This window comes from Paroedura picta, chromosome 4, assembly GCF_049243985.1.
Source record: "Paroedura picta isolate Pp20150507F chromosome 4, Ppicta_v3.0, whole genome shotgun sequence".
NCBI classification, from domain to species: Eukaryota; Metazoa; Chordata; class Lepidosauria; order Squamata; family Gekkonidae; genus Paroedura; species Paroedura picta.
In genome coordinates, this window is record NC_135372.1 from 11,545,089 (window position 1) to 11,683,798 (window position 138,710).

Sequence of the window (138,710 nt, forward strand, 5' to 3'; positions counted from 1 at the left end):
GAACATCCAATAAAATCAGTGCCTATGTCCTCCACTGGAGTAGGTGTCGCCAACACTTCCTGGCTAGCCGCCTCCCCAACCCTTGCCTGTAGAGTGCTTCTGTCTTGTGTTTGTCAATCTCACAGGGGTGTTACTACAGTGAGGCAGTGAGGTCTGTTCAAGTGCTTTCGGACCAGAGAATCGGCTACTTAGTCAAACAACACAAATATAGTGGCTGAAGACAAGGTTGAACAAAGAACATTAAACTTTATTTCACATAGCACACATAGGCAAAAGGTCACAATCAAAACCATCTCCTATTTCTGAAAAGGTAACTGGCTATAGCGTCCCGAACCTTGCAGCCCTCCGAATAGATCCTTTTTTTCTGGCTTGAGGGATGGCTGCTGCATCCTCAAGGACTACAGGGTCTGATTCAGCCACTGGGAAGGGGATGTGATGTCCCTTGTCCTCGCAGATGTTGTTCAAGATGACACATGCGATGATCAATGGTGTCACATTGTCTCTATGCACATGGAGTCGTGACATCAAGCGATGGAACAGAGCCTTCAGAGGGCCAAAGGCATGCTCCACAACATTCCTTGCGCGGGAGTGCCTGAGGTTGTAGTAGCTCTGCACATTTGTCCTTGGCCGCTTATAGGGAGTCATGAGCCAGCGTTGTGTGGGGTAGGCTCCATCTCCGAGCACCAAAGCCGGAACACGCACTCCCTCAATGGTGGCGGTGGGATTGCCGGGGACAAAGACCCCTTGGTCCATGGTTGCCCTGAGGTTCGATTCACGGAACACAAGGGCATCATGCCTCCTCCCACTCCACCCCACCTCGGCATCTATAAACCGTCCGGAGAAGTCCACGGTTCCTTGAAGGAGAACAGGACAAAAGTCCTTCCTGTTCCCGTACTCCTTTATGCTTCCCTCAGGTGCTCAGATCGGCATGTGGGTACCATCAACCGCGGCGAAACAAGGTGGGAACGCCAGCCCGGCAAACCCGTCTGAGGAAAGAAAAAGAAAAGAATAGACACCAGGGATTAAAGTTAACGTGGGGCGCATCGAGTATTCGTTGCTCACCTGTCAAAAATAAAAAAAATTAAAGGGCAAAGGGGATATAAGGGCACCCACCGCTCCAAGCCGGTCTCCGAGGCACACCACTTTGCTGTACAATTCTGCCTCCATGGCGAAGCAGAACTCCAGCAGGATCTCGCTGACCGTGGAGACTCCTAATCCGAATTGCTGGGCAACTGTCCGGAAGTACTATGGGGTGGACAAGTACCACAAGGCGGCTGCCACCCTTTTCCCCACAGGAATAGGGCACCGCATGCCAGTTACTTGCCTCTCCATGCGGCCATGGAGAGCTTCCATAATTTCAAAAAAAGTTCCCCTTGACATTCTGAAGTTTGCAATCCAGTGGTCATCATCCCAGCGAGACATCACAAAATCTTCCCACCAGTCAGTGGATCTTTCGTCCACCCAGAACTGTCTGGGGAACCAGACCTCTGATAGAGCTTGCCAGCGTTTCCCAGCCACCACACGTGCCCTAAGAAATTTGCTTCTAGTGATGGCCCTCCTTCTGTCTACACGTAGTCTGTAATCCCGAAAAGTAGACCTCATCCGTGACACGGCGGCACGGACCCGCTGGGCTATTGCTAGCATCTGAGCCAGCAACACAACAATAATCCTCTCCTTTGCTACGTTTAGCTGTGCGGTGGCTACGAGGCTCGGAGAACAAAGGGTGAGGCCGACCACGTGTTTGCCTAGGTACACATAGGCAGATAATCTGTGGGCGTGTACTGTGGGCGGGATACAGGCTTCCCTCATAAAACATTTTTTCATAGGAAACATTGGAAACCCTGTCCAAATGCCCCAATGATTTATCGATGATTTGTTGCTACAGGTTTTTCGGGGTTAAAACAAAAAAAAAGGGAACACCCCCCCTCCCCCGATTGTGGCTTGTGGATGGAGGTCAAAGGTGTCCCAGCTGTTAGATTGACGGCCACGGGGAGCCAGAAGGACTAACCTGTCTCTGTGCCTTTCAAATCCAGGTGGTTGTTCCAGGTAGACTTCTTCCTTCATTCCTCCACGAGGAAATGCTGTCTTTCCATCCAGAGGCTCCACGTGCATCTTTCTTGCTGCTGCTATGCCCCAGAGCAGAGGGAGTCAAACTGTGGCCCTCCAGATGTCCATGAACTACAATTCCCATGAGCCCCTGCCAGCATTCATGGGCAGCATTCATGAGGAAATGCTGTCTTTCTCTCCACGTGCATCTTTCTTGCTGCCACTATGCCCAAGAGCAGGGGTAGTCAAGCTGTGGCCCACCAGATGTCCATGAACTATGATTCCCATGAGCCCCTGCCAGCATTCATGGGCAGGGGCTCATGGGAATTGTAGTCCATGGAAATCTGGAGGGCCGCAGTTTGACTACCCCTGCCCAAGAGCATTCTAGTTGAAGTGTGTCCACCACTGGTGCGAAGGTTTCATCATTGTCTTCTCCGTCCTTCTGGGAGTATCCTTTGGCAAGCAATGGGGCTCTGTGCCTTTGTCCTTCCCCTTCGGCACCAAGATCCACTTGCCTCCCACAGTCCTCTTCCCTGGAGGCAGATCTGTGAGTGTCCAGGTTTGGTTCTTGATCAGAGATTCAGTCTCTTCTTCTGCAGCTTTCTCCACTTTGCTGCTTCGTTGGCAGGCATCCTTTCTATCTCTCTCCATGTGAAAGGCTCAGGTGCTGCTGCTGCCGCCTTGACCACATGAGAAAATCCGTGTGGTGGGACTCCTTTGCTTGCTCTGGGCGATTGTCTGACACTTGGCCCGGGAGCCCCTTCTGGTTCCTGAGGATCTGCAGTTGTGTCTTGTTCTGTGTTGTCCTCAACACTGAGAAACATTGTTTCTGGTTGCGAGGAAGCTCGCTTTGTGTTGCCCACAGCTCTGAGGAACACTGTTTCTAGTTGCGAGGCTCTACCCCCCTCTGCAACTCCTTCTGGTTCCTGAGGTTCTGCAATTGTGTCTTCCTCTGGGTTGTCCACATCACTGAGAAACACTGTTTCTGACTGCGGTGCTTTATCCTTTTCTGGCTTCTCAGTCATTCTGTCCGTTCTTTGCCCTCCGGCCTTATCAGTCGCGGTACAAGAAAGCAGGATGGCTGCATTTAAATGGCCGATTTGAAGCCAAATCACTGAATGTGGATGTGGCCTCCCTGTTTTGGATCATTCGAATACAGAGCGTTGTCCGTTCGGCAAGGCTGGACCAAAAAGTACCCCCATCGGCATTGATTCAGGACCATCTTGGGTTGTCCCTGTTGAACCACACAGGCCTCGTCCATACCGAGGACCAGAGGAAAGCAAGGCATAATCCACCACGAGACTACGGTAAGCAGGGGTATAGAGATGCAAATATAAATAAATGGAATTCAAAAATAAATAAATATGGGTGTCTTCTTGTAGCATGGAAAGTGCAGGGCACTTGGCTGGGTTTCTGGCAAGACTGGCCATGACCGAAGGGCACTCCTGCAGGGTCTTCTTTCATCTGTATGGGAGAGAAGGAAAGCAGGGAAACATTTTGGAATCCAGACAAATCCCTGAAGGTCCTTGTGGTTGCTCCCATTGGAGGGAGGTCTGAATCTTGGATATCATGTGGAGGTACGGGATTATCTAAAAAGTCTCTGGGGGTCTGCTGGGGGGGCACATGACACTGACCTGGCATGTAACCCGTGCTCTCTCGAGTCCCAGCATGGGAACGGGTGGTGGGAGGAGGACGAGGAGGAGGAGGACGAGGAGGAGGAGGAAGGGCACTCCTGCAGGGTTCTTTTACTCATCTGTAGGGGAGAAAAGAAAAGCTGGCAGGCCCAGGGTCAGCTCTCTTGCATTGGTCCATAAAATAGGCAAGAGATGGCAGACTTGCTTCTGAGCTGGGGAAAAGCAGCCAGGGATTTCCTCCGAGGAGCCTTCATTGCCCGGAGGCCAATGAGGGGCCTTGGTGTGGAGCAGCCAGAGCCCTGGCCCCTCACGCAGTCCCAAAGCCACGGCTCCTTCCCCACCCCTGATTCCCCGGAGAGGAACATTACCTGAACTTGGCAGGAGTGCCGCAATTTCGGGGGGGACCTCTCTGCCCCGCCACATATTATAGAGCAGGGCAGAGAGGTTGCTCCGGAGGTCTTCGATCTGGGGAGATGGAGAAATGCCCCCCGTGATTCCTGCCCTCTTCACAGCCCAGGCAAGAGGGTGGGACGTTTGCCTCCCCCCTCTACGTGTGATCTCCCCCTCTACGCACCTCCTCCTCCTCCAGCAGGGCCCTGGCCTGGCCCAGGAGGGAGAGGAGGACCAAGAGGCCTCCCTCCCTCACCCACCGCCCGTCCAGGCTCAGGGCGTCCTCCAGAGCGGCCTCCTGGAGAGAGAGCCTCTGCCTCGCGCTGAGGTGACCTCCGAACACCTGAAACCAGGAAGAGACCCTGTCAGTCCTCTCCCAACGGAAGCCCTGGTTCCTCTTCCCCAGAGGGGTTGGCTCCTGCGCTCCCTCACTCCCTCGCCCCTCTCCAACTCCCCTGCGAGGAAATGGGATTCCCACAATGAATCAGGGCATGCTCCAGAGCTGTAGCATGCCGAAGGGAAAGGAGGACTCCCAGTCTCTCTGCACCCCACGGCCAGAAGTATCGCCCAAGGGGGATCTCCTGTGTCCCTCCCTCCCGGGGAACAAACAAAGCCCCCCTTGACCCTGGCCCAAGAGGTGAGGCCTTTCCAAGAATGCCTGGCCAGCACCACAGACGGGCCTCCGTACCTCAGCTGCCGTGATGAGGTGGGCGTAGCTCTCCCTCCAGGGCCGTTCTGGGTCCTCCTCCCAGGTGAACTGGCTCCGGCCTGAAAGGCAGAAATCGGGAAGAGCTCTAGTGGACAGGCCCTGCACAGAACAGCTGTGCTTCCTCCTGGCCTGGGGGTGTCTCTTCCCCCTCCCCCTGGGCCTCGCTGGTCTCCCCCTCTGGCATTGGAGGAGGGCTGGGGTCAAGAGGAAAGAGCACCAGGAAAGGCAGCGGAATCGGAACAGAGGTTTGGAGGCTGTGGTGGGGAAGGCTTATCTGCACAGAAGGAACCCCGTTGCTCTGAAGGGAGGGGGTGCCCTATCCCGGAAAAGGGACCGTAACTCACCCCGCTTCTTCTGCTGCAATTGCATCAGCTGTCCAAAGACCTCCCTGGCCTTCTCCCGGACTTCCGCTTCCGGGTCGGCCAGGGAGACGGACAGCTTCGCCACCACGTGCCCGAAAGTGTCCTGGCTGAAGATCTAGATTGGAAGCAGAAGAAGAGGCCTCGCTTGTCCATCCAGAGACGGCCCCGGAGCCCTGAACCACTGGGGTCTTCCCCCTCCTGACCCTCCCCACTGATCCTGGGGGGACCTTAGAGGAGAAGGAACATTGTCCCAGGGGTGGACACTCTGGAACTTCGGGGAAGAGTCAGGCAGGGAGGGAGGGAGGGTGGGCACTTTGGAGGCCCAAGGGCCAGTCCTCATCTTCCCCCTCCCAGAGATGGGACAGCCCCTCCTCTCTTGCTGGGCTCCATGGGCCAGATCCTGCTGGGGGTGGAGGACTTACATTCAAGCCAGGCATTTTGCAGGCATCCAGGAGGACGTCCCTCAACAGAGCAGCTGCCCGGGCTCTGGGGGCAGGCCAGCTGACCCGGAGCCAGTATAAGAGTTGCTGTGGAAGGAAGTAACCAAGGAAGAGGAAGGAAGGAAGCAGGCCCTCAGCCCACACCCTCGGACCAGGGCTTGGTCCTCAGCACACCCTCCCCCTGCAGATCTGCCCACCAAGGACTGTGCTGCTCTTCAGGAAGATCCCCAGAGGGGGTGGGCCCCAGGCTCTGGAAAGGGCTCTGTTCCTGTGGGAGAGCTGCCTGCCCCCAACCTGCCCCCTGAGGGGCCCGTCGTCTCCCAGCCTGGAGCCGGGGTGCCCAGTGACCCTTCCAGTTGACGTGCTCCCACGGCTCACGGACGGCAGCTCCTTGGGAGTTCTTGGGAGCCACTCTGCCGCCGCCACAGAAAGCCAAATTCCAGGAATGGGGTTCTAGAGCAGCCAGGTGGGAGGGCCCCCCATGCGGCAGGAGGGTGGGGGGGATTGTGTTGCGCCAGAGGTGACCCTTTCTCCCCGCTGGGCTCCCTTGGGATCCCCTTTGCCCATCTCCCTCCCACCTTCTCCAGCTACTTACGTCCAGCAGGGTGTCCAGGTGGCCTGCGGAGGGATCCTCCCGGATCAGGCCCCGCAGCATCCTGCGCAGGGCCTCCTCTGCCTTCTGCTGCAGGGCCTGATGGGAAGAGCGATCTGGCATGAAAAAGCTGACCCCCCCTCCCCAAAGTGCTGGCCAGGAGGCCTTGAAGACCACCACTCCATCCTCCAGGGAAGGAGGAGGCCTCTGGATTCGGGACCCAAAGAGGGACCCTGCGTCTTTCGCCTCTTCCGGAGGAGGGACACAGCTCTCCCCACAGCTGGACCTCGTCCTCCAGAGAAGACGGGACCGCCAGGTGTGTCTGCCACCCCCTTGAGAAACCAGGTGTCGCTCAAGGTACCTGGCCTGCGGGGTCTGCCTGTATCGGGGGGCCTCCGAGGACCATCCCCAGAGCCCAGGCTACTATCGACTGCCGGAGATCTGTCCTCAGGGGCGGATGGAACTTGCTGGCAGAACAGAAGGGCCGGGATTAGACTCCGTGCTGGAAGGGAGGGCCATCCCCCAGCCCTGCCGGGGCTTCGTCTGAGGCTCCCCACTTCCCCCCGAGCAGTGTGAGGGTGAGGGTGGAGGAGAGGAGGGCAGTGCAGCGCCTGAGAGTCAGGGAGAGCCTCGGGGAGGGAGGCACTGCTCCCAGCTGGAGAACAGGTGCTGCCCTCAGGCACTCTGCCCGCATCGCCCTGAGGCCGGGCAGGAAGCAGCCATGGCCTCCCGCCGCCTCCTGCTCCTGCCGTCTCTCCCTTGGGCTGGCTCTGTTGACCATCCTGCAGCCCCAGAACGGTCTCCCTCCCTCCCTCCCCTCCCTCCCCTCCCCTCCGAGGGCCTGGCACCAAGGTCCCCTCAGGAAGAAACGTACCTCAGCTCTGCCACAGCCTCCATACATCCAACCATTATCGCCTCTAGGGCAAGGAATGACTTGTGCATGATGTCCTTGGGGAGACAAAGGTTTCAATAAGGAAACATCAGAGCTCCTTGGGCTGGGGCAGGTCTGCTCCTGCCCCCCACTCCCTTTCCTCCCCCCCCCCCAGTCCTGAGTCTCACTCACTCGTATTTTCTCTGCAATTCTTTGCTTGCAAGAAGGCAGAGAACGCTCCCGGCCGTGGCAGAACCCCCGGACCGCCTGTAAGAATGCCCGGTCCTGTCTGGGGCCCTGCAAGTGGCGAGAGGCAGGCTGTGAGCCTGGCCATGGAGGGCCAAGGAGAGAAGCAGCATCCCCAGTCAGGGGCAGTCCATCTGGTGGGACACGAGCCGCTGCTTCTCCTGAAAGTCTCCATGGCTGCCCTGGCCCTCAGGGCACATGGCTGGACCCCGAGGAGACGGCCTCCTTTGCAGGAGGAGGCAGGGTAGAGGGTCCTGTCCCTCCAAGAGGTGCTCGTGGGACAGCTGTGGGGCCTGGGAGGATGGGGACCCCGGTCCCTTTTCTGCAAGCACCCCTCTCGGGGGCGGCTGCAAGTCAGTGCGGGATCCGTGTGCCGGGCCCCCCTTGCTCCTGAGACTGCCATCCCTCTGCTACTGGAGCCAGCGAAATCCGAGAGGAAGGGGAACGGAAGGGGAAGAGCCTCGCAAGGGAACGGACACTGCGCTTCTCCTGGTGCCTCCTGGGGCTTACCGTATCCTTGACGGCCAGGAAGTGGGCGATGCATTCCGCCGATCCCCTCTTGGGGCGCCTCCTGCAGGCAGCGGCAGCTGGGGAGGAAGGGCCCGGTTAAGACGCGGAGAGATCCCGCTTTCCTTGCGCCTTCCATGGGGGCTTCCCTCAGAGCCCTTCCCAGCTGGCTCCCAGGGGCGAAGAGTCCGCATCCGGGCCCCTGCGGGCTGATCCCCACCCAGAGGTCGGCAGAGGGAACACGTTCTGGGCTGGGTCCAATCCTGCCCTGGGGGGGGGGCTTCCTTCCCTCTCGCCCCTCAGGGGTCCTCTGGATCATCGCTTCAGCAACAGGTCCAGTGGCTCCCCGGTTTGAGGGTGGGGCTCCATCCACAGCAGGAGAGAGAGCCTCCCCCCATCGACTTCTCTGCCTGTAGTCCGTGGCAGCCCCCCTCGGTGTCCCCCCAGCACCCCCAAGGGGCTCTGAGGGCCACACAGCTCAGCCCGGACTGTGGAGACCTCCTGTGTGGGGGGAGCCCGATTTGGCCTTCAGGCACAATTCTTCAGGGCCCCTACCGTGGGCACTGCTGTCGGGCACCTTCACAGAAACCATCAGGGGAGCCGTTTCGTCTCCGGGCCTCCCTCCGACTCCAGTGGGAAAATCGGCAAATTCTGTCACTCTAGGAGGAGACTCCCCCCCCACACACCTTCTCCACCTCGTGTCCCTTTCCCCCCTTCTTCGAAAGAATGGGGTCCATTAGGGCTACCCTTTTCTCCTCCCCACAGGAGCCCTCCACCAATGCCCCGTTGTCGTCTGTCATCACAGATCCGACTGGCGAAAGGGGCCATGACACACCGACAACGTACCCTAATCAATGGGGTCGTTCTTGAAGGTGCCACGAGATTTCCAAGCCCTGTCGGCCTGTTTCCAAAAGCACTCCTTGTGCTGGGAGCCACGGGGGGCCTGAGCCCCGGGGGTGTCACTGTCCTCAACAGCTCTGCCCCTTCCGCCCCCCTCCCTGCCCTCCGTTCCACTCCTCACCTGCAGGCTGCACCTCTCCTCCGGCCCGGGGGGCGACTTTGGCCCGTTTGAAGAGGGCCCTTAAGCGCTGGAGGCTAGAAGGGAGGGAAGAGAAGGGGAGTCACTGGCCTGGCGGCACCCTGTGTCTGCAGTCCCACCTAACCACCCGCCCTGATAGGAAAGAACACTTGAGGGAGTCTCTCTGGGATGAGGGCAGGTCCCTCCGTCTCCGCATCGTGACTCTGAGGGCATCGGAGGTCTGGAGAGAATCTCCTCTGCGCTGTCCCCTGGGCACCCGGTGGGGGGCTCTTGGCCCCTCTTGCCTGCGAGGGTGGAGGGACCGGAGAAGACCTGACACACCCTTTCCCTCCCCTGACACGGAGCTGAGCGTTCGGACAGCCTCGTCGCTTGGAGAAGATGAGGTGTCTACAGGTTACTAGGCAGATACTAACCAGTGCCTACAGGTTACTAGGCACTGTAGATCAATCATCAGAAAGGCCAAAGCTGAGAGTGAGCTTAAATTGGCCAGGGAAGCCCATTGTAACAAGAAAAGATTTTTCAGTTATGTGAGGAGCAAACGTAAAGTAAAGGAGGCAATAGGCCCACTGTTGGGTGCGGATGGACAATCTCTAACAGAAGATGCAGAGAAAGCAGAAAGGCTTAGTGCCTATTTTACATCTGTTTTTTCCCACAGGTCAAAGTGTTTAGGCACATCTAGAGATGGCCGTAGCCAAAGGACAGTGTCTGGGTGGCAGGTTAACATGGATAGAGAGGTTGTCGAGAGGCATTTAGCTGCACTGGATGAGTTCAAATCCCCTGGTCCGGATGAAATACACCCGAGAGTGCTCAAAGAACTTTCCAGAGAACTTGCACAGCCCTTGTCCATCATCTTCGGGACCTCTTTAAGGACTGGAGATGTCCCGGAGGACTGGAAGAGAGCAAACGTTATTCCGATCTTCAAAAAAGGGAGGAAGGATGACCCGGGAAACTACAGACCAGTGAGTCTGACCTCTGTTGTGGGGAAGATAATGGAGCAGATATTAAAGGGAGTGATCTGCAAACACCTGGAGGGCAATTTCGTGATCCAAGGAGTTCAACGAGATCTGAACACAATGGAAAAATGGGGAAATGAGAACAAGATGCAATTTAATAAAGATAAGTGTAAAGTTCGGAATCTGGGTCAAAAAAATGCAAAGCATGCCTACTGGATGGGGGATACGCTTCTAGGTAACACTGTGTGTGAACGAGACGTTGGGGTACTTGTGGATTGTAAACTAAACATGAGCAGGCAGTGTGATGCAGCGGTAAAAAAGGCGAATGCCATTTTGGGCTGTATCAACAGGGGCATCACATCAAAATCACAAGATATCATATTCCCATTGTATACGGCACTGGTCAGACCACACCTGGAGTACTGTGTGCAGTTCTGGAGGCCTCACTTCAAGAAGGACATAGATATAATTGAAAGGGTACAGAGGAGAGCGACGAAGATGATCTGGGGCCAAGGGACCAAACACTATGAAGATAGGTTGAAGGACTTGGGAATGTTCAGCCTGGAGAAAAGGAGGTTGAGAGGGGACATGATAGCCCTCTTTAAGTATTTGAAAGGTTGTCACTTGGAGGAGGGCAGGATGCTGTTTCTGTTGGCTGCAGAGGAGAGGACACGCAGTAATGGGTTTAAACTTCAAGTACAACGATATAGGCTAGATATCAGGAAAAGATTTTTCACAGTCAGAGTAGTTCAGCAGTGAAATAGGCTGCCTAAGGAGGTGGTGAGCTCCCCCTCACTGGCAGTCTTCAAGCAAAGGTTGGATACACACTTTTCTTGGATGCTTTAGGATGCTTAGGGCTGATCCTGCGTTGAGCAAGGGGTTGGACTAGATGGCCTGTATGGCCCCTTCCAACTCTATGATTCTAGGATTCTATGATTCTAAGAGCAACCCGTCCCGCTTCCCAACCAGGATCGCTTGGGAGATCGTGAGATAAAAATTGCATAGGAAAAGAATACAGGTGCCCCACTTACATTTTTAGATGTTTTTCAGCCATGGTCTTAAAAATATATACAAATAATATATACAAATGTACAAATAAATCAATATACAAATAAATATACAAATAAATAAATATATACAAATATATACAAATATATATATATATATATATAAAGAAATATACAAATATATACAGATATATACAGATATATACAAATAAATATAAAGGTAAAATTAAATAAATAAAAAACGAATAATATAAATGAATCAAAAAGAATAAATAAATGAATTAATAAAATAAAATAATTAAAATAAATAAATAAGTGAAATAAAATAAATAAAACAATTTAGTTAAATAAATGGATAAAGTGAAATCAAAAAGAAATAAACCAATAAACCAACAAAACACGACTTTTCTCCACCAATCTCTTTCAACTCCAACTCCAACGCTCCTTCAACAACCCACAAAGGCTCCCCCGGGTGGGGCAGCCCAGGGCACCAGCAGGGGGTGATGTCACAAAGGATGCCCCTTCCCCACCCGTCCCTCGGGTCACAGTGGCCCAGGGGGCTGTTTCCTGGCCTTCCCTCCCACTCCAGCATTGGATGAGTCACTCCCAGGGGGGGACAACAAAATCAGAGTCCAGTGGCACCTTTAAGACCAACAAAGATGTATTCAAGGCGTGAGCTTTCGAGTGCAAGCACTCTTCGTCAAACTAAGAACTGACCATTATAACTGTGGGCATATATAAGCACATGTTGATCTTGTTGCATTAATAAACTGTCTCACAGCAACCAAACACAGCCACATGAGAACTCTCTGCCAAACCAGCCAATCAAACCCCTCAAACCCATTTGTAGTTCACAAGGACATATCTTTAAACCCCACCTGCAGTGCGGGGCCCCAAGTTTGAAAATGAGCAGGAGCATAAGGGGAGAGGTGTCAGGGAAGAAGGGTGGATGAATGAAAACATTGTCTGCTGTTGAAAAGCTCATGTTTTTAAAGCCGCTGAACCATGTTTTCAGAACAGCGCAAAAAATGTTACATGGGCATGGCCAATTCTGTGCGCAAAAAAAGTTACCGTCCAGAGCAAGACCAGAACCCATAGTCCCAGATACAAGTCATTTCTTGGCATATAAAATCTGTGTTACAGTTGGAAGTGGAATACAGAGACAGAAAAGCAAAAATAGTAAGAAAAAGACACAGTAAATAAACAAAGCCCTTCCAGGAATTGATAAATATGCAAGAATATTGTCCTGAATAACAGTCCGGACGCTGTTTGATGGCACCTTGCAAAAACCTGGCCACAGTTTCAGATATTTCTCTGTTGATGTTCTCCAGAAGGAGGGGAACCTTAAGATGGTTGGGAAGTCCTTATGAGTCAAAACAGGGCACTACAGAGAGCCAGTTTGGTGTAGTGGTTAGGAGTGCGGACTTCTAATCTGGCATGCCAGGTTCGATTCTGCGCTCCCACATATGGAACCAGCTGGGTGACCTTGGGCTCGCCACGGCACTGATAGAGCTGTTCTGACCGAGCAGTAATATCAGAGCTCTCTCAGCCTCACCCACCCCACAGGGAACATAGGGAACAGCGGCATATAAGAACCAACTCTTCTTCTTCTTCAGTAATATCAGAGCTCTCTCAGCCTCACCCACCCCACAGGGTGTCTGTTGTGGGGAGAGGAAAGGGAAGGCGACTGTAAGCCGCTTTGAGCCTCCTTCGGGTAGGGAACAGCGGCATATAAGAACCAACTCTTCTTCTTCTTCAGTAATATCAGAGCTCTCTCAGCCTCACCCACCCCACAGGGTGTCTGTTGTGGGGAGAGGAAAGGGAAGGCGACTGTAAGCCGCTTTGAGCCTCCTTCGGGTAGGGAACAGCGGCATATAAGAACCAACTCTTCTTCTTCTTCAGTAATATCAGAGCTCTCTCAGCCTCACCCACCCCACAGGGTGTCTGTTGTGGGGAGAGGAAAGGGAAGGCGACTGTAAGCCGCTTTGAGCCTCCTTCGGGTAGGGAACAGCGGCATATAAGAACCAACTCTTCTTCTTCTTCAGTAATATCAGAGCTCTCTCAGCCTCACCCACCCCACAGGGTGTCTGTTGTGGGGAGAGGAAAGGGAAGGCGACTGTAAGCCGCGTTGAGCCTCCTTCGGGTAGGGAACAGCGGCATATAAGAACCAACTCTTCTTCTTTTTCTTCTAAAGTTTTCTATGACAACGTCCTCTCTTTCCAGAACCAAATATGATTGAAGGGGAGGGGAACGAAGAAACACATTTTTTTTTTCTTATTTAAGGAAGCCCACTGGATTCTGTGGCTGTTGTGGGTCCCTTGGCAACCACAGCAGTACTGTCAAACTTTATGCACCCTGATTTCTGGAAAGCTGTGGGAGGGAGGGAGAGAGGGAGGGAGGGGAGGGGCGGCCAACCAGTCCCAGAAAGCCCCCTCCCTCAAGACCTTCGATCCCCTGACGGAGTAGGCCCCTACAGCGAAAGGCCCAGGAGCCCCTTCTGGAGATCCACGATCAAGACAATTCATCATGACTTGGCTGCGGTGGCCGTGGAGCCTTAGGCCTGAGCTGACAGCAGCAGCATCCACCTCTCTTTGGGACCTGCCACGACGTGGCCCCTTGCCTGGCTGTCACACAATCTGAGTATCTTAGAAGCGAAGCATGGCCAACCTTGGCTAGTATTTGGATGTGAAACCTCCAAGGATCTGGGTGCGAGTCCCTACAACATACATTGGAGTATCATGACAGGGAGGCAGACAATGGCAAATCGCCACCCAAGGTCCTTTGCCTGGCTGCCAGAATATCTGAGTATCTTTGACGCTAAGCATGGCCAAGCCTCGCTAGCATTTCACCCTCTCTTGAAAAAAACAACGTTGGACCCGCGGGACCCTGCCAACTGAAGCCCAGTATCGCATTTAAGGTTCCTGGGACAGGTGGTGGAAAGGGCCGCGGACCCGGAAACTTCAGCTAGTGCAAAATGCAGCTGCGAGGGTCCTCACTGGCACACCTTGGAGGGCCCACATCCAGCTTGTGCAGAGGCAGCTGCATTGGTTGCCAATTGCTGTCCGGATCCGGTTCAAGGTTTTGGTTCTAACCTTCGAGGCTTTACGCGGGTTGGGACCCACATATCTGAGGGACCGCCTTTCGCCTTACGCTCTGCGGGGGGAAATCTATTGTTCGTTCCCGGCCCCAGAGAAGCGCGCCTAGCCTCAACCAGGGCCAGGACTTTCTCTGTCCTGGCCCCTACCTGGTGGAATGAGCTCCCGGGTGAGCTACGGGCCCTGCGGGATCCGTCGGCGTTCCGCAGGGCCTATAGAACGGAGCTCTTCCGCCAGGTCCCTGGTTGAGGCTAGGACTGGTGAGGAACAACATTGCCACCCCCCTGGGGTCTGAAGTATACAGTATTAGCCTCCATCCCCTAATGCCGTTGACTGGGTAGGGGAGAGTGGCATTTTCTGCCGTGTTGGGTATATTTATAGTCTATTAGTGGGGGTTTTAATGGGGTATTGTAAGACTACTGTTACCTGCCAGAAGCCAGTAGGGAGTGGCAGGAAATGATGATGATGATGATGATGATGATGGTAATAGTAATAGTAATAGTAATAGTAATAGTAATAATAAAAAGTTCGCCCCAGGGGAAGCGACCTAAGTGGGGGAGCAAACGTACGTCCACCTCGTTCAGCTGTCCCCAGGCCACCTGGCAAAACGAGCCCCTGGTTTCCGAGCCAGGTAAGCCGCGCTGGTTTACATGCCACCTCTTAGCGAGGTCCCGAACCCCAGGGAATCTGATCACACACCGGACTCCCTGCCAACACGCTCCAACCCATGCAGACCCGCCACATGTCTTTAAACCCCACCTGCAGCGCGGTGCCCCGCGGACTAAGTAATTCAGTAAGGGCTGTTGGGGAGGAGTTAGGGCGGGACCTGTCCGGGATAAAAACTCGGAGAGGGCCAATCAGGAGCCCTCCGAGTGTCACTTGGGCCTCCCTCCTGGCCAATTGGCCCGCCCCGGACTCTCAGCCCACGCTCCGTCCCCAGATGGTTCACTGCAGGGAAAGACGTGGCCGCCCTGTTCCTTTCCCACCAGTGAACCATTGCCCTTCCCTCCTGACAAGGACTGCCCGCTAATAACCCCCCTGCAGGGTCGCCGCTGCCCAGGCCCTCCCGCTGCATATACAGATTCTATACTAGAAGAAGAAGAAGAAGAAGAGTCGGTTCTTATATGCCGCTTTTCCCTACCTGAAGGAGGCTCAGAGCAGCTTACAGTCGCCTTCCCTTTCCTCTCCCCACAACAGACACCCTGTGGGGTGGGTGAGGCTGAGAGAGCTCTGATATTACTGCTCGGTCAGAACAGCTCTATCAGTGCCGTGGCGAGCCCAAGGTCACCCAGCTGGTTCCATATGTGGCAGCGCAGAATCGAACCCGGCATGCCAAATTAGAAGTCTGCACTCCTAACCACTACACCAAACTGGCTCTATATTATATTATACTAGAAATCAAGCCCGCTGTAAGCCACATAAAATCCAGCCTTTGCTTAAAGACTGCCAGTGCGGGCGAGCTCCCCACCTCTGGCTTTCCCACAATCCTGTCCTGCTCCAACCATCTCCCTTACACAAATTTTTCACCCCCCACTTGCTGTAGCTCTACCTTCCCACAATAGCCAATACAGTACACAAATTTAATTTCTGTAAAGTCCCTCCCTCCTGTACCACCTCCCCCCGTCATCTTCAGCTCTCCTCACACACTCACTTGAGGGTGGGCCTGCCTTCTCTTCCTCTGAAATGGTAGTCATTTTGCTGCTGTCTTCACGGACTAGTCCTCATCTACTTTGGTAGATATTGCCTTATCCAAAAATACTGCCTCCCCTTTCCTCCCTTGCTTAGAATCATAGAATCATAGAGTTGGAAGGGACCTCATGGGACATCTAGTCCAACCCCTGCACAGTGCAGGACGCTCACAACCCTATTGCTCACCCACCTTAACCTGCCACCCCCTTGAACCTTCATAGAATCAGCCTCTCTGTCAGATGGCTCTCCAGCCTCTGTTTAAAAATCTCCAAAGATGGAGAATCCACCACCTCCCAAGAAAGCCTGTTCTTTCCAGATCTGCATGTGGTTTATGTTATTTCTCTTTATTTCCCCTCAGTGAAGAATCTTGCCAGTTTAACAGCTGACTGGTTGTATTGAGAGAGAAAAATCAGTGAAAACAGATTCCAGTTACCCACCTGTCACTGCGTCTCCTTTAAAAGCTGGTTTCCTCCATTAATTTAGAAACCTCTTCGGGTAATATTCTGTTCATGTGACTTCCAAAGGCCTGTTGACATCAATCTTTCCTAAAAAAAATGAAGGCACAGAGGACGCCGCCAGATAGCAGCTACCGTAAGGAGCACAAGGCCCTGGAGGTCCCTTCCAACGCTACGATTCTCAGGCTCAGAAAAACCTCCGTGTGAAACAGACAGTGTTCCGAGAACAGTTCTTGCAACACTACGTTTGAAGGATAAATGGCCACATGGAGAGCAAAACATTTTAATTTGGCATGAAAGTACAATCAGCTGGATTCGTTTGCCGGAAGGGCTCTGCGGTTTCCCGGATCCTGCAGCGGAACCCGGGTGTGTCTGCATCTGCCAACTCACAAAGACTGCCGGGCAGTTTCCACCTCTGGAACGTCTCCACTAAGTTGCTCTGGAGGAAATACTTCAGCCTTTCCTGAAGGAGAGAACAAAGAACGCACCCAGTGAGCATCCAAACGCATCCAAAGGACATGGGTGATGAACGCCATGTCCTTTAGCCATCTCAGTCCTGCTACAGTGACAGCAACAGGATCTGCCAGAAGGACTCCTCCTCGGTCCAAACTGAAACGATGCCCAAAATATTTCAGTGCAAGCTCCACAAAGAAGACACAAACTCCACGTGTCACCTGTGCTGTCAATCCCAAGCTGTTTTATGGGGCTAGTAGACTTGAATCAAGGCAGCTTTTGCAGTCTGCTCTCCTTGCCCTGCCTGAAAGGATGGGGAGGGGGGTTGTCCTCCACATGGGAGCATTTCTAAGCTATTCTCCATTGCAGCTCCAGCTCCCAGTCCAGCAGAATGGCGACGGGGCTTCCATGGGGTGGATTTCCCTGGGCCCTGGAGTGGTCTTTCCTCCCAGAATCATCTGGGCAGAGTGCTTTAAAAACCAGGAACTGACGTTTTGATATCCTGTTACCCTGATGTGTCAATTGCCATTTTCAAAGGAAAGGTCTCCTTGGACTTGGAGGGGAGAATGGCTGCCTGCAGCCAGCGGGCAGCAGATGAGCATTGTGGGGAGGGAGACTGGGCACCCCAGTGCATGGAAGCCCCAGAATGCTGTGCATTCTGTCCAGGGGGAACTGCACTCCCCAGCAGGGAAGCGGTGCCTATTGCAGCAAACTGTCCAGCAGAGGGTTGGGTGCTTTGGCGCTGGATGCGGCGGGAGCGAAGGGCCACTTCGGGTGCCGAAGGGCCCAACCCTAGCCGGCTGACACCCCCTCCTCAGTCGACCCTGAGCCTGTCACCGCGCTGTTCCTGTGGCACTAGGGATGCCAGCCTGCAGGTGGGACGGGGACGGGGAATTACAGCTTAACTTTAGATTCAGGAATTAGTTTCCCTGGAGAAAATGGCTACTTTGGAGGGTGGATTCTGCGGCCTTAGACCCCACTGAGGTCCCTATCCATCCCTAAATCTCTAGTTGTTTCCCAGCTAGGATCTGGCAACCCTACCCCCCCCCTCGCCCCTACCTGGCAACCCTATGTGGCACTGAGCAATGCAAACTACTACGGAAGAGGTTTGCAGTGCTGCCGTGGCATCCGGGATGTCGCCTCCCAGCCAGGTAGGGGATCAGACAGGTATCATGTTTCGACTCCACACACCCCCTCCTGGCCCACCCTGGCCTGGCCTTGTGGAGACACAGGAAAGTTTCAGGGAGGAGCAGAACCCAGCCCACAGCAGCCAGGGGAATAAGGCGTAAGATTTTTTTAAATACACCAGCCGTAATGTGGCTGGTTTTTCACAGGGCTCATTTGAATGAACCTCCTGTCCTGCATCAATCAAAATTATCTGTTTCGCTCTCATTCCATCAGATAGTTGGAGATCAGGGTGTTTCTCTGAGCATATGTAGAGTGCGAGGCCAGAATGATGGTGAGGTGGCATGACCTCTGGGGTTCAATTTAGGGGTGACAAGGATGTTGCAGTGACAGGTTAGAATCACAGGATCACAGAGTTGGAAGGGGCCATACAGGCTATCTAGTCCAACCCCCCACTCAACGCAGGATCAGCCCAAAGCATCCTAAAGCATCCAAGAAAAGTGTGTATCTCACCACCTCCTTAGGCAGCCTATTCCACTGCTGAACTACTCTGACTGTGATATCTAGCCTATATTGTTGTACTTGTAGTTTAAACCCCTTACTGCATGTCCTTTGCAGCCAATGGGAACAGCATCCTGCCCTCCTCCAAGTGACAACCCTTCAAATACTTAAAGAGGGCTATCATGTCCCCTCTCAACCTCCTTTTCTCCAGGCTGAACATTCCCAAGTCCCTCAACCTATCTTCATAGGGCTTGGTCCCTTGGTCCCAGATCATCTTCGTCGCTCTCCTCTGTACCCTTTCAATTTTATCTACGTCCTTCTTGAAGTGAGGCCTCCAGAACTGCACACAGTACTCCAGGTGTGGTCTGACCAGTGCCGTATACAATGGGACTATGACATCTTGTGATTTTGATGTGATGCCCCTGTTGATACAGCCCAAAATGGCATTCGCCTTTTTTACTGCTGCATCACACTGCCTGCTCATGTTTAGTTTACAATCCACAAGTACCCCAAGGTCTTGTTCACACACAGTGTTATCCCCCATCCAATAGGCATGCTTTTCATTTTTCTGACCCAGATGCAGACCTTTACACTTATCTTTATTAAATTGCATCTTTTTTCTCATTTGCCCATTTTTCCATTGTGTTCAGATCTCGTTGAACTCTGTCTCTATCTTCCGGAGTATTTGCCAGTCCTCCCAATTTGGTGTCATCTGCAAACCTGATGAGTAGTCCCTCCACCCCCTCATCTAGATCATTAATAAATATGTTAAAAAGTACCGGACCGAGCCCCGAGCCCTGAGGGACCCCGCTACTCACCTCCCTCCAGTAAAAGTAAAACCTTACTTCTTCATTTTTCTTGTTTGAGAAATTTATATCCTGCCTTTCTGGTGACAATTAAAACCAAAGTATCAAGACCCCAAACAAAAGCCAAACTAAAACAGGTACATCAAAGCACAAAACTAACAATTCAAACACAAAGGAGAGGTCTCAGAGAGGAATGCGAGTCTACACAACAGAGTCTTCACCTGCTGGTGGAAGACAGGGACAGAAGGGGCCTACGGAGAGAGTTGCACCACTCTGGGGCCACAGCTGAGAAGGCCCTATCTAGAGTTGCGACCTAACCTGAGATGACTGGGGGGAGGGGGGGGGGAGGTTTCAAAGGTGACCTGATGCCAGGAAGCTTCATGTGGTCCCAAGCTACAATTGCGACCCATCACTCTAAAATGGGAAAATTCTTTTTTTGGGGGGGGGGGTCCTCGCTGCATTTAAACAGGGATAAGCATGATGTTTACATGTGCAGAGTACCCGAGGCTCCTTTAGCAACCCTCCAGACACATCTTTACCCGGCCAGCCTACCTCCCAGCAACTCTCCTGGCGAACATCATTCTAGGATTGGTCTCTTTCTCGTGGTGCGGAGATCCGCCAGAATTCCTCTGGTCCCCAAAGTGAGGAGGGCATAAAGAATGCAGAAGGCTGCCTGGCCCCACTATAAGTACCGGAAGAGGGGGCACCTGTGATGGGCAGAGGAGCGGGCACGGAGGCAGTACTGCAGGGAAGCCAGTTCTGTCTGGTAGCTCTGTCTGTGGAGAGAGAGAAAGGAACAAGGAAGCAGGAGTCACTGTCCGCCCCAGCCATAACCCACATCCCCCCCCCCAAGCAGATCCCCTGTCCCTGTGCCTTTAAATGTCTGGAATTTATGTCTGCCTTGGTCCAACCAGGAGCATGTCTACATCTGCATTAGCCTCCCCGCTCTCTCTCCGGCTGCAGGTTAGGCAGGACGGGAACGGCGAGGGCCGGAGGGTTGTTCTCTTCGTCCCGGATGTCTCCCAGAGGCAGAGGCAGAGGCTCGCCTGGAATGCCCCCCCCGGGTGATGGGGGCTCGTGGGGACGTCCTGCTAGTGGGGACCCTGGGGAGGGTGACCATGTTCTCCTAGAATTTCTTGTAAGATGGGGGGGGGGCAAGGAAGTTTGTAGTCAGACGTGTCTGTTAGCCTTTCGTAGGGCAGACTTTAATAAACTTGGAGACATAGAATCATAGAATGGCCAGGGAAGCCCACTACGACAAGAAAAACTTTTCTCAGAGATGTGAGGAGCAAACATTAAGGCAAATGAGGCAATAGGCCCACTGCTGGGTGAAGATGGAGAGACTTTGACGGAGGACAGAGAGAAAGCAGAAAGGCTCAGTACCAGTTTTGCCTCTGCGTTTTCAAAGAAGAATATGGATCCATCTAGGGATGGTAGTAGGCAAGGTGGCAGGTTGACGTGGACAGAGGGGTTGTTGAGAGCCACCTGGCTGCACTGGATGAGTTCACATCCCCTGGGCCGGATGGTCTGCACCCGAGAGTGCTCAAAGTACGTTCTGAAGAGCTTGTGGAATCCTTGTCCTTCACTTTAGGACCTCTTGGAGGACTGGAGAGGTGCCAGAAGACTGGAGGAGAGTGAATGTTATCTTAATCTTCAAAAAAGAAAGGAGAGATGACCCAGAAAACTATAGGGCAGCGAATCTGACCTTAATTGAAGGGAAGAAAATGGAGGAGATTTTAAAGGGAGCAATCATCTGGAGAACAATTTGTTGATCCTGGGAAGCCAGACCAACCTGGTTTCCTTCGTGGATTGTGGAAGCTCAGTGGATGTTGTTTACCTGGATCTCTGTAAGGCTTTTGACAAGGTTCCCTATGACGTTCTGATAGGTAAACTGGAGGACTGTAAAATGAATTTTCAGATGGTTAGGTGAATGGGGAACTGGCAGAGAACCACACCCAAAGGGTGGGTGGCAATATGTTCTTTTTCTTTTTTGCTTTGCCTGCACGATTCAATGCCTAGAAGGGAGAGGGAGGCAGGTGAGAGGGCAGGGCATTGGAGGCAGAGATAGCTCCACACATGTCCTTAAGCTACACACATGTCCTTAGCTGTGGCTTGCTGGTTTCTCTCCTGAAGCTCACACTTTTTAGTGGGGAGAATCCACTTTATGTGGATTTAAAAGAGAGGATGTAGCTACCGGTTTGCTTCTTGGACGCAGGATGTTGGTGACGTTGTGCAAAATGCCCCAAATAAGGCTCTGCATAAGGTAAGCATTTCACTACATTTAATGGGTGCGGAATGGCCCATAGAAGCATGGCCCGTGGATGGAAGGTACTCTTGCAGGTAGCAGTGTGTGTGGACATGATCTTGGGGTACTTGTAGACTGTAAGCTACATATCAGCAGACAATGTGATGTGGTAGTAAAGAAAACAAATATAGCCTTAGAATCATAGAATCACAGAGTTGGCAGGAACTTCCAGGGACATCTAGCCCAACCCTCTGCAGAATGCAGGAGATTCACACTGACCACTCACAGTGACCCCAGTTCTATGCACAGATGACTGCCCCTCAAACAAACAAACAAACAAACAAACAAACAAACAAACAAACAAAACCCCTAAAACAGAATCCCTGCCAGTCTGGCCTGGAGGAAATTCACCTCCCCACCCCAAAGTGGTGTTTGGGATTTCCCTGGGCATGCAAGAAAGGGCCACAAGAGCCAAGTGTTGACACAATCCTTTCTGCCCACCCACTCACAACCTGCCTAGAATCAGAATCAGCATTTCTGTTAGATCAGGGGTAGTCAACCTGTCGTCCTCCAGATGTCCATGGACTACAATTCCCATGAGCCCCTGCCAGCTGCTCTTCAAATTGTTTTACTGTAGAGAGAAACAAAGGAAAAACATTAAAGATCCAAAACAGCAGGAGGAACATTATCAGCTAAAGGGGGTGGGCACTTTGAGTCTGGGGGACCGGAACAATACTAGCATCAGTCTTACCGGAAGTCTTGCGGTGCCCCAGGTCCCCGCCCATCTCCCTCATTCTGGCCTGCATTGTTTGTGCTGTTAAATAGTTACATAAACAGAAATGTTAAGTCACTACAAGCTTCATTAAAACAAGTGGATTGCAATGCCATTTTTGATTGCAGTGGTTCGAAGGCAGACTAGTTGCACTTGTTTCTCCAAGGGTATTACATTGCTTATTAGGCTTAACCGCAAAATGAAATCGCAGAAAGACCCTCCAAACCCCGAACACAAGTCAAAGGTTCCTTTCCAGGGTAGGTTTACTAATCTCGCCATGCACCTGCTGCGTTAAATCAAGACCAGAAGGTGTTGGTTGGCCATGCATCTTAACACTTTATGGCCTTGAAATGTAAAATGAGGAACACTTACCCATGTGCCGTCGCTGCTCCAGTGGGGGCTTGCCTGACTCTTCCCAAATCAGCATCATTTTATTGTGAAAGGTTATTGTGTGCCCACTCTCCAGGGCCACCCCGCCCCACTGTTCAATGCGATTTAAAAAGTCCAGTTTTATTCTTTTCAATGTTGTTTGCACCTCTTCCCAAGTTTGCCTGCAGCCCTTGGCCTGCGTTTCTTTTGCGAGGGCCATCTATGCCCCCAGCGTGTTGCTGTGGGGGCTGGCTATTAGCTTTTTGAAGCCTGGACCAAGTCCAAGAGGGCCTCTGCCAGAAGGCACCCTTCCTGCAGAATGACGTTTGCCTAATCAGGGGTAGTCAACCTGTGGTCCTCAGGATGTCCATGGACTACAATCCCCATGACCCTCTGCCAGCATTTGCCGGCAGGGGCTCATGGGGATTGTAGTCCATGGACACCTGGAGGACCACAGGTTGACTACCCCTGTGCCCAATGAAAGAACATTAATCCGTTCTGCCCCTCGACTTTTAAAAGTAACCATTTGACCTCCAATGAGAAACTCTAAGGACAAGGGGGGGGGGGTTGACCGCCACCACTACAGGGGGCGCCCTCCCTTCCTGCTCTGCTTGCCTCCTTCTCAGTAGCCCAGGGAACTTCCTGCCACCAAAATCCTCCATTGTAAAGAGACAGAATGGATTTCTGGCTATGAGCCTCTTCCCTCAGCGGGCTTTTCCCCATCTCCCATGAATACAACCCCCCTGGATTAGCCTTGTGTAAAAAGCCATTTTTTGGTGGGAGTTACTGCGAAATACAGTTCCGTGTGAAGCAAAGAAGCAATCATAGAATCATAGAATCATAGAGTTGGGAGGGGGTCATAGAGGCCATCTAGTCCAACCCCCTGCTCAACGCAGGATCAGCCCAGAGCATCCTAAAGCACCCAAGAAAAGTGTGTATCCAACCTTTGCTTGAAGACTGCCAGTGAGGGGGAGCTCACCACCTCCTTAGGCAGTCTATTCCACTGCTGAACTACTCTGACTGCGAATTTTTTTTCCTGATATCTAGCCTATATCTTTGTACTTGTAGTTTAAACCCATTACTGCGTTTCCTCTCCTCTGCAGCCAACGGGAACAGCATCCTGCCCTCCTCCAAATGACAACCTGGGTAAGTAAGACATGGACATGCACACGCTCTATTTTAGGATCAGGAGAAAAGGATTTATTTAAGGAACGACCATCCATTGATAGTATAGAGGAGAGGTAGAGATAGAGCCTGTCTACAGGGCTGCCTAAGAGAGAGGAGCTCCGGACAGAAAGGAGCAATCTAGAGACAGACAAGAAGCAACCCTTAAAGGAGAGGAAGGCCCTGACTATCCTGTCTAAGAATCTTCACGTGCCCCCTTCAGGCTCTTCTTCTCTTCTTCTCTGTGGACACCAGGCATTGCCTGTTCCAACACCCCTTCTTCTCAAGGTCTAGTGTTCAAAGTCCACAAGCCTCATCTTCTCACGTAGACTGTGAAGCTTCTCCCTGGACAGTGGCTTGTTGAGCACACCTGCAATCCTTCCTTCGTAGGACAGTGGTCCAGCTCATCAAGCCCACCTTCCTTCTTGTTTCGTACAAAGTGATGCTTCACATCAATGTAATTAGTTCTGGAGTGGATTTTCTCCGTTGGTGCAGGCTTGATGCATCCTTGGTTGTCTTCATAAAGCTGCACTGGCTTGGGCCCTTCTATCCCAAAGTCTTGCAGGAGTTGCAGTCTCCATTTCAGTTGTCTGCATGCTTCTGCTGCGGACACATATTCCGCTTCAGCTGTGAGGACAGCTACACTTTCTTGCTTCCTGCTGCTCCAGCTGATCGCTCTGCCGCCATACAAGATAGAACAGGTGTCCATTGGTTGACTTTCTGTCCATGGAGTCTCCTGCCTAATCAGCATCCATGTATCCCACCAGTCTGGGACTGTCACATGTTGGTAACTTTAGTTTCAGGGGTGCAGTACCAGTCAGGTACTTTGTAAATTGCTTGAGTGCATTCCAGTCTTTTTCGGTTGCTGATTCCACCTTCCTGCATGAAAAGCCAACAGCTGCCGTGATATCTGGACACATCAATGTGCTGATGTACAGAAGCTTTCCAATTGCTTCTCTGTACTGTTTGTTGTGAAGGAAAGGTTCACTGATTCCTCTGTGTTCCAAGAAGTTTGTCTTCATAGCAATTGGTGCTGGCTTAAGTTCCTTCATATTCGTAAAGTTCAGAAATTCTTGGGGTTTCTGCTTCTGCTTGAGATGAGAGCCTCCCTCTTATCTGTTTGTATTCCAAGATAGTACTGGATGTCTCCAAGTCTCTTCCCTTCCACTTCTCAATTCGGGTTCTGGACTATTTCATCACAGTGCTTCTTGGCTTCATAATATAAAAGCAGCTGATCTACCTAAATCAGTCCAGAAGTCCATCGGTTGTCTGTATATCTTGAGTAGGGACAGAGCTCTGCTGTGGCTTGCTCAAACCCTTCCTTGGGTAGCAATTGATGCATTTTCTTATTCCAGCACCTTGCAGCGTGTTTCAGTCCATAGATGCTCTTTTTCTGTTGACACGCAAGCTTCTTGTCTCTGTGCCTTTCAAATCCAGGTGGCTGTTCCAGGTAGACTTCTTCCTTCATTTCTCCACGAGGAAATGCTGTCTTTCTCTGCACATGCATCTTTCTTGCTGTCGCTATGCCCAAGAGCAGGGGTAGTCAAACTGTGGCCCTCCAGATGTCCATGAACTACAATTCCCATGAGCCCCTGCCAGCATTCATGGGCAGGGGCTCATGGGAATTGTAGTCCATGGAAATCTGGAGGGCCGCAGTTTGACTACCCCTGCCCAAGAGCATTCTAGTTGAAGTGTGTCCACCACTGGTGCGAAGGTTTCATCATTGTCTTCTCCGTCCTTCTGGGAGTATCCTTTGGCAACCAATGGGGCTTTGTGCCTTTGTCCTTCCCCTTCGGCACCAAGATCCACTTGCCTCCCACTGTCCTCTTCCCTGGAGGCAGATCTGTGAGTGTCCAGGTTTGGTTCTTGATCAGAGATTCAGTCTCTTCTTCTGCAGCTTTCTCCACTTTGCTGCTTCGTTGGCAGGCATCCTGTCTATCTCTCTCCATGTGAAAGGCTCAGGTGCTGCTGCCGCCGCCTTGACCACGTGAGAAAATCCGTCTGGTGGGACTCCTTTGCTTGCTCTGGGCGATTGTCTGACACTTGGCCCCGGAGCCCCTTCTGGTTCCTGAGGATCTGCAGTTGTGTCTTGTTCTGTGTTGTCCTCAACACTGAGAAACATTGTCTCTGGTTGCGAGGAAGCTCGCTTTGTGTTGCCCACAGCTCTGAGGAACACTGTCTCTAGTTGCGAGGCTCTACCCCCTCTGCAACTCCTTCTGGTTCCTGAGGTTCTGCAATTGTGTCTTCCTCTGGGTTGTCCACAGCACTGAGAAACACTGTTTCTGACTGCGGTGGTTTATCCTTTTCTGGCTTCTCAGTCATTCTGCCCGTTCTTTGCCCTCCGGCCTTATCAGTCACGGTACAAGAAAGCAAGATGGTTGCATTTAAATGGCCGATTTGAAGCCAAATCACTGAATGTGGATGTGGCCTCCCTGTTTTGGATCATTCGAATACAGAGCGTTGTCCGTTCGGCAAGGCTGGACCAAAAAGTACCCCCATCGGCATTGATTCAGGACCATCTTGGGTTGTCCCTGTTGAACCACACAGGCCTCGTCCATACCGAGGACCAGAGGAAAGCAAGGCATAATCCACCACGAGACTACGGTAAGCAGGGGTATAGAGATGCAAATATAAATAAATGGAATTCAAAAATAAATAAATATGGGTGTCTTCTTGTAGCATGGAATGTGCAGGGCACTTGGCTGGGTTTTTGGCAAGACTGGCCATGACCGAAGGGCACTCCTGCAGGGTCTTCTTTCATCTGTATGGGAGAGAAGGAAAGCAGGGAAACATTTTGGAATCCAGACAAATCCCTGAAGGCCCTTGTGGTTGCTCCCATTGGAGGGAGGTCTGAATCTTGGATATCATGTGGAGGTACGGGATTATCTAAAAAGTCTCTGGGGGTCTGCTGGGGGGCACATGACACTGACCTGGCATGTAACCCATGCTCTCTCGAGTCCCAGCATGGGAACGGGTGGTGGGAGGAGGACGAGGAGGAGGAGGAGGAGGAGGAGGAGGAGGAGGAAGGGCACTCCTGCAGGGTCCTTTTACTCATCTGTAGGGGAGAAAAGAAAAGCTGGCAGGCCCAGGGTCAGCTCTCTTGCATTGGTCCATAAAATAGGCAAGAGATGGCAGACTTGCTTCTGAGCTGGGGAAAAGCAGCCAGGGATTTCCTCCGAGGAGCCTTCATTGCCCGGAGGCCAATGAGGGGCCTTGGTGTGGAGCAGCCAGAGCCCTGGCCCCTCACGCAGTCCCAAAGCCACGGCTCCTTCCCCACCCCTGATTCCCCGGAGAGGAACATTACCTGAACTTGGCAGGAGTGCCGCAATTTCGGGGGGGACCTCTCTGCCCCGCCACATATTATAGAGCAGGGCAGAGAGGTTGCTCCGGAGGTCTTCGATCTGGGGAGATGGAGAAATGCCCCCCGTGATTCCTGCCCTCTTCACAGCCCAGGCAAGAGGGTGGGACGTTTGCCTCCCCCCTCTACGTGTGATCTCCCCCTCTACGCACCTCCTCCTCCTCCAGCAGGGCCCTGGCCTGGCCCAGGAGGGAGAGGAGGACCAAGAGGCCTCCCTCCCTCACCCACCGCCCGTCCAGGCTCAGGGCGTCCTCCAGAGCGGCCTCCTGGAGAGAGAGCCTCTGCCTCGCGCTGAGGTAACCTCCGAACACCTGAAACCAGGAAGAGACCCTGTCAGTCCTCTCCCAACGGAAGCCCTGGTTCCTCTTCCCCAGAGGGGTTGGCTCCTGCGCTCCCTCCCTCCCTCGCCCCTCTCCAACTCCCCTGCGAGGAAATGGGATTCCCACAATGAATCAGGGCATGCTCCAGAGCTGTGGCATGCTGAAGGGAAAGGAGGACTCCCAGTCTCTCTGCACCCCACTGCCAGAAGTATCGCCCAAGGGGGATCTCCTGTGTCCCGCCTGCCCGGGGAACAAACAAAGCCCCCCTTGACCCTGGCCCAAGAGGTGAGGCCTTTCCAAGAATGCCTGGCCAGCACCACAGACGGGCCTCCGTACCTCAGCTGCCGTGATGAGGTGGGCGTAGCTCTCCCTCCAGGGCCGTTCTGGGTCCTCCTCCCAGGTGAACTGGCTCCGGCCTGAAAGGCAGAAATCGGGAAGAGCTCTAGTGGACAGGCCCTGCACAGAACAGCTGTGCTTCCTCCTGGCCTGGGGGTGTCTCTTCCCCCTCCCCCTGGGCCTCGCTGGTCTCCCCCTCTGGCCTCGGAGGAGGGCTGGGGTCATGGGGAAAGAGCACCAGGAAAGGCAGCTGAATCGGAACAGATGTCTGGAGGCTGTGGTGGGGAAGGCTTATCTGCATAGAAGGAACCCTGTTGCTCTGAAGGGAGGGGGTGCCCTACCCCGGAAAAGGGACCCTAACTCACCCTGCTTCTTCTGCTGCAATTGCATCAGCTGTCCAAAGACCTCCCTGGCCTTCTCCCGGACCTCCGCTTCCGGGTCGGCCAGGGAGACGGACAGCTTCGCCACCACGTGCCCGAAAGTGTCCTGGCTGCAGATCTAGATTGGAATCAGAAGAAGAGGCCTCGCTTGTCCATCCAGAGACGGCCCCGGAGCCCTGAACCACTGGGGTCTTCCCCCTCCTGACCCTCCCCACTGATCCTGGGGGGACCTTAGAGGAGAAGGAACATTGTCCCAGGGGTGGACACTCTGGAACTTCGGGGAAGAGTCAGGGAGGGAGGGAGGGAGGGAGGGTGGGCACTTTGGAGGCCCAAGGGCCAGTCCTCATCTTCCTCCTCCCAGAGATGGAACAGCCCCTCCTCTCTTGCTGGGCTCCACGGGCCAGATCCTGCTGGGGGTGGAGGACTTACGTTCAAGCCAGGCATTTTGCAGGCATCCAGGAGGACGTCCCTCAACAGAGCAGCTGCCCGGGCTCTGGGGGCAGGCCAGCTGACCCGGAGCCAGTATAAGAGTTGCTGTGGAAGGAAGGAAGGAAGAGGAAGGAAGGAAGCAGGCCCTCAGCCCACACCCTCGGACCAGGGCATGGTCCTCAGCACACCCTCCCCCTGCAGATCTGCCCACCAAGGACTGTGCTGCTCTTCAGGAAGATCCCCAGAGGGGGTGGGCCCCAGGCTCTGGAAAGGGCTCTGTTCCTGTGGGAGAGCTGCCTGCCCCCCACCTGCCCCCTGAGGGACCCGTCGTCTCCCAGCCTGGAGCCGGGGTGCCCAGTGACCCTTCCAGTTGGTGTGCTCCCACGGCTCATGGACGGCAGCTCCTTGGGAGTTCTTCCCCCAGGAGAGAGGCAAGCCACTCTGCCGCCGGCACAGAAAGCCAAATTCCAGGAATGGGGTTCTAGGGAAGGCAGGTGGGAGGGCCTCCCCATGCGGCAGGAGGGTGGGGGGGATTGTGTTGCGCCAGAGGTGACCCTTTCTCCCCGCTGGGCTCCCTTGGGATCCCCTTTGCCCATCTCCCTCCCACCTTCTCCAGCTACTTACGTCCAGCAGGGTGTCCAGGTGGCCTGCGGAGGGATCCTCCCGGATCAGGCCCTGCAGCATCCTGCGCAGGGCCTCCTCTGCCTTCTGCTGCAGGGCCTGATGGGAAGAGCGATCTGGCATGAAAAGGCTGACCCCCCCTCACCCCAGGGCTGGCCAGGAAGCCTTGAAGACCACCACTCCATCCTCCAGGGAAGGAGGCCTCTGGATTCGGGACCCAAAGAGGGACCCTGCGTCTTTCGCCTCTTCCGGAGGAGGGACACAGCTCTTCCCACAGCTGGACCTCGTCCTCCAGAGAAGACGGGACCGCCAGGTGTGTCTGCCACCCCCTTGAGAAATCAGGTGTCGCTCAAGGTACCTGGCCTGCGGGGTCTGCCTGTATCGGGGGGCCTCCGAGGACCATCCCCAGAGCCCAGGCTACAATCGACTGCCGGAGATCTGTCCTCAGGGGCGGATGGAACTTGCTGGCAGGGCAGAAGGGCCGGGATTAGACTCCGTGCTGGAAGGGAGGGCAATCCCCCAGCCCTGCCGGGGCTTCGTCTGAGGCTCCCCACTTCCCGCTGAGCAGCGTGAGGGTGGAGGAGAGGATGGCAGTGCAGCGCCTGAGAGTCAGGGAGAGCCTCCGGGAGGGAGGCACTGCTCCCAGCTGGAGAACAGGTGCTGCCCTCAGGCACTCTGCCCGCATCGCCCTGAGGCCGGGCAGGAAGCAGCCATGGCCTCCCGCCACCTCCTGCTCCTGCCGTCTCTCCCTTGGGCTGGCTCTGTTGACCATCCTGCAGCCCCAGAACGGTCTCCCTCCCTCCCTCCCTCCCTCCGAGGGCCTGGCACCAAGGTTCCCTCAGGAAGAAACGTACCTCAGCTCTGCCACAGCCTCCATACATCCAACCATTCTCGCCTCTAGGGCAAGGAATGACTTGTGCATGATGTCCTTGGGGAGACAAAGGTTTCAAAAAGAAAACATCAGAGCTCCTTGGGCTGGGGCAGGTCTGCTCCTGCCCCCCACTCCCTTTCCTCCCCCCCCTCCAAGGCCTGAGTCTCACTCACTCGTATTTTCTCTGCAATTCTTTGCTTGCAAGAAGGCAGAGAACGCTCCCGGCCGTGGCAGAACCCCCGGACCGCCTGTAAGAATGCCCGGTCCTGTCTGGGGCCCTGCAAGTGGCGAGAGGCAGGCTGTGAGCCTGGCCATGGAGGGCCAAGGAGAGAAGCAGCATCCCCAGTCAGGGGCAGTCCATCTGGTGGGACACGAGCCGCTGCTTCTCCTGCTCCCGAGGAGGCTGCCTCCTGAAAGTCTCCATGGCTGCCCTGGCCCTCAGGGCACATGGCTGGACCCCGAGGAGACGGCATCCTTTGCAAAAGGAGGCAGGGTAGAGGGTCCTGTCCCTCCAAGAGGTGCTCGTGGGACAGCTGTGGGGCTTCCTAACCCAGGGGCCTGGGAGGATGGAGACCCCGGTCCCTTTTCTGCAAGCACCCCTCTCGGGGGCGGCTGCAAGTCAGTGCGGGATCTGTGTTCCGGGCCCCCCTTGCTCCTGAGACTGCCATCCCTCTGCTACTGGAGCCAGCGAAATCCAAGAGGAAGGGGAACGGAAGGGGAACAGCCTCGCAAGGGAACGGACCCTGCGCTTCTCCTGGGGCCTCCTGGGGCTTACCGTATCCTTGGCGGCCAGGAAGTGGGCGATGCATTCCGCCGCTCCCCTCTTGGGGCGCCTCCTGCAGGCAGCGGCAGCTGGGGAGGAAGGGCCCGGTTAATACGCGGAGAGGTCCCGCTTTCCTTGCGCCTTCCATGGGGGCTTCCCTCAGAGCCCTTCCCAGCTGGCTCCCAGGGGCGAAGAGTCCGCTTCCGTGCCCCTGCGGTCTGATCCCCACCCAGAGGTCGGCAGAGGGAACATGTTCTGGGCTGGGTCCAATCCTGCCCTGGGGGGGGCTTCCTTCCCTCTCGCCCCTCAGGGGTCCTCTGGATCATCGCTTCAGCAACAGGTCCAGTGGCTCCCCGGTTTGAGAGTGGGGCTCCATCCACAGCAGGAGAGAGAGCCTCCCCCCATCCACTTCTCTGCCTGTAGTCCGTGGCAGCCCCCCTCGGTGTCCCCCCAGCACCCCCAAGGGGCTCTGCTGGCCACACAGCTCAGCCCGGACTGTGGAGCCCTCCTGTGTGGGGGGAGCCCGATTTGGCCTTCAGGCACAATTCTTCAGGGCCCCTACCGTGGGCACTGCTGTCGGGCACCTTCACAGGGGAGCCGTTTCGTCTCCGGGCCTCCCTCCGACTCCAGTGGGAGAATTGGCAAATTCTGTCCCTCTAGGAGGAGACTCCCCCCCCACACACACCTTCTCCACATCATGTCCCTTTCCCCCCTTCTTCCAAAGTATGGGGTCCATTAGGGCTACCCTTTTCTCCTGCCCACAGGAGCCCTCCACGGATGCCCTGTTGTCGTCTGTCATCACAGATCCGACTGGCGAAAGGGGCCATGAGACACCGACAACGGACACTCATCAATGGGGTCGCTCTTCAAGGTGCCACGAGATTTCCAAGCCCTGTCGGCCTGGTTCCAAAAGCACTCCTTGTGCTGGGAGCCACAGGGGGCCTGAGCCCCGGGGGTGTCACTGTCCTCAACAGCTCAGCCGCTTCCGCCCCCGTCCCTGCCCTCCGTTCCCCTCCTCACCTGCAGGCTGCACCTCTCCTCCGGCCCGGGGGGTGACCTTGGCCCGTTTGAAGAGGGCCCTTAAGCGCTGGAGGCTAGAAGGGAGGGAAGAGAAGGGGAGTCACTGGCCTGGCAGCACCCTGTGTCTGCAGTCCCACCTAACCACCCGCCCTGATAGGAAAGAACACTTGAGGGCGTCTCTCTGGGATGAGGGCAGGTCCCTCCGTCTCCGCATCGTGACTCTGAGGGCATCGGAGATCTGGAGAGAATCTCCTCTGCGCTGTCCCCTGGGCACCCGGTGGGGGGCTCTTGGCCCCTCTTGCCTGCGAGGGTGGAGGGACCGGAGAAGGCCTGACACACCCTTTCCCTCCCCTGACACGGAGCTGAGCGTTCGGACAGCCTCGTCGCTTGGAGAAGATGAGGTGCCTACAGGTTACTAGGCAGATACTAACCAGTGCCTACAGGTTACTAGGCACTGTAGATCAATCATCAGAAAGGCCAAAGCTGAGAGTGAGCTTAAATTGGCCAGGGAAGCCCATTGTAACAAGAAAAGATTTTTCAGTTATGTGAGGAGCAAACGTAAAGTAAAGGAGGCAATAGGCCCACTGTTGGGTGCGGATGGACAATCTCTAACAGAAGATGCAGAGAAAGCAGAAAGGCTTAGTGCCTATTTTACATCTGTTTTTTCCCACAGGTCAAAGTGTTTAGGCACATCTAGAGATGGCCGTAGCCAAAGGACAGTGTCTGGGTGGCAGGTTAACATGGATAGAGAGGTTGTCGAGAGGCATTTAGCTGCACTGGATGAGTTCAAATCCCCTGGTCCGGATGAAATACACCCGAGAGTGCTCAAAGAACTTTCCAGAGAACTTGCACAGCCCTTGTCCATCATCTTCGGGACCTCTTTAAGGACTGGAGATGTCCCGGAGGACTGGAAGAGAGCAAACGTTATTCCGATCTTCAAAAAAGGGAGGACGGATGACCCGGGAAACTACAGACCAGTGAGTCTGACCTCTGTTGTGGGGAAGATAATGGAGCAGATATTAAAGGGAGTGATCTGCAAACATCTGGAGGGCAATTTCGTGATCCAAGGAGTTCAACGAGATCTGAACACAATGGAAAAATGGGGAAATGAGAACAAGATGCAATTTAATAAAGATAAGTGTAAAGTTCGGAATCTGGGTCAAAAAAATGCAAAGCATGCCTACTGGATGGGGGATACGCTTCTAGGTAACACTGTGTGTGAACGAGACGTTGGGGTACTTGTGGATTGTAAACTAAACATGAGCAGGCAGTGTGATGCAGCGGTAAAAAAGGCGAATGCCATTTTGGGCTGTATCAACAGGGGCATCACATCAAAATCACAAGATATCATATTCCCATTGTATACGGCACTGGTCAGACCACACCTGGAGTACTGTGTGCAGTTCTGGAGGCCTCACTTCAAGAAGGACATAGATATAATTGAAAGGGTACAGAGGAGAGCGACGAAGATGATCTGGGGCCAAGGGACCAAACACTATGAAGATAGGTTGAAGGACTTGGGAATGTTCAGCCTGGAGAAAAGGAGGTTGAGAGGGGACATGATAGCCCTCTTTAAGTATTTGAAAGGTTGTCACTTGGAGGAGGGCAGGATGCTGTTTCTGTTGGCTGCAGAGGAGAGGACACGCAGTAATGGGTTTAAACTTCAAGTACAACGATATAGGCTAGATATCAGGGAAAGATTTTTCACAGTCAGAGTAGTTCAGCAGTGAAATAGGCTGCCTAAGGAGGTGGTGAGCTCCCCCTCACTGGCAGTCTTCAAGCAAAGGTTGGATACACACTTTTCTTGGATGCTTTAGGATGCTTAGGGCTGATCCTGCGTTGAGCAAGGGGTTGGACTAGATGGCCTGTATGGCCCCTTCCAACTCTATGATTCTAGGATTCTATGATTCTAAGAGCAACCCGTCCCGCTTCCCAACCAGGATCGCTTGGGAGATCGTGAGATAAAAATTGCATAGGAAAAGAATACAGGTGCCCCACTTACATTTTTAGATGTTTTTCAGCCATGGTCTTAAAAATATATACAAATAATATATACAAATGTACAAATAAATCAATATACAAATAAATATACAAATAAATAAATATATACAAATATATACAAATATATATATATATATATATATATATATATATATATATATATATATATATATATATATATAAAGAAATATACAAATATATACAGATATATACAGATATATACAAATAAATATAAAGGTAAAATTAAATAAATAAAAAACGAATAATATAAATGAATCAAAAAGAATAAATAAATGAATTAATAAAATAAAATAATTAAAATAAATAAATAAGTGAAATAAAATAAATAAAACAATTTAGTTAAATAAATGGATAAAGTGAAATCAAAAAGAAATAAACCAATAAACCAACAAAACACGACTTTTCTCCACCAATCTCTTTCAACTCCAACTCCAACGCTCCTTCAACAACCCACAAAGGCTCCCCCGGGTGGGGCAGCCCAGGGCACCAGCAGGGGGTGATGTCACAAAGGAGGCCCCATCCCCGCCCGTCCCTCGGGTCACAGTGGCCCAGGGGGCTGTTTCCTGGCCTTCCCTCCCACTCCAGCATTGGATGAGTCACTCCCAGGGGGGGACAACAAAATCAGAGTCCAGTGGCACCTTTAAGACCAACAAAGATGTATTCAAGGCGTGAGCTTTCGGGTGCAAGCACTCTTCGTCAAACTAAGAACTGACCATTATAACTGTGGGCATATATAAGCACATGTTGATCTTGTTGCATTAATAAACTGTCTCACAGCAACCAAACACAGCCACATGAGAACTCTCTGCCAAACCAGCCAATCAAACCCCTCAAACCCATTTGTAGTTCACAAGGACATATCTTTAAATCCCACCTGCAGTGCGGGGCCCCAAGTTTGAAAATGAGCAGGAGCATAAGGGGAGAGGTGTCAGGGAAGAAGGGTGGATGAATGAAAACATTGTCTGCTGTTGAAAAGCTCATGTTTTTAAAGCCGCTGAACCATGTTTTCAGAACAGCGCAAAAAATGTTACATGGGCATGGCCAATTCTGTGCGCAAAAAAAATTACCCTCCAGAGCAAGACCAGAACCCATAGTTCCAGATACAAGTCATTTCTTGGCATATAAAATCTGTGTTACAGTTGGAAGTGGAATACAGAGACAGAAAAGCAAAAATAGTAAGAAAAAGACACAGTAAATAAACAAAGCCCTTCCAGGAATTGATAAATATGCAAGAAAATTGTCCTGAATAACAGTCCGGACGCTGTTTGATGGCACCTTGCAAAAACCTGGCCACAGTTTCAGATATTTCTCTGTTGATGTTCTCCAGAAGGAGGGGAACCTTAAGATGGTTGGGAAGTCCTTATGAGTCAAAACAGGGCACTACAGAGAGCCAGTTTGGTGTAGTGGTTAGGAGTGCGGACTTCTAATCTGGCATGCCAGGTTCGATTCTGCGCTCCCACATATGGAACCAGCTGGGTGACCTTGGGCTCGCCACGGCACTGATAGAGCTGTTCTGACCGAGCAGTAATATCAGAGCTCTCTCAGCCTCAACCACCCCACAGGGTGTCTGTTGTGGGGAAAGGAAAGGGAAGGCGACTGTAAGCCGTGTTGAGCCTCCTTCGGGTAGGGAAAAGCGGCATATAAGAACCAACTCTTCTTCTTCTTCAGTAATATCAGAGCTCTCTCAGCCTCACCCACCCCACAGGGTGTCTGTTGTGGGGAGAGGAAAGGGAAGGCGACTGTAAGCCGCTTTGAGCCTCCTTCGGGTAGGGAACAGCGGCATATAAGAACCAACTCTTCTTCTTCTTCAGTAATATCAGAGCTCTCTCAGCCTCACCCACCCCACAGGGTGTCTGTTGTGGGGAGAGGAAAGGGAAGGCGACTGTAAGCTGCGTTGAGCCTCCTTCGGGTAGGGAACAGCGGCATATAAGAACCAACTCTTCTTCTTCTTCAGTAATATCAGAGCTCTCTCAGCCTCACCCACCCCACGGGGTGTCTGTTGTGGGGAGAGGAAAGGGAAGGCGACTATAAGCCGCGTTGAGCCTCCTTCGGGTAGGGAACAGCGGCATATAAGAACCAACTCTTCTTCTTTTTCTTCTAAAGTTTTCTATGACAACGTCCTCTCTTTCCAGAACCAAATATGATTGAAGGGGAGGAGAACGAAGAAACACATTTTTTTTTCTTTTTTAAGGAAGCCCACTGGATTCTGTGGCTGTTGTGGGTCCCTTGGCAACCACAGCAGTACTGTCAAACTTTATGCACCCTGATTTCTGGAAAGCTGTGGGAGGGACGGAGGGAGGGAGGGAGGGAGGGGAGGGGCGGCCAACCAGTCCCAGAAAGCCCCCTCCCTCAAGACCTTTGATCCCCCGACGGAGTAGGCCCCTACAGCGAAAGGCCCAGGAGCCCCTTCTGGAGATCCACGATCAAGACAATTCATCATGACTTGGCTGCGGTGGCCGTGGAGCCTTAGGCCTGAGCTGACAGCAGCAGCATCCACCTCTCCCTGGGACCTGCCACGACGTGGCCCCTTGCCTGGCTGTCACACAATCTGAGTATCTTGGAAGCGAAGCATGGCCAACCTTGGCTAGTATTTGGACTTGAAACCTCCAAGGATCTGGGTGCGAGTTCCTACAACATACATTGGGGTTTCATGACAGAGAGGCTGACAATGGCAAATCGCCACCCAAGGTCCTTTGCCTGGCTGCCAGAATATCTGAGTATCTTTGACGCTAAGCACGGCCAAGCCTCGCTAGCATTTCGTCCTCTCTTGAAGAAAACAACGTTGGACCCGCGGGACCCTGCCAACTGAAGCCCAGTATCGCATTTAACGTTCCTGGGACAGGTGGTGGAAAGGGCCGCGGACCCGGAAACTTCAGCTAGTGCCAAATGCAGCTGCGAGGGTCCTCACTGGCACACCTTGGAGGGCCCACATCCAGCTGGTGCAGAGGCAGCTGCATTGGTTGCCAATTGCTGTCCGGATCCGGTTCAAGGTTTTGCTTCTAACCTTCAAGGCTTTACGCGGGTTCGGACCCACATATCTGAGGGCCCGCCTTTCGCCTTACGCTCTGCGGGGGGAAATCTATTGGTTGTTCCCGGCCCCAGAGAAGCGCGCCTAGCCTCAACCAGGGCCAGGACTTTCTCTGTCCTGGCCCCTACCTGGTGGAATGAGCTCCCGGGTGAGCTACGGGCCCTGCGGGATCCGTCAGCGTTCTGCAGGGCCTATAAAATGGAGCTCTTCCGCCAGGTCCCTGGTTGAGGCTAGGACTGGCGAGAAACAACATTGCCACCCCCCTGGGGTCTGAAGTATACAGTATTAGCCTCCATCCCCTAATGCCGTTGACTGGGTAGGGGAGAGTGGCATTTTCTGCCGTGTTGGGTATATTTGTAGTCTATTCGTGGGGGTTTTAATGGGGTATTGTAAGACTGTTACCTGCCACAAGCCAGTAGGGAGTGGCAGGAGATGATGATGATGATGATGATGATGATGATGATGATGATGATGATGATGATAATAATAATAATAATAATAATAATAATAATAATAATAATAATAATAATAAAGTTCCCCCCAGGGGAAGCGACCTAAGTGGGGGAGCAAACGTACGTCCACCTCCTTCGGCTGTCCCCAGGCCGCCTGGCAAAACGAGCCCCTGGCCTCCGAGCCAGGTAAGCCGCGCTGGTTTACATGCCACCTCTTAGCGAGGTCCCGAACCCCAGGGAATCTGATCACACACCGGACTCCCTGCCAACACGCTCCAACCCATGCAGACCCGCCACAGACTGAAGCCAAACAGGCCCCGTTCCCGCCAACCCTCCAAAACCAGGACCAATTCCATCAGGCCAGCCAAAAACCTTGTGCAACCACAGATCACACCCGGGTCCAACTAAAGAACCCCATCACTTGGCAAACCAAACCATCTGCAGAGGGCGCCCCCAGAGGTTGCTAAGCCAATTAAAGAACTGGCCCCCTCAGCTCCAGTCATGTCAGGGACTTTCGCCCCCAAACTCCCACTCCCACTGATATTTCCTTAATGCTCTGGAAGCTGGGCACCGCTGGCCAGTCGGTCTCACCAGAAAAGCTACCACAACCTCAGGTGCCCCTGCCCCATGGGTATCTTGCACGGCAGTGCCATGTGCCTGGCCACTGTGTGCTGCGATATCCTGGCCTAGGAACATGGATGCAGGCCCTGAGACCCAGGCGACTCCCCCTTGACTCTCTTGCAGCATTACGAGCACCAGCGGCATGAGAAAAGTCTGATCCGAAAGCCGGCACTCCCCTGCACGTAACCTCCGACCGCTTGGACCCTGTACGGAGTCCCGAGGGGGAGGCCCTGCAGCGGAACAGTTGGGGCAGCCCTAAGGAGCATCTGCCTCCGAATCCCTGTGGTCATCGATGGGGCACCGACACGGGGAACCTCCCTCCTAATGGTGTCCGGAAGGCGAGCCCCTTGATGTCGAGCCAGGGGATGGGAAGGTAGTATCCGCGGACATCAGTGGACATCCCCCCCTGGGCCTGTGGCACACCCACTCCTTCGGTACACGACTCCCTGCCCCACCACCAGCATTAGCAGCCGCGTTGATGTCTGACCTCCGACAATTCAGAAGGTAGGCTCATAAGGTGGAGAAATACACCTTGGCCCAGCTGCTGAACTCCAGTCCCTGAACTGCTGGTGCACAGAGGGAAAGGCCCTCCAGATTAGCATCCTCCATTGTGCCTGAGCCAGCCGAGGGCAGCAAGCCCTTCCCGCTGGGCGGACAAGGGCCTGAACCCGTCCCAGCCCTTCAAAGCTCAGCAGGAGGAAGGTGTCTAGAAGCCCGGCAGCCTGAATGGGATTGCTGAACAACTGCTCTGATGCTCTGATCCTCTGAAGGCAGGCCTTTCTGGTGAATGGGTTTAAACTGTGATGTGTGGGTGTGGGGTGAAAGGGGTGAAACAGGGATGAAACAGGGAACCCCCCACCCCCACCCAACCCCAAACCACAATTTTAAAGCGCACTAGTCCCCTCTCCAGCACCACCGTCTTCTTAGTAGCTGGTAATCTCTGCTGGAAATAACAGCATCTTACTGCTGTCCCAAAGTAGATAGAAGCATTTGGGGGAAGAGGATTCTCATAGCCACCACAGTCAAGTCAGCCTCCAAAACTTTAGATGTAGCAATGCTGTTCACCAGTGGAATTATTCCCTGGAACATCCAATAAAATCAGTGCCTATGTCCTCCACTGGAGTAGGTGTTGCCAACACTTCCTGGCTAGCCGCCTCCCCAACCCTTGCCTGTAGAGTGCTTCTGTCTTGTGTTTGTCAATCTCACAGGGGTGTTCCTACAGTGAGGCAGTGAGGTCTGTTCAAGTGCTTTCGGACCAGAGAATCGGCTACTTAGTCAAACAACACAAAGATAGTGGCTGAAGACAAGGTTGAACAAAGAACATTAAACTTTATTTCACATAGCACACATAGGCAAAAGGTCACAATCAAAACCGTCTCCTATTTCTGAAAAGGTAACTGGCCATAGCGTCCCAAACCTTGCCCCCCTCCGAATAGATCCTTTTTTTCTGGCTCGAGGGATGGCTGCTGCATCCTCAAGGACTACAGGGTCTGATTCAGCCACTGGGAAGGGGATGTGATGTCCCTTGTCCTCGCAGATGTTGTTCAAGATGACACATGCGATGATCAATGGTGTCACATTGTCTATACGCACATGGAGTCGTGACATCAAGCGATGGAACCGAGCCTTCAAAGGGCCAAAGGCACGCTCCACGACATTCCTTGCGCGGTTGTAGTAGCTCTGCACATTTGTCCTTGGCCGCTTATAGGGAGTCATGAGCCAGCGTCGTGTGGGGTAGGCTCCATCTCCGAGCACCAAAGCCGGAACACGCACTCCCTCAATGGTGGCGGTGGGGTTGCCGGGGACAAAGACCCCTTGGTCCATGGTTGCCCTGAGGTTCGATTCACGGAACACAAGGGCATCATGCCTCCTCCCACTCCACCCCGCCTCGGCATCTATAAACTGTCCGGAGAAGTCCACGGTTCCTTGAAGGAGAACAGGACAAAAGTCCTTCCTGTTCCCGTACTCCTTTAGGCTTCCCTCAGGTGCTCGGATTAGGATGTGGGTACCATCAACCGCGGCGAAACAAGGTGGGAACGCCAGCCCGGCGAACCCGTCTGAGGAAAGAAAAAGAAAAGAATAGACACCACGGATTAAAGTTAACGTGGGGCGCATCGAGTATTCGTTGCTCACCTCTCAAAAATAAAATAAATTAAAGGGCAAAGGGGATATAAGGACACCCACCGCTCCAAGCCAGTCTCCGAGGCACACCACTTTGCTGTACAATTCTGCCTCCATGGCGAAGCAGAACTCCAGCAGGATCTCGCTGACCGTGGAGACTCCTAATCCGAATTGCTGGGCAACTGTCCGGAAATACTGTGGGGTGGACAAGTACCACAAGGCGGCTGCCACCCTTTTCCCCACAGGAATAGGGCACCGCATGCCAGTTACTTGCCTCTCCATGCGGCCATGGAGAGCTTCCACAATTTCAAAAAAAGTTCCCCTTGACATTCTGAAGTTTGCAATCCAGTGGTCATCATCCCAGCGAGACATCACAAAATCTTCCCACCAGTCAGTGGATCTTTCGTCCACCCAGAACTGTCTGGGGAACCAGACCTCTGATAGAGCTTGCCAGCGTTTCCCAGCCACCACGCGTGCCCTAAGAAATTTGCTTCTAGTGATGGCCCTCCTTCTGTCTACACGTAGTCTGGAATCCCAAAAAGTAGACCTCATCCGTGACACGGCGGCACGGACACGCTGGGCTATTGCTAGCATCTGAGCCAGCAACACAAGAATAATCCTCTCCATTGCTACGTTTAGCTGTGCAGTGGCTACGAGGCTCGGAGAACAAAGGGTGAGGCCGACCATGTGTTTGCCTAGGTACACATGGGCAGGTAATCTGTGGGCGTGTACTGTGGGTGGGATACAGGCTTCCCTCATAAAACATTTTTTCATAGGAAACATTGGAAACCCTGTCCAAATGCCCCAATGATTTATCGATGATTCGTTGCTACAGGTTTTTCGGGGTTAAAACAAAAAAAAAGGGAACACCCCCCTCCCCCGATTGTGGCTTGTGGACGGAGGTCAAAGGTGTCCCAGCTGTTTGATTGACGGCCACGGGGAGCCAGAAGCACTAACCTGTCTCTGTGCCTTTCAAATCCAGGTGGTTATTCCAGGTGGACTTCTTCCTTCATTCCTCCACGAGGAAATGCTGTCTTTCCATCCAGAGGCTCCACGTGCATCTTTCTTGCTGCTGCTATGCCCAAGAGCAGAGGGAGTCAAACTGTGGCCCTCCAGATGTCCATGAACTACAATTCCCATGAGCCCCTGCCAGCATTCATGGGCAGGGGCTCATGGGAATTGTAGTCCATGGAAATCTGGAGGGCCGCAGTTTGACTACCCCTGCCCAAGAGCATTCTAGTTGAAGTGTGTCCACCACGGGTGCGAAGGTTTCATCATTGTCTTCTCCGTCCTTCTGGGAGTATCCTTTGGCAACCAATGGGGCTTTGTGCCTTTGTCCTTCCCCTTCGGCACCAAGATCCACTTGCCTCCCACTGTCCTCTTCCCTGGAGGCAGATCTGTGAGTGTCCAGGTTTGGTTCTTGATCAGAGATTCAGTCTCTTCTTCTGCAGCTTTCTCCACTTTGCTGCTTCGTTGGCAGGCATCCTTTCTATCTCTCTCCATGTGAAAGGCTCAGGTGCTGCTGCTGCCGCCTTGACCACATGAGAAAATCCGTCTGGTGGGACTCCTTTGCTTGCTCTGGGCGACTGTCTGACACTTGGCCCGGGAGCCCCTTCTGGTTCCTGAGGATCTGCAGTTGTGTCTTGTTCTGTGTTGTCCTCAACACTGAGAAACATTGTTTCTGGTTGCGAGGAAGCTCGCTTTGTCTTGCCCACAGCTCTGAGGAACATTGTCTCTAGTTGCGAGGCTCTACCCCCCTCTGCAACTCCTTCTGGTTCCTGAGGTTCTGCAATTGTGTCTTCCTCTGTGTTGTCCACAGCACTGAGAAACACTGTTTCTGACTGCGGTGCCCCAGGAGGGTACAGTTCTACTGGAATGAGCAAGTGTTTCGGGTCCAGCGCCAGATGGGAGAGAGACTTCTGTTGCCCTCCCCAGGGAGCACCATGGGGTTGAGAGTTTCACAGCCACCCCGTCCCGGGGCTCCAGCTGTGGAGTTGGCCGCTTAGCTGCTTTGTCCTTCAGCAGGCTTCCCAGGAAGCTGGCCCTGGTCTGATCTCAGCCTCGTTCAAATGTGCCCTGGGACAGGAACACAGGCGAGTCTTCTGGCTTCTCAGGAGGAGTGACCAGACCCGTCCCAAGAGGAGGGGGAGCCACTGGGGACCGCTGCAATAGCTGCCAACAACAAATGCCTGAAATGGGTTTGGGAGGCTTGGTTTTGCTCCAGAGTCCCAGCATGAGGAAGGCAGGAGGAGGAGGGGGGAGGAAGGGCACTCCTGCAGGGTCTTCTTTCATCTGTATGGGAGAGAAGAAAAGCAGGGAGGCCCCTGCGTCAGCTCACTGGCCCCGATCAATGAAATGTGCCAGAGATCGCTGACTCGCTTCGAGGTTGGGGTCCCAAAGGGACCGGTTGTCCGAAGGCCCCTCCTCAGAAGGAGCCCTGGCTGCCCCGAGGCAAAGGGATCTCGTGAAACAGCGACCATCGACAGGAGGATGCACATGGGTGTAGCAGATCTGCGGGCCACACCTGCTGCGACAGCAGGGCTCCCGGGGTGGAGCTGGGTGCATCGGCCTCTTTCCCGAAGGCGAGCATGGGGTCGGCAGGCGAAAGAACAGGGGCAGGAGGAAAGCGAGTCTTCATTACCTGGAAGCCCTCTGAAGTGGCTGAGACGAACTGGAATGGTCCCCAAGGTCCAGGAATCTTGGTCAACCCAACAGGCAAAGAGGTGTCGTGGGGGGCAGATGGGCGGAAACATTTTGGAATCCAGACAAATCCTTGAAGGCCCTTGTGGTTGTTCCCATTGGAGGGAGGTCTGAATCTTGGATATCATGTGGAGGTACGGGATTATCTAAAAAGTCTCTGGGGGTCTGTTGGGGGGCACATGACGCTGACCTGGCATGTAACCCGTGCTCTCTCGAGTCCCAGCATGGGAACGGGTGGTGGGAGGAGGAGGACGAGGAGGAGGACGAGGAGGAGGAAGGGCACTCCTGCAGGGTCCTTTTACTCATCTGTAAGGGAGAAAAGAAAAGCTGGCAGGCCCAGGGTCAGCTCTCTTGCATTGGTCCATAAAATAGGCAAGAGATGGCAGACTTGCTTCTGAGCTGGGGAAAAGCAGCCAGGGATTTCCTCCGAGGAGCCTTCATTGCCTGGAGGCCAATGAGGGGCCTTGGTGTGGAGCAGCCAGAGCCCTGGCCCCTCACGCAGTCCCAAAGCCACGGCTCCTTCCCCACCCCTGATTCCCCGGAGAGGAACATTACCTGAACTTGGCAGGAGTGCCGCAATTTCGGGGGGGACCTCTCTGCCCCGCCACATATTATAGAGCAGGGCAGAGAGGTTGCTCCGGAGGTCTTCGATCTGGGGAGATGGAGAAATGCCCCCAGTGATTCCTGCCCTCTTCACAGCCCAGGCAAGAGGGTGGGACGTTTGCCTCCCCCCTCTACGTGTGATCTCCCCCTCTACGCACCTCCTCCTCCTCCTCCAGCAGGGCCCTGGCCTGGCCCAGGAGGGAGAGGAGGACCAAGAGGCCTCCCTCCCTCACCCACCGCCCGTCCAGGCTCAGGGCGTCCTCCAGAGCGGCCTCCTGGAGAGAGAGCCTCTGCCTCGCGCTGAGGTGACCTCCGAACACCTGGAACCAGGAAGAGACCCTGTCAGTCCTCTCCCAACGGAAGCCCTGGTGCCTCTTCCCCAGAGGGGTTGGCTCCTGCCCTCCCTCCCTCCCTCCCTCGCCCCTCTCCAACTCCCCTGCGAGGAAATGGGGTTCCCACAATGAATCAGGGCATGCTCCAGAGCTGTGGCATGCCGAAGGGAAAGGAGGACTCCCAGTCTCTCTGCACACCACTGCCAGAAGTATCGCCCAAGGGGGATCTCCTGTGTCCCTCCCGGGGGGTTAATAAACAAAGCCCCCCTTGACCCTGGCCCAAGAGGTGAGGCCTTTCCAAGAATGCCTGGCCAGCACCACAGACGGTCCTCCGTACCTCAGCTGCCGTGATGAGGTGGGCGTAGCTCTCCCTCCAGGGCCGTTCTGGGTCCTCCTCCCAGGTGAACTGGCTCCGGCCTGAAAGGCAGAAATCGGGAAGAGCTCTAGTGGACAGGCCCTGCACAGAACAGCTGTGCTTCCTCCTGGCCTGGGGGTGTCTCTTCCCCCTCCCCCTGGGCCTCGCTGGTCTCCCCCTCTGGCATCGGAGGAGGGCTGGGGTCATGGGGAAAGAGCACCAGGAAAGGCAGCTGAATCGGAACAGAGGTCTGGAGGCTGTGGTGGGGAAGGCACAGAAGGAACCCCGTTGCTCTGAAGGGAGGGGGTGCCCTACCCCGGAAAAGGGACCCTAACTCACCCTGCTTCTTCTGCTGCAATTGCATCAGCTGTCCAAAGACCTCCCTGGCCTTCTCCCGGACCTCCGCTTCCGGGTCGGCCAGGGAGACGGACAGCTTCGCCACCACGTGCCCGAATGTATGCTGGCTGAAGATCTAGATTGGAAGCAGAAGAAGAGGCCTCGCTTGTCCATCCAGAGACGGCCCCGGAGCCCTGAACCACTGGGGTCTTCCCCCTCCTGACCCTCCCCACCGATCCTGGGGGGACCTTAGAGGAGAAGGAACAATGTCCCAGGGGTGGACACTCTGGCACTTGGGGGAAGAGTCAGGCAGGGAGGGAGGGTGGGCACTTTGGAGGCCCAAGGGCCAGTCCTCATCTTCCCCCTCCCAGAGATGGAACAGCCCCTCCTCTCTTGCTGGGCTCCACGGGCCAGATCCTGCTGGGGGTGGAGGACTTACATTCAAGCCAGGCATTTTGCAGGCATCCAGGAGGACGTCCCTCAACAGAGCAGCTGCCCGGGCTCTGGGGGCAGGCCAGCTGACCCGGAGCCAGTATAAGAGTTGCTGTGGAAGGAAGGAAGGAAGAGGAAGGAAGGAAGCAGGCCCTCAGCCCACACCCTCGGACCAGGGCATGGTCCTCAGCACACCCTCCCCCTGCAGATCTGCCCACCAAGGACTGTGCTGCTCTTCAGGAAGATCCCCAGAGGGGGTGGGCCCCAGGCTCTGGAAAGGGCTCTGTTCCTGTGGGAGAGCTGCCTGCCCCCAACCTGCCCCCTGAGGGGCCCGTCGTCTCCCAGCCTGGAGCCGGTGTGCCCAGTGACCCTTCCAGTTGGCGTGCTCCCACGGCTCACGGACGGCAGCTCCTTGGGAGTTCTTGGGAGCCACTCTGCTGCCGCCACAGAAAGCCAAATTCCAGGAATGGGGTTCTAGAGCAGCCAGGTGGGACGGCCCCCCCATGCGGCAGGAGGGTGGGGGGGGGTTATGTTGCGCCAGAGGTGACCCTTTCTCCCCGCTGGGCTCCCTTGGGATCCCCTTTGCCCATCTCCCTCCCACCTTCTCCAGCTACTTACGTCCAGCAGGGTGTCCAGGTGGCCTGCGGAGGGATCCTCCCGGATCAGGCCCTGCAGCATCCTGCGCAGGGCCTCCTCTGCCTTCTGCTGCAGGGCCTGATGGGAAGAGCGATCTGGCATGAAAAGGCTGACCCCCCCTCCCCCCAGGGCTGGCCAGGAAGCCTTGAAGACCACCACTCCATCCTCCAGGGAAGGAGGCCTCTGGATTCGGGACCCAAAGAGGGACCCTGCGTCTTTCGCCTCTTCCGGAGGAGGGACACAGCTCTCCCCACAGCTGGACCTCGTCCTCCAGAGATGACGGGACCGCCAGGTGTGTCTGCCACCCTCTTGAGAAACCAGGTGTCGCTCAAGGTACCTGGCCTGCGGGGTCTGCCTGTATCGGGGGGCCTCCAAGGACCATCCCCAGAGCCCAGGCTACAATCGACTGCCGGAGATCTGTCCTCAGGGGCGGATGGAACTTGCTGGCAGGACAGAAGGGCCGGGATTAGACTCCGTGCTGGAAGGGAGGGCCATCCCCCAGCCCTGCCGTGGCTTCGTCTGAGGCTCCCCACTTCCCCCCGAGCAGCGTGAGGGTGAGGGTGGAGGAGAGGATGGCAGTGCAGCGCCTGAGAGTCAGGGAGAGCCTCGGGGAGGGAGGCACTGCTCCCAGCTGGAGAACAGGTGCTGCCCTCAGGCACTATGCCCGCATCGCCCTGAGGCCGGGCAGGAAGCAGCCATGGCCTCCCGCCGCCTCCTGCTCCTGCCGTCTCTCCCTTGGGCTGGCTCTACTGAGCATCCTGCAGCCCCAGAACGGTCTCCCTCCCTCCCTCCCTCCCTCCCCCTCCGAGGGCCTGGCACCAAGGTTCCCTCAGGAAGAAACATACCTCAGCTCTGCCACAGCCTCCATACATCCAACCATTCTCGCCTCTAGGGCAAGGAATGACTTGTGCATGATGTCCTTGGGGAGACAAAGGTTTCAATAAGGAAACATCAGAGCTCCTTGGGCTGGGGCAGGTCTGCTCCTGCCCCCCACTCCCTTTCCTCCCCCCCCCCAGTCCTGAGTCTCACTCACTCGTATTTTCTCTGCAATTCTTTGCTTGCAAGAAGGCAGAGAACGCTCCCGGCCGTGGCAGAACCCCCGGACCGCCTGTAAGAATGCCCGGTCCTGTCTGGGGCCCTGCAAGTGGCGAGAGGCAGGCTGTGAGCCTGGCCATGGAGGGCCAAGGAGAGAAGCAGCATCCCCAGTCAGGGGCAGTCCATCTGGTGGGACACGAGCCGCTGCTTCTCCCGAAATTCTCCATGGCTGCCCTGGCCCTCAGGGCACATGGCTGGACCCCGAGGAGACGGCCTCCTTTGCAGGAGGAGGCAGGGTAGAGGGTCCTGTCCCTCCAAGAGGTGCTCGCGGGACAGCTGTGGGGCTTCCTAACCCAGGGGCCTGGGAGGATGGGGACCTCGGTCCCTTTTCTGCAAGCACCCCTCTCGGGGGCGGCTGCAAGTCAGTGCGGGATCCGTGTGCCGGGCCCCCCTTGCTCCTGAGACTGCCATCCCTCTGCTACTGGAGCCAGCGAAATCCGAGAGGAAGGGGAACGGAAGGGGAACAGCCTCGCAAGGGAACGGACACTGCGCTTCTCCTGGGGCCTCCTGGGGCTTACCGTATCCTTGGCGGCCAGGAAGTGGGCGATGCATTCCGCCGCTCCCCTCTTGGGGCGCCTCCTGCAGGCAGCGGCAGCTGGGGAGGAAGGGCCCGGTTAAACCGCGGAGAGATCCCGCTTTCCTTGCGCCTTCCATGGGGGCTTCCCTCACAGCCCTTCCCAGCTGGCTCCCAGGGGCGAAGAGTCCGCTTCCGTGCCCCTGCGGGCTGATCCCCACCCAGAGGTCGGCAGAGGGAACACGTTCTGGGCTGGGTCCAATCCTGCCCTGGGGGGGGGCTTCCTTCCCTCTCGCCCCTCAGGGGTCCTCTGGATCATCGCTTCAGCAACAGGTCCAGTGGCTCCCCGGTTTGAGGGTGGGGCTCCATCCACAGCAGGAGAGAGAGCCTCCCCCCATCGACTTCTCTGCCTGTAGTCCGTGGCAGCCCCCCTCGGTGTCCCCCCAGCACCCCCAAGGGGCTCTGACGGCCACACAGCTCAGCCCGGACTGTGGAGCCCCCCTGTGTGGGGGGAGCCCGATTTGGCCTTCAGGCACAATTCTTCAGGGCCCCTACCGTGGGCACTGCTGTCGGGCACCTTCACAGAAACCATCAGGGGAGCCGTTTCGTCTCCGGGCCTCCCTCCGACTCCAGTGGGAGAATCGGCAAATTCTGTCACTCTAGGAGGAGACTCCCCCCCCCCCACACACACCTTCTCCACCTCGTGTCCCTTTCCCCCCTTCTTCGAAAGAATGGGGTCCATTAGGGCTACCCTTTTCTCCTCCCCACAGGAGCCCTCCACCAATGCCCCGTTGTCGTCTGTCATCACAGATCCGACTGGCGAAAGGGGCCATGACACACCGACAACGTACCCTAATCAATGGGGTCGGTCTTGAAGGTGCCACGAGATTTCCAAGCCCTGTCGGCCTGGTTCCAAAAGCACTCCTTGTGCTGGGAGCCACAGGGGGCCTGAGCCCTGGGAATGTCACTGTCCTCAACAGCTCTGCCGCTTCCACCCCCCTCCCTGCCCCTCCCTGCCCTCCGTTCCACTCCTCACCTGCAGGCTGCACCTCTCCTCCGGCCCGGGGGGCGACCTTGGCCCGTTTGAAGAGGGCCCTTAAGCGCTGGAGGCTAGAAGGGAGGGAAGAGAAGGGGAGTCACTGGCCTGGCGGCACCCTGTGTCTGCAGTCCCACCTAACCACCCGCCCTGATATGAAAGAACACTTGAGGGAGTCTCTCTGGGATGAGGGCAGGTCCCTCCGTCTCCGCATCGTGACTCTGAGGGCATCGGAGGTCTGGAGAGAATCTCCTCTGCACTGTCCCCTGGGCACCCGGTGGGGGGCTCTTGGCCCCTCTTGCCTGCGAGGGTGGAGGGACCGGAGAAGGCCTGACACACCCCTTCCCTCCCCTGACACGGAGCTGAGCGTTCGGACAGCCTCGTCGCTTGGAGAAGATGAGGTGCCTACAGGTTACTAGGCAGATACTAACCAGTGCCTACAGGTTACTAGGCACTGTAGATCAATCATCAGAAAGGCCAAAGCTGAGAGTGAGCTTAAATTGGCCAGGGAAGCCCATTGTAACAAGAAAAGATTTTTCAGTTATGTGAGGAGCAAACGTAAAGTAAAGGAGGCAATAGGCCCACTGTTGGGTGCGAATGGACAATCTCTAACAGAAGATGCAGAGAAAGCAGAAAGGCTTAGTGCCTATTTTACATCTGTTTTTTCCCACAGGTCAAAGTGTTTAGGCACATCTAGACATGGCCGTAGACAAAGGATAGTGTCTGGGTGGCAGGTTAACATGGATAGAGAGGTTGTCGAGAGGCATTTAGCTGCACTGGATGAGTTCAAATCCCCTGGTCCGGATGAAGTGCACCCGAGAGTGCTCAAAGAACTTTCCAGAGAACTTGCACAGCCCTTGTCCATCATCTTCGGAACCTCTTTAAGGACTGGAGATGTCCCGGAGGACTGGAAGAGAGCAAACGTTATTCCGATCTTCAAAAAAGGGAGGAAGGATGACCCGGGAAACTACAGACCAGTGAGTCTGACCTCTGTTGTGGGGAAGATAATGGAGCAGATATTAAAGGGAGTGATCTGCAAACATCTGGAGGGCAATTTTGTGATCCAAGGAAGTCAGCATGGATTTGTCTCCAGCACGTCCTGCCAGACCAACCTGGTTTCCTTTTTTGACCAAGTAACAGGTTTGCTGGATCGTGGAAATTCGGTTGATGTCATTTACTTGGATTTTAGTAAAGCTTTTGACAAGGTTCCCCATGATGTTCTGATGGATAAGTTGAAGGACTGCAATCTGGATTTTCAGATAGTTAACTGGATAGGGAATTGGTTAGAGAACCGCACTCAAAGCGTTCTTGTCAATGGTGTTTCATCAGACTGGAGAGAGGTGAGTAGCGGGGTACCTCAGGGCTCGGTGCTCGGCCCGGTACTTTTTAACATATTTATTAATGATCTAGATGAGCGGGTGGAGGGACTACTGCTGACACCAAATTGCAGCTGACACCAAATTGGGAGAACTGGCAAATACTCCGGAAGATAGAGACAGAGTTCAACGAGATCTGAACACAATGGAAAAATGGGCAAACGAGAACAAGATGCAATTTAATAAAGATAAGTGTAAAGTTCTGCATCTGGGTCAGAAAAATGCAAAGCATGCCTACTGGATGGGGGATACGCTTCTAGGTAACACTGTGTGTGAACGAGACGTTGGTGTACTTGTGGATTGTAAACTAAACATGAGCAGGCAGGGAAAATTGGTATAAGATGTTTTATAGATGGTATATTACTCCAAAGGTCATTGCAAAAATCTCAGATAGGTTTGATAATAAATGTTGGAAATGTCATAAAGCAGTAGGTTCTTTTTATCACATGTGGTGGAATTGTGAAAAAGCAAAAAAGTATTGGGTTAAAATAAATATAGTGTTACAGGAAATATTTAAAATGCGATACCCAATGAAGCCTGAATCTATGCTGCTAAGCTTCCACCCAAGTGCTTTACCTACTTCTTCTAGAATCTTCTTCTTCTTCCATGCAACTACGGCGGCACGGTTGGTGTGGGCGAAGCACTGGAAGGTGACTGAGACTCCAACTATTTCTACATGGCTTGATAAATTAGCGGACTTAGCAAAAATGGCAAGACTCACCAACATGGTTAAGAAGAGATCTCCGGAAGAATATGATGAACAGTGGAGTGATTATTTGGACTTTCTTAAGAAAGACAGCAGTAACTGTTAGAGTAGGACCAATATGTAATGGGAACCAACTATATATCCCTTAAGATAATATCAGACTACATCAAGTATGATATACGTGTATTGATGACACCTATCAGCTGGTCACTTTTTTTTTGTCTTTTGCTTTTCTGTTTTTGTTCTTTGCTTTTCTGTAAATGCTTTTTATAAGAACAAATAACAATAAAAACTGAATTAAAAAAAAATCACAAGATGTCATAGTCCCATTGTATACGGCACTGGTCAGACCACACCTGGAGTACTGTGTGCAGTTCTGGAGGCCTCACTTCAAGAAGGACGTAGATAAAATTGAAAGGGTACAGAGGAGAGCGACGAAGATGATCTGGGGCCAAGGGACCAAACCCTATGAAGATAGGTTGAGGGACTTGGGAATGTTCAGCCTGGGGAAAAGGAGGTTTAGAGGGGACATGATAGCCCTCTTTAAGTATTTGAAAGGTTGTCACTTGGAGGAGGGCAGGATGCTGTTTTTGTTGGCTGCAGAGGACAGGACACGCAGTAATGGGTTTAAACTTCAAGTACAACGATATAGGCTAGATATCAGGAAAAGATATCATGGCAAATAGATGGGGAAGAAATGGAGATAGTGACAGATTTTATTTTCCTTGGCTCCAAGATCACTGCAGATGGGGACTGCAGCAAAGAAATTAAAAGATGCTTGCTCCTGGGAAGGAAAGCTATGTCAAATCTAGACAGCATCCTAAAAAGCAGAGACATCACCCTGCCAAAGAAAGTACGTTTAGTCAAGGTTATGGTATTCCCAGTTGCAATGTATGGCTGCGAAAGTTGGACCATAAGGAAGGCCGAGCGTCAAAGAATTGAGGCTTTTGAACTGTGGTGCTGGAGAAGGCTCTTGCGAGTCCCTTGGACTGCAAGGCGAACAAACCGGTCAGTCCTAGAGGAGATCAGCCCTGACTGCTCTTTAGAAGGCCAGATCCTGAAGATGAAACTCAAATACTTTGGCCACCTCATGAGAAGGAAGGACTCCCTTGAGAAGAGCCTTGTGCTGGGAGCGATCGAGGGCAAAAGAAGAAGGGGACGACAGAGAATGAGGTGGCTGGATGGAGTCACTGAAGCAGTAGGTAAAAACTTAAATGGACTCCGGGGAATGGTAGAGGACAGGAAGGCCTGGAGGATCATTGTCCATGGGGTCGCGATGGGTCGGACACGACTTCGCACATAACAACAACAATCAGGAAAAGATTTTTCACAGTCAGAGTAGTTTAGCAGTGGAATAGGCTGCCTAAGGAGGTGGTGAGCTCCCCCTCACTGGCAGTCTTCAAGCAAAGGTTGGATACACACTTTTCTTGGATGCTTTAGGATGTTTAGGGCTGATCCTGCGTTGAGCAGGGGGTTGGACTAGATGGCCTGTATGGCCCCTATCAACTCTATGATTCTATGATTCTAAGAGCAACCCGTCCCGCTTCCCAACCAGGATCGCTTGGGAGATCGTTAGATAAAAATTGCATAGGAAAAGAATACAGGTGCCCCACTTACATTTTTAGATGTTTTTCAGCCATGGTCTTAAAAATATATACAAATAATATATACAAATGTACAAATGAATCAATATACAAATAAATAAATATATACAGATATATACAAATATATATATATATATATATATATATATATATATATATGTATATATATATATAGAAATATATACAGATATATACAAATAAATATAAAGGTAAAATTAAATAAATAAAAAACGAATAATATAAATGAATCAAAAAGAATAAATAAATGAATTAATAAAATAAAATAATTAAAATAAATAAATAAGTGAAATAAAATAAATAAAACAATTTAGTTAAATAAATGGATAAAGTGAAATCAAAAAGAAATAAACCAATAAACCAACAAAACACGATTTTTCTCCACCAATCTCTTTCAACTCCAACTCCAACGCTCCTTCAACAACCCACAAAGGCCCCCCCGGGTGCGGCAGCCCAGGGCACCAGCAGGGGGTGATGTCACAAAGGAGGCCCCGTCCCCGCCCGTCCCTCGGGTCACAGTGGCCCAGGGGGCTGTTTCCTGGCCTTCCCTCCCACTCCAGCATTGGATGAGTCACTCCCAGGGGGGGACAACAAAATCAGAGTCCAGTGGCACCTTTAAGACCAACAAAGATGTATTCAAGGCGTGAGCTTTTGAGTGCAAGCACTCTTCGTCAAACTAAGAACCGACCATTATAACTGTGGGCATATATAAGCAAATGTTGATCTTGTTGCATTAATAAACTGTCTCACAGCAACTAAACACAGCCACATTAGAACTCTCTGCCAAACCAGCCAATCAAACCCCTCGAACCAATTTGTAGTTCACAAGGACATATCTTTAAACCCCACCTGCAGCTGACTAAATAATTCAGTAAGGGCTGTTGGGGAGGAGTTAGGGCGGGACCTGTCTGGGATAAAAACTCGGAGAGGGCCAATCAGGATCCCTCCGAGTGCCACTTGGGCCAAGTAGCCAATAGGGAGGCGCGCTACGCCAATTAGCTCACCCCGGACTCTCAGCCCACGCTCCGTCCCCACATGGTTCACTGCAGGTTCACCTTTCCCGCCAGTGAACCATTGCCCTTCCCTCCTTACAAGGTCTGCCCGCTAATCGCCACCCTGCAGGGTTGCCGCTGCCCAGGCCCTCCCGCAGCCTTCCCGTGATGGCAACGATCGTCCGTCCCCGGCCGCTGCCGCCCACCCCCTTCCCACCCCCAGCCCACAACTTGCCGCTGCCCGCTTCCCCACCTCTCCCCGGACTTCGCCCCCAACGCCAAGGAGCACCGCCGACTCCTGCGAGCACCGCCGAGCACCGCCGACTCCTGCGACGATGGCCCCACAAACGCACAGACCGCCGGCGAGCCCCTCCGCCCCCAGCTATACGGCTGTGCCGCCGCACCCGTGCCCCCGCAAGGCCGCACGTCTACCAGCTCACCTCCTTCGCCTACGAGGCCCCTGGACACAAGGCCGGCCCCCTGCACTGCCTACGACATTTGCTCGCCGCTCCGATCACCGCTGCCACTCCCGGCAAGCCTACGCAAGGTGTGTCTCGCCACGACATCCACTCCCAAACCGCCAGGCCGCAGCCCCGCCGAGCACGCCCGCACGCCCACCCAGCCGCCAAACAACGTCCCCGCGGCCCGCCCACGCTCCGGAGCCCAAGGCAGCCTCCAGCCCCTTTTACACTTCCAGCACAAGCCTACCGGACTCGCCAGGGGAGTTTTGATGTCAGACTGGTGTCCATTAATTCTTTGGTGGAGGGTTTGACCTGTTTGACCTTGGCCCAGCTGCTGAACTCCGGTCCCTGAACTGCTGGTCCACAGAGGGAAAGGCCCTCAAGATTCCTGAGGGGCAGCCACAGGCAGCAAGCGTATGATGAAGTTCCCCTGGGTGCCACCTCTGGGCCCACGTTGGGGCCCCAGGCAGAATGCTCAGTCACCCCATAAATCAGGGTTAGCATCCTCCATTGTGCCTGAGCCAGCCGTGGGCAGCAAGCCCTTCCCGCTGGGCGGACAAGGGCCTGAACCCGTCCCAGCCCTTCAAAGCTCAGCAGGAGGAAGGTGTCTAGAAGCCCGGCAGCCTGAATGGGATTGCTGAACGACTGCTCTGATGCTCCCAGGGTGCTAAATCCCGGAGGTTGGCTCCCGTCAGAGAGCCACCTGCAAGCCCTCTCCTGGCATGGAATGGCCTGGCCGGGACTGCACACCCTCCCGGGGCCACCGCTGCACCGGAGAGCAACAGATATCCAGGTAATTGAAGTCACCCATAACATTTTGGTTAGTTTATACCAGGGGTAGTCAACGTGTGGTCCTCCAAATGTGCATGGACTACAATTCCCATGAGCCCCTGCCAGCGTTTGCTGGCAGGGGCTCATGGGAATTGTAGTCCATGAACATCTGGAGGACCACACGTTGACTACCCCTGGTTTATACTACTCCAGTTCTGCAGCCCCCAAAGTGGCTACCAATTAGACCTGATAAATGAACAAATAAATATATTTTTCTTCCCAATGAGGACCCTGTTCTCCTTCCCTCCATCTTAGTGACACAACAACCACCTTGTGAGGTAGGTTAGAGCCCCTCTTTTCTTTTTAGGACTTCTCACCTTCGGGGGTCTAACTCTTGGCACTGGGGAAAAGGTTTGGGAGTTAATCTCTGATGCAGATGAGGCCCGGCTGGGACGGGCACTGGAAGGTTAAAAAATTGCTTTGCTTTGCTTTGCTCTTTCTCCTGCCTGGCCAGAACATCCGTCCAAGGTTCAGCGGCCCAATCACGCCTGCCAAGGGGAGGGCCTCGGGGAATTTCAGGTAAAAGAAAAACCAGAAAAGAGTAAACAGTGTCCTTTGATTTATGGCATTCTGCTTCCTGGTTCCAGACCGTGAGAAAGAACCTGCCAGAAAGCCCAGGTTGCTGTGAGAAGATGGCTGTGCCAGCCGGCCAGGCCAGGAAGTCGAGGGGAAGCCAGATACCCCATTATTACGAGGGATACCTGGAGAAGAAGGCGCCCTGGGAACAAGTAAGTGTTGCCAGCTGCTCGTGGGGAAAACAGACCCAGCAAGCTCAGGAGCCTTTTAACGGAGGCTTGCTCTGCGGAAATCTGCTCCCCGTGGCACGAAGCTGGGCACGCTCCCTTGGGGCACGGTGGCAGAGGCCTGAGTGGGCAGCTTGTTTGGCCTGGGAGGCATTTCTTAATTGCTCTGAACGTCTGTGATAAGATGGCCCAGGTTTCAAAATGAACCTGCCCAAAGAAAACTTGGATAACATTTTGGAACCTCACTTCTAAAGGATTTCCTCCAGAGTCTGCATCTAGAACTGCTGCTGCTGATTAGTATTGAATGTTTTGGTAAATTAAAAATCTCCCCCCTCCCGCCCCCGCCCCCCCCATCACAATTGGGTCTGATTATGGATTGGCTTTCTCAGTGGTGGCCCCCCAAATGCGTTATCCCCGTTAATCCTGCAGTTCACCCTGCTGAGCCAGGTGAGAGTCATGTCCCAGGGATGTGAGTGTTGTGCTTTCCAGGGAGATGTGACAGAGTCCTTTACAATCTCCCCAGCAGACCCTCTGGCTGCCCTCCCTACTGGGAAATGAAGCTGCCAGCAAGACAAGTCAAGAAATTAACGGAGTGCGTACTTTTAGGAGAGTTGGTCTTGCATTTAGGGGGACTGCCCGATAGGTCTGCATAGGTCTTGTACCTCCTTGGCCGCATGTTTTATATTATTACACAGAACTCTGCCAAATGCACTCGCGAGCTAAGTGAAGACTTCTTAAGGAGAGCTGCCCCGTTCCACTCTTGCATTTGGTCCATGTCGTGTCTCATTTGCCCTCTTGATCTTGCTGCCTTTTGCTGGGTGTTTTTCCTCCCCTGTTGATACCTGGTGGCTGTTCTCTCTTCTCAGTCCTCAGGGGGAGGGGGGGGGAAGTTGTGCTGGTCTTCATTAGCCACAGATTCTGTTTATTGTTCTGTGTCAAGTTGAGTGTGACTCTTTTGCGTCAGTTGTCCAGGGAACCAATGGGATAGAAGTAGGTCCATAATTGGAGACGCGGCTGAATTAGGGGATCATGAACTCAAAGGCTTTTTCCACCCACTCAGAGACACTATTGCAGCCTTTCTCTACTTTTTTACTGTTGAAAAACCCCTGAAACATTCTTTTGGCTTTGAGAAACCCCAGAAGTGGTGCTATGGGGCAGAATATGGTTGGGAAGCAGAGCTGTGGATATACCCATCTGCGGCCCCTCTCCTTCCCACCCCCTCCAGGCCCATTATGGGCCATTTTGGGACAGGTGGGGGGGAGGTTGGCATAACCATATATAGTCATAAATGTTTAACAAATTTAAAATATATTTTAAAAAATTAACTCCAACCTCTTCAGAAAACCCTCCCAGGCCTGTGAAGAAGCCCCAGGGTTTAATAAATCACTGGCTGCAATACCCGGCAGTGTTGCTTCATATTTCAGGGCTGACCCCTAATGACCCTAAGCTCAGTTTTCGCCCCACCAACCTTGTGCTTGAGAGGGACCTTTCTTTTTGGACAGGGTGGCCAACTGGTGAGGAACAAGCCAACCTGTCCTCTTCTTAAAGGTAAAGGTAAAGGTATCCCCTGTGCAAGCACCAAGTCATGTCTGACCCTTGGGGTGACGCCCTCTAGCGTTTTCTTGGCAGACTGAATACGGGGTGGTTTGCCAGTGCCTTCCCCAGTCATGACCGTTTACCCCCCAGCAAGCTGGGTACTCATTTTACCGACCTCGGAAGGATGGAAGGCTGAGTCGACCTTGAGCCGGCTGCTGGGATTGAACTCCCAGCCTCATGGGCAAAGCTGTCAGACGGCTGCCTTACTACTCTACGCCACAAGAGGCTCATAAGAGGGTCCTCTTCTTACGTCTGCAAATATCCGCAGCTGAGAGAAAAATATTGTTTACCTGATGCAATTTGGCAGAGGCACCAAGCAGCTAAAGGCAGGCGTACAAGTCTTTGCGGTAACCGCATTCTGTACGCGAGTCCAGTGGCACCTTGCAGACCCAGTTTGGTTCAAGGCGTAAGCGTTCGTGTGGACGACAATCAAACGTGGTTGGTCTTCAAGGTGCCCCCGGGCTCAGCCTCTGTTCTAGCGCTGCAGACCAGTGGGCTGCCCGCCTGAATATGCTTCTGTGCACGTTCTCTCCGAAGAAAGTCTCACTTTAAGCATGCAAAAGATCCCCTCTTTGCAGGGTGAGCTCAACACTCAATATCCCAAAATTCACTGAGGATTTCTAACAAGAGAGAGTTGCAGTTGTGGGCTGAATTTACAAGAGTGTGATGAAAGAAAACATTGTGTGTGTGTTAAAAATAAAATAAAGAGCACGTTCTCTTTAGGCTTGTACTGGTGTTGACTGTAACTTCTTGGGAGCAGAGACTAGATCTATCCAATGCCTAGAATGCAATGCAAATAACTGTTGCTTCCCCCTACTTGTAGGCTTACAAGAAATTCTGGGCTGGCCTCCGAGGCCTCACTCTTTATTTCTACAACACCAACCGAGATAGCGAGGTAAATGCACTGGGGAAGATGGACAGGTAGGCCTGGGGACAGAATCCAGGTAGGCAATCTCGGTGGGGTGGGGCTGGGGGGGTGGGAGAGAGGTGACCTAGCTAAATTGCATGTGAGAGTCCAGCTGGGGTGGTTAGAGGGCCAGGACAGGATATGGAATCCCCACCTTGCTTCAGAAGCTCAAGGGTTACCTTGGGGAGGCCTGACCTACCTGGCAGGGTTGTTGTGAGGCTAAAATGGAGAGGAGAAGAGTGCAAGCTTCCTTGTGTCCCTGTCAGTGAGAAAGGTGGATGATAAGTAAAATGAATAACTAAGATGAGGTGCCATTTCCCAACCACTGGCAATAGGGTTGCCAGCCTCCAGGGGGGACCTGGAGATCTGCTGTTGCTATTGATCTCCAATTGAGCAAGATAAGTTCTCCTGGAGAAAGTGGAGCGTGGAATCTATGGCATCGTGCCTCGTTAAAATCCCTCTCCTCCCTAAACCCTACCTAAGCTCCATCCCCAAAATCACAACGTTTTTCTCAACCCAGAGCTGGCAGCCCTAACTAGCAACAGAAATTTAGGAGGTTAATCGTGGGCCAAGAGGTAGAGACGTCTGCTGCCCTGTGAAAGCCCATGAACCTGGCACAGAGGGGGAAACTGGAGACTGAGCCAGGAACACGAGACCTAGGAACTTGGGATCTGAGTCTACCTGCAATTCCTCCCCAGTGTGTCGACCGACTCGATTTGGCAGACTTTGTGTCGCTAGTGGAGGACAATCCGCCAAGATCGGTGGCTGCATGGTCCACGGAAGGGGCCAGGTTGACCGTCAGGATGAGGAGCCAGGAGGTGAAATTAAAGGTAACCTGTCTGGGCAGCAGGGAAGTCTTCACAGTGCTTTCAGAAAGGGCAGGTGGAGTGGGGGAATCAATTGGTGGCAGGGGCTCCATGCAGGAAAGGAAAGGAAAGGAAAGGACAGGACAGGACAGGAAAGGAAAGGAAAGGAAAGGAAAGGACAGGACAGGACAGGACAGGAAAGGAAAGGAAAGGAAAGGAAAGGACAGGACAGGACAGGAACGGAAAGGAAAGGAAAGGAAAGGAAAGGAAAGGAAAGGAAAGGAAAGGAAAGGAAAGGAAAGGAAAGGAAAGGAAAGGAAAGGAAAGGAAAGGAAAGGAGGGGCTGGGGGTATTCTGGAATGCTTCCCTGTAATGCATCACCCGTGGGGGGGGGGGGAGGCGCGGGCACGCCGGTCGAGGCACACATGCAGGCGAATTGCACCACCCTAGATGGGCCTGGGAGGCCAGGGACCTCAGAGTAGGGTCTAATGCCAGAGAATTTGCCCTCCCAAGCAGCCATTTAATCCAGGGGAACTGATCTCTGTATCCTGGAGATGATCTGTATTTCTGGGGGATCCCCATGTCCCACCTGGAGGCTGGCATCCCAGAGTTCTTAGGAAATGCGTTTCTGTTTCAGATGGAGAGCTTGGAGTCCCGGGAGATGTGGAAAGGATTCATTCTCACAATGGTGGAGGTGAGCAGACTCCTATGCAAGAGGTCAAGCCTCCTTCCTGGGACTGGGATTCAGTGGATTAGTGCCTCTGCATGTGGAGGTTCTCCCCTGTCACCAGGGCTCACGGCCACTGACTGGCCTCTCCTCCATGGGCCGGTCTGATCCCCCTTTAAAGGCCACTGTCCCTGTGGCCATCACGCCTCAGCATTTCCTGTTCAAGAAGCTCTGAGCTGCACAGGGCAGGGAAAAGCTTTCCTCTGTCGGTCACCAAAAGAGCCTCAGAGACGATGGTCACAGGCTGAGGCAGCCAGGCTGAGGTAGAGGTAGACTCTTTGGTTAAGGTCTGAGAAGCTGGCCTTTGAATCCCTGCACTCCACAGCTCCTCGGATGGCTTAGGTTTCCCTCTTGTTGCCTTGTTTACCTTGCAGGGCTGGTGTGAGGTTGGAACGGGAGGGGGAAGCATGCTGCCCTGAATGCTTTGGGGAAAGAGCAAGGGGAAATGTGACAGGAAGACTCCTTGGTCTGGCACAACACAGCTGCCTATGAAAACTGGTCAAAGAATTCAGCAGGAACGCCCATGCCAAATGCGTCTCGCCCTCCGCCAGCCTGGCCTGAGCTTAGATGCTGCCAAATGTTCCTTGGGGCCAAGGTGGTGTCGTGGTTAGAGTGCTGAACTACATACGGTTTCCAGTGTGCACTCAGCCATGACATTCGTTGAGCTGTCCCTCGCTCTTAGCCTAACCTACCTCACAGGGGTGTTGTGAGGATAAAATTAAAGAAAGAAGCCCCTCTCTTCAAACATACCTGAAGCTCCCTTTTCAGGCTACTGGTTCATCAAGAAGAAGAAGAGCTCCTTTTTTGTATCCTGTTTTTCATTACTCGAAGGAGTCTCAAAGCGGCTTCCGATCGCCTTCCTTTCCTCTCTCCACAACAGACACCTTGTCAGACAGGTAGGACTGAGTGAGCTCTGAGAGAACTGTGACTGGCCCAAGGTTGGTCATGTGGAGGGGGGGAATCAAACCCGGTTCTTCAGGTTAGAGGCCAACGCTCTCAACCACGTCACCACACTGTTAAGGAAGTTAAGGCCAGTCCTGTCTGCTCAGACTGGCAGCCGCTCTCCCAGGTCACCTCCTGCCAGATCCTTTCAAGTTGAAGAAGCCAGGGATTGAGCCAGGCACCTCCTGCTTGTCCAGCAGAGGTTCTTCCACTCTTGAGCCGGTTGGGCCTTCCTGAGAATTTGTGCAGCAACCCCAAACTGCTTCCAAGCCACCTGGCCTGGTGTGCCCTCTGGCCTCTGACCCTGTGCTCTGCTGCTCCACAGATGGAGGTGCCCACCAGCCTGGCCTTGCTCCCGGGGCACATCTACATGCTCTCGGAAGCTCTGGAGAAGGAGAGGGAGCAGCGGTCCAAGGCGGATCGGCCTGACACACGGGAAGGCATCCCCAGGCTCAGCGAGCGCTCGGCCCCGCCTGGAGGAGAGGCACCGGAGGCCACATATCCAGAGTGGGTAGATTTGTATGCTCCTTGTGGGCAGAGGCGTCTCAGCCCATTTGAATAAGGCAGTGTGTAAAAGCTGCATGTGTTTTCGTTCGGTTTCTATCCTCGAGAAGCAGTGAAGAGAATGACTGTGTGAATAGGTCGTTCCAGGTGTTCTAGTCGGGAGGCTATCGAACTTTATGAGTTTTATCAATGATCTGGATGAAATCTGAGGATGACACCAAATTGGGGGGGAGTAGCAAACATTCGAGAAGACAGAGTTAAATGAGATGATGAAGAAGAAGAGCTGGTTCTTATATGCCGCTTTTCTTTATCTGAAGGAAGCTCAAAGCGGCTTTCAGTTGCCTTCCCTTTCCTCTCCCCACAACAGACACCCTGTGGGGTGGGTGAGGCTGAGAGAGCCCTGATATCACTGCCCGGTCAGAACAGCTTTATCAGTGCTGTGTTGAACCCAAGGTCACCCAGCTGGTTGCATGTGGGGGAGTGCAGAATCGAACCCGGCATGCCAGATTAGAAGTCCGCACTCCGAACCACTACACCAAACTGGATCCGAACACCCTGGGAAAGTGGGCAAAGGAGAACAAGATGCAATTCAATAAGGAGAAGTGCAGAGTTCTACATCTGGGTCACAAAACTGAGAAGCAGCCATACTGGATGGCACATGGGTAGCAATGTATGTGGACAAGATCCTGGGGTTACTTGTGCACCATAAGCTAAATATGAGCAGACCCTGTGATGTAAAGAAAGCCAATGCAACCTTAGGCTGGATCTGCAGGAATAGCTTTAAACTACGTGTAGAACGATACCGGCTAAAATCATGAAAAAAAATTTCGTAGTCAGAGTAGTTCAGCAGTGGAATGGGTTGCCTAAGGAGGTGGGGAGCTCCCCCTCTAAGCAGCGGTTGGACAGATACTTATTGGATGTTTTAGGCTGATCCTGCATTGAACAGAAGTTTGAAGTAGGGGTGGCCAAATTGTGACTTTCCAGATGTCCGTGGACTACAATTCCCATGAACCCTTGCCAGTACTATGCTGGCAGAGGCTCATGGGAATTGTAGCCCATGGACATCTGGAGAGCCTCAGTTTAGCCACTCTTGAGAGGGCCTGTATGGCCCCTCCCAACTCTAGGGCCCATTCTGCACATAGGATAATGCACTTTCAATGTGCTTTGGAACCTGGATTTTCTTGTGCAGAACAGGAAAATCTACTTCTAAAGTGCATTGAAAGTGCATTATCTGTTGTGTGCAGACTGGGCCCTGGATTCTAGGATTCTATTACATATACGTAGCCATCTGAAGTCCATAGTAATAGAACAAAATGAGTAGCAATCACAGGACACAAGAAGAAAATCAGAGTCCAGTAGCACCTTTAAGACCAACAAAGATTTATTCAAGGCGTGAGTTTCCGAGTGCAAGCACTCTTCCTCAGACTATGAACTGACCATCATGACAGTGGGAATATATAAGCAAAAGTTAATCCTGTTACATTAGCAAACTGTGTCACAACATCCAAATACAGCCATATGATACTTCTTTGCTAAAAAAGACAGATCCCTCGAATGTTACCTCCTTACAGTTCCTCAGTGTCTGCATTTCCCGCCTCTGTATTTCCTGACTCCGGCTGGCCCCTCTTAGTGACCCCCCTCACCTTCTGACCTCCTGTGGGTTGTGATGAAGTGAGCTTTCATTCATGAGAACTCATTTAAGGCTCTACTAGACTTAATTTTGTAATATTAGGCCACTGAAATAGACCTTCTGTGCTCAGGGGCAACCCATGTCTGAAAACCAACATTGGTGACAAGCCACAGGGACACCACTTTGCAGCTCAGGCTGGCCAGGTTCCTTCCTCTCCGTTGTTTACACAGAGATCTTTTGGGATTATAGCCATTCTCCAGGAATCAGGGGTAGTCAAAGTGCGGCCCTCCAGATGTACTTGGACTACAATTATCATGCATTCTCTGGCAGGGGCACATGGGAATTGTAGTCCATAGACATCTGGAGGGCCGCAGTTTAACAACCCCTGCTCCAGGTGATAGAGCTGAGGTCCCCTGCTTCGGAGGGGTGGACTGCCTGGCATTCTACCCCATTGATGTCCTCAAGTCCTGCCCCTCCCTAGCTGCATACGGAATTTGCCAACCCTGAGCCGATGACCCTAAGGGCAGTAGAAGGCAACAGTCAGAAAGGGGCGATTTAGGTGACGCTGAGTGCTATTAAGCCCATTTTACAGATGGGGAAGCCTGAGGCTGGCTAGAGGCCGTCTGAGAGGACCTGTGCCAGGAGGGGATTGGCCAGACTTCTCTGCTTCCCCTGCACTCCCCCCCCCCCAGCTGTTTTTTCAGAGTCTCCAGGACGGAGGCCGAGGCACTGCTGGAGAAGAACGAGAGCTGCGGTAACCTGCTTCTGCGCCCGGGGAGGGACAGCAGCAGCATCTCGGTGTCCACACGCCAGATGGTGAACGGGTGAGTTTGGGCCACAGCTGACCGGGGGGAGCGGGAGGGGGCTGAGACCAGAACCGCCAAGGAAGTCTGCTGGGAGCCAGGCTTTGGGGCCTTCTTAATAAGCCAAAGAGAGCAGGGCTGGGCAACACTTAGCAGTTGTCTGCAAACAGCCCAGATTTCTGCCTTTGTGTGGCCAGGAAAACATCCCTTTTTTCCCGATTTTCCAAGGCCCGTCATGGAGCTCCAGGCACCTGGAAACCGGAGGGGGGAGAGGAACGAATGCAATGGCCTAAGTTAGCTGTCAGCATCGCAAAGCAAAACATCATTCCACGTTTCACAGTCTTACCTCTGGAGTGGGAGGGCGAGGTCATGGCAGCGCAGGAAGGGTTTTGTCCCAAGAAAGTACAAATGTTCTTTGACAAAAAAATGTATAGGTGGCGAATGCATTTCCTGGATCACCTCCCTTCAAACGCCAAAGAAATGTCTGTTCCTGAGCAATAGGAATTTCCTGCTTTAGAGTTGTGGATCTGGGACCTTGGGCCAGGCATTCTCTCTGATCCTACCCTACTCTACAGGGTTGTTGTTATGATAAAATAAGTTATATATATTGTTGTGAGCCGCCCTGAGAGTCTGGGCTTTTACCATAGAGCTTCAGGACTCATGATGTGATGTTGCAGTGTCGTTTGAGTTAGCCTGTGCCCACCAATTCCCAGAGCTTGCCAGCAGGTACTCCCCTTGAAGTTGATGGGTGGTAAAGAAAGTAACTTCCGGCAGTGCTTGGTAAACCTGTGGAACCTGGTGCCACAGGAAGTAGCGGTGGCCCCTGCTTTTGGTTACTTTCAGGTGGGCTTGACTAGCTCAAGGAGAAGCACACCTTCAAGGAATATCAGCCATGATGGCTGAATGGAACCTCCCTGTTCAGAGGCAATATATCTGCTCTGAACACAGGTTGATGGAAAGGAAAAGCTGTGCTCTGTTTATGGGCCGGTGAGTGGCCTCTGTAAGAAATGTATGCTGGGTTAGATTTATCTATTTATTATATTTATGTTTATTTGTTTATTATATTTATATACCACCCTCCCTGGAGGCTCCTTCCTTGGTCTGATCTGACAGGATTCTTATGTTTTCATGACCTGAGGGGGCCATTTTTAATTGAAGGCCTTTTCTTCTCTGTTGCAGAACTGCTGTTCTAAAGCACTATAAAATCAACCAAGTTGGCAAACAATACATCATAGATGTTGAGGATCCGGTAAGATGGCAGATCCTGGTAGCCCCCCCACACACACACACCTCTCCCCGCAATTGCCTCAGCAAACTCTGAAAGATTTGGGGGTGAGGCTGGTGCCCGGGCAGGGTGGAGTTGGGAGAGGATGTGATGTCACTTCTGGGTGACATTCTATGCTGCCTCCCCTCACCCATGGCATTGGCCATAGAGACCAGGGAGATCCGAAGTGTGTCAGTACGTGGAGGCCATTTTTTAAAACTTTACCTCAGTTCCTCAATGGCAGGAAATTGGGGCTGCCCCACCTGGTTCAATAGAAAGTTTAGTGCCTGGATTTAGCAGGGATGCAGATAAGTTTAGGAGCTGGCGTGTGGAAAGCAGCATGTGTTCATTGCCTGACATCTCCGGCAGGCAAAGGATTTTGGGTAGCAAGACTCTCAGAACATGGGCTGGATTGAGTGGGGGTCGAGAGAAGTGAGGAAACATCTGCTTAGTTGGCAGAAGATCCCAGGTTCAATTCCCGGTGGCATCTCCAGTGTCAAAGGTTCAAGTGGCAGGTGGAAGACCTACCAGGAGAGCCTGTGGCAGTCTGAGCAGACCTTGATGGACCAAGGGCCTAATTTGATATAGGCAGGTTCAGATGGATAAGGGAGTAGGAGGGCTTAGAGAGGGGCCTCCGGGCATATCGGGCACTGCAACACCAAGGGGAAGGGCAGACTCACTCCAGGAAGCAGTCCTTCATGCTGGGAAAAGCTTCACCTGCCCTCTTCCCTGCATGAAGACTTTTGCGGAAAAAAAGAAACACCCATTTCCTTTTCTCCAGGCAGGCCTGTGGCTACAAGTCAAGGCTCTGCTGGGAAAGGAGGGCGGAACTGAAGCGCCAGGCCCCATTGAATACAATAGGCTTACTCCTGAGTCAGCGTGCCCAGAATTGCATTGTAATCCTCTTTGAGCAGTCATCCGTGAAGTGACTTGAAGCCCTTTGTCCATCTCATTTGTTTCCTTGTTCCTGCAGTACTGCTGCTCCTCTCTGGCAGGCGTGGTGGAATTCTTTGTCAAAACCAGCAAGCACAACCTGGTCCCCCTGCAGGTTGACGACAGCTATGCGGAAACCTTGGGTATGTTCCCAGGAGGCCGTGGCAAGCTCACCCCCTCCTGGGCTGGGGGATTTACCTGGCCTCAGGTTGCCAGAGCTCTGCACGACTCTTTTCCTCCAGGCTTAATAACTTCCAGCCCAAATGGAAGGTTGAATTGTTTGTTTCCTCAAAAAAATCACTTCCTGTTGCCTTTGATCATTGTGATTTATTCAGATGTTGTGGGTACTTTGCGGGCAGCTTTGAATAGGTCTCTGGTGAAGATCTGAGCAAAGAGAAAAAAATTCCTGCCAGGGGTGGTTTCTCTTGATGGCAGAGTACCCACACAGCAGTGGGGCACAGCCTGATGAAATAGCTGATGAAGGTTGATTTAGGGATTAACATAGTTCATACCTCACTCACCTGTCTCATTGTTCTCTTTCTAACCCCTGCAGGGTTCTCTTCTCTTCTTTGTAGAATCATAGAATCATAGGGGCTTTCCGCACCGGGATCTTTGTAGCAAATTGGTTGCTGAATGAAAAATCGCCATTTAAAATAGTGGAATTCGTCGTTATGCATACCTGCCTTTGTAGTGGAATCCAGTTGCGTTTTGTAGCGTTTCCCACAGGCTTCCGGTCTCGGCAAAAATCGCTAGAAAGGAAGCGCTATTGCCAAGCTCGTCCCGCCCCTGGCCGTCAAGCAGCCAATGGGCAGCCGTTAGCATGCTCCCAAACAGCCCCTTTCCCTTTAAGAAAGTTTAAAAAAAAAACAAAACAGACCCATTGCAACGAATCTGTGTTGATTCGTTGCAACGGAGAGACCCATCCAGCTGCCTGGTGTGTTTGAGCTGTCATTTGATCGTTGCCACGCTCCCTCCGAGTGAAACCCCCCCCCCTCTCACGGGCCCGATTTTCGGCTGAAAATCCAATGGGCAGCCGTTAGCATGCTCCCAAACAGCCCCTTTCCCTTTAAGAAAGTTTTTTTTAAAAAAAACCCAGACCCATTGCAACGAATCTGTGTTGATTCGTTGCAACGGAGAGACCCATCCAGCTGCCTGGTGTGTTTGAGCTGTCATTTCATCGTTGCCACGCTCCCTCCGAGTGAAAAAAAAAAATCCCCCCCCTCTCACGGGCCCTATTTTCGGCTGAATGAATGTGTAAAAAATAAAGGGAAAATACATCAGCAAACGGGCTTTTCTGTTCTTTGTGCTTAGTGACTGAAGGGGAGGGACTGAAGCCGGGGAAGCCTCTAAACAGAAAGGGGCTCGCTGGTGCGTTTATCCCCGCTCGCTCGGAGAAAAAAAAAATGGCGATCGCTTCGCCGGAAGATCAGAGGAGAGAGCCAGGGGGAGGGACTTTGTAGAAACCGCAACAATGTTAACGCACAGGTCTTTTTCGCTAGTGTTGCAGATTGGTTGCAGGAGTGTATCGCTTTCCGGAGGGTGAATCCACTTTTGGGGATTTCCCTGAAAGCGCTACAAGGAAGCGCTTTTTGCAGATCGGTTTCAGGTGTGTGGCAGATTGTCAACGACGTAGTGAATAATGGCAAATCAGTAGCGTTTTCAATTGGCAACCATTGTGCGATTTTGAAGGCGTGCGAAAAGCCCCATAGAGTTGGAAGGGGCCATCTAGTCCAACCCCCTGCTCAACGCAGGATCAGCCCTAAGCATCCTAAATCATCCAAGAAAAGTGTGCATCCAACCTTTGCTTGAAGACTGCCAGTGAGGGGGAGCTCACCACCTCCTTAGGCAGCCTATTCCACTGCTGAACTACTCTGACTGTGAACATTTTTTCCCTGATATCTCGCCTATATCATTGTACTTGTAGTTTAAACCCATTACTGCATGTCCTCTCCTCTGCAGCCAACAGAAACAGCATCCTGCCCTCCTCCAAGGTCTCTTGTACACGAGACATTGCCTTTTACATTATCTCTACTCAAGGTCTAGTGTACAAAGTCCACATGGTTCAGCTTCTTGTGTAGACTTTCAGACTTTTCTTAAGAAAGTGGCTTGGGGAGAACGTCTGCAATCTTTTTCGCGGAGCGCCTTCCGATTGCTCCCCCCGCTTGTCAGTCTGGGGCCAAGGGGCCAATCAGAAGGTGCACACAGCACACCTTCCGATTGGCCCCTTGCCCCTGGAATCAGGAGCTGCAGCGGAACTGCCCCGAGGGCAGCGCCAAGGCCGGAGACACGCCGGGGTGTGCGTGCGGGGGTAAGGCTCCTCTGGGGATGGGAGCAGGGGGGCTGCCCCGGCCCCTTCTAAGCCCGTTGCTCCCTGCCCCTCCACTGGCCTATCTCCCGCACCCAGCCGCCCGCCCGCTAGCGCCCGCTGTATTTGGGCTACAGCGGGCCTAAAGGCTAGTAGTAGAATAAGTGTCCACTGATTGACTTCCTATCTGTAGCCAATCTTGCCCAGTCTGCACCCATATATCTTGCTAATCTGGGAGGGTCACTTGTTGGTAACTTCAGTTTCAGGTGTGCAGTGCCATACAGGTACTTTGCTAGTCACCTGACTGCATTCCATCGCTTGGCAATTCCATTTCTCTGCATAACATGCCCACAGCTGCTGTGATATCTGCCAGAGCGGGCAGTCCCTCACTGGCAGCGTTCAAGCAATGGTTGGATACACACTTTTCTTGGATGCTTTAGGATGCTTAGGGCTGATCCTGCGTTGAGCAGGGGGTTGGACTAGATGGCCTGTGTGGCCCCTTCCAACTCTATGATTCTATGATTCTATGATTCTATCTGGATGCGTCTATGTGCTTCTGTTCAGCAGTCTTCCAACTGCTTCTCTGCATTGCTTGTTGTCAGGCAGAAGTTTGCTACTTCCTTGCTCGTCCAGGTAGTTTGTTTTCATAGGAGTGCTTGCTGGCTTCATGTGATCCAGAAATTCTCGGATTTTCTGTTTCAGAATCTGCTTGCATTCCAAGATAGTAGTTGATGTTTCCTAATTCTTTCCTCCCCACTTCTTGATTCAGATGTTGAGCAATTTCATCACAGTTCTCCTTTTCGTAGCCTTTTCCTAGGTCATCCCCGTAAATATGAATGTAAGTCTGCTTGTTGTCTCTTGAATACAGGCCCTGTTCTGTCTTGCTTTGCTGAAATCCTTCCTTGGTTAGAATTGGATGGAGTTTCTCATCCCAACATCTCTCAGCTTGTTTTAATCCAGGGGTAGTCAAACTGCGGCCCTCCAGATGTCCATGCACTACAATTCCCAGGAGCCCCTGCCAGCATTCGCTGGCAGTGGCTCCTGGGAATTGTAGTCCATGGACATCTGGAGGGCCGCAGTTTGACTACCCCTGTTTAAATCCATAGATGCTCTTTTGCGGTTTACGCACCTGTCTCTGGATTGTTCAGATCCGGGTGGCTGTTCTTCCTTCATTTATCCATGACCATTGCAACAGTCACTTTGTAGTCAATCGATCAAACTTTACGACAGTCGTTCAGACCAAGTTATATGAAGTCGATACATAAGAGACCAAAAGAATATGGTCATTTAATGTAATACAATTTAAAACAGATCATAAAATAGAACTTAAAACTATGCTACTTTAGAGCATTGGATTTTTATGGCGGCGGCACAAAACTTAGCCGGCTGAGTTGTCACCTGGGGGGACTCATGACTTAGCAGCCTCTTTGCTTGATCTACACCATGATGTCCTGGCAACTTTTTAAGGAGAGGTTCAATCAAGTTGCTACGAATGTCTACATCAGCAGGGCAGTGGAACAATATATGCTGTCTTGTATCAATTTCGCCACTCCCACAAAAACATTGTCTCAGTGTGAGGCCAGTGTAAGATGCTTTGTAGTTTCCCCAGCACTCAGCTTTTCTTTCTAATTAGGTTGGTCATGGAGTTGTCCTAATTAAGCACCACTGTCATCGTGGCCACCTCGCCGGCCAAGCCACCAAACCCTCATCCCTTCTGCTCCCCTTCCCCCCCCACCCCGCTGGTCCACCTGCCTGATGTTCAGCCCTTCCCTTCCCCCCTTGCCTTGGCCTGAGCTGCTGCTACTGCCGCTGCCTCGCAAGGAACCGTCTTCTGCAGTGTCCAGCAGAAGATGCTACCCTGCAAGGAGATAGCAGTGGCTCAGGCCGAGGTGGACCAGCAGGGTGGGGGCAGGGAGGAGAGGAGCAGAAGGGACGAGGGTTTGGCGGTTTGGCCAAAGAGGTGGCCACGGAAACATTGGTGGTTAATTAGGACCACTGAAGAGAAGCTTACAGATGGCAGTTGAACTACTGCAGGGGTGGGAATCTGCCTCCCTCCCCATGCCCTCCGCTGGCCAGACACATTTGGATTGGGGGGGGGGGCTGTGTCTTCCATGGCAATGCGCATACATTGCAATGAGTACGAATTGCCACAAGTAGTAAATAGCACTCAGGGGAACTTTGGAGACCCACAAACTTCTGATTGGTTGCCTCCAGTGATTGACAGGCCAAGGAACAGTGAGGAGGGGGAAAGGTGAGATGTAGCAGTTGAAAAAAGTGGAAAGGCTTTTTTCCTGCAATTGTGGGACGGAGACAAAGTGGCACTGTGCAGAAATTCCCCGGGAATTACCATACTCAATAGGAAAGAGGAGAGACAGAGACAGGTTTTACATCTGTAACTGAGAGAGAACGATGGAGCGTGGGACTTCCAAGAAGAAGGGGGAAATTGCCCCAAGAGTAGCAATCTGGAGTCAGACTGACACTTAGCAGGAAAGAAGGTGCTGACCTTGTCCTCTAGCTGCCCCTTGCAGGGTCTTCTCCTCCTCTTTGTACACCAGGCAGTGTCTTTTCCAACAAGAAACATCAGGATGTGCTAGTCCAGTCAGAGAAAGAGAGGGCAAGAATTGCATGGGGAAATCTAGATCCATCCTGACCCTATGGGTGCAGATTAGGATGAGTGGCATGCAGGATTGATCATTCTTCTCCTGAGTCTCTACTTCCCCTCTTTTCTTGCTGCTATTCCCCATGTTTTTTGATGTCATTTTGCTGCCCTCGTTGCAAAAAAGGCTGAAAAACTAAACAATCAGTGGACATTTTGACACAAGAACACAGCTGCTAGTGTGAAAAGAAAGACTCTGGCTAGGGACTTTCCAACACAAATCAGGGATTATTGGGTCAAATTGTCAGGGATGAGAAATTTAGTAGCATCCCTAATGGACACACACAATGGAGGCAGGAAGTCTCCAAAGAGCCCATCACAACACTTGAGGAAACTATTTGAAAACTATCAGGAAGATCCTGAGCTAACTATGCTATCTCCTCCAACGCCCCCTGCAGGACATTTTTCATATGCCTTTGAATTATGCACACTACAGATCTTGTATGCCCCCAACTCATCTTTCCCTTGCTTGCTTCCACAGAGTTTGTGTTGGTGGATCATGAAAACGGGGAGAGTACGCGGACAATCCCAAAGCCCCCCCGACTGCCTGATATCCCCCCACCATCCCCAAGAGGTGACTCTGCTTGGCTTACGGCAAAACTGAATCTTTTCCTCCTTGCTGAGTTCTAGGCACTTGTGGGGGACATGCAACTTTGAATGACTTGGATCCCGTAATCTGGACTTCCAGGGGCTTGGTGCTTTTGCAGTCGGAAGCAGGCAGCAGAATTCAACTTTGTTGATCTTAAAGGTGCCCCTGGATTCACTGGGTTCTAGCAAACCCTGAAAATCCAACTCTTCCCCTTCACCCCAGTCTCTGAAATAAATGCACTTAAGGCATGCATGTGACCATTGCAGCATGTGGTTGTTGGCGATGCTTTTAATAGGGTTGCCAGACTTTAGGTGAGCAAAAGAAGGTAAGTTGCTCCCTAGATTTAAAGAAGAAGAAAGCCAGTTCCAACAGCGATCCTAATAAAGGCCACCGAGGAAAGACTGGTGTTTGAAAACACTATCTGGATAACATTTTGCCTTGATCCATCTTGAATGAACTGTAATAAAAGAGCATAAGGATACACAAGAGATATTTTAAAAATTCTGTATCTGGAACGCCGGTGGAGTTGGTTTTCTTCTTTGAACCTCCAGGTGAAGCCTGGAGTTCTCCTGGGATTATACCAGACTACAGAGATCTGTTCTCTTGAGAAAATGGCTGCTTTAGAGACTGAATATGTCATTGTACCCCACTAAGGTCCCTGCCCTCCCTCAACTCCACCTGTCCCAGGGTTCACCCTAAATCTCCATTGTATGTATTTTATATATTACATTTTATTAAACTAGAACATCCCCAAATCCCCAGAAATGTCCCAACCTGCAGTTGGCAATTGTATTCATAATGCTTATTTTTGAAATGTGTATCCTTATTGAGGACCCAGAATGGCATATGAATGAGGCACGTCCAGGCATTTCCTCCTGGCTGCACTACACACATGCCATACAATTAATAAATAAATAGGGCCAGGGTGGCCAAACTGTGGCTCTCCAGATGTCCATGGACTACAATTCCCATGAGCCCCTGCCCGCAAATGCGGGCAGGGGCTCATGGGAATTGTAGTCCATGGGCATCTGGAGGGCCACAGTTTGCCAACCCCTGACCTAATACATACATATCCATCGAATATTCATGAGCCCATGCTGGCAGGGCTCATGGGAATCGTAGTCCATGGACATCTGGAGGGCCACAGTTTGGCCATCCCCGAAATAGGGACTCAACCATGGCAGGCTTAAATGAACTGTTCGTTCCTTCTGGGTGTCTCCACAGCTGTTGTTACGGAGCAACCCAAGAAGCCCTTGCTGCCTCCAAGAAGCCAGCCACGTCTCCTGCCAGTCCTAAGAGCTGAGACCCCCCGAGCCAGCAAGCCTGAGAATGAATACATGGTGGAAGATGGACCAGAAGAGACGTACATGAACCCTGAAGGTTTGCTGAGGGACACATGGATGCTCAGGAGCCATGTCAGAAACTGGAAGGTCCTCTGTGGCTGGCAGGGCTGTGGTGATGTCTTGGAATGTTCACAAATTGCTCAACTGTCCAGGTCAAATGCATGGCCTGTTGTATGCTATCAGTTGTATGCATGCTACCTGTTGTATGCATGGCCTGTGGTATGGGTTAAAAAAAAAGTTGTTTTTTCGTAACTGGGAAAAAGAATCACCTGTGCTCAGTTTCTGAACCGCAGCTGCTTTTTCAATTTGCATTCCTTTAACCAGATATATCTTGGGTAAATTTTATTCAAGCTACCAGGAAAGTCCCCCCCCCCCCAATGAATACATAATTTTTGCAAATTAAATCCATCCTTGAATTCCTGTTTCTAATGCAGGGACTGATTGAAATTCAGTCTATTAATACACTGCATATAATGTCTGCGTCCAGAACTCTTTTGTTGTTGTTAGGTGCAAAGTCGTGTCCGACCCATCGCGACCCCATGGACAATGATCCTCCAGGCCTTCCTGTCCTCTACCATTCCCCAGAGTCCATTTAAGTTTGCACCTACTGCTTCAGTGACTCCATCCAGCCACCTCATTCTCTGTCGTCCCCTTCTTCTTTTGCCCTCGATCGCTCCCAGCATTAGGCTCTTCTCCAGGGAGTCCTTCCTTCTCATGAGGTGGCCAAAGTATTTGAGTTTCATCTTCAGGATCTGGCCTTCTAAGGAGCAGTCAGGGCTGATCTCCTCTAGGACTGACCGGTTTGTTCGCCTTGCAGTACAAGGGACTCGCAAGAGTCTTCTTCAGCACCAGAGTTCAAAAGCCTCAATTCTTTGACGCTTGGCCTTCCTTATGGTCTAACTTTCACAGCCATACATTGCAACTGGGAAGCCCATAGCCTTGACTAGACACACTTTTGTTGGCAGGGTGATGTCTCTGCTTTTTAGGATGCTGTCTAGATTTGCCATAGCTTTCCTCCCCAGGAGCAAGCATCTTTTAATTTCTTTGCTGCAGTCCCCATCTGCAGTGATCTTGGAGCCCAGGAAAATAAAATCTGTCACTATCTCTATTTCTACCCCATCTATTTGCCAGGAATTGAGAGGGCCAGATGCCATGATATTTGTTTTCTTGATGTAGAGTTTCAAGCCAACTTTTGCACTCTCCTCCTTTACCCGTTTCAACAGGCTCTTTAGTTTAGGGGTAGTCAAACTGCGGCCCTCCAAATGTCCATGGACTACAATTCCCAGGAGCCCCTGCCAGCGTTCGCTGGCAGGGGCTCCTGGGAATTGTAGTCCATGGACATCTGGAGGGCTGCAGTTTGACTACCCCTGCTTTAGTTCCTCTTCACTTTCTGCCATTAGAGTGGTATCCTCTGCATATCTGAGGTTGTTGATATTTCTCCCTGCAATCTTGATCCCAATTTGTGACTCCTCTAATCCCGCCTTTCTCATTATGTGCTCCACATACAAGTTAAATAGGCAAGGCGACAGTATACAGCCTTGCCGAACTCCTTTCTCAATTTTGAACCAATCAGTGATTCCATGTTTGGTTCTCACTGTTGCTTCTTGACCTGCATATAAGTTTCTCAAGAGCCAAATAAGATGCTCTGGTATTCCCATCTCTTTAAGAACTTGCCACAATTTGTTGTGCTCCACACAATCAAAGGCTTTAGCATAGTCAATGAAGCAGAAGTAGATGTTCTTCTGGAACTCTCTAGCTTTCTCAATGATCCAGCGTATGTTGGCAATTTGATCTCTAGTTCCTCTGCCTCTTCGAAATCCTGCCTGTACTTCTGGAAGTTCTCGGTCCACATATTGCCGGAGCCTAGCTTGTAGGATTTTGAGCATAACTTTGCTAGCATGAGAAATGAGTGCAATAGTGCAGTAGTTTGAACATTCTTTGGCATTGCCCTTCTTAGGGACTGGAATGTAAACTGAACTTTTCCAATCATGTGGCCATTGTTGAGATTTCCAGATTTGCTGGCATATTGAGTGTAGCACTTTTAGTGCATCGTCTTTTAAGATTTTGAATAGTTCAACTGGAATGCTGTCACCACCACTAGCTTTATTGTTGCTCAGACTTCCTAATGCCCATTTGACTTCACATTCCAGGATATCTGGCTCCAGGTCAGTAACTACCCCATTGTGGTTATCAGGGATGTTAAGCTCGCTCTTGTATAGTTCTTCTGTATAATTTTGCCACCTTTTTAAAATCTCTTCTGCTTCTGTGAGGTCCTTATCATTTTGGTCCCTTATCATACCCATCTTTGCATGAAACATTCTCTTCATATCTCCAATTTTCTTGAAAAGATCTCTGGTCCTCCCTATTCTATTGTTTTCTTCTATTTGTTTGCATTGTTCATTTAAGAAGGCATTCTTATCTCTTCTAGCTTTTCTCTGGAATTCTGCATTCAATTGGGTGCATCTTTCTCTTTCTCCCTTGCCTTTCACTTCCCTTCTCTCCTTAGCTATTTGTAAAGCTTCCTCAGACAGCCATTTTGATTTCTTGCATTTCTTTTTCTTTGGGATGGTTTTAGTTGCTACCTCTTGTACAATGTTGCGAACCTCTGTCCATAGTTCTTCAGGCACTCTGTCTATCAGATCTAATTCCTTAAATCTATTTGTCACCTCTACTGTATATTCGTCGGGGATATGATTTAGTTCATACCTGAGTGGCCTATTGCTTTTCCCTACTTTCTTCAATTTGAGCCTACATTTTGCAACAAGAAGCTGATGATCTGAACCACAATGAGCTCCTGGTCTTGTTCTTACTGACTGTATAGAACTTCTCCATATTTGGCTGCAGAGCACATAGTCAATCTGATTTCTGTGTTGACCGTCTGGTGTTGTCCGTGTGTAGAGTCGTCTCTTGGGTTGTTGGAAAAGAGTGTTTGCTATGACCATTGTATTCTCTTGACAAAATTCTACCAGCCTGTGCCCAGAACTCTTTGCCCTACACATTTTGGTTGCCTGTTTTCGAATTGGAGTTTGGCCACTTGCCCAGAAATGATATGCCCCCAATTTTTTAGGTCTGGTCTGGGGACAGAAGGGCCCTTTGTCTCTCCATCTGTTTAATGCCTGTTTTGTATTTCTCCCACAGATGAGGCTGAGATCAGGCAAACGAAGACGGCCAACGGTTAGTGGGTCAGCTTTGTGGTGCTCTGAGAATACAGTGGCTGTTGATTCCTAAGAGCAGCCAGGAGGGCCCTTGGCGGGTGGTCAGCCTGCTTTCTTGACAGGACAAGTGGGGATGAATTAGCAACGGCCCTGCCACAGAAGAAAACCTCCCCGAATCAACTCTTTCCCCCCTAATGCAAGTTCTCTTGCAAAAATTCTGTAACAAAATTCCAATTCCTCTTCCTTTGGTTCTTGACAGTGAAAGGCCAACCTTCCCAAGGGGGAAGCAGAATCAGCTGGATCACAGCACCACCTAAAGTGCCTCCCAAACCAGGTACATGACTCACTTCTCCATTGGGAAACGATCATGCCAGGTGCCGGGTGCTGCCTGGCCCTCTGAAGGGACACAGTCCCTCACCAGATGGCTCAGGGGCGGGGAGCTTCATAACCAGCAAGGCAGCTGGGGGGGGGGGGCTGTCGGTCCCATTTTGGGGTCTGGATGTTACAATCCAAATTGGGCCCCTGCAGCGTTTGAAAAATAACTTCTGTGCAGCTGCAATCTGGCTCAAGGGACTAGATCTACCCCATATCATCACAGGGGATAAATCAAGAACTGCCTGAACACCCATTTTGCATCCAGAAGGTCGCAGGTGCAGTCCCTGGTGTTTGCACCTGTAGGCATCTGGAAGAGCCTGGGTGCTCCCACAGAGAAAGTGGCTTTGTCAGTTTGCGGTGTAGGAGTGGAAGGGTTTGCTAGAGGTTCCATGCACAGTTATATAGTCCAGGGGTAGTCAACCTGTGGTCCTCCAGATGTCCATGGACTACAGTTCCCATGAGCCCCTGCCAGCTGGCTGGGGGCTCATGGGAATTGTAGTCCATGAATATCTGGAGGACCACAGGTTGACTACCCCTGACCATCCTGTACCATCCAGTCCTTTTCTGGGCTCATCGCTGTAGATATCTGTAGTCAGTGTTTCAAGTTCAAACTTTATTACGGTCGTTCAGACCACGTTGTATGAAGATAATACATAAAAGACCAAAAGAATATGGTCATTTGATATAATGCAGTTTAAAACAGTTCATAAAATAGAGCTTAAAATTATGCTGCTTTAGAGCATCGGATTTTTATGGCGGCGGCACAAAATTTAGCCGGCTGAGTTGTCACCTGGGGGGGACTCATCACTTAGTGGCCTCTTTGCTCGATCTACACCATGGTGTTCTGGCAACTTTTTAAGGAGTGGTTCCATCAAGTTGCTAAGAATTGTAGTCAGTGTTTTAGGTAGTAAAGGTTGCCAGGCAAGTGGGGATGAAAAAGATCTACCTCTGCCCGAGTCTGACCCATCACTTCCTTGTGTGTTTTCCAAAGACCTCAGTGCGTTTATGACTCCCAGCGATCCAGCAGGCTGCTCCAGAGCACAGAGACCTCGTGTGACCAAGTCGTTGCCAAGGGGATTCTCCATGGGTAGGTCAAGGGATGCAGGAGGGAGGCAGATTCACAAAGGGTCAGGGTGCAATGCTCTGCACGCTTCCTTGGACATAAATCCCATTGAATTCATAGAATCATAGAATTGGAAGGGGCCATACAGGCCATCTAGTCCAACCCCCTGCTTAACGTAGGATAAGCCCTAACCATCCTAAAGCATCCAAGAAAAGTGTGTATCCAACCTTTGCTTGAAGACTTCCAGTGAGGGGGAGCTCACCACCTCCTTAGGCAGCCTATTCCACTGCTGAACTACTCTGTGAAATTTTTTTCCCCTGATATCTAGCCTATATTGTTGTACTTGTAGTTTAAACCCATTACTGCACGTCCTCTCCTCTGCAGCCAGCAGAAACAGCATCCTGCCCTCCTCCAAGTGACAACCTTTCAAATACTTAAAGAGGGCTATCATGTCTCCTCTCAGCCTCCTTTTCTCCAGGCTGAACATTCCCAAGTCCCTCAACCTATCTTCATAGGGCTTGGTCCCTTGGCCCCAGATCATCTTCTCCATGATTAGTAGGACTTTCCCCCAAATTCAGTAGGACTTTCCCCCAAGTAGATAAAGCAGCAGCAGTCTGCCTAATAATTTCTTTCCGTTTCCAGCTGGTTTAACTGCTGCTTGTGACCTCCCCCAAAGACTCCTGAGCAAACTGGTCTGATGCGCCGAGTTTCCCCATTATGAGGAAAACATAAAAATATTTTACTGTAGGGAGAGGAAAGATGACTAAGGGGGAACAACAGAGCAATGTTTAACACAGTTTAATTCTGGGCATTAGCTTTCATCTACGCATGTGTGTGCAGCTAATAGCCAGAATGAAACTTTGTTCTGTTGCTTCTCCTTAGTCATTTCCTCCCCCTCCTAACAATAAAAAGTTGTCCAATCAGCACTCCAAGGCGGGGCGACGCCTGCTTCCAGCCCCGCCTTGCTTGAGACCCACTAAGTAATTCTTGAGGCACCCCAGCTGCTCAGCACCACGAGAGCAGTGGTTCTCAACCTTGGGGTCAGGACCCCGTTTGGGGTCGCTTGGCCCCTTCCCCTGGGTCGCCTGGTTGCCTGCTGTGGCGTCGGCATCTGGTAGCATGCGGAGGTGGGTGGTGCCGGAGGCGGGCGGAGCTGGCGGACGGAGGCGGTGGAGCCTGCCTCCATGCTGCCTCAATTGTCGTGCGCATGCGCACGCTACTGTTGTGCGCATGCGCCACACTAGCTGCCGCCAAAGTTGGGGTCGCCCCAAAGAAAAGGTTGAGAACGGCTGAGCTTGAGGGTCTTCCATGTCAAAGGAGATGGCAGGCAAACTATAAGCCTTTGAATAGTTCATTTTTTTAGAAATAAGAACTGCTCATTGTACATTAAAGATGTTCTTTTCCAAATTAAAGCTGAAATTCTCCAGAGTGAAGGTGGGGAGGGTTGTTGAGAAGCCTGCCTTTTTAAAATAAGGTAAAGGTAAAGGTATCCCCTGTGCAAGCACCGAGTCATGTCTGACCCTTGGGGTGACGCCCTCTAGCGTTTTCATGGCAGACTCAATATGGGGTGGTTTGCCAGTGCCTTCCCCAGTCATTACCGTTTACCCCCCAGCAAGCTGGGTACTCATTTTACCGACCTCGGAAGGATGGAAGGCTGAGTCAACCTTGAGCCGGCTGCTGGGATTGAACTCCCAGCCTTATGGGCAAAGCTTTCAGACGGCTGCCTTACCACTCTGCGCCACAAGAGGCTCTCCTTTTTAAAATAGGGGAATGCTTTCACTTGCGATACAAGATTAGGCACTTAATTCTCACATTAGGAGATCGGAATTTTTTTAAAGGTCAGATATGGCAAAGGGGGGCAAGCTGGGGCAGGATAGACATTCTAAGTTGCCCTTGATTCACGCCCCATTTGGGACGCATGCATGATGTCATTTCCGCTCCCTGCTTCTGCGGCTGAACAGCACAGTCACCCACAGACTTCTTTTCACAGGGATGTCTGAGGAACTGGAAAGGAAACTTCAGGAGCGGAGGGCGACCCTGGAGCTCAGCGAGGCAAACATCTTGTCGTAACGCTCCTGGAAAAGGAGGTTTTTGGCCAAGCCACCTCTGAAATCGTCGCATTTCCCAGCCCACCTCTGCTTCTCTGTTCCATTGAATCTTCTCATGCAGCATTAGATGATCTTGTATTTCAAAGGACTCCATCCTTTTTTTTTTTAAGGATGACTCTCTGCCCCATAGCTGATAACAAAGCTGGGAATTGTGTCCAGCACTGCCACTAACAACCGAACTGGGTTTGGACCCTTCTTGAATCTGGGAGCTCTTACAGGATTTTGAAAAAGGGTCCTGACTGCCACCATAAACTGCCAGGAGATGGCCAATCATAAAATGGCTGCCGTAGGAGAGGTGGAATGAGCTCTTTGCTTTGGGGAAGAGACATGAATTAGTTTAACTTCCAAAGAAAGGGGGACATTTTGCTAACTGAACTATCACAGGAAGAGGTTGCCAGTGGGCAAGCTGGGGCCACACGGCTGTGGTTTGCCTGCCTGGGATCAGCGTGGTGTGTTGTGTTGCAAGTCAGCTTGTAAGGACGGAGCCAAAGCTCCCTCCTAATCGGTCAAGAAGACCCTTTGCCCAAGACTAATGCGGAGAACAGGAACTCACATGCAGCTGCCATGGTCAGCACACAGGGGTGCTGCAGACACTACATCCATGACTTGCCTGACTTCCCTTGACCATTGGCTGGACTGCTGTGATGTAACAGAATGTTCCCAGTGATGGCCACCATGGAATGTTGTCGGGAGGTACATTTGACTAGCAGAAAGCTCTTCAGCAGTATCTGGGAAGGGGAACAACGCTGATCAATGTGGACAGGGAGCGTGGCCCAGGAATAACAGTGGGGGTGGGGTTGGGGGTGGAGTGTCTGGACTTCTTTGCTTGATCGGAAGCAGCCCTTCTCAAAATGTTTAGCTACTGCTCTATAAAGGTTGGTTCACATCATCCTGGGCCATTGTGCTTTTGTACCTCCAAACAGGACTGTAGCCATGAGAGTGGAAAAGGGGGCGGTCACCCCATCAATCATTGTCATATCAACATAAATTTTCTATGTAAAAAAAAAGGAAGGAGTTTAAAAGTGTGAATATCAACCCAAAGGTTCTGGTCTGACCCCCTGGGGCAAGAGAGAACAACTCTGTTCCATCTTCTACAGCAGTGGTCCCCAGCTTTTTTATCACTGGGGACCGGTCAACGCTTGACAATTTTACTGAGGCCCGGGGGGGGGGTAGCCTTTTGGCGAGGGGCGTTGCAGCCGCCGCCTGAGCCCCTGCTCCGCCTGCTTTCCTGCCGGAGCCCCTGACTTAATGCCGCCCACTGGGGGGCGCTGCCAGCCATCCTGGGCAGAGTCTGCACTTACTTTGTTTATTCCATTGTCAATCGTGCTGAATTCAGATCTTTTTGAACTCGGGTCTTCCTCTCCCCCCCCCCCATTGAAACAGGAAAGTCTTCTGCACGTGTTTAGGGTAGTTCAGAAGGGGGGGGAGCCAAGCCTCTTTCTTTCTTTTCTTGAAGGGGGGGGGAGAGGAGCCAAGCAGGAAGCCTCTTTATTTTTTTTTTGGAGGGGGGGGGACGGGAGAGGATCGAAAAAGGCAGAGAAGGGAGAAAAAATCCAGGACCCACAGAAGTTGAGATAAACTAGGGGCTTCTCCTTTAAGGCAAGCTTGTCACATGACCAGGTGTGACCTATCAGAGGTTCTCTACTGGAGCTTTCTTTCCCAATCCGGATTTGAAAAATATTGAGCATTAAAAGCACTCTAAGATATCGCACAATAAAGGTAGGGTCACTCCGGATCAATCCTTCTTGCTGCAGAAGGAAATTTTAAACCGCCCCAAATCCAAACGGAAATTGCATTCTGTGTAGAGGGCAGGGACTGAATCGATCTGGGGTTGGAATAAAAGCTCCGTGCAGTTTACACCCTGGTTTCTTTAGGTACTTCCCAATTTCCTTCCCAAGGGAATTGTCTGCAATTGTAGGGAAGGCTTGTGGCCAATCAAATATTGCACAGACAGTTTGCACAAACACTACAGTGTCCACACTTATGAAGTTCCCCAGATCCCATATTTAGATTATTAGGTATGTAAATATCAGATCTAATCAATGTGTTCCTAATACCTGAAGGCTTTCTGAAACATACCTGACACCATGTGCCTATTAATTATTTTTCTTCCTGTCTTAGCTAATGTAGTATATGCCAAAGATCAAGGCCCATTCCGCACAAGGATCAATGTGGCACATTGCTTGCAGAAAGAAATAACAGAATTTAAAATAGTGGAATTTGGCATAATGCATACCTGCCTTTGTAGTGGAATTCAGTAGTGTTTCAATCATTTCCCACAGGTTTCCGGTCTCGCCAAAAATCGCTAGAAAGGAAGCGATTTTTTCCATGCTTTGTCCCGCCCCTGGCTGTCAATCAAACGAGCAGCCAATGGGCAGTTGTTACCATGCTCCGGAAAAGCCCCTTTCCCTTTAAGGTTTTTTAAAAAAAGAAAAACACACATTGCAATGAATATGCCTTGATTCCTTGATTCCTTGCTTCCTCCTAATGTAGAGACCCATCTAGCTGGCAGCTGGTGTGTGAGCTGCTGATTCATCGTTGCCACGCTCCCCCAAGTGGAAACCCCCCTCCCCCGTGCATGGGCACGATTTTCGGACAAAAATAAAGGGAACTTGTAAACGGGGCTGTGTTGTGCTTGGTGACCTAGGGGAGCTTTAAAGCAGCTCTGTGGAGGGACTGCAGCTGGAGAAGCCTCACTGGGTGAATGAAGGCTCGCCGGGTCGTTGCTCTCCACTCGCTCCGAGAAAAAAAAATGGCGATCGCTTCGCCGGAAGTTCAGAGGAGAGAGCCAGGGGGAGGGACTTTGCTGGAACCGCAACAATGGGAACGCACAGGTCTTTTTCGCTAATGTTGCAGATTGTTTGCAAGAGTGTAGTGCTTTTCTGAGGGTGAATCCACTTTTCTGGATTTCCCTTTAAGCGCTACAACGAATTGCGTTTTGCGGATCGGTTTCAGGAGTGTGGCAGATTGTGTGCGACGTCGTGCATAACTGCAAATTAGTAGCGTTTACAATTTGCCACACTCCTGCTACATTTAACTTGTGCGGAATGGGCCCCAGTTATATGTTCTTCTACTTTAGGTGGTTTTGGTTGGAACAGTCTTTCCCTGGGTGAATTTCCGTTGCTTTTTTAGTAACTGTAGCCCAGCCTTTCCCAGCTTTTCTACCATTGAGAAACCCCTGAAATATTCTTCAGGCTTTGAAAAAACCCAGAAGAGTTTCATGCAGAATACAGTTGAGAAGCATAGCTATGGACACGTCTACCCGGGGCTCCTAAACTTCTCACCCATCATTGGCCATTTTTTGGGTGTGTGTGTGGGGGGTGGGGGTGACATGACCTTATCATTATCATTATTGTTATTATTATAGCCTGCCATGCCCCGATGAGCCAGCTTATGGCAGGTAACATGATAAAATCCCCACAATAAAACCCCCAGTAAAACAGAATGAAAATTAAAACACACACACACACAGTGAAAACTAACATTCCCCTCCCTCTGTACTCAGCAGATTCCCAGCACCTTGTGCCTGTGTGTGTGGGGGGGGGGAATAGATGGTAGGGGAGTAGACTGTTGTTCTTGCCATTTCGGGGAGGGGCCCTTGATCTTTACTGCCCTGGCCTCAACCAAAGACCTGGAGGAAGAGCTCCATCTTGCAAAGGACCGGGCCATCGCCCTACATCCCAGTGGGGAGCAGCCTGATGCTTCTGAAAAGCACACAAGCCGGGCGTGGAAGCCAGAGCCTTGTTTTTCCCTAGCAGGTGGTATCCAGGGGTACACTGCTCTGGAACATGGATGTTCTGCTCTGCTATTGGCTGTTGATATTTCTTTTCCCTCTTCACAAGAACACCCGGCCCTGCAGCATTGGGCAGAAGGTCCATGTAGTGCAGCACCCTGTTTCCAGATGTTCACTAGCAAGCTATCTAGTACAGGTAGACCTCACCTGAACTAGCAGGCTCTGTTTCAGCATGTAGCCTAACTAGTGTCGATAAACGTCTTGCCCCAGCTTTCCGCTGATAGTCAGAGGCTGCCTTCAAGCCATCAACATGTCTTTTGTGGCAGGGGGAGGGGAGGGAGGGTCACCTTGGACAGACACATCCATCCCATACATCTGAAACAGGTTTGCGTTGCAGCCTAAAATTTATTGTTGGCTGGAAGCTGGCTGCAGGGTGAGAATGAAGTGGACCTCGGGCACCCAACTTGGTGTGAGTGTGAAAGGGAAGAGCAACTTCTAGTCTTGGGGGTTTATTTGACTTCCAGGACAGTGAGGGGGAGGCGGGAAACACAAGGTGGATGGTGGCTGTATAACCCCCGGCTTTGTGAAGCCTGCATAGAACTGGGCAATGGGCTATTCTAAGCTTTCCGAGGAAAGCAGAAGGGAAGGGGTCCAGAATCCAGATAACCGAGGGCCAGACCAACGGAGATGTGGGGTTTTTTTGAAGGGATCAGTCGGGCATCTTTCACCGGACAGATAAGAGCTCTGCATGTGCCGGCTGTGGCAGCTGGGGGAAGAAGGGAGGGGCCTTTTCCTCTCTGTGCCATTTGTACAGCCTCAGACCCTTGGCCTTTACTCCACTGGCAAAATAGGCACAGGCCCCTAAATGTGGCCCTCACTGGGCAGGAAGGGGAACGACTGAGGCTGGAAAATAGGAATCAGGTTCCAGCAGGGGTTTCCATGATGGCCGTGGGCACCATGGCGCGTGCCAAGTGCCTTGAAGAAGTGAGCAGGGCGAGGGGAGGCTTTGGATTGGCCTAGGAGGGGCCTGGTCTATTGGCACTGACAGCAAGGAACTGGGGGGAGCACTTTCCAGAACAGGGAGGAATGAGGTACTGTTGGGATGTCAGGATTTAGGGAAAACTCTATGGCAGAATTAGCTTCTCACCACAGAGTTTTGCCCAAAAAGCTGAGTGCCCCCCCCCCAGTAACCCCAACATCACTTCTGGGTGATGTCAGCATGTCACATTAATTTGCAGCATTTTTCTGGTCTGGGAAGAATTTAGACGGAGTGGGGGAGGCAAGGTGCATCCAGAAAGTGGGGGCTTCTTCTGACCCTCGATGGGCCGTTTGGAGAGTTGAAAGGCTGTGCATATTTTAAACATTGCTTTGGGGACACCTAAGGTTGGGGACACCTAAGTTAAGCTCTCACCCCCCCCCCAAACTCCCAATCAAGGGGGCTGCCATCGTTAAACCATTCACGTGATGTGTTTGTAGCCTCATGTAGCCCGACTCCTCACCTCTCTGCTTTAACTGGGGGCGGGGGGGGGGAGGAGCAAGCAGCCGTCTTGTCCCATGGGCAGCCAGCATGTGGTCATTACTCACGAAAGGGCCTGAGGAAATGCCAAGGGACACTGCAGCTCGCCAGGGAGATGCTGACTGGTCCTTGGGGAAAAAAAATTATTCTGCACAAGAGCTTATCTCCATAATTTTCTTGGCACACAGTTTACATTGCTGCTGGATTTTAAATTTTTGCCTTGTTTGAAAATGCTATTCGTTTGCAACGGAGCTTCCGGGCTTCCCAAAATCTGAGCTTTCCCTGCTTCTGTAGAAGGCCCAAGTGAAACGATTCGTGGGGGAGGGGGAAGGACTCTGTGACTGACAACATGGGGAGGTGCTTTACAATCCTAGACAGATCAATGGTCCAATACATTCAGGTGTTGCTAGCCCTCTGGTCCATGTGCCTTGCCAGGTGGTGGTGGAGTACCGGATCTGATGAGAACCGGCAGGGAAGTTCAGACTGCTGCAGGAGGAGTCTTTTCCCTTCCTTATCCAGGCCGCCTGGGCCTCTCTTGTGGCCAGGGACGCCGGATCCAGCAAACCACGGTTCTAGGACAGGCTCGCATTGGAACTGCTCGTGGCACTGTTCCGCTTCTGAAGGCATTTGACGGCGCTGGGGACTTGCAAGCCGGAGTAGATGTGGAAACTGCCGCACCAAACCTGCGGAAAGGAAGAGGCACCAAGGGAATGACCACACATGCCTAAAGAGGCTGTTGAAACATAAAAGGCAATGTGTTTATCGCAGGGCAGAATCAAAAGCACTTGACCTATTCATTTGCGGTGCCCTCACTTACCCTCTTGTAGTGGTATCTGATTGGCTACCCACTACTGGCTACCCACTAGGATGGTAGCTGAAGGCAGACAGGTATGTTTGTGGGTCAGTAATTCCTGGCAAATAGATGGGGAAGAAATGGAGATAGTGACAGATTTTATTTCCCTGGGCTCCAAGATCACTGCAGATGGGGACTGCAGCAAAGAAATTAAAAGACGCTTGCTCCTGGGGAGGAAAGCTATGGCAAATCTAGACAGCATCCTAAAAAGCAGAGACATCACCCTGCCAACAAAAGTGTGTTTAGTCAAGGCTATGGTATTCCCAGTTGCAATGTATGGCTGCGAAAGTTGGACCATAAGGAAGGCCGAGCGTCAAAGAATTGAGGCTTTTGAACTCTGGTGCTGGAGAAGGCTCTTGCGAGTCCCTTGGACTGCAAGGCGAACAAACCGGTCAGTCCTAGAGGAGATCAGCCCTGACTACTCTTTAGAAGGCCAGATCCTGAAGATGAAACTCAAATACTTTGGCCACCTCATGAGAAGGAAGGACTCCCTGGAGAAGAGCCTAATGCTGGGAGCGATCGAGGGCAAATGAAGAAGGGGACGACAGAGAATGAGGTGGCTGGATGGAGTCACTGAAGCAGTAGGTGCAAACTTAAATGGACTCCGGGGAATGGTAGAGGACAGGAAGGCCTGGAGGATCATTGTCCATGGGGTCGCGATGGGTCGGACACGACTTCGCACATAACAACAACAACAACAGGCTTCTGGTATAAAGTGGTCCATCATGTGTCCATCATGTATTTTCACAGTAGTGTCCAGAAAATGTGTTTCTTGCCCAGATTGGTTCATTGTCAGGTTGATGGTAGGGTGAAAGTCTTTGAATCCTTGTTGGAATATGTCCAGGGCTTCTTTACCATGTGCCCAGACAATAACAATGTCATCAAAGGTCATCCAAATGTCATTGGTTGCTTCAGACCAACATGGCTAACCACCCAAAGGTCACACAGCTGACCAGATTAGAAGTCTGCACTCCTAACCACTACTCCAAGCTGGCTAGATGGCCTATGTGGCCCCTTCCAACTCTAGGTTTCTATGATTCTTCTTCTGGGGTCAGAGAAAAGTGGTTCTCTAGCTATTTCAAACCAATGAATTTATAAATAAAAATACTTCTCAGATCTGTGCTTTGGAAATTTGGTGTTAAAGAACCAATGCACACATCCCTCCCTTCCAAATTTCTTACCATGAAGGCTGGAAGAACCGGCTGAGTAAATCTGGCCCGAAACGTATGCAGAAGCTGCTTTGTTTTGGCATTGTAGAAAGAGAGGAAACCTGCAAGCAAAAGAAAGAGGAACAAGTGAAACTGGTCTCCTTTAGGGAGACAGCGGCTTAGGGGGCAATTGGAAGCTATAGAAGAAGAAGAAGAAGAAGAAGAAGAAGAAGAAGAAGAAGAAGAAGAAGAAGAAGAAGAAGAAGAAGAAGAAGAAGAAGAGTTGGTTCTTATATGCCGCTTTTCCCTACCCGAAGGAGGCTCAAAGTGGCTTACAGTTGCCTTCCCATTCCTCTCCCCACAACAGACACCCTGTGAGGTGGGTGAGGCTGAGAGAGCCCTGATATCACTGCTCAGTCAGAACAGTTTGATCAGTGCCGTGGCGAGCCCAAGGTCACCCAGCTGGTTGCATGTGGGGGAGCGCAGAATCGAACCTGGCATGCCAGATTAGAAGTCCGCACTCCTAACCACTACACCAAACTGGCTCTATAGGCCAGTGGTCCTCAACCTTCCTAATGCCGCGACCCTTTAATACAGTTCCTCCTGTTGTGGTGACCCCCAAGCATAAAATTATGCAAGTGTTCTTTCACAGAAATTAAACAGAAACTGACCGATGGTGTGAAGATCCATTGTTCATGATTGGTTATAAATTGTATATAAATTGGCAGCAACAATGCCCCCCCACCAAGCTGCTCATCCTGCCGTGACCCCTGTGAAAGGGTCATTCGACCCCCAAAGGGGTCCTGACCCCCAGGTTGAGAACCACTGCTATAGGGGTTGCTGAGAGTGAAGCAGCAAAAGGCGAAAAGTTCAGCGGGCCATTGAGAAGAAGAAGAGCTGGTGTTTTTATGCCCTGCTTCTTTTCACTACTTGATGGAACTCCTAAAGGGCTTTCAGACACCTTGCCCACTCTCTCCCCACTACAGACACCCAGTGAAGCAGGCAGGGCTGAGACAGCTCTAAGAGGATTGCTCTGCGAGAACAGGTCTAAGACAATTGGGACCGTCCAAGGTCACCCAGCTGGCTGCATATGAAGGCTCTCCAAATCAGAGTCCCCTGCCCTTTAACCTCTACACCATGCTGGCTCTCGGCTGGGGGGGGCGGGGGGGTCTTCATTCCAGCAGTCACAAGTGTGTCAGAGACTCTGAAGAGTTGCTGCTGTAATTCTGACACATCAGGGCCTTTCAATACGTGAGTGGCTGGGTAAGGATCACTACTCAAATAGTATATTATGATTAATTGTTATTAATATCTGGTGCTTTCCTAGGTGCATAAACAAAAGACAGCTCTCTGATCCAAGGAACTGAAAACGGGATTGAGATAGGTTTGCTAGCTCTGGGTTGGGAGGTTCCGGGAGGTTTTGGGGGTGGTGTCAGGGGAGGGCGGATTTGAGAGGGAGAGGGACTTCTGCAGGCTCTAATGCCATAGAGCAGGGGTGGCCAAACTGTGGCTTTCCAGATGACTATGGACTACAGTTCCCATGATCCCCAGGGGCTCACGTGAATTGTAGTCCAGGGACATCTGGAGAACCTCAGTTTAGCCACCCCTGTTATAAGGTCTACCTTACAAAGTGGCCAGTCAGTCAGTCAAACTTTATGACAGTCGTTCAGACTAAGTTATATGTAGTTAATACATAAAAGACCAAAAGAATATGGTCATTTAATGCAATACAATGTAAAACAGATCATAAAATGGAACTTAAAATTATGCTACTCTAGAGCATCGGATTTTTATGGCGGCGGCACAAAACGTAGCCAGCTGAGTTGTCACCTGGGGCCATTTTCTCCAGGGGAACTGATCTCTGCCTCCTGGAATTCAGTTGTCTTCCTGGGAGATCTCCAGGGCCATTCCGCACCAGGATCTATGTAGCAAATTGGTTGCGGATCGAAAAAACGCCATTTTAAATAGTGGAATTTGTCGTTATGCATACCTGCCTTTGTAGTGGAATCCAGTTGCGTTTCTATCGTTTCCCACACGTTTCCGGTCTCGGCAAAAACCGCTAGCCAGGAAGCGATATTGCCGAGCTTTGTCCCGCCCCTGGCCGTCAAGCAGCCAATGGGCGGCCTTTATCATGATCCCAAAAAGCCCTTTTCCCTTTAAGGAAGGTTTAAAAAAAACACACACACACGTTGCAACGAAGGTAGCAGGTGGTGTTTGAGCTGCTGTTTCCTCGTTGCCACGTTCCCCCTGAGTGAAAAAAAAATAATAACCCCCCCCCCGCACGGGCGCGATTTTCGGCCGAAAATACAGTGAAAAATAAAGGGAAAATAAACCAGCAAACGGGGCTGTGTGTTGTTTCGTGCTTGGTGACTTAAAACAGCTCTGGGAAGGGACTGCAGCCAGGGAAGCCTCGCTGGGTAAACGAAGGCTCGCCGGTGCGTTGATCTCCGCTCGCTCGGAGAAAAAAAAATGGCGATCGCTTCGCCGGATCAGAGGAGAGAACCAGGGGGAGGGACTTTGCAGAAACCGCAAAAATGGTAACGCACAGAACTTTCCCGCTAGTGTTGCAGATTGGTTGCAAGAGTGTAGCGCTTTCTGGAGGGTGAATCCACTTTTTGGGATTTCCCTGAAAGCGCTACAACGAAGCGCTTTTTGCGGATCGGTTTCAGGAGTGTTGCAGATTGTCAACGACGTTGTGCATAACAGCAAAACAGTAGTGATTTCAATTAGTAACCATTGTGCTATTTTGAACGAGTGCGGAATGGCCCCCAGCCACCACCGGGAGGCTGCCAACGTATGCACCACGTATTCTTCTGTGTCTTTAAAAGCATGATGTGCTACAGGAATCAACTATGCTTGAGGGTTGCTGAATCGGAGCCACCCAGGCTGCCCTTTTGCTAGCCTGTAGGCAACTCTGCCCATCTTTTCAGTCTCTGTACACTGAAGACAACGGGGGCAGGAGGGGTCAGAAATCAGGGGCCAAGTCTGGGCCAGCGGAGGCAGCCGGTCAGTCAACTGGCTCGGCTAAGCTTAACGCCTCCTTGCCCGTCTGTGTACAAATACCATCCCACCAGAGGGAGTGCAGCACGCCCCTTCCATCCTCCTTCAAATCTATCCAGACACCTCTCGCAGCAGGAAACAGGAAATCCACCCTACGAGTTGCCACACATTAGGGGACAGGTCACAGATTTCTGGTCAGCGGTGTGCTGTCTGTGGGGCTACAGGCCTCCAGAAATTCGCTGCTATGCCAACCTTTGAGGCCAGCCTTGGGCAGAGCATGCACCTTATATACCAGGTGCCGGGTTTGATTCCATGCTCCCCCACATGCAGCCAGCTGGGTGACCTTGGGCTCGCTACAGCGCTGATAAAGCTGTTCTGACCGAGCAGGAATATCAGGGCTCTCTCAGCCTCTCCTCCCTCACAGGGTGTCTGTTGTGGGGAGAGGAAAGGGAAGGCGACTGGAAGCTACTTTGAGACTCCTTCAGGTAGAGAAAAGTGGCATATGAGAGAAAACCAGTTCTTGTACTTCTTCTTCTGTCTCCGGTTCGACTCCACCGACTCCAGTTACAAAAATCTGGCAGCCTTTTGAAAAGCCTGACTCTGCAGACCCTCCTAGCCCCCTGCTAGGGGCTGTGGTGGACAAAACTGCAGGCCGTGCCACAGTTTCAAATGTACAAGGTCATAGAATCACTGACTCATAGAGTTGGACGGGACCGCCTGGGTCATCTAGTCCAACCCCCTGCACAATATTCAGGCAAGACTTGTCATCCACGGGATCTCCTCTCACAAGCCACACGCTGGACTGCACTCCATTCTTTGTCCCGTCCCGCAAGGGAAACGGAGAGGGCAAACATCTGTAAACAAACCCCCAAAGGTTTCCCTGGAAATCACCTTCGTGGAAATTGCAGTAGACCCCGATGACGTCTGGGACCGGCACGTCCAAGATCTTGGCTTTGTTGTTGTGCTTGGCCGTGAAGCTGACCTGGAGCCAGTTGTTGAGGTGGAGACACCACGAGGAAGGCGTCTTGCCCAGCTGGTCAAACTTGCCCAGGTTCCGGTAGGCCACCCCGACGGCAAAGGCTTTGCTGTCCCGGTCGTAGCGCACTTCCCAGTAATGGTCACCGCTGTCAATCAAGGCATCTCCTGCAAGGGAACGGGGCAGGGGCAGGCCAAAGGAAGGTGAGGCTAGACGACCACAGCAGACTCAGCACCGGAGGAGCGTTCGGCAGCTGCAGTCAGTCCAGGATGCTGCAGCCAGGATGTTGCCTGGAAGGGGTCGCAGGGATCATCTCACTCCAGCCTTGGCTTCTCTGCACAGACTCCCAGTTTGTTTCTGGGTCTTGACCTTCAAAGCCCCACATGGCTTGGGACCAGCGTGCCTTGAGGACTGCTAGGAAGCTGTTATGAACCTGCCCAACCATTACAGTTCTCTTTGGAAGCCTTACTTCTGGTGCCCCCCATCCCCTGAGATTAGGTGGAGGCCACCTGGGACAGAGCCTAGTTGGTTGTGGCACCAAGGCCCTGCAGCTCCCTTCCCAGGGAGATTTCCCTGTCCACCAATGGGCAAAGGCTTATTTTTTGTTGTTGTTGTTTCGTTTGGCATCCCCTCCTTGATTCCTCCTTCCTAACCAAGATTTGAATTGCCATTTTTGTCATTTGTATGCATTTTACATGGTTTTAATGATATGAGGTTTCCTTTTTGTTGGGGGGGGGGGTTAATGGTTCTAAATTTCCTCATGTGTGTGTTTAAATGGGTAGCCCCCTTGGTGGCCCTTGGGAGGGCAGAGAGGCAGGAGACAAATCCTGTCCATGGTTGGCACCAACAAGAGGGGCCAGCATCCAGGACGGCAGGACCGGGCCCTTCCCAGGGGCCTGGAGGCCAGCAGAGTGTGGCGCTAGGCCCATCAGCACCTCTCATGAAACAGGGAATGCTCCTTTCCTGGTGGGAATTTGGTAGCTGACTTCCACTGCTTTGGCATGTCTTTTTTTTTTGGGGGGGGGGGCGGGGAGACAACAAGCAGATGGCATCTTGACCGGCATGCAGAACTTTACATTTTTCACTATTAAAATTCATTTTATTCATTTTAGCCCTGCTGCATCCTGTATTGATTCTATCTTCTGGTGTATTTGCTACCCCTTCCAGTCTAATATATTCTGCAAATTTAATAAGCACCCCCTCTAATTATTTATTTATTTATTTATTTATTTATTTGATTTCTATACTGCCCTTCCATATGGCTCATACAACATAGGGGGATCCATGGAACGAATTAATATATAACATAAACAAATACAACAACAACAATAATCTAAATACCACAATTTCAGTGATCTTAAACAATATAACAGGAACGGAACTTAGCTAAGAGGACAGACTGGTTCAGGCCATGGAGGGATGTCTGAGGGGGGACCTGTTGTCGGTCTCAGGCAAATGCCTCGTGAAGGAGCTCCCTTTTGCAGGCCCTGCGGAATTTTGGGAGTTTGGACAGGGCCCTGATCTCTTCAGGGAGCTCGTTCCACCAGGTGGGGGCCAGGACAGAATAACCTCTGGCCCTCGTTGAGGACCGATGTGCTTCCTTGGGGCCAGGGATCACTAGCCAGTTGGCGGTGGCAGACCGTAATCCTCTTTGGGGGTATAGATGGAGAGACGGTCTCATCAAAATCATTTATGAATATGACAAATAACCCAGGGCTCAGATGAACCATTTAAAAGCACCTTTTGGGTGAGATCTGTCAACCAGTTCTCGATCCACCTAACAGTAATAGGATACATACTGCATTTTACCAACTTGCCAAAAAGTGTATCATCCGGAACTTTATCAAAAACATTACTGAAATCAAGGTAAACAATGTCCACAGTATTCCCCTGATCTAGCAGGGTAGCAACTTTCTCAAAGAAAGAGATAAGTCTGACATGACTTGTTCTTGAGAAAGCCATGCTGACTCTTAGTAATTACAGCCATCTGCTCTAGCTGCTCAATGACCAACTGTTTGATGATTTGTTCTACAGTTTTGCCAGCTTTAGATGTCAAGCTGATGGATCTTTAGTTACCCAGATCCTTCTTTTCCCCCTTCTTGAAAATGTGGACAAGATTTGCCCACCTCCAATCTTCTGGCACTTCACCATGTTATACTTGGCCTCACATGTGCAGGTTGCCAGCTCCAGCAGAGGGGGGCAAATGTTTCTGAAATCCAAAACATTCTGAGCTACTAGGAAATCAAAGTTATTCTTACCCAATACCGTGTAGGACTCAGCAGTAAAACGGTCCCTCCCTCCACGGCCTGATGGCATCCTTTTGGGCGACTGTACACACCTGCAGGAAGAAAAGAACACTCACCCCCATCCTCTGGCTTCAGTGTCTGATCCTCATATCACAGTAGAGTGTTGGAATGTGCAAAATCTGCAGTGTGAATGACTGAACAGAATATGGGGAATGTCCTGCAGGGGGAATTAGTGGAGATGGGGGCCATTGCTGCACGAGGAAAATGTTCCTGGACAGCCTTCGCACTGGAGCCCCCTCCAATGACATCACCAGCATGGCCGGGTCACGATTTGGCCATTTTTAAGTCATGGGTTCAGGAATCCAGAAAACTGGATTTACCACCCTAAATCGCGTGAACCACTGGTGAGCAACCAGTGAGCAACTAGATATTAGACCGTATGGAGGGGGAAATGCAGCTTTGTCTCACCCTTGCACCCCCCCTCCCCACTCAATTTCCTGCTCCAGCAGGTGTGTGTGTGAGAGGGCTGGACCACCCGATTGGCCTTGGCTCCCCACTGCACCACGTCACTGCCATTCTGCACTTTGGTTGCATCCGAGGTCGAGGGGGCTACTAAAGGCACTTTCCCAGCCAACAGACCCTACCTGGCTGGGGAGTTGACTGGAGATGCTGTGCGGCCCTTCCCGTCTTTTTCTCGCGCTTTGATGTCCTGCACCTTCCCGCCCATGGCATCCCATTCCACACTGAGGTCTTCCACCTTGAGGTTTTGGTGGCTGGTGTTGCCATCCAGGCGGAACATGAAAGCTGGTGGGAGAGAAGACATCCTAGAGGAGCAGAGATCTACGCCCTTCCCTCCCCTGCCGTTTGGGGACCAACGTGCCGTCTGTCCAGTTGTCCACCAGCCTGGCCTCCAGGAGGTCACACGGAACAGAAAACCTCTCTACAAATGTGTAAGCTGCAGAATTCAACTTCTGCCACTATTGACTGTGACTGAGAGGTCAGTATCGGCTGTAGCCTGATGGAGTGTTTCTAAACATTATCCCTAAGAGAGAGAGGGAGATTGACCACCGATTGAAGTCTAGGTTCCCTCCCAAACTCTCCCCCTTCCGCAAGGGGAAACAGTTGTTGTATAGTCTTTCTCTGTGGTTAGGGGCAGGGTAGACAAGAGGAAAGGTCTACCCCAACTGTAATTAACGTCACCAAATTTGGGCAGTGAATTTCACCCATTTTGGGGGTGTGTGGCTTAAATTACTTAGTCTGCGGCATTCCTCCCATCATGCTGGAAATCCCTCCTACCCCTTCGCCCTGGTTTACGCACCTCTTGTCTCCAGGGTGACGGGCTCTGAGAACTCTCCGGCGACCGCCTTGTTGCAGGCTTTGACCCGGAAGTTCATATATTTCATGTCAAATTTCAGACCTACAGAGACGAGGGAAGAGCACATGGAAGGGTGAACTCTGGATCCCCATCGCATCGCATCTTGACTTGCTGGACCTCGCAGTGTGTGAAAAAGAGGGGTGCCCAGTAGTTGACCCAGAACAAGCAATCAAGCAAAGGTAAACTGTAATACAGAGCAATGACAATGTGTAAAACTTGTTCATTCATCGTCTTCTGCAGGATATCAGGGAGAGACAGGTGTTTGCAATATCTGGCACCTGGTACTATGACCTTCAACACATCACGGCTTCTTTTCTGCTCCTGTTGCAGCTCTGCTGATTGTAAGATATAGAATATTGTGATTTTTTGTTCTCTGTATCATGATTGTAAAAATATTGTAAAATATTGTAAAAATATTTACAAATCATGATAATACTATCCTGCAGAATGACTCTGAACAAACAAGTTTTACAAGTTTTCATTTGTCTTTACACAGTTCAGTTTTGCTTGTTTGGGTTTTTTCCCTAGGCTTCCCAGACTGTACCAGGGAAAGATGACTCTTCCCTTCAAAGTGAACAGGGCTTCATCCACTTGGTCCTTGATTGCCCCCTCCCCCTAAACATAGTTGCTATTCAGAGGTAAACTGCCTCTGAACATGGAGGTTCCCTTTCTGTTCAGCCAGACTCCATGGATTTGTTAAGTCTCCCTTTAAAGCAATCTCAGCAAGCCGCTGTCCTCACCTCTTGCTTCAGTGAGTTCCATCGGCATGTGAAATACTGTTTTTGCTTGTCCTGATTCTACTGCAAAAGGTGGTGAACATAGAAACCTATCACAGATCATTCAAGCCTAGCCCTTTCCTGACATGCTGCTTTTCAGTGTTTGGGGAGCTTGTTCATGGAGGAACCTACAAACACACAAAGCCAACCCGCCAGAAGCTGGAAATGGAGCAGCTTGGGAATTTTGCCTCTACTGAGCAATGCTGGCCACAGTTTGAACTTTGAGCAGGGATGGAAGAGATTATTTTGGGCCAGGCATTCTGCTTCAGAAGGCCAGTGCGAAATCACTCATCCACCTCCCCAATTCCTTGCAAGAAGCAGGGCAAGGAGATCCAATCGATCCATTTTCTGCCGTTCCCTCCCACTGGAAGGAAGGATCTGGGGAGTTGAGTCTGATGAGAATTCTGTTACTGACACCCTGAGCCCACCGTTGCTCGAAACAGGTTGTCCACAGAAAATGCCCAAACGGATTCAAATTCTGAAAAACAGAACCCAAATTCCTACAAGTTGCAGGCATGCTTCTAATCTGAATATCTTAAACGGGTGCAGTAATGCACGGGGACTGGGGAGAAATGATGCAGCTCCGTCCCCTGTCATGGAAAACCTCAGATCATAGAATCACAGAATCATAGAGTGGGAAGGGGCCATACAGGCCATCTAGTCCAACCCCCTGCTCAACGCAGGATCAGCCCCAAGCATCCAAGAAAAGTGTGTATCCAACCTTTGCTTGAAGACTGCCAGTGAGGGGGGAGCTCACCACCTCCTTAGGAAGCCTATTCCACTGTTGAACTAAATCCGATGGCTTTGAAGTACACCTCTGTATCCATGAGGACTAGAAATTTATCTAGAAACCCAGATAAGCCTCTCAGCTCTTGGAAGCCGAGCAGAGCCAGCCCTGGCCGGCCCTTGGAAGGGCAACCAGGGTCATGATGCAGGGGCAGGCAATGGCAAACCACCTCCCAACGTCTCTGGCCTGGCAGCCAGATGATCTTAGGATCTCCTGGCCATACAGTATTACTACACACAGGCCATCCTTATCCATCCATGGTTCCTCTATATATTTGTGAAACAGCCTGGGGGCTGGAATGTGTCCGGCTGTCCAAGTTGGAATAGGGCCAATCAGGGTGCAGTCAGCAATGCACTCTGATCGGCCCTGCCCCTACAGCTCCCACCCTCCCTCCCTGGATGCTAGCCACCTTCCTCTCAGCCGCGCCAGAGACAGGGAGAGACACACCCTGCCAGACGGAACACCAGCCCTCATTCCCTCCTCTCACTCCTGCTGCGAAGGAGGCAGAGAGAGACACAGATATAGCTGCCCCAAGCTGCTGACAGAGACACAGAGAGAGCTGCCCCAAAATGCACACCAGCCCTCTTTCCCTCCTAAGAACTAGCCCTAATTACCTGCTCTGCCTCCTGCTGCCAGGCACAGGGTAAGAGGGAGAGGGAGAGAGAGACACAGAGAGAGAGAGATCTGCTCCTCCCATTGTCCCCTGGGTCCTAGTGTCCATTGCATTCCTGCTTGCAATGGGCTTTCTTGCTAGTATATGATCAATAAAACAAATAGCTACGGCAGAAGGGCCATGACAGTCAAACTAGTTTAAAACTGGGGGGCCAGGACGATCCCCCGTCAACCCGCCTCACCGGACAGGGTGTACTCGGTTTGCTTGATGCCTTCGATGACCATCCAAGGCTGGTCTTCTTTGACCCGGGGCGGCCCCTCGAAGTTGGTCTTGCGGTATTCCAGCACGTAATGGTCAATCTTGCTGTCCTCCTCGGGCATCTGCCACACAAGCGTCACGCAGTTGTCCGCCACCAAGGATTCGGCCGTGTCTATCTCGGGGGCGCTGGGGACTGGGTGGGAGGAGAAAGAGAGCACGGGATGAAGACCGGGGCCTGCCCTGGCAACTCACGTCAGGAAGGACCCAGGCCGTAGGAAGAGTGGCTCGCCCTCCCCTGCCCCATGTCCCACCTGCGCAGCCCTTCCCGAGTACCTGGCAGGAACTTTAGAGACTGCAGGATGCGACGCTCTTGGGCAAAGTCCACCATCAGATGGCTCATGTTGTCGCTGACTTTGGCCTTGAGGGACAGCCGGAAGGCAGGGGCCATCGTGATGCTGCAAGGGGCCCAGCCAGAGACGGGGGAAAGAAAGAAGGAAAGAGGGATCATTACCCCCACCCCCACTCCCACCCTGTGCTCCCAAGACTCCCAGGAGGGGTGTGGAAGGTCTGGGTGCCCAGGGAAAGGCCATGCAGCATGCAAAGGACCCAAGTGGCTAGTCCTCCAGAGAAATGTAAGGATTTAGGGGGGAAAGCAAAGAGCTGCCAAGCATGTGCACCCTATATTGCCTTACCACCACCACCACCCATTTCTATTTATCAGTCTAGCCCTTTTTCATCTCACCCATCCTCTGGGGGCTAATGCGGCAGACCCGGCCCCCCACCCTCCTCTTGATTCTCCCAACAGCCTTCTGAGCGGACTGAGGCTCCCCAAGTGATTTCCACGGCTGAGTGGAGGATGGAGCCTGCCGCCTCCTAGACCCCAGCCCCCTCTCCAGCCTCTGCCCCCCACGGACTCCCCCCCACAGGAGTCCTTCTGAGAGGCCCAGCCTCTCCCACGGGAGACCAAGCAGGTGCCAGCCAAGCAGGACTTTCTGGATCTGCACGCAGCAGGAGATGCTTCTCTTCTCCTGTCGGGTCTCAGCATGCAACGGAGAAGCCCCTCCGTCTGTGGCCCCCAAACCCTACGGAGGAGGAAGAGGTGGCCAATGGCTCGTGGCGCGTACCTGTCCTTGATCTGTTTAGCAGCCTTCGAAGCAGAGCAAGAAAGACAGGAGACAAAGAGAAAGGAAAAGCACGGCTGGGGTCACGCAAGATCCTCCGAGACAAGGAGCACAGCACTCGCTTCCCTGGTGGCTCAGAACACGACCGGGGGGCTTTGCAAAAAAGCCAGACAAATCCCCCCGCCTCAACTAATTGTTGATCCCCCTTTAAATCCATGCAGGCCATGCAAGGCCCCTCTGGGCGTCCTTTACTTTGGGGTCCCCAACAGGGTTCCCCTGATGCCTTCCCTGGCAGCCTCTACCTGTGGGCGGGGCTTCTGATTGGCTGTGTGGCTATTTTCAAAGCTGCTTTAGCAACAGGTGCAGCCACAGCATAAGGATCTTCGCCCCATTCCTGTGGGCATCTGCCAGGAAATATTTGCAAACAAGGCACTCCTCTTAAGAAGCAGAGCCTCTGCCGGAAATCTGGAACCGCTCCTGATTGACTTACGCACCACCTCCCTCCCTGACACCTCTGGGACCGGTTCTGTTTCCTGCAGGAGCCCTTTGATGGCTGTGCCCACCACCCGGCATCAGAATGCCAAAGGTGCCTGCAGCCTTGCCCTGTGGGAAGCTGTGGGGGGCCTGGGGGGCCCTCCTCGAGACTCTTCCAGCCCAGCTGACAAGTTATCCTCTGCAGGGGACTCCGCTTACCTGCCCAAAGTCGTGGTTTTCTGCCCCTTGGAGGGTTTGGTTGGCGGTTTCCAGGAGTTCTTCTGAGCTCTCCAAGGCTTTGGTGCAAGCAGAGAGCTGGTTCTGGGGTGCCAGGCGGAGGAAGGCAAAGAGAGCCGAGGTCAGAGGCTTTGCTTGGGGCTGGGGACGAATCCTGAAGTACCCTCTCAGCCCTCCACTGCCCTGCCCAAAACAGCGGCAAGAGCCAGGGTCCAGGAGCACCTTCATCTGGAGAGCCACTGTTTGGCTACTCTTGCGGCCTAGCCAAACTACCTTCAGCTGCCCCCTAAAGATCCCCAGAGGAACCGCCCTGCGGAGGCTGTGCCATCATCCCGCCTCTGAAAAGGCCTGCTTTCTTGTGTCTATCAGACAAATTTCTTTGATAGATGGGACAATCATAGAATCACAGAATCATAGAGTTGGAAGGGGCCATACAGGCCATCTAGTCCAACCCCCTGCTCAACGCAGGATTAGCCCTAAGCATCCTAAAGCATCCAAGAAAAGTGTGTATCCAACCTTTGCTTGAAGACTGCCAGTGAGGGGGAGCTCACCACCTCCTTAGGCAGCCTATTTCACTGCAAAACTACTCTGATGGTGAAAAATCAGTGGAGTTTCCACCTACAAGCTTATTTCCCGGACAGGAACATCGGGGAGAAGATGTGTTGGGATATGCCAGATCTGTAGGTGTGCATGATTCAGAAGGCTATGAAGGATATCCCACAGGGGGCATCAGAGGAGATGTTAGCATATTTAGATCAGGAACTTCCTGGTATTTTTCAAAGAATCTCCCCCAGCGGCTCATTGGAGTCTTCCTGCTGCTTTAAATATACGGCAGGAAGATGAAGAAGAACAGGTAACCAGTTAGACTGCTGGGACACACTCTCTGTCTCTGTCTCTCTCTCTCTGTCTGTCTCTCTGTCTCTGTCTCTGTCTCTCTCTCTCTCTCTCTGCCAACAAGATGGTCCTTTAGACACCCAAATGTGGGGCTTTAAAGGTCAAAACCAACATTGAATTGGGCTTGTGACTGATAGCCAATGTAATGGCTGTAATAGTGGAATCACATGCTCCCAAAATCTGGCAAGGCCAGCAGTCTAGCTGCAGCGCTCTGCACTAGCTGCAGCTTCCAAACACTCTCCAAGGGTAGCCCCAAGTACAGTGTATTCCAGCAGTCCTTGACTGTATGTAACAAAGGCATGGAGCAGTGTAGCTAGATTTGACTGACCCAGGAACAGGTGCAATTGACCCACTACCTGGGCCACTTGCAGCCACCAAGTTCTCTCAGGTTCTCTCAGGGGACTGCCACGATGGTTTTAGAGTTAGGCAGAGTCTGCAGTTACTTTCTTTATTCTATTGTCAATCCTGTTGAATTCAGATCGCTTTGAACTCAGATCTTCCTCTTCCCCCCCCCTCCCTATTGAAACAGGAAAGTCTTCTGCACGTGGTTAGGGAGGCTCAGAAGGGCGGGGGGGGGGGAGCCAGGCCTCTTTCTTTCTTTTCTTGAAGGGGAGGGGGGAGAGGAGCCAAGCAGGATGCCTCTTTTTTTTCTATTCTTGGAGGGGGTGGGGAGAAGATCGAAAAAGGCAGTGGAGGGAGGAAAAATCCAGGACCGACAGAAGTTGAGAGAAATCAGGGGCTTCTCCTTTAAGGCAAGTTTGTCACATGATGTGGCCTATCAGAGGTTCTCTACCACGGAGCTTGGTTTCCCAATCTGGATATTCAGGATTAAAAGCACTCTGAGATATCGTACAATAAAGGTAGGGTCACTCCAGATCAATCCTTCTTGCTGCAGGAGGAAATTTTAAACCGCCCCAAATCCAAACGGAAATCGCGTTCTGTGTAGAGGGCAGGGACTGAATCGATCTGGGGTTGGAATAAAAGCCCCGTGCAGTTTACACCTTGGAAACCACATTGTAACACAATCGCCCCCTTTTTAAAAAAGGCAGAGACTGCGGATGGAGGGAGGAAGGACGGTGGCAACGAGGAAAGGGGTGTGCACAAACAACTAAAAACGGCAACCAATAGAAGAAACTTGAATGTAATCATTGAACGTAATCTGATTCCACCTTTAAAAATGAAACTGCTGTAACTGTAGATCAGAGATCTCCTGGAATTGCAACTGACCTCCAGACCAGGAGTAGTCAACCTGTGGCCCTCCAGATGTTCATGGACTACAATTCCCATGAGCCCCTGCCAGCTGGCAGAGGCTCATGGGAATTGTAGTCCATGAACATCTGGAGGGCCACAGGTTGACTACCCCTGCTCCAGACGACAGAAGTACGTTTCCCCTGGACAGAATGACAGCTTTGGAGAGTGGGATCTACACCCCGCTGATGTCTCTTCCCTCTCCACCCCCAAGGCTTCACCCCCGCCCTCACATCTCCAGGAATGTCCCAACTTGGAGCTAGCAAAATTTCTCTCTGTCTGACTTCTGGGTCTTATCTTGGTAGGAAGCAGATGCCATCCTAATGCTATGAAGTTCCGTGTGCAGAGGCAGTCTGTGAATGCAGCAGCAGAGAAACCTTGTCCACTGCTGGAACCGTGGCCCAATCTGACAGGGTGCCTTACCTGCAGCTCGTAGGTCCGGCTGGCTCTGTCCTGCTTAATCTTCATCAGCATCCCTTCCTTCAGCTCGTCCAGCAGGGTGTAGAGCGACTGGAACTCTACCTCCAGGTCCTTCTGCACCCGGTCCGAATTGGCCTGGCCGGAGGAAATGGGGGAGGGGGCAACACCTGAATCTTTGCAGGGGGAGGGGGAGCCTGCAAAGGACAAACCCCTGGTGGCAATGCAGAACCCCACTGTACTGAACACTCACACCACCTGCATTCCTACAAATATCTTAGTGATGACGTTTTTCTCTTGGGACACCATCGACAACTCTCCGGGCCATTTCGCACGGCTTCAAAATAGCACAATGGTTGCTAATTGGAAACGCTACTAATTTGCCATAACCCACGACGTCGTAGACAATCTGCAACAATCCTGAAACCAATCAGCAAAAAGCGCTTCGTTGTGGCGCTTTCAGGGGAATCCAGAAAAGTGGATTCACCCTCCGGATAGCGATACACTCCTGCAACCAATCTGCAACACTAGCGCTAAAGACCTGTGCGTTACCATTGTTGCGGGTTCTTCAAAGTCCCTCCCCCTGGCTCTCTCCTCCGATCTTCCGGCGAAGCGATCGCCATTTTTTTTTCTCCGAGCGAGCGGGGATAAACACACCAGCGAGCCTCTTTCTGTTTAGAGGCTTCCCTGGCTTCAGTCCTTCACCTTTAGTCACTAAGCACAAACCACATAAAAGCCCGTTTGCTGAAATAAAGTCCCTTTATTTTTTACACATTAATTCAGCCGAAAATCGGGCCCGTGAGAGGGGGGGGGGGATTTTTTTTTTATCACTCGAGGCAGCGTGCCAACGATCATACAATCAAACGACAGCTCACATTAGGCAGCTGGATGGGTCTCTCCATTGCAACGAATCTACCCAGATTCGTTACAATGGGTCTGTTTTTTTTTTTTTTTAAAAAACCTTCCTTAAAGGGAAAGGGGCTGTTTGGGAGCATGCTAACGGCTGCCCATTGGCTGCTTGACGGCCAGGGGCGGGACGAGCTTGGCAATAGCGCTTCCTTTCTAGCGATTTCTGCCGAGACCGGAAGCCTGTGGGAAACACTAAAAAACGCAACTGATTCCACTACAAAGGCAGGTATGCATAACGACGAATTCCACTATTTTAAATGGCGATTTTTCATTCCGCAAACAATTTGCAACAAAGATCCCCGTGCGAAAAGGCCCTCCCTTCCACTCATGCTTACGAGGGGCCCACACAGAAAGCCCGGGGCTACAACAAAATGGATTACCTCATAGGACCCACAGAGAGTCCCGAAATTCCAGGTGGTCTCCACACGACAGAGATCAGTTCCCCCGGAGGAATTGTCTTCTTTGGAGGGTAGCAAAGTTCTGCGGAGGTCCCTCCCCTCCCCCAACCCCACCTCCTCCGAGGCTCTGCCCCCAAAATCTCCAGGGATTCCCAACCTGACCATGGCAACAGACCCTTTCTGCAAGGGAAGACAATTCACTTCAGGCTCTGGTTATTCCATTCACTAGATGGTTGCCCCCACCCTTCCACTGAACATTTCGGTGTACATTTCCCTTCTTCCTCATGTTATCCTCATAATAAGCTTGCAAGGTAGGCCAGGCTAGGAGACCAAAGAGAGCTTGAAGGAAGAGTAGAAGCCGGATCTACGTGGGCACTCCAATCCCTACGCTTGTGTTAGGTTTGGAACAAATATGATGGCCAGGCCCACTTGTTTTTAAAGGGCGAAGTTCCGTGATTGATGGGGGTTGATGGCTACATTGAACCTTCATGTGCAGGTGCAGTCTATCAGACGTAGGGGTAGCAATATTTCCTTCCTTCCTTCCTTCCTTCCTTCCTTCCTTCCTTCCTCCCGTAATGTCCCACTTTCCTCCCCAGTGGAGAAACAGGGTTGCTTATAAACCTTCTCCCCCACTCCATTTTATCACCATAGCGACCCTGTGAGGTAGGCTAGGTGAGGCATGTGCAATTGGCACAAGGTCACGCAGAGAACTCCCACAGCAGGGAGGGGAATGTGAACCTCTCGCACCACTATACCACCCTGGCCCTCTTGCCGCTGTCCTGCCTGCCTGCCTGCCCTTGTGCCCTTTCTGGAGGGATCAGAGGAGTCACGGGGAGGCTGAACCAGAAGGAAGCCAGTGCGATGTAGTGGTTAACCATGGCAGATTCTAACCTGGAGAGCCGATCTCAATTCCCCACTCCTCCTCTACATGCAACCAGCTCGGTGACCTTGGGCCAGGCCCAGTTTTCTGTTCTCACAGAGCAGTTCTCTCAGAGCTCTCAGTCCCACCTCCCTCTCATGGTGTCTGTTGTGGGGAGAGGAAGGGGGCAGTATTTGTAAGTTGCTTTAGGACTCCTTCGGGGAGTAGGGCATAAAAACCAACTTCCTTCTTCTATCTGCTCCAGTGTGGGGAGGGCAGGGAGGAAGTCTTCAGTCTTTGGTCCATCCCAGAGCTGCACCTGCACGCTTACCTCCACGTTCTGGAGCATCTGTTTCAGGACATAAATGAAATTCTGGATCTCCTCATTCTTCACGGCCAGGGTGGTGATGATCTTCCGCAGGGAGTCCTGGACAAAAAGAAGCAGCACTCAGAATCCTTGGCTCACCAAAGATGCCGTAGCAAATCAACCCTATGACCTGGTCTCTGACGGAATATGCAAGATCTGCAGGGTGCATGACTGAGCAGAATATAAAGAGCGTCCTGCAGGGGGCATTGGAAGACAGGCATATTTAACATAGTTAGAACAGGAACTTCCACATATTTTAAAAATTATCTCCTCCCGATTGGCTCAGTTGGAGACTTCCTGTTCCTCTGAGCATACTTCCTCCCTGCTTGCCTCTTGAACAGAGAGAGTGACTGCAGAGAACAGCTAGAACAGTTCTCTTCCCCCCCCTTTCCACATAAAGTTGCATTGCTTCACATTAAAACCATTTTATTCTTTTAAGCTTCCTGATGCTTTACATATTTAAACTCTGCCAACATTCTCAACATCAGGGTTTTGGTTTGAGCAGAAGGCTGAGAGTTTCCCAAGCATTTCCCTTCACTATGGACTTGGACTGGCCAGGAAGCACATTTCCAGAACCTGAATTACGTCTTCATGGCAGCCCTTTGGCCCCAGAGCAACCTGGTATAAAAAACGTAATTATCCATCAGTCACATTTTTAGCTGGCCTCCTTCCAAGAAGCTGTGGGTGGCTTACCCAGTTCTCCCCATTTTCTTCCCCCAACAATCCTGTGGGGTAGGCGACATTGAACCATGCGAGGAGCACGGCAGAAAGAAACCTGGCCCAAAATTTAAAGTGGTCAGACACAAGGAAATGACACCGGGGGAACTGCACTCGGGTGAAATTAATTAATCCTCCTTCATTTCTTACATTTTTAGTCACTGCCCCCCCTCCCCACATACCAAAAGAGGGGGGAGTACCCCTCTGTGGAAACCACATTGCTCTGCCTGAAGGAAACAAGCTTCTCAAGAAGAAAGTGAGATGTGCAGAAAAGTAGCTTTTCAAGGAGATGATGCTCAGACTGCCTTCCTAAGCTAGTTTCCCAGACTGCATTCTCCAGATGGATTCAGACAAAAGTCGGAGTCCTGGAGCACCTTTAAGTCCAACAAAGTTAATTCCGGGTACTTGAGGTGCCCACAGAAATGTCCACGCAGAATTGAACTTTGTTGGTCTTAGGTGCTCCAGGACTCCAACGTGGTTGTTTTCTCAGGTGGGGCACTACCTTTGTTCCTACAGACACGCAACCCTCCATGAAATCTTTGAACCACTCGCATCAAAACTTGCACTCAGATTCCTAAATTCCTCCTATAGCGATGAAAAGGACATTTCTGCATTTTCATTTTCTGAAGGGTCCATTTCCTTCACATGGCCACACCCCACACAAACAGCCGTGTTCCTACCCCTCATGACATAGTGGACCTTCTCTCTCCCCCCCCCCAATTCTTCCCGTTCCCCTGCCTACCCCTGTCCCCCAGCAAGATGCATCCCACTAATGGAGGGAGGATGGCCAAGGAGGAGCGGTAGGGTTGCCAGCCTCCAGGTGGGTCCTGGGGATGCCTTGGAATTGCAGCTCATCTCCAGACTATAGAGGTCCACAACCCTGGAGAGTAGATGGTTTGGAGAGGGAACGCTATGACCCCGTGCCCCGCTGGGGGAGGTACCTGCCCTTCCCAGGCTCCATCCCCAAATCTCCAGGAGTTTCCCAGTCTGGATCTGGCACCCATACCTCACTGGTGGCCTGGAGAGGCCTGCTGACACTCTGGACCGGTGAGGCAGATCAACCCAAGGCTGAGCTCTGCCTCCCGGCCCGGGACCCAGGTGTGGCTTGGAGCTCCCTTTGGTCCAGCTCCCGGTGCTGATGCTGCAGCATCCCTGAGCATCCGCCCAGCCTGCGTCGCTGCCGGCAGCATCCCTTACCTTTTGGTCCCCCATCTCTGCTCACCAGAGGGGATGCCAAGCACCTGTCCGCCTGTCCCAGGGATGGAGAAGGAAGCGAGGCTGAGCCGCCTTCCCGGGGAGCAGCGATGGACCTTGGGCACCCCTCCTTTTGGTGGGATTAACAAAGCTGATGTGCGGGGGAGGGGGGGGGAGAAGCCTCTGAACTTGCTGTCTTCTGTCTCTGCGCAGCTGCAGTGGCATGCTGGGAACTGTAGTCCAGCCGGAGAGAACGAGAGAAAGACACCCCCCACGCTGTAGAAAATCAGTATAACAAAGGAAGAGCACAGGAAACAAAGGGCAGGCTTCCAAGACATCTCTTGCTAGGGCTTAAGCAAACAGTCAGGGTTGGGGACCAGAAAAACGGAGCATGCTAGGGCAGGAAAGGGTAGCTCTGAGCATGGACAGAGTGTGGAAAGTAGCATTGCCCATCTTGAACCTACTACCCATCAGGAGATATAAACCTCTATCAAGTCCCCTCTTTGCCAACTTGTTCTCTTTGCCAACTTCCTTCTAGGGAAGGGGCTCTACCCCCCTCGCCATCTTGGTTGCCCTCTCTGTACTCATTGCAGCTCTGCCTTTTGGAGATGCAGGGACCAGAACTGTACCCTGCACTCCAAACGAGGCCTCTGGAGAACACAGGGCTGGCACTTGCGTGGAGCTGTCCCCAAGGTCTTTCCCCCTCTCAGTCTCAGCAGATTCAGACCCCAGTAGCCGACACTTCAAATTTTGATTTTTTTGTCCCATTGTGCATCATGTTACACTTACAAGACTGAGCTTCATTTGCCACTAGGGTTGCCAGCTCCAGGTTGGGGAAAACCTGGAGACTTTTGGAGCTGAGCATGCAGAGGGCGGAGCTTCAGGAGGGGAGGCACAATGACATACAGGCCCTCTTCTAAGTGGCCCTTTTCTCCAGGAGAATTGATCTCTAGTCTGAAGATGAGCTGTAATTCTGGAGGATCCCACCTGGAGGTTAGCAGCCCTATTTGCCACACTGTCGCACACTCACCCAGTTTGTGGAGGTCCCCTGGAGCTCTTCACAGTCATTCTTGGTTTCCACCCTCCTGAATAATTTTGCATCTTCCTCAAATTAGGCCACTCCAGTGCTCACCTCTAGTTCCAGATCATTTATTAATAAATTAAATGCTTCCAGCCCCAATACAGATCCTTCTGGGAACCCACTGCTTAATTCCCTCCATTGTGAGAACTGCCCATGGATTCCTGGGCCCATTCCGCACAGCGTTAATGTTGCTGAAGTCTTACCATTGTGTAATGCTATTTTTTTTACATTATGCACGACGTTGTACACAAAATGCAGCACTCCTGCAACACTCCTGCAAAAATCGCTTCATTATAGCGCTTTTCGCTAAGAGCCTCTTGTGGCGCAGAGTGGTAAGGCAGCCGTCTGAAAGCTTTGCCCATGAGGCTGGGAGTTCAATCCCGGCAGCCGGCTCAAGGTTGACTCAGTCTTCCATCCTTCCGAGGTCGGTAAAATGAGTACCCAGCTTGCTGGGGGATAAACGGTAATGATTGGGGAAGGCACTGGCAAACCACCCCGTATTGAGTCTGCCATGAAAACGCTAGAGGGCGTCACCCCAAGGGTCAAACATGACTCGGTGCTTGAACAGGGGATACCTTTACCTTTATAGCACTTTTGGGGAAATCACAAAAGTGGATTCCCCCTTAAAAAAACTGCTTGACTCTTGAGAACAACCTGCAACACATCCGAAAAAGACATGTGCGTTCTCAATATAGCGGTAACAAGCTCTTGCACCTGAACGTCCGGCATTGCAATTGCCATTCCCCCCCCCCTTAAACCACCAAAAGCAACGAATAAGCGATGCTTCTTCAGCTGAAATCCCTCCACAAGCAATTGTCTGTAAAGTTTCTGAGCATAATACAGCCCCCTGTTTGACACTGCCCGTAATTTCGGCCTGAAATTGCACCCGGGGTGGGGTTTATTTTAAGAGCGTGTAAACGATTAAGTGCCAGCAAAAAAAGTCTTTCTGATACAGCGAATGAACAAATATGAGTTGCTACAGGTGTTTAAAAAAAAAACAGTTTTTAAAGAGAAGCAAGAACACAACCGTTCACTGGCTGTTCTATTTGATTGATGGTCAGGTGCGGGAGGAAGCATGGAAAAATATCACCTCCTTTGTTGCAATTCCGGCGAGATCGGAAACTTATGCTTTATGAAAATAGCACTAGCGGGAGAGCCTTTTCTCCGAGAAAAATACCTGTGTGCGTTACCGAGACCTGCCGCTATTAATTGCAGCGCTTTATGATAGCGCTCAGATTTAGCTACAATGGCGGTTGTGCGGAATGGCCCCTACTCTTTGCTTCCTGTTACTTAACCAGTTTTTACTCTATAAGGCCCATTATGCACGGGGGGAATAACGCACATTCGGGGTGGAATGGCGGCGACTAAAATCACCGATAACGCACGGTGCCGGCTGCAACCGGCCGCAGCTTCGGTGCATGGCGCCAAAAAAGCCATGTTCGCGAAACGCGGAGGAAAGCGCAGCTTCCGGGTGACCGGGGCGCAACCAGAAGTGGCTTACTCTGGGTTTTGCCGCCGTCGCGCCCCGCCCCGGGCATACCCAGTGTGCGTCGCGTCTTCCCCCTTCCGTGTTTTCCATGTGACCTGAAATCGCCGTTTCGGCAGCCGTGCATAATGGGCCTTAGAGAGCCCATCCTCTCATCCCATGACTGCCATGTTGACTCAGGAGGTCCCTGGTCCAAATCCCCCAGCAAGTCCAGGTACAGAATTATCAAGACCTACAAATAGAGTCAGAGGGCTGCTGGGAGAAGAAAGTGACCATCATGCTTGGAAAAGGAAGAATCCAGCCAAGAGACACAGAACAACAGCTGCCAGTCAAATATCTGACTGCAACAATTCACAAGAATAAGAAGAAGAATTTACAATTGCAGATCAGTACATGAGAGTGGAAACCCTCATTCCCGCCCATGATTTCAGACACAACTCTGTGGCAAGACCATGAGAATGGAAGGCGATCCCTACGGAAGAAGACAATAGGTCCAGTGAGTCCCATTTTCAAGGGGCTGACAAGCAGGGTAGGAAGGCAGCAGTGCATTCCCTTCTCTGGCAGCCAGGTACACTGCATCTACACATGGAAGTTCCATTAATAAGCTGTCACTCATAGACCCTCTCCTTTCTCCGTGAGTTTGTTAAATTTCTTTTGCAATAAAACAACGAAAGGGATCAAAGTAACCTAACCTGTCTACACAAGCCAGGAACCTAAAAGGTTGAGCAGCAGCAGAATATATTAAATAGTAAAATGCAAATATTTATTTCATGTGCACATAAAGAATTTTAAAACCTCAACGGACCTCATGCACTATTAAACAGATCCAAAGTGTTTTGACACGTAACTGACAAAAAACAAAAATAGAAAACAGAAAACAGAAAACGAAACGTGTTTCAACTGCTCTTGAGGTCTTTCTCAGTGGTCTCAAAGCCAGCTTGGTGTAGTGGTTAGATGTGCAGACTTCTAATCTGGCAAGCCAGGTTTGATTCTCTGCTTCTCCCCCACATGCAGCCAGCTGGGTGACCTTGGGCTCCCCACAGCACTGAGAAAGCTGTTCTGACCAAGCAGGAATATCAGGGCTCTCTCAGCCTCACCCACCTCAAAGGGTGTTTGTTGTGGGAAGGCAAATGGAAGCCACTTTGGGTAGAGAAAATCATCATATAAGCACCAACTCTTCTTCTTCAGTAATCTCAGGGCTCCCTCAGCCTCACCCACCTCACAGTTTCATCTTCAGGATCTGTAGTCCCCTTAACAGAGGCTTAATGCCTGGGAGTGCACAGAGGAGGGCTGTCGTGCCCTGGAGATAAAGCCCACCACCATCCTAACCGCATACCAATTGCTCACATTCCTGGATGAAGCTTCAGTCCTGGACCTGTTCCAATCCAGCTTCTGAGCTGGCCACGGGGTGGAGACGGTGCTGGTCCCCCCGACGGATGATCTCCGACGCCAGCTAGCCCGAGGTGGGTGACCCTGCTGGTATTATTAGATCTGACTGCAGCATTCCCTGTTGTTGATCACAAGCCTCTCACTCACTGCCACATTGTTGCCGATGGCTTTCCTCCAAGACTGAGGACGGAGAGTCAACCGCCAGGCGGAGTGCTGCAAGGTGCGATTCTCTCTCCAACGTTACTTCACATCTTTACGCGCCCCCTCACCCAGGTGGCATGGAGTTATGGGCTTGGGTGTCATCAATATGTGATGACACCCAGCTCTATCTCCTGATGGACAGCTGGCCAGGTAAACCACCCCCATGACCCGTGCCATGTGAAGTCGGGGAACTTGAATGTGCTGAAATTCTTGGTTTTGTTCTTGCACAGCCTTTGAGACTTGGGCAGGATGCTATTTTCCTGCGTCGGGCTTAAAGGGTGGGAATCCCACTTGGGCTCGGCCCATGTTTCCTCCCCAGGCCCACCCCACCACTGCCGGGCCGAGAGAGGCTTTGTTGCCTGTGGGGGCGCCTTCTAAATCTGCCCCTGCCTGCTACAACGAAGCGATTTTGGCGCTAGTGTTGCAGGAGAATCGGGAAAAGTGGATTCACCCTCAGAAACTCTTGCCAACAACCTGCAACACTTGCGAAAAAGACCTGTGCGTTCTCAATGTAGCGGTTGCAACAAAGTCCCTCCCCCTGGCTCTCTCCTCCAAACTTCCGGCGAAGCGATCGCCATTTTCTTTTCCTCGGAGCGGGGAAAGCAACAAACCAGCGAGGCTTCATTCACCCAGCGAGGCTTCTCCGGCTGCAGTCCCTCCACAGAAATGCTTTAAAGCTCCCCTAAGTCCTCAAGCACAACACAGCCCCCTGTTTGCAAGTTCCCTTTAATTTCGGCCAAAAATTGCACCTGTGCAGGGGGGGATTTTTTTTCCACTCGGGGGAGCGTGGTAACGATGAATGGCCAGCTCCCATGCCAGCTAGATGGGTCTCTCGGTTGCAACGAATCAACGCATATTCATTGCAACGTGTATGCTTTAAAAAAAAAACACCTGTGCTTAAAGGGAAAGGGGCTTTTCCGAAGCATGATGACAACCGCCCATTGGCTGTTTGTTTGATTGACGGCCAGGGGCGGGACCAAGCACAGAAAAAAATCGCTTCCTTTATAGCGATTCCCGCGAGACCGGAAACCTGTGGGGAACGAATGAAACGCTACTGGATTCCACTACAGATGAAGGTACAGATGAAGGTATGCGGAACGCCAACTATTTAAAATAGCGTTTCCACTTTGTGAAAGCAATTGGCAACATTGGTCCTTGTGCGAAATGGCCCTCAGAGTCCAGTAAGACCAACAAAGACCAACAAAGATTTATTCAACGACCAACCAAGATTTATTCAAGGCGTGAGCTTTCGAGTGCAAGCACTCTTCATCACTCTCCTCCTCTAGTATCTCTTGACAGGCAAGCCCTCGCCTCACAGATAGCCCCTCTCCATCTCCTCGTTGACCTTTTCTGTGGTGTATGTGGGCAGGCAGGCAATCCTACAGAGGACCGAGCACATGGTCTGCAGTATGAACAGGTAGACCTGGACTCTAACTGCTGCAGCCAAACACAACAGCCAGTCAGTTCAAATTACTCAATGGCTTGCCGCCCTAGCCAGCCTCAGCTAGCCCCATTGTTCTTTGTATGTATATATGTTGGGGTTTTCGGGGGTGGGGTTAGCAGAGTGAAGTCTTGGTACTTTCTGTATCATGTACTCTCATGATTAAAGAGCTGCAATGATTCCAGGGTCATGTGACTCTTGAACCTACATATCTAGCACTGGTGACAAGAATGGGATCATGACAGTAGCAAACCATGTTAGGATACTATCTGCACTGGAATCCCTGCAGATGCAGAGCCCCACCACCCAAGGGGGGACAAAGCCACTGAAAAACCCCTGGTGCAAAGCCCTGCCTTCCATAGGGGGGACAATCCGCCAACTGATTCACTGCCCACTCGGTGCCCAACCCTCCAGGAATGAGCCCATCAGACTGACCGAACGTGCTGCTAGAAAAGCAAACCCAGTCAAGCAGGATCCAACATGGCCTCTCAGGTCACCTTGAGCCTTTCAATATGAACCGGCTAGCCCAATGAGAGGCATACATCCAAATGCTGAAATTCTACTTCCTGGCCAACAACATCATGGAACAGGATGCCCAGCCCAACACGTTCCTCACATTAGAGCTCAGCCAGGACCTGACTACACCCGCCAGCTTCAAGACCACCATGTTCACCAACCCGGCTAAATGACTACCTGAGCCCAAAGCCCCGCATTGTAGCCAGCCGCCATGCCTTCTACAAGCGTGTCCAGAAGGAAGGTGAAACCGTGGCCGAGTTTGTGGCTGCAGAGTACCACATGATTCTGCTCTTTTCATGACACCGAGGAAATGCTGCGGACTCACCTGCTCTGTGGACTCTGAGATGAACACACACTGCCCCCTCGCCCAAAAGGACCCCAACTTGAAAACGGTCCTTGAGAAAGCCTTGTCTGCCAAGGCCATCGCCCAAGACATAAAGGAGGTGCGTGGCCACCGCCCTCGTACCCTGCACCACCTGTGAGCAAGAGAGGTCCACCATGAGACCGTCTCTTCCCTGGAGACCAACAAGGATGACAAGGAGGTCAACCACGTCCAGACCTTCTGGCACATCATATTCAGTCAGTCCACATCATATTCTTTTGCCAGCTGCGCCAGTTGTGGAGGATTGCATGCATGCCACGCATACAAGTTCCAGGATGCCATTTGCCAGGTGTGCAAGAAGAGTGGGCCCATTGCCAAGGTGTGCCATTCGACGGGAGCTACAGGGTGTCTTGGCTCCTCGGGCAGCCCCAGAACCTCCACCATGGATTATAAAAACCGACAACAATAACAACGTCATTCCAACAAGGGCACACGTTCTAGCCCTACCCAGCAGCATTGAAGGTCACCAAATCAAATAATGACCATTGCCACCATGAGCCATGATGACTCCACTACAGTCAGCAGCACGCAGTTTTGCACGGAGCCAAAGATCTGTATCGTGGTCACAATTTAGGGATTGCCGTGTGAAATGGAGCTCGAAGCAGGGTCATCGCTCTTGACAATTTCAAGCGCCAAGGTCTGGTGCCTCTGCCCGAATGGGGGCCCACCACTACACCCCCTGCTGGTCCACATAAAATACTATCCGGGCACAGGGGTGCCATTACTGGGCATCAGGGAGTTCCACGTCTCATTCAAGTCCTTCTCCAGACGCCAGTGGCTGGTGTCAGGATCAGTCCCCTGCTCTCTGCCATGTTTGATTCAACTGAACCTGAGGGACTCCATCTTTGTGTGTGTGTACTTTTGCTGCCTTTCCCATGTAACCAGAATGCTTATGTCTTTGTAGTGTTCCTTTGATCCCCCCTTTCTTTGATCCCCCCTCTGCTTTCACACTGCATGTTCTCCCTGCTGTGATATTTGTTACCAGTGTCCCTGTAAACATCTTATCTACAGCCTGAGGCGCCGAGCTGACCAAGGCCGCGCTAACAGAGACACTTCGGCAGGAAGGCCAGGATGGCACCTGGGTGGAGGATGACACCCCTCCCCTTGGGAACGGGTCTGGTTTCGGTGGGAGAATCGTATTGATAACTGCTCGCTTCCCTGATATCGAACAGTCTTGACTTCAGATGTTAAAGTGTTCAGATCTACTTCCAATTAAAGCTTTCTTTCTATAGAAGTCTTGTTGTGAGTTCTGTCTGCCCTTGACAGCTGGTTGTGGTTGAAGGGCAGGGCACTAGTGTCCTCAGCCTTGAGTGGTTGAAGCTGCTGGGAATCCTGTTCACAGGCATTCATTGGCTCCAGACGGCCACCTTGCCAGACGTCTGCAAAGAATTTCCTGCAGTCTTCGACCAGTCACTGGGCTGCTGGCCTCCCTCGCCCTCGACCCACAAGTCGCTCCCATTCAGCTCAAGGCCAGGCACATGCCTTTTGCCCTGAAGCCAAAAATAGTCACAGAACTGGACTAGTTCATCAAGCAAGGGGTCCTCGAACCAGTTCCCAACGCTCCTTGGGAAACGCCTATTGTGACCCGTCTCAAGGCAAATGGTGACATTAGGACCTGTGCGGATGATAAGTGCACATTTAGCAAGGCTCTCCAGCACCACTCGAACCCAGCGGCAGTAATCAGCCACCTGCTGGCCTCCCTCGTAGGAGGGAAGGTCTTCACGAAGCTTGACCTGACACAGGCCTACCAGCAGCTACTTGTAGATGACGAGTGGGCTGAAGCCCAGACGTCACCCACCAGAGCTCGTTCAAGATCAGGTGCCTGCAGTTCGGGGTAAGCGTTGCTCCTGGGGTCTTCCAAAACCTCGTGGAAGACCTCCTCAAGGGCATCCCATATTTTGATGACATTTTGCTTGCTGGGAGCGCCGAAGAAGAATTCGCCACCCGCTCACGAGAGGTCCCCAGCCGCTTCCAAACTGCCGGGCTTAAAGTGAAATGGGAGAAGTGCCACGTGAGGGTGCTGTCTGTGGAGTTTTGGGGGGTCCGGATCGACGTGGCTGGCATCCACCTGACACAAGGCAATCCAGCAGGCTCCTGCCCCACAGTCCAAGCACAGTCTTCAGACTTTCCTGGGGGTGGTTAATATCCACCATGTGTATCTCCCCAACAAGGCCACGGTCACAGAGCTGCTTCACTGACTGCTGGACAAGAAGGGTATGGGGGCCCACACAGAACTCTGCCTTCTTCGCCAGCAAGCACAGATCGGACATCTTCGGTTTCTTTTTTGACAACTGATATCCATCCACTACGGCATTCCAGTCATCTGTAATGCCTAAAGGTAAAGGTATCCCCTGTGCAAGCACCGAGTCATGTCTGACCCTTGGGGTGAGCCAGTTTGGTGTAGTGGTTAGGAGTGCGGACTTCTAATCTGGCAAGCCGGGTTCGATTCTGCACTCCCCCACATGCAGCCGGCTGGGTGACCTTGGGCTCGCCAGGCTCTGATAAAACTGTTCTGACTGGGCAGTGATATCAGGGCTCTCTCAGCCTCACCCACCCCACAGGGTGTCTGTTGTGGGGAGAGGAAAGGGAAGGCGACTGTAAGCCCCTTTGAGCCTCCTTCGGGTAGGGAAAAGCGGCATATAAGAACCAACTCTTCTTCTTCTTCTTCTTCTCCAGCGTTTTCATGGCAGACTCAATACGGGGTGGTTTGCCAGGGCCTTCCCCAGTCATGACCGTTTACCCCCCAGCAAGCTGGGTACTCATTTTACCGACCTCGGAAGGATGGAAGGCTGAGTCAACCTTGAGCCGGCTGCTGGGATCGAACTCCCAACCTCATGGGCAGACAGCTTCAGACAGCATTTCTGCTTCCTTACCCCTCTGCGCCACAAGAGGCTCTGTAATGCCTACTAAATCTTATATCTCGATCTGCATGAGAAGCTCGAACTCTTCTTCCTTTATTGCCCATTGGGCTTGATCTATGAACTGCTGAAGCCTAGTTCCATTCGACCCGTACCCACAACAAGCTTATGCCTTGAATTTTCTGGGTCTCAAACTTTGTTTGGCCAGACGAGTGCTTAAGCCGGGCTTTCTCAACCTGGGGTTTCTTGACGGTCCTGGGAGAAGTTCCCAAATGGGTGGGAGTTAATTAATTTTTTTATTTTTAAGAATGTAAACATTGATCAGGTGATAGGACCATATATGGTAATGTTGACCCACCCTCCCTTCCCAAAATGACCAATGGAGGGGGTGGAAAGGGGAAGGGTGATGGGTGGGAGTGCTCACAGCTCTGCTTCCTAACCATATTCTGCATGATTGAGCCACTTCTGGGGTTCCTCGAATCCTGAAGAATGTTCAGGGCTTCTTAGAGCAGGGGTAGTCAAACTGCGGCCCTCCAGATGTCCATGGACTACAATTCCCAGGAGCCCCCTGCCAGCATTCGCTGGCAGGGGCTCCTGGGAATTGTAGTCCATGGACATCTGGAGGGCCGCAGTTTGACTACCCCTGTCTTAGAGGCACAAAAGTTGAGAAAGGATGCCTTTTGCTAACAAAATGTCTTTTTTTGCCATGCCATCTGCTGACCACAAGAGGGTGTTCCAAGCTCACAGCTCCCAACCCCAGCCGCTTCACTCCTCTTGTCCAGCAGGTGTCCTCCTTGGAACCCAGCTGCTTAATTCGTAGCATGGTCCTTTTCTCCTGGCTCCCTGCAGGGATGGCCAAAGGACACCCTCAGGGCAGCCCCTGCGAGAAGCAGGCTGAACCAGCCCCCCCCCCCTTTCAATCCTTTTATACAGCTACTCAGTGAGAAGTTGAGATTTTCCAGCTTCACAACTACAAAGTGAGAACTTCACTAAGCGCAGTCCAAACAAAAAGACACCTGGGCTTATTCTGCATTTACTTTGTTTATTCCGTTGTCTGTCCTGCTGAATTCAGATTGATTTGAACTCGGGTCTTCCTCTATCGTGTCTGAGAGGAATGTGGCTAGCGTCCAGGGAGGGAGGGCGGGAGCTGTAAGGGGAAGGCCAATCAGAGTGCAGCCCTATTCCAACTCGGACAGCCGGACACGTTCCAACCCCCAGGCTGTTTCACAAATATATAGAGGAACCATGGATAAGGATATCCCATGAGTTTTCAGGTGAGGCACAGGCTTAGACATTTCTACAATGAATAAATGGTATTAGTATCAATAATAATTATTAGTGATGCCACCAGCAGGGAATGGAGGTGGGTAGGCTGGGAAACTCCTTGGAGATTTGGGGAGGGAGTCTAGGGAGGGGAGGGACCTCAGTGGGTGCAGCGCCAGGGAGTCCACCCCCTAAAGCGGCTATTTTCTCCCGTTGAAGAAAAGTTGGTGTCTATACCCCGTTTTCCACTACCCAAATGAGTCTCAAAGCACCTTCCAATCGTCTTCCCTTCCTCCCCCCACAACAGACACCCTGTGAGGTAGGTGAGGCTGGGAAAGCTCTGATAGAACTGCTCGGAGAGAACAGCTCTAAGAGAACTCTGACTGTCCTAAGGTCGCCCATCTGGCTGGAAGTGGAGGAGGAGAGGGGGATCAAACCTGGTTCTCCAACTTAGAGGCCACCCTCTTAACCGCTACATCATGCTGGCTCTCTGGGAATGATCTCTGCATAGGAATGAGCTGTAATTCTGGGGGATCCCCAAATCCCACCTGGAGGGTGGCATCCCAAATTATTATTATTACTGCAATAGATTCAAGTGGGTCTGAAGTGGCAGAACTAACGTTTGAGTCCAAAGGCAGCTTATGACCAACAAAGTTTTATTCAAGATGTTAGCTTGCGTGGGCATCCGTACACAAAAGCGTACACCTTGAATAAAACTTTGTTGGTCTTAAAGGTGCTCCTGGACTCAAACGTTTGTTCTATTATTGCAATGATAGTTGACAGAGAAGCATGAGCCCCATGATTTGGAAAAGCCGTTCCCTGATCCCACAGTCCCCCCTCCAAGTTACTTCCTGCTGCATGGATTGGGGGGGGGTGATGGGAGAGTCACAGTGAAGCAAGGTCACCCCCACCCTCACTCCTTCCACCCAGCAGTCTGGCCTCAGGTCCTCTGCCTTGGCTGTAACCAGAAGCGACTACAGACAACCAGCCTCATTTATCTTGATTAGTGCAGCATTTGGGTCTCGTTTTTCAAGCCCAGCCAATCGATGGCCCAAGCAGAGAGGAATGGAGGCAGGAGACTGCTGAATATCAGCCAGCGCTGAGTTGCAGAAGCCGGGCTGGCCGAGCCCCCAAAGCGATTTGGAGATGCTTCCGAAACTCTCCTGGCCCCTCTTTTCAACAGAAAGGAGACTGGAGTTGGTTACTTATGCCTTATTCCCTATTCCTTGTTCTTATTCGTGAAATCATTCCACCAACAATATTTAAAAGAGCTCCAAACCCCAAAACAGGGTTTGGACTATCACCCCTGCAAAAGGCCTATACTACAAGGGAGCTTTTTATGAGGAAACTCCCTCTACACCCCAGAACAGAGCATGGACCACCAAATGTCATACACCTCAGGTTCAGGGGACTTCCCCCTTCCAGAGGACATGTGCTGTTTCCTGGTCCAAAGCCCAGTTCTTGAGACAGCAGCTCCAAAGTGGGGTGTCCCCAGAACAATAGCACAGGCAGTCAACGGGGCAAGGCTGCACCCCAAAACAGTCTTTGGACCACCCCAAACAACATACTTTCATATTCAGGAGACTTTCCCCTCCAAACAGACATTTGTGGTGTCCATACACTGGATCCTGTGCCAGAAGCACTTTTTTGGACAACACCCCCAGCCCAGCCCAGCCCAGCCCCTGCCAGAGGCTTGTATTACAAGAGAGTTTTGAATGAAGAACATGGAAGCTTGTTAATGGTCCGGCATTCTCTTGGAGAGGAATAATGAGTGGAATGCCTCAGGGATCTGTCCTGGGCCCTGTGTTGTTCAACATACTCATAAAAGATTTGGATGCAGAGTCAGGCTGAGCCGGAGTCCAGAGCCAGAGAAATAATCAAAGCCAAACTGTGGTCAGAAGCTGGGAACCCAAGCTGTACGTCTAGAGCTGGGAGCATGCTCAGGAACCAAAGCCAAGGGTCTAGAGCTGGGAGCATAGTAAAAAGTCAAGCCGAAGTCAGGAACCAGGAGCCAGGCAGGCAGAGCTCTTCGTGAACCAGAATAAGGAGTTGTCTGGGAAGATAGGCAGGGAATGCACATGTTGAACCCACAAAGGGACTTGAGGCAAGGTCATCCTGAAATACACAGAGCAGGGTGGAGCAGCCCTCAGCCAGAGGGCTTGAAGCTGGATCTAATTCTACCTTGACAACGAACAGGCATGCTGATCTTCAGACAACTGTCTAGATCTCCATCAATGCTGCCATTCAGGGCTTAATAACAGAAGAAAGAACCTACCCTAGGCTATAATAAAGAGAGATAAGTGTCTTATCTCTTCTTTTAATAGAACAACCAAAACGGCCTCCAGATTAAAACCATTTTCAAGTGAGTCTTCATCAGTGGTTGTTTTTCAACTTAATGTTGGCTAGTGAAGTCCTTCAATAGGATCAATTCTTCTTGGCAGAATTTAAATAATATACATATGGCCTTTGGCTCACAGGTACAGGGAAGTTTAGTCGATCCAGGAGATCAGGTAGCTCCTGATCTGTGGCAACCAGTTCTCCTGGTGCCTCCAGGAGACCCTCTGCCTCCAGAACACCCTCTGGTGCCAGAACGAAGGGTGCAGGCATGACACCCCCCAAGACCCCCCTGAACGGTTGGGTCCCAGTTTCTTGCCATTGCCAATGGAAGACAGCTGCCATGTAGAGGATGGAGCAGAATTGTTCTCTCTTGCCCCAGAGGGACCGACCAGAACCAATGGGATGAAATTAATTCAAAAGAAATTCCATCTAAACATCCGGAAGAAGTTCCTGACAGTTAAAGCAGTTCCTCAGTGGAACAGGCTTCCTCGGGAGGTGGTGGGTTCTCTATGTTCAGCAATTCTTAACAGAGGCTGGATAGCCATCTGATTGAGAGGCTAATTCTGTAAAGGCTCAAGGGGGTGGCAGGTTACAGTGGATGAGCAAGAGGGTTGTGAGTGTCCTGCACAGTGCAGGGGGTTGGACTAGATGACCCATGAGATCCCTTCCAACTCTATGATTCTATGATTCTATGAATGGCAACTCCAAAGAAAACTGGCTCCACGGTTGCCCCCCAGCCTCTGAACGGCGCTCTGCGACAGAAGCATTCTGCACGTGCTCTGAAACACACATGTGATTTTGTTGTTTTTCAGTATATAATTGAATATAATTCAATGGTTGAAATGCTCATTTGCATGATTATATCATCTGTTCCAAAACAAAGGCCGTAACGTTACAAAGAAGGGAGAACGGGCTCTGGCTCATGTTAAGGGTCCTGGCAAAGAAGAGCTGCCCTCTGGCTTTGGGGGTGAGCGGAGGAGCCAAGAAATTAATTGCATTGCTGCTTTGTTGGTTAAGAATGAATGAAGCTCTTTGGGGCAGCCCCACCCACTGCCATTTCTGCTTGCCTGCCCGCGGTTCTAATACACTAATTGGATCCTTAATGGTGGCAATTAATTGGAAAGCTTCATTATGAGCTTGTGTGACATCCTGCTTTAGGGTGCCCCACAGTCGGTGCGGGGGCGGGGGGGGGGTGGGGGAGGGAGAGAGCTCTGGCAGCACAGATAAGCAGACAAAAGGCTTTCCAGCTGACTCCTTTATCTCTGGCAAACAGGGGCCCTGGAGAAGCCCCCCCCCATTCTCTGGGGGTTTCCCCACCCTGCTTTGCATCAACACCCTGAAAAGTCAGCCTGCCGTCAGCAGCTGGGCACATTCCCTCACACACCCAGGCCAAGCACCTGTTCCTTGGAGGCATCCATAGAGTCCTGCGTACCCCGTGCCAACACAGAGGGCAGCCAAAGGCTCAGCACTACGTCTCCACTCTGTCTTAGAAGAAGAAGAAGAAGAGTTGGTTCTTATATGCCGCTTTTCCCTACCTGAAATGGGCTCAAAGTGGCTTACAGTCGCCTTCCCTTTCCTCTCCCCACAACAGACACCCTGTGAGGTGGGTGAGGCTGAGAGAGCCCTGATATTCCTGCTTGCTCAGAACAGCTTTATCAGTGCCCTGGCGAGCCCAAGGTCACCCAGCTGGCTGCATGTGGGGGAGCGCAGATTCGAACCCGGCATGCCAGACTAGAAGTCCGCACTCCTAACCACTACACCAGACTGGCTCTTAGAGGCATCGCAAGTGAACCGGATGAGCTGTGCCAGGTCAGGGGGTGGGAAGTGTTGCCCAGGGACACAAGGGAGTTGTGGAAACCCCTCTGCGGCTTTCAAGGCAAGGGGGGTTCAAGGGGGCTGCCGTGGCCAGGGATGAGATTGGGTTAGTATGGGAATAAATAATGCCCCATTACATTTTAATTAAAGGAGCAGAACATCCCCCCACACACGCACACACACACACACAAAGGTTGGCAAACTAGCAGCAAGTGAGCAGGATGTGTAGTTGTCGAGGTGATTTAAGGACAGTGGGTGAAACTGGAGCAAGGCCTCACACCAAGGCAGTGAATTCCTGGATTCCCCCAGGGCAAGTCGCTGTCTGCCTTGCAAATCTCCAGGTGCAGGGCGTTTAGCTGCCATGGTGAAAGTGACCCGGCATCCAGCATTTTTATGGACCCAGCAGGAGTTCTTCCTTTGAGTGCCAATTCAATCATCTTGTTGGATATATCAGGTTTTATAAGCCACTGGGGCCAATTTTTTTCCCAGCTGATTCCACCCCTTGGAAAACAGCGGACAGGCTCTCCTCCTCCTTCACCAGATCCCATCAGGTTCCACATCTTAATCCTGGGGTCCCCAACACAGTGCCCATGGGCACCAAGACTGCTCAGGAAGTGAGTGGGGCCAGATGGGGCTTTGGAGATTTCATTGGCTGTGCAGACTTCTTAAAATGTTGCTTTGGGATCAGCTGCTGTCACAGCACAATGACCTTCACTCTGTGGCTGAAGGAAAGCTGCAGTAGGCATTTTGTGGCTGGCTCCACCTCCTGCAGAAGCCTGCTCATCCCCAGCATTAAACCTTTTTTGGCTTAATTTTGGCTGGACTGAAACTTTGTTCTCCTAGGCAAAAAGGCCTGGGTGAAGACGGCCCAGCAGATAAACTGGTCCTAAGCCACGGAGTGCTACAAGGGACAAAAACAGGCCCTTTAACTGGGCCTGAGAATGGCTATAATGTCGTAGTCCTATGTTCCCTACTCCTGGCCCCAACATGCCTTCTTCCTGTCGCATTCTTGACTGGCTGCAGCTTCCAAACAGTCTTCAAGGGCAGCCCCAAGCAGAGCCACGTTTGGAACAGGACATTTCCATATTTGCTTCAAATCCCCACCTGCCACTCCGTTGAATTTTCACATGCTGGGAGCACTCTCCCAGGCTAAAGGCCTGGATGAGATCCCAGAATCATTGTCACCCACTCCCCCCCCCCTTGTTAAGTCAGTCATGGCCACCCCTCTGTGCGAGGTAAGGCTGCCAATTCTGAGTTAGGAAATTCCGGGAGTTTTAGGGGTCGAGCCTGGGGAGGGAGTGTATGAGGAGGGGAAGTTACCCTCCAAAGCAGCCGTCTTCTCCAGGGAAATTGGTCTCTGGCTGCTGGGGATCTGTTGTGATCCCAGGATATCTCGAGATCCCCCAGTGGGATCACCAGCCAGTGGCCCATCAAGGGTCAGCAGCGTCTGCAAAGAACAAACTGACAGAGACATGTGGCAGCTTCACTCCCTGCCTTTGTGGTCACTCTGAGGGTGAGACCAGAGATGCATGCATAGGGGGGAGGGATCTGCTCTAAAAGGATTGCTTGTTTCTGACAGTGACAAAAATTCACCCCTCTTTCCTCCATTAGAGATTCCCCCCTTCCCTTTTGGGCCTCAATTTGCTCACAGGGTGTGTGTGTGTGTGTGTGGAAGAAATCCATTCTCCTCCTCATGGGGGCTTTCCTTTTTTCCATTCTAATAAATTGCTTCCAACTCCTCCCTGGACACCCTCTAGAGCAGGGGTAGTAAAACTGCGGCCCTCCAGATGTCCATGGACTACAATTCCCAGAAGCCCCTGCCAGCATTCGCTGGCAGGGGCTTCTGGGAATTGTAGTCCATGGACACCTGGAGGGCCGCAGTTTGACTACCCCTGCTCTAGGGCAATTTCCTGGCCATTCCTGGGCTGTATCTGCACTGGGCTTTTAATCCCTGGTGACTACGAATGTTAAAAAGCTATTTTTAAAAATTTACACATTATTCAATTTCCATTTTCCCTTTTCAATGCCTATGATTGATCCATGGTGACACTACCTTTCCCTCACAATATCCAGGAGCGGATATAACTTGCTACATTTGAGAAAAGTGCTCCGAAAGCCCCAGTATAAAGTGTAGATCTCTGCATTTTGCTGGATTAACTTCCTACCCAATGCCTCCAATGCTGATGTGACGAAGCAGTCTGTCGCTGATTGGTCAGGGCATCAGCTCAAAAACTGCCTGGTTCCTGGTTGCCATTCCCTCACAAGACTTATTTTTGCTCTCACTTCTAAAGTGACTGTGTTCCAAGCCCACACTTCTATGTGCCTTTCAGATTGTCTTCCCCCCTTGTTCTCTCCCCCCCCATCACTCGCTCAGGAAAAGAAAAATAAACAAGTAGCCTCATGCTCCATTCCCCCCTCTTCCCCGTTTGTTTTGGTTGTAGAGTCAGGAGACGAATGGCAGAAATAAAGCCCTCTCCAGCATTGCGCTCCTTCAATGCCGGCTGAAGCTTCATGACCCCCGCTCCCCTTTCTGAGCGTCCCCAATCAAGTGGGGGCAGCCACACAATTAAGTATAGAACGCAGTCTGTTTCAATTTGGGAAAAAGGAAGGTGGAAGACCCAGGTTCAGATTGATCTGAATTCAGCAGGCTCAACAATGGGGGGGAGGGGGGGCATAAGTGCAGAACCAGCCCTGGACTCCTACGGGGATCTGACAGATGCCTGGGTGGGATGGTTAATTCTGTGGGCCTCTTTCCATTCTTCCCCCCGTCTGTTTCCCGAGCGAGCCCTAATATGCAGAGTCCCAGAGGGAGCTATGTTCTCTGTGTTGTTCTTTAATATCTATATCACACAATCATAGAGTTGGAAGGGGCTACACAGGCCATCTAGTCCAACCCCCTGCTCAACGCAGGATCAGCCCTAAGCATCCTAAAGCATCCAAGAAAAGTGTGTATCCAACCTTTGCTTGAAGACTGCCAGTGAGGGGGAGCTCACCACCTCCTTAGGCAGCCTATTCCACTGCTGAACTATTCTGACTGTGAAAATTTTTTTCCTGATATCTAGCCTATATTGTTGTAGTTTAAACCCATTACTGCGTGTCCTCTCCTCTGCAGCCAGCAGAAACAGCATCCTGCCCTCCTCCAAGTGACAACCTTTCAAATACTTAGAGGGCTATCATGTCCCCTCTCAACCTCCTTTTCTCCAGGCTGAATATTCCCAAGTCCCTCAACCTATCTTCATAGGGCTTGGTCCCTTGGCCCCAGATCATCTTCGTCGCTCTCCTCTGTACCCTTTCAATTTTATCCACGTCCTTCTTGAAGTGAGGCCTCCAGAACTGGCAGTCTTCAAGCAAAGGTTGGATACACACTTTTCCTGGATGCTTTAGGATGCTCTGGGCTGATCCTGCATTGAGCAGGGGGTTGGACTAGATGGCCTGTATGGCCCCTTCCAACTCTATGATTCTAACTGCACACAGTACTCCAGTGCCGTATACAATGGGACTATGACATCTTGTGATTTTGATGTGATGCCCATGTTGATACAGCCCAAAATGGCATTTGCCTCTTTTTACCGCTGCATCACACTGCCTTTATATTTAACATCTAAGTGGTCCAGAATTTTGGACTGGGTTGTCACCAGCTATTTCTGTTGATGGACAGTCATCCATCAACACCCCCAGACTCCTTGGCCAAGTCCTTGGAGATCACGGTAGGTGTGCTAAAGAGGAATCGGCTGAAGTTAAATCCAGCAAAGACGGAGGTCCTCTGGCTGGGCCAGCATGCTGAAGGAGATGCAGTGCAACTCTGGCCTCTTGATAGGATCTGTTTAATACCTAGGGCCATCATCAAGAGCCTGGGTGTGATGCCTCCCTTAGTCTATGGAGCCCCAGGTCACAAATAAGTTGCTTGCTAGGCATTCTACCATCTTAGCCTGGCGTGACAGCTTGAGCCAGGCCTGTGAGTATCCAGCCTAACCACCAGAATCCACCTCCAAACTAGACTTCTATTATTCAATCTACACAGGGATGCCCCTGAAGCTGATCTGGAAAGTCTAGCTGGTCCAGAATGCAGCAGCTTGGCTCTTCATGGGACTCAGTGGACAGCACACATTACAGCAGTGCTCTCCCAGCTGCATTGGCTCCAGATCAGAGACCAGATCAGGTTCAAGGTTTTGGTACTAACCTTCAAAGCCCTTCCCAGTCTGGGACCCCGGTATTTATGGGACCACCTCTCCCCCAAAGCGCACTCAGATACAGCGATCAGCAGTTGCTCAGGATTCCTGGCCCCGAAGAAGGAAAACTGGCCTCAGCTAGAGCCAGGGCCTTTTCAGTCCTGGCCCCAACCTGGTGGAATGCTCTCCCTGAGGAGATCAGGGCACTCTGGGACCTTCAACAGTTCTGGAGGGCCTGTAAGACAAAGCTGTTCCGCCAGGCCTCCAGCTGAGGCCGGGAAATTAACAGTGGCCTCCCTCCTTGCAACATGTTGGGGGGGGGGGGTGGAATGGCCAATTGTCACATTCCAGATTTTGCCTTAAGAATCTTGACATCAGAATTTGGCCCCTGAATTTCAGAACCAAAATCCAATTTGAAACCTCAGGGGCTATGTTTGCTTACATCTACTAAGAGAACTGCTTTAAATTTCATTCCATTATGCTCCATGACAGCGGTCAAAGATTTCCAAGCGGTAATTGCTTTCTGTCAAACACTGTCAAAATCGGAGTTCTGACACCTGCCAGACGCCAGTCAAAGATGGTCAAAACTTTCAGACGTCAAATTAGGTATAGAAATTGAAGACATTAAGTTGTTGGAATGTGCAAGATCTACAGTGTGCACAACTGAACAGAATATTTAGGATGCTTTAGGATGCTCTGGGCTGATCCTGCGTTGAGCAGGGGGGTTGGACTAGATGGCCTGTGTGGCCCCTTCCAACTCTATAATTCTATGATTCTATGATATGAAAAATACCCTGCAGGGGGCATCAGAGGATATGTGTATTTAGCATAGTTAGATTAAGAACCCCCTGATATTTTTCAAATAATCTACTCCTGTGTCCTGATTGACTCAGCTGGAGATTTCCTACCTGCTTGCCTCCATAACAGACTGAATGAAAAGAACAGGGCAGTTAGACAGTTAGGACTCTCTCCCTCCTCTGTTTCTATACAAAGTTGTGTCTCCATACCTTTGCGTATTTGAAGTCTGCCAATAGTAAATATTCACTTACACAGGTGTGGGCAATTTGTGGCCCTCCAGATGTCCATGGACTACAATTCCCATGAGCCCCTTCCAGCATTCGCTGGCATTCGCTGGCAGGGACTCATGGGAACTGCCACAGTTTGCCCACACCTGATCCATAGAATATTCATTACCACCGTTCTTGCAGACAAAGTGGGGACACACGTACACTCATTTCTTTGATTGCTACACCTTGCCTTCCCATCGCCAGTCCCAGCTCAGAGTGGAGGCCATGCCCCAGAGAATTCTGGGATGTCTTAACCGTGAAGGACGTCTATAGATTTATGGTGATGGATCTCTGGAGCTTTTCTAGAGACCGGGAGGGAGCAAGTAAGCCAGGAAGATGAGGAGAGAGGCCAGCTCAGTGGAGGAGCCCAACAAGCATGGAATGATGCAGAAGGCCCCAGGCAGTGGGAAAAGCTTTGGGGCCCAGGTCTCCGGGGGAGTATTGTCAGGCAACTGTGAGCAAGATGGACCAAGGACCTGACTCTGTAGGAGACTTGTTGGCAGCTGGAGATGACAGCTTGCTGGTCAGAATGACCGTGAGGGACCGTGACGGTGTGTGCTACTGTACTTTTCAAATACTATTGTGCTTTTCGGATACAATTTTCGAAAGTGATCGTGCTGGAAAGCCAGGTGCTTCCTTGCTTATTCGTTGGTATCGGTGCCCGCAAAGAAAAAAAATGGCGAACACTTCGCCGGAAGTTCGGAGGAGAGAGCGAGGGGGAGGGACTTTGTTGGAACCGCAACAATGGTTGGAACCGCACAGGTCTTTTTCGCTACTGTTGCATATTGTTTGCAAGAGTGTAGCGCTTTTCAGAGGGTGAATCCACTTTTGCCGATTTCCCTAGAAGCGCAACAACGAATCACTTTTCGCGGAACTGTTGCAGGATTATTGCAGATTGTGTGCGACATCTTGCGGAACTGCAAATTTGTAGTGTTTACAATTTGCAACCCTTCTGCTACGTTAAACTTGTGAGGAATGGCCCTATCTGGCTATCCTTCAGAGCTCAGGGGTGGAGCTTGGTGGACCAAATCCTTTGAAGATCTATGTCCTTAGACACAGAAGGATGGTGCTGAGGATAACAGGAGGTGGAGCCGGGGGAGGCAGAGGATGGCACCCCATTCCTGGGAGGAGCTAAAAGGAGTCAGCCTGCCCTCTTGCTTTTGGCTTCTCACCCAGAGATTTTTCTTCTGGAGATCTAGAAAAGGAAGCGAAAACCCTGGAACTTCAGCTTGAGGAGATCTTTGCAACTGATTGATAGATCGAGACTTAAAGCATCAGACCTGTTATGGAATCCCAGAACTTTGACCCAGGAGGATTACAACAATAGTGGTCTTTTAGGAAACTGCACCACGGAAAAAGAGAGCAAACAACAGAATTTAAAAACTGCGAAAGGGAAAAATCCGAATAATAGTGGAAAGAAGAGGGAGAATTTTTAAAACCTAAACGATATCCCATTTTTGTCCTTAAAACTGGACTCCTGGATCTTTATTTTCATGTCAAATTTCCTCCTGTGCCAATCTTTCCCCCCACATCGCTGACTTCTAAAGGGCACCGAAATGCCATAAAAGAACACCACTGTTGAATGAGGGTGAAATGAAAAGGACAGCTGAAAGAGTGTAGGGAACACACACACACACACACAAAGATCCATACAACCTCAGGCAAGAAGGTAAAAATATACGGAGCAGGACACAGAGGAGAAGGGAAGTCCCTCCAAAGCCCCCCTCACGTTCTAAGTCAAGGAAGACTAATTGTTACCGACCAGTGAGCCCCCCAAGCCCATCAATAATTCAGCCCGGAGAAGTGCTGGGGCATGTCGGATTAATAATGCACCAGGCAGCTGGGCCCCCACACAGCCCCACAACCAGGGCGCTTGACGAAAGAGACCCACGGCTCAGCTCTGATGCCTGGTGACTGCTTTTCAGCTCCAGTTAGCTGACGGCAGGCCGTCCTGGCATGGCCTAAGGAAAGGGGTTGCAGGGGCATCTCAGGCCTGGCTGTGGCTCACAAAGGGGAACTGGGGCAAAACCTACGGGGGATCCTTGGTGCACGGGGACCAAGCGGGAACCAAGCCCAGATCACATTGGGATGAAATTGGGTTTAAGCTACAAGTACAACGATATAGGCTAGATATCAGGAAAAAAAATTTCACAGGCAGAGTAGTTCAGCAGTGGAATAGGCTGCCTAAGGAGGTGGTGAGCTCCCCCTCACTGGCAGTCTTCAAGCAAAGGTTGGAGACACACTTTTCTTGGATGCTTTAGGATGCTTAGGGCTGATCCTGCGTTGAGCAGGGGGTTGGACTAGATGGCCTGTATGGCCCCTTCCAACTCTATGATTCTGTGATTCTGTGAAATCTTAGTCTGCCCAAATGAGGGGAAGGCATCTGAACTCTTGAAGTACATGGCTTTTGGAAATCTGGGGGCTGTTCGGTGGAATTCAATGCACATTTGACAGTTTGTTTTTTCTGGCAAGTACAGTGGTGCTGGTGAAAGATCAGCACAAGAGTGCAGCTAGCCGATTATTAGGTTTCCCACAGAGGCCACCCTGGGAGAGCCAAAAGCCGAGCATGAATGCGCCTGGTTCCTCCTGCATATTCCCAGGTAGCCTATTTCTAAACATGGAGGTCCCAATCCGTTTTTGGCGCTAAGAGCTGTTGTGGGACCCATTGTCTGAGGAAGTCGTCAGACGTGCTTTACAAAGAACTATGTTTGAGTCCAGGGGCACTTTTAAGACAAACAAGGTTTTATTCCCGGTAGAAGCCTTCATGTGCATGCAACAGCGCTTGTAAGGCCAACCAATTTTATTCCTGGTATAAACTTTCATGTGCACATAAAATCTTATATCAAGAATAAAACTTTGTTAGACTTAGAGGTGCCACTTGACTCCAACTTCGTTCACCTTTTTCAGATCAACACAGTGACCCATCAGAATCTATGTTTTAGAAAGGATAGGGCCCATAACCACTGCATCTTGTGGCAGGGAGTTCCACAGCTCCTCAACCAGGTTGGAATCCCTCTGTTCTGAAATCAGGGTGTAAACTGCACAGAGCTTTTATTCCAACCCCAGGTCGATTCAGTCCCTGCCATCTACACAGAATGCGGTTTCCGTTTTGATTTGGGGCGATTTAAATTTTCCTTCTGAAGCAAGAAGGATTGATCCGGAGTGACCCTACCTTTATTGTGTGATATCTTAGAGTGCTTTTAATGCCCAATATTTCAAGATTCGGATTGAGAAAGCAGGCTGTTTTGAACCTCCATGGTAGAGACGCCCTGATTGGCCAAAGGTGGCCATGTAACAAGCTTGCATTAAAGGTAAAGGTAAAGGTAAAGGTATCCCCTGTGCAAGCACCGAGTCATGTCTGACCCTTGGGGTGACGCCCTCTAGCGTTTTCATGGCAGACTCAATACGGGGTGGTTTGCCAGTGCCTTCCCCAGTCATGACCGTTTACCCCCCAGCAAGCTGGGTACTCATTTTACCGACCTCGGAAGGATGGAAGGCTGAGTCAACCTTGAGCCGGCTGCTGGGATTGAACTCCCAACCTCATGGGCAAAGCTTTCAGGCGGCTGCCTTACCACTCTGCGCCACAAGAGGCTCATTAAAGGAGAAGCCCCTAATTTCTCTCAACTTCTGTCGGTCTTGGATTTTTTCTCCCTTCTCTGCCTTCTTCGAACCTCTCCCCCGCCCTCTCCAAGAAAAGAAAGAGGCTCCTTGCTTGGCTCCTCTCCCCCCCCTTCAAGAAAAGAAAGAGGCTTTGCTTCCCCCCCCCCCCTTCTAAACTACCTTTACCATGTGCAGAACACTTTCCTGTTTCAATGGGGAGGAGGGGGAAGAGGAAGACCCGAGTTCAAATCGAACTGAATCCAACAGGATTGACAATGGAATAAACAAAGTAAGTGCAGACTCTGCCCTCATTCCATTGGGACTGCCTCTCCCACACTGGGATCACTTAGCAATGGGTTTTAAATATGTATCTCCTTTCTTTTGCTGCCTTGGTTGGATGGTTGTGTGCTGTGGTTTCTTTTATTTTTCCTTACCGTAACTTACAGGGGACAACTTGAGAAATCCCAGCTGGGATGGCTACCCATCCCTCATAAAATGCTGAGTAACACTGACCAGATCCAGAATTTAATGCAGGGGTAGTCAAACTGCGGCCCTCCAGATGTCCATGGACTACAATTCCCAGAAGCCCCTGCCAGCGAATGCTGGCAGGGGCTTCTGGGAATTGTAGTCCATGGACATCTGGAGGGCCACAGTTTGACTACCCCTGATTTAATGGTTGCAAGAAGCAGAGTCTGAAATCGCCCCGCCCTCCATGCCGAGCCTTTGTGGTTGGATGCGCTGTAACAGCTAAGTCTGAGTATCCCGGCATACAGAAAACGGCTGTGTCCTGAGAATGGTTTTGAAAAACGTTTAAAGAAAAGGAGCTTCATTTTAGAAATCGGCCGGCTAAGGAAACCGGTAGCATTGGTTTCCCCCCCCCCATCTACAAATGTCACCTGCCTGTCTTGCCCAATGTCATTCCCACCCACCCAGATCAGATCACAAAGGCATTAGGGAGGGTACCGTTCTTCAGGCTGATGGATTGCCCTTGGTGCTCCAATAAGTATTGCTTTAGGATGCTTTGGGCTGATCCTGCGTTGAGCAGGGGGTTGGACTAGATGGCCTGTGTGGCCCCTTCCAACTCTAGGATTCTATGATTCTAAATTTTCCCATATTGGGGGGGGGGTGTTATTAGGTGGAGATTTGAGGAGGGAATCTTGGGAGGGAAGGGATATCAACAGGGTATGATTTCTAGAGTCCACCCTGCAAAGCATCCTTTTCTCCGGGGGAACTGGTCTCTGTTGCCTGGAATTCTGTGGGATCCTCAGGTCCCACCTAGAGGCTGGCATCCCTAGCTCTAACCTCATTTTGGCAAGAGAATGTCAGAATGTGCCTTTCTGTGGTTGGTGTTTTCAACTATTTACAGAGGGGGATAGGGAACATGGCCAGATGGTCTACAATAGCTAGGGTTGCCAACTTCCAGGTGAGACCAAGAGAGCTCCCAGAATTATAGCTGGTCTCCAGATGTTAAAGATCCGTCCCCCTGTAGAAAATGGATTATTATTATTATTATTATTATTATTATTATTATTATTATTATTATTATTATTATTATTATTTAATTTTTAGACCGCCCTTCTCCCAATAGGTCTCAGGGCGGTTTACAACATAAATAGTTAAAACACAATAAAATCCCCATAAAAACCCCAATTAACATCAGCAAAAGGACGCTAAGGAGAGTAGCCTCCACAGCATTATATCCCACTGAGGTCTCTTTCCCCAAACTCCTCTCTTCTCAGGTTCCCCCACCCAAATTTCCCAACCTGGAGCTGCCTCTTTGTGATTCCTCCTCCTCCGCCAGTTCCTAGAAGCCTCCGGTCCTTTGCATGGACTTGTGCACAACTGATGCTGTGGCTCATCAAGTCTGCAGGCTGCGGATGGCCAAGGCACCATTTTGCTGCTCTGTGGGAGAAACGCCACTTGGCTCTTGCAGATACAAGTGGGGGAGGGACTGCCCACAGATGGCTGTCCTCGCCAATAAATAAGTGCTAGCCCGTTTGAGGCTGTAGCTGAGGGAGCGCCAGGCCTGCCGTAACTCTGATCTCTGCCTCTTTCACCTTGGAGTGACAGGAGATGCGATTGGCGGGAGGGCTGGTTACCATGGAGACAGGTGTCCTCCAGGAGACAAGACTGGGGATGGAGCCAGGGCGGCAGAGGGGGGGGGGTAGAGGGACGGAGAAGAGGGTGAGCCAGACAGCTGGTTTTATTGCAAAAGGAGAAGCTGTCGGCACTTTGGTGTCCCCTGTGCACAGTCTGGCACATCACCCATCCTTGCAGGGGACAGACTCACTTTGGGATGCCCCCTCAAAAAAAGAGGTTTTGGGGCCACTTAAAAATGACTGGTCAGACCACACCTGGAGTACTGTGTGCAGTTCTGGAGGCCTCACTTCAAGAAGGACGTAGATAGAATTGAAAGGGTACAGAGAACGACGAAGATGATCTGGGGCCAAGGGACCAAGCCCTATGAAGATAGGTTGAGGGACTTGGGAATGTTCAGCCTGGAGAAAAGGAGGTTGAGAGGGGACATGATAGCCCTCTTTAAGTATCTGAAAGGTTGTCACTTGGAGGAGGGCAGGATGCTGTTCCTGTTGGCTGCAGAGGAAAACACACTCCGCAGGAGCGGTTAAAGACTAGATTTAAAGCCCGTTGTACTTGTAAATACAACGGGCGCAAGGTGTGCTTTTGGGGCCAGGGGGAAGGGCTCCCCCCCCCCTTGGGGACTGTTGTGAGGCAGTTGTCTCACACCTGTCTGTGAGTACAGGGGGAAGGCTGTGCCACGGCCAGGAAGGAGGGGGGGGGAGGAGGCCTTCCCCCCCCCGGGCCCAAAAGCACACCCACAGCTTCGTTTGCTGGCAGGGACTCATGGGAATTGTTGTCCGTGGAGATCTGGAGGGCCGCAGTTTGACTACCCCTGCCCTAAAGCATCTCTGACAAGCTTTCATACAACTGCTGCTTGAAGACTGCCAGTGAGGGGACGTTCACTGCTTCTGTAGACCGCTGAACTACACTGCTGAACTATTTTATAGTAAAAAAAAAAATTCGTAATATCCAGCTGGTACCTTTCCACCCATAATTTAAACCCGTTATTATAAGTCCTGTTCTCTGCTGACAACATGAAAATCTATATTGGAGAGGTAGGGATTTTGTTTTGTTTTTTACTTTTCAAGGCAGACCCCACTTTCCCCCCACCTATTTCATCGACAAATTCCCCATTTTTATTTCCTTGATGGCATTTCAATGGGATTCTTACTCCACGCATGCTTCTTGTATGTTGCTTCTGCACAGCCAACAAGAAATCAGGCCCCCGTTTTAACTGCAGTACTGACAGGGAAAAGAAGGGTGAAGTTTTATCTAAATGAAAAAGCAGTCATCGAAAGATATCTGATCTTCCACACTGAACCAGAGTTGGCATGAAATGTGGCACCATCTCTGGTAGTCACAGTTTTCAAAGCATGGAGAATATTTAGCCCTACGTTCTGCCAGGCCATTGGGAAGCCATAACCAGTTTGTTGACAGCTGTAACCCGCCAGATTCTTTGGTGACAGTGCCCCTGGGCTCCGTCCCAATCTGGAGCATTCATGTTTCTGCTCCCCTGCTCATTTCAGTTGCAGAGAAGGTTGGTGCTACCAGAATCTAACCCCTCAGGGCACCCAAAGGATGTAACCGACTTGTGAAGAAACAACACCTGAACTGGACAATGAAATGCCACAGCAACACCAGTGTGCTGGAAGAGACGTTTATTGCACCAGGACACAGACAAACAGTGGAAAGGTGCCATGCACAGATGGCCAAGGAAACGGGTAACAAAGATGGTGAGAATGACTGGCCAGGGTGGGGGTTGGAGGGAGAGAACTGCTCAAAACAGGATTGCTCAAGCCCACCCGCACAAACCTCTCCGCGTCATCCATTTTGAGTGCTGGTGTTCCCCCTTCACTTTGATGCCACTGATATAAAAACACACTCTGATTGTAATTCTTCAACCGATATTTGGCCCTTAATCCACATTTTATTGGGGGGGGGGGGGTTGGAGATGATTCTGTGGGCATCCAAGTGACAGAGGAACTGTCTTGGAAACTGGGATTTGCAGACCCCAAGATGACTTCCAGTTTGGTGTAGTGGTTAGGAGTGCGGACTTCTAATCTGGCATGCCGGGTTCGATTCTGCACTCCCCCACATGCAACCAGCTGGGTGACCTTGGGCTCGCCACGGCACTGATAAAACTGTTCTGACCGGGCAGTGATATCAGGGCTCTCTCAGCCTCACCCACCCCACAGGGTGTCTGTTGTGGGGAGAGGAAAGGGAAGGCGAATGTAAGCCGCTTTGAGCCTCCTTCGGGTAGGGAAAAGCGGCATATAAGAACCAACTCTTCTTCTTCTTCTTCTTCTTCCCAATGGCAGAATAGGGGCTGTTGTGTGGCCAGTTTGAAACTCTGGGGCCACATCCCTCCACAATGCCTTTCTCTCTCCGCCGTACTAGTTAGGGAAAGGTTTGTGGTTCAGTGGCTCAGTCCCCAGCACCTCCAGGGGAAAATGGGCCAGGAGATGTGAAAGACCAGGACCTGAGATGCTGGAGTCTGAACAAACCAGGGGTCTTCAGCCTTTTGGGTCCTTTCTGATACGGGGCTGGTGCTACCACCAAATGGCTGCTGCAGGACGTGGCGGCAGCCACAAAATGGCGACCCTCACTTACCTTCAGCCCCAGAGTGAAGAGCCTTGTTCTGGGAGGGCAGCTGCAGCTGAAGCAGCACGGTTAAAAAAATCTGCACAGCCAGTCAAATTGCCAGTGGCCAATCAGAAGCCTTGGTGGGCACCATGGTTACTCCTAACTTCCAAAGGACAGAGATCAGTTTCCCTGGAGAAAATGGATGCTTGGGGGGGGGGGCATTACAGCTGCTGAGGTTTTTCCCCTCCCCAAACCCGGCCCTCTCCTCCCGCCTCCCCCCCCCCTCAAATCTCCAGGTACGTCCCAACATTTGCAGGAGCCGCACTTCTGGGACTGTCCAGAAGGCAGAAGGCCTCTGGGGAGAAGAGACACGCAGAGGTCCACGCCAGGATTCCTCATAAAAACTCAACACCTCAGTTCACACAAACAAGATACACGTTGCAAGAGGTGATCTGTAAGAATTATATGGAACATTTCCTTGGGGTAAAGGAGCAATTCTTCCATATACAAAGTCTCCACCCCAGCCCACTCCAAGGTGGTTGGCAAAAACTCAGCTCCCCCACCACTTCATACAAACAAGGCAAGCTTTGCAAGAGCTGAGGTGCAGACCAACCCAGGGCATGTCCCCATTTCCTTTCACTAGTCTGCTGGGAACACGTAGCCCCATGTCCGTAGCCCTCAACCTCCCTTGGGGAGAGACAGCAGGTGAAGAAGAGGTGCCAGAGGGCTGTCGGAAGGAGCCCTGGCACTGTTATTGCTTGAAAAACAGGAGAGAGAAGTTGCAGTCACCTCCCCATGATGTGAGAGTCCCAAGAGGAGAGGAGAGAGACTGTCTGTGAGTCGTCCTCTGCAGTCCAGACAATCATCCTGCCAGTCTCTTTGGATTGAAAACAGCTCCTCGCTCTCTCTCAGCCCCACCACCACCACAACTGTAGCTTTACAGAGTCTGAACCGCAACTGGGTACAGCAAAGAGAGGTGCTCAGCTCCCTTGATGGGCAGTTCTTGCGCAGTGTAATGATGGATCACCTCTGGAACGCTGTCGAAAGGAGCACTGTTTTGGCCCAGAATATACTTGCCCTCTTTGGTCCGGGTAAACTTCATGTGCATAAACCCTTGGGTGCTCCTGCAGAAGGTTCAGAAGGCAGAAATCAGGTGGGTGGCGAGGCGGCCAGTGCAACACCCAACATTCCCAACCACCCAGGATGTCCCAGAACATATAACAGTAGGCACATGTTTGCACGCACACACCCCAAGTTCCTAGTCCTCATCGTTTTTCAAGGCACACTAAGCTGAAACTGTGCAGGTGTTTTTGCACAATCTAACAGCTGCTTTTTCAGAGCCATTGCATCGCAAAGGATGTGTGCAAAGAGAGAAATGCATCCATGTTGGATTAGCCATGTTGAAGAGCCAGTTTGGTGTAGTGGTTAGGAGTGTGGACTTCTCATCTGGCATGCCGGGTTCGATTCTGCACTCCCCCACATGCAGCCAGCTGGGTGACCTCGGGCTCGCCACGACACTGATGAAACTGTTCTGACCGAGCAGTGATATCAGGGCTCTCTCAGCCTCACCCACCCCACAGGGTGTCTGTTGTGGGGAGAGGAAAGGGAAGGCGACTGTAAGCCGCTTTGAGCCTCCTTCGGGTAGAGAAAAGCGGCAGCTAAGAACCAACTCTTCTTCTTCTTCAGTAATCTCAGGGCTCTCTCAGCCTCATCTCCCTCACAGGGTGTCTGTTGTGGGGAGAGGAAAGGGAAGGCGACTGTAAGCCGCTTTGAGACTCCTTCGGGTAGGGAAAAGCGGCATATAAGAGCCAACTCTTCTTCTTCAGTAATATCAGGGCTCTCTCAGCCTCACCTCCCTCACAGGGTGTCTGTTGTGGGGAGAGGAAAGGGAAGGCGACTGGAAGCCGCTTTGAGCCTCCTTCGGGTAGGGAAAAGCGGCATATAAGAACCAACTCTTCTTCATCTCTTCTTCCAATTACCAGCAGAGGTGTTGCAATTGAGGCCCTACAGCAGCCTTTCTCAACCTTTTAACCATCAAGAAACCCCTGAAACATTCTTCAGGCTTCAAGAAACCCCAGAACTTCAATCATGCAGGATATGTTTGGGAAGCAGAGCTGTGTATATGCCCACCATTTTGAGAGGGGAAGGCAGGTCAACATGACCACGTCACCCAATAAATGTTTAACAAATTAAAAAATATATATTAAAATTAATTAACCCCCAGTCACTCATGAAACACTTTCAGGGCCGTCAAGTAATGCCAGGGGATAGAAAACCAGAGGGGAGTAAATGGCCAGTACAAAAACAACCCCCCCCCCAAAAAAAAACCCAATAAGGGGAAGCAATAAAAACCCTCCATTCTCAGCCTGGAATCTGCCCAATCTCCAGGCTATGGAGACTGATTCTCCCAGAGGTAATGGCTTCTATGGATCAGATGCCCACAGAGTTCCCTACCCAAGGCCTGCCTCCTCTGTGCTCCACCCCCAAATCTCCAGAATTACCCCATCCAGAGCTGGCACCCCCCCCCCCTTCACTGGCTGCGATTCAGCTGGCTCCCAACAGCCCTCTCCCCCAACTGGAGTCTGTGAGCATGGATGGTGCGGGGAAGGGCCTGCATCGGCTCACCTGAGCGACAGGGAGAAGTCGTTCCGGCTGGTCTCGCTGTCCCGGACCAGGTAGCTGCCTTCTTTGCACAGAGTCAAGAGGGCTTCTGCTTCTGCGCGGCTGATTGTGCCATGAAACCACCTGGCCGGGGTGGGGGAGGAAGATAAAGTCACTGCGTGCACATGTACATTTGTCAGATGACAGCTGTGGCCCCATAGAGCGAGGTGGTCAAACTGGGGCTCTCCAGATGTCACGTGGGAATTGTAGTCCATGGACATCTGGAGAGCCTCAGATGGCCAACCCTGCCATAGAGGCTTTTTGACCTAGTGATTAGATGAGTGACAGACTGGGAGATCTTGGAGATCCAGGCCCGAATCCCTGCTCCTGGGTGGCCTTGGGCCAGTCACACACCCTTTCAGCCAAATCCACCTCTCAGGACTGTTGGGGCAGTAAGATGCAGAGATGTCCGGGGAGAAAGGTGAGTTATCCGGGCAGTGAATAAATAAATAAATATTCTAAGTTGGCCCATGATTTAATGCAACGGTTTATAAATCTGTTGGGATCCAATATGTGCCCCAGCTGGATCAGAACCACAATACCAGGTGCTTCCAGGGAGCCCATAAGCCAGGAGTGGCGAGAACGGTCTTCCCCGTCTTTGCATGCCAGGCAGGAACAGCGTTCAAGGGTAGACTGCCACTGCCCGTGGAAGTTCCACTTCACTGTTATGGCTAATGTTAATTATGTCTAAAGAGCCTCTTGTGGCGCAGAATGGTAAGGCAGCAGACATGAAGTCTGAAAGTTCTGCCCATGAGTCTTGGAGTTCAATCCCAGCATCCGGCTCAAGGTTGACTCAGCCTTCCATCCTTCCGAGGTGGGTAAAATGAGTACCCAGCTTGCTGGGGGGTAAACGGTAATGACTGGGGAAGGCACTGGCAAACCACCCCGTATTGAGTCTGCCATGAAAATGCTGGAGGGCGTCACCCCAAGGGTCAGGCATGACCTGGTGCTTGCACAGGGGATACTTTTACCTTTACCTTTTTAAATTATGTCTAATTCAGGTCCATCACCCTGTGGGTCTGAAGCATCAGAACAAAGTCTGAGTCCAGGGGCGCCTTGAAGACCAACCAGTTTTATTCTGGGCATCGGCTTTCAGGTGTCCTGCTCAGGTGTGTGCTGATGGAGTGGTAACGAGTTAGTTGGTCTTGAAGGTGCCGCTGTGCTCAAACTCTGTGCCATGAATTATGCCCGTTATTTATAGTTGGCGTTTCTCGTGGAGGCTTACGGCGGGCAACACAACAGAAATGAACACCATCAATGGGGTGATCCATCTGCTCAGCAAAGTGACAAGAGGGATAGCAGACCTCTGAAACAGATCTGATGCCCCCTGACCAATATGCAACATGCAGATGATGGCCCAACCTCAGCAGAAATACGGTGCATTTTCCTGGACCAGCCTGCTGTGAAGCAGCCCAATTCCCCTTGGAAAACATCCTCATGAACAATTCTGTTTTACATATAGTTCTGCAGGGGGCATGTTTTATATAGTTCTGCAGCCATCCCAGAAGGCGGGGGCCACAACAGAGAAGGCACGGGGAGGGGCAAGTTATTGATCTTGTCCATTTGCAGGGTGCCACCTGCAGAAGGCCATGCTCAGAGATGCAATCATCTCTGTGAACCAAAAGGAATCTCTATTGGCCTGTAGAATTAAATCGCATAGTTCAGAGTTTGGTCACCCTTCTCTTTCGGATTCAAAGAGCCAGCATGGTATGGTGGTTAAAGAATGGTGGACTAGTCTGGAGTACAGGATTTGATTTCCCACTCCTTCTCCATGTGCAGCCACCTGGGTTCCCTAAGGTCAGTCACAGTTCTCAAAGAGCAGTTCTCACAGAGCAGTTCTGTTAGAGCACTCTCAGCCCCAATTACCTCACAAGGTCCCTGTTGTGGGGAGACGAAGGGAAAGCTGCTTTGGGGCTCCTCTGGGTAGCAAAAAGCAGGGTATAAAAAATAGCTTTTCTTTTTTCAAGACAGCCTCCCAGTGAAATGAAATAAGCATATTTACAATAGTCGATCAGAAGGCAGAAGGGCAATTCTGCTCCTGCCCCTCAGTTCTCTAATGGAAAAAATACTGTGAGAGAGCCCACAAGGGAGGACTTAAAGTCGAGGGACTTGGGTCAAACATGAAGGCCTCTCTCTCACACCTGAACCGACATCAGGGAGTGGTTCTGAGGGGGCAGGGTGGGAATTATAGCTGTTTTAGGGACACTTTTCTGGATACAGTCATTAATCAGCATGCGGAACTCACCATCCCCGCAAAACCAGGATTCTAATTCTGTGTGAATATGTTTTTACCCCATTCTTCCCCCAAATACTTCACCCTTTTATCCTTCCCTATTTCATCCTATTCAAGAAAGGCTGAAAGGGAGAAACTTTAAGGCAGAGGGGGGATTTGAACTTGGGACTTCCAGATCCTACTCTAGGCCCCACCCCAGGCTGGCTCAGCACTGGAGAGGAAGCCAGAGTCCCCTCCCCAGAGACTGAAGCGGAGACAGGAGAACACAGAAATCCAACTAGCCAGACCTGCATTTTAACAGCTGTAATCGACCTGACAAGTGTTTGCCTCAGAGACGATAACTCAGGCATGCATGGGTGTTGTTTCCACCCCAACTTTCTATTGGCATGCACCCGGCAGCTGGCAGATGGGGGGAGGAATTGAACTAAAGGGAAAATCAATGCAAAATAGTCATAAAACAAGGCTTGTAATAACACGACACGGCAGAATTCATCGCTGGCTGGGGCCCCTCCCTCTATTTCCATCAGTGGATGTTTTTCTGCAACTCCAGAATGATGACTTATTGGCATCAAACCTTCCCGATACTGTGGTCAATAATGTGGCTAATGAGAAAAAATTACGAGGACTGAAAAACAATTAAAATATCAACCATTTCCTGTAAACACAGCAGCAAAAGGCATGCATTAAGTCATCAATACACGACATTCCCAAACATCGTTCTAAAACCTCTCCTGAAAGAAAAGGTTTGTTCTAGGCACAATGGCTCAGATCCAAAGAGCTGCTTTAGAGGAGTCCCAGAGCACACAAAGGGGGGGGGGGGAGGAATGCACTTTTGTTTGCAGGACAGATAAGTCCTGCCAAGTCACAACCAACCTTCAAAGGCGGTTTGTCCTTGCCTGCCTCTGCGTGCCAACCCAGGACTCCCTCAGCCGCCTCCCAGCCTAGACCCTGCTTAGCTTCCAAGATCTGCTTGTATTGGGTTCACCTGGGCTATCCAAGTCAGGGCAAGAGACCAACAAGGTCTCCCTCTGCATAGTGAGCCTGGGCTCGCTTGGCAGTCTCCCATCCAAGGATTAACCAGGGGTGCCCCTGCTTAATTTCTGAGAGTCAACTGGACTAGGTCACCTGGGCCGGGCTGGGCGCTG

General features: G+C 51.6%; 6 protein-coding genes and 2 long non-coding RNA genes across 20 annotated transcripts in view; 1 reads left to right on the top strand and 7 right to left on the bottom strand.

Annotated features, from left to right (window-relative positions):
- Positions 1–282: 282 nt before the first annotated feature.
- LOC143836715 (uncharacterized) lies at positions 283–5,637 on the bottom strand. Of its 3 annotated transcripts, XM_077336259.1 has the most exons (9): positions 5,564–5,637; positions 5,124–5,256; positions 4,759–4,838; positions 4,255–4,413; positions 4,049–4,145; positions 3,681–3,799; positions 2,009–3,510; positions 1,114–1,245; positions 283–986 (listed from the first exon to the last, which is right to left on the bottom strand). In XM_077336259.1, the coding sequence occupies exons 1-6, from the start codon at positions 5,576–5,578 to the stop codon at positions 3,792–3,794; spliced, it is 492 nt and encodes a 163-aa protein (XP_077192374.1). In that variant the 5' UTR covers positions 5,579–5,637; the 3' UTR covers positions 283–986; positions 1,114–1,245; positions 2,009–3,510; positions 3,681–3,791. The 3 variants fall into 3 exon arrangements, with proteins under 3 accessions (XP_077192374.1, XP_077192372.1, XP_077192373.1); XM_077336257.1 differs by having other exon boundaries at positions 3,681–4,145; XM_077336258.1 differs by lacking the exon at positions 1,114–1,245 and having other exon boundaries at positions 3,681–4,145.
- A 1,599-nt stretch (positions 5,638–7,236) lies between these two features.
- On the bottom strand, positions 7,237–16,113 carry LOC143836713 (uncharacterized). Its single transcript, XR_013230677.1, has 4 exons — positions 16,018–16,113; positions 8,819–8,892; positions 7,801–7,877; positions 7,237–7,341 (listed from the first exon to the last, which is right to left on the bottom strand). It is a non-coding gene; the product is annotated as an uncharacterized LOC143836713 (long non-coding RNA).
- A 10,499-nt stretch (positions 16,114–26,612) lies between these two features.
- LOC143836714 (uncharacterized) lies at positions 26,613–28,998 on the bottom strand. Its single transcript, XM_077336256.1, has 5 exons — positions 28,918–28,998; positions 28,294–28,398; positions 27,850–27,982; positions 27,485–27,564; positions 26,613–27,139 (listed from the first exon to the last, which is right to left on the bottom strand). The coding sequence occupies exons 1-5, from the start codon at positions 28,975–28,977 to the stop codon at positions 26,954–26,956; spliced, it is 564 nt and encodes a 187-aa protein (XP_077192371.1). The 5' UTR covers positions 28,978–28,998; the 3' UTR covers positions 26,613–26,953.
- A 5,439-nt stretch (positions 28,999–34,437) lies between these two features.
- On the bottom strand, positions 34,438–44,495 carry LOC143834708 (uncharacterized). The gene is made up of 6 exons (XM_077331387.1): positions 44,469–44,495; positions 44,142–44,274; positions 43,785–43,864; positions 43,274–43,435; positions 42,901–43,164; positions 34,438–34,464 (listed from the first exon to the last, which is right to left on the bottom strand). Exons 1-6 carry the CDS (start codon positions 44,493–44,495, stop codon positions 34,438–34,440), a joined length of 693 nt encoding a protein of 230 aa, XP_077187502.1.
- Positions 44,496–46,238: 1,743 nt separating this feature from the next.
- On the bottom strand, positions 46,239–48,072 carry LOC143836716 (uncharacterized). The gene is made up of 3 exons (XR_013230679.1): positions 47,852–48,072; positions 46,820–46,896; positions 46,239–46,344 (listed from the first exon to the last, which is right to left on the bottom strand). It is a non-coding gene; the product is annotated as an uncharacterized LOC143836716 (long non-coding RNA).
- Positions 48,073–54,393: 6,321 nt separating this feature from the next.
- On the top strand, positions 54,394–80,911 carry STAP2 (signal transducing adaptor family member 2). Of its 3 annotated transcripts, XM_077331908.1 has the most exons (14): positions 54,394–54,567; positions 57,002–57,073; positions 57,784–57,915; positions 58,529–58,585; positions 59,886–60,067; positions 62,387–62,518; positions 63,677–63,746; positions 64,735–64,837; positions 70,137–70,229; positions 71,469–71,624; positions 74,726–74,761; positions 75,002–75,076; positions 76,109–76,204; positions 78,171–80,911. In XM_077331908.1, exons 1-14 carry the CDS (start codon positions 54,472–54,474, stop codon positions 78,248–78,250), a joined length of 1,380 nt encoding a protein of 459 aa, XP_077188023.1. In that variant the 5' UTR covers positions 54,394–54,471; the 3' UTR covers positions 78,251–80,911. The 3 variants fall into 3 exon arrangements, with proteins under 3 accessions (XP_077188023.1, XP_077188025.1, XP_077188024.1); XM_077331910.1 differs by lacking the exon at positions 54,394–54,567 and having other exon boundaries at positions 57,002–57,099; XM_077331909.1 differs by lacking the exon at positions 54,394–54,567 and having other exon boundaries at positions 57,007–57,122.
- Positions 80,912–83,697: 2,786 nt separating this feature from the next.
- FSD1 (fibronectin type III and SPRY domain containing 1) lies at positions 83,698–108,423 on the bottom strand. 3 transcript variants are annotated; one of them, XM_077331906.1, is made up of 13 exons: positions 108,308–108,423; positions 102,458–102,553; positions 99,967–100,098; positions 97,384–97,485; positions 96,694–96,716; positions 95,903–96,024; positions 95,553–95,762; positions 93,079–93,177; positions 92,405–92,564; positions 91,773–91,852; positions 89,430–89,681; positions 85,572–85,660; positions 83,698–84,220 (listed from the first exon to the last, which is right to left on the bottom strand). In XM_077331906.1, exons 2-13 carry the CDS (start codon positions 102,473–102,475, stop codon positions 84,110–84,112), a joined length of 1,398 nt encoding a protein of 465 aa, XP_077188021.1. In that variant the 5' UTR covers positions 102,476–102,553; positions 108,308–108,423; the 3' UTR covers positions 83,698–84,109. The 3 variants fall into 3 exon arrangements, with proteins under 3 accessions (XP_077188021.1, XP_077188022.1, XP_077188020.1); XM_077331907.1 differs by having other exon boundaries at positions 108,190–108,319; XM_077331905.1 differs by lacking the exon at positions 108,308–108,423 and adding an exon at positions 104,408–104,588.
- A 23,306-nt stretch (positions 108,424–131,729) lies between these two features.
- SHD (Src homology 2 domain containing transforming protein D) overlaps positions 131,730–138,710 on the bottom strand; it is a 46,550-nt gene continuing 39,569 nt past the window's right edge. For all 7 annotated transcript variants that reach the window (XM_077331916.1, XM_077331911.1, XM_077331917.1 and 4 more), the window contains 2 exons: positions 135,297–135,416; positions 131,730–133,795 (listed from right to left, as the gene is read on the bottom strand). In XM_077331916.1, coding sequence (XP_077188031.1) covers positions 133,609–133,795; positions 135,297–135,416 — 307 coding nt within the window. In that variant the 3' untranslated portion in view covers positions 131,730–133,608. The remainder of the gene's footprint in view (positions 133,796–135,296; positions 135,417–138,710) is intronic.

What these genes read in the sequence shown, in the direction of transcription:
- FSD1 (XM_077331905.1), bottom strand. An exon ending in CGTCACCCTGGAGACAAGAG is followed by an intron (nt 92,565 to 93,078) that starts GTGCGTAAACCA and finishes CTCTCCCACCAG; the next exon opens with CTTTCATGTTCCGCCTGGAT. An exon ending in TGAGTCCTACACGGTATTGG is followed by an intron (nt 89,682 to 91,772) that starts GTAAGAATAACT and finishes GTTCCCTTGCAG; the next exon opens with GAGATGCCTTGATTGACAGC.
- LOC143834708 (XM_077331387.1), bottom strand. Translation starts at nt 44,495, where the DNA reads ATGAGGACTGGCCCTTGGGCCTCCAAA. An exon ending in ATTGCAGCAGAAGAAGCAGG is followed by an intron (nt 43,865 to 44,141) that starts GTGAGTTAGGGT and finishes TCTGCCTTTCAG; the next exon opens with GCCGGAGCCAGTTCACCTGG. An exon ending in TGCTGGAGGAGGAGGAGGAG is followed by an intron (nt 43,165 to 43,273) that starts GTGCGTAGAGGG and finishes CCATCTCCCCAG; the next exon opens with ATCGAAGACCTCCGGAGCAA.
- STAP2 (XM_077331908.1), top strand. Translation starts at nt 54,472, where the DNA reads ATGGCTGTGCCAGCCGGCCAGGCCAGGAAGTCGAGGGGAAGCCAGATA. An exon ending in CCCCCCACCATCCCCAAGAG is followed by an intron (nt 70,230 to 71,468) that starts GTGACTCTGCTT and finishes GTGTCTCCACAG; the next exon opens with CTGTTGTTACGGAGCAACCC. An exon ending in GACGTACATGAACCCTGAAG is followed by an intron (nt 71,625 to 74,725) that starts GTTTGCTGAGGG and finishes TTTCTCCCACAG; the next exon opens with ATGAGGCTGAGATCAGGCAA.
- LOC143836714 (XM_077336256.1), bottom strand. Translation starts at nt 28,977, where the DNA reads ATGCTGCAGGGCCTGATCCGGGAGGATCCCTCCGCAGGCCACCTGGAC. An exon ending in GCAAAATGCCTGGCTTGAAC is followed by an intron (nt 27,983 to 28,293) that starts GTAAGTCCTCCA and finishes ATTCCAATCTAG; the next exon opens with ATCTGCAGCCAGGACACTTT. An exon ending in ATTGCAGCAGAAGAAGCAGG is followed by an intron (nt 27,565 to 27,849) that starts GTGAGTTAGGGT and finishes TCTGCCTTTCAG; the next exon opens with GCCGGAGCCAGTTCACCTGG.
- LOC143836715 (XM_077336258.1), bottom strand. An exon ending in ATTGCAGCAGAAGAAGCGGG is followed by an intron (nt 4,839 to 5,123) that starts GTGAGTTACGGT and finishes TCTGCCTTTCAG; the next exon opens with GCCGGAGCCAGTTCACCTGG. An exon ending in CCCTGCTGGAGGAGGAGGAG is followed by an intron (nt 4,146 to 4,254) that starts GTGCGTAGAGGG and finishes CCATCTCCCCAG; the next exon opens with ATCGAAGACCTCCGGAGCAA.